The 120,740-nt window shown below is 42.2% G+C and overlaps 7 protein-coding genes and 2 pseudogenes across 9 annotated transcripts in view; 3 read left to right on the top strand and 6 right to left on the bottom strand.

Annotated features, from left to right (window-relative positions):
• The window catches only part of LOC115666371 (probable LRR receptor-like serine/threonine-protein kinase At1g53440), a 9,647-nt gene extending 508 nt beyond the window's left edge, over positions 1–9,139 (bottom strand). The window contains exons 1-24 of the mRNA XM_056317143.1: positions 8,788–9,139; positions 6,704–6,875; positions 6,540–6,611; positions 6,129–6,197; positions 5,961–6,029; positions 5,810–5,881; positions 5,474–5,545; positions 5,322–5,393; positions 5,149–5,220; positions 4,955–5,026; positions 4,793–4,864; positions 4,503–4,568; positions 4,289–4,354; positions 4,035–4,094; positions 3,896–3,934; positions 3,759–3,805; positions 3,289–3,659; positions 2,905–3,103; positions 2,670–2,807; positions 1,619–1,737; positions 1,230–1,440; positions 898–1,135; positions 603–753; positions 1–76 (exon numbers count right to left, since the gene is read on the bottom strand). The exon at positions 1–76 is cut by the window's left edge and continues 508 nt beyond it. Of these exons, the coding sequence (XP_056173118.1) occupies positions 1–76; positions 603–753; positions 898–1,135; positions 1,230–1,440; positions 1,619–1,737; positions 2,670–2,807; positions 2,905–3,103; positions 3,289–3,659; positions 3,759–3,805; positions 3,896–3,934; positions 4,035–4,094; positions 4,289–4,354; positions 4,503–4,568; positions 4,793–4,864; positions 4,955–5,026; positions 5,149–5,220; positions 5,322–5,393; positions 5,474–5,545; positions 5,810–5,881; positions 5,961–6,029; positions 6,129–6,197; positions 6,540–6,611; positions 6,704–6,875; positions 8,788–8,896 (2,704 nt within the window). The 5' untranslated portion in view covers positions 8,897–9,139. The remainder of the gene's footprint in view (positions 77–602; positions 754–897; positions 1,136–1,229; positions 1,441–1,618; positions 1,738–2,669; positions 2,808–2,904; positions 3,104–3,288; positions 3,660–3,758; positions 3,806–3,895; positions 3,935–4,034; positions 4,095–4,288; positions 4,355–4,502; positions 4,569–4,792; positions 4,865–4,954; positions 5,027–5,148; positions 5,221–5,321; positions 5,394–5,473; positions 5,546–5,809; positions 5,882–5,960; positions 6,030–6,128; positions 6,198–6,539; positions 6,612–6,703; positions 6,876–8,787) is intronic.
• An 11,468-nt stretch (positions 9,140–20,607) lies between these two features.
• Positions 20,608–29,353, bottom strand: LOC115668506 (probable LRR receptor-like serine/threonine-protein kinase At1g53430; annotated as a pseudogene).
• Positions 29,354–41,559: 12,206 nt separating this feature from the next.
• On the bottom strand, positions 41,560–48,470 carry LOC115681164 (probable LRR receptor-like serine/threonine-protein kinase At1g53440). The gene is made up of 22 exons (XM_056317200.1): positions 48,272–48,470; positions 47,206–47,266; positions 47,039–47,107; positions 46,888–46,959; positions 46,638–46,709; positions 46,486–46,557; positions 46,314–46,385; positions 46,121–46,192; positions 45,959–46,030; positions 45,651–45,716; positions 45,437–45,502; positions 45,190–45,249; positions 45,051–45,089; positions 44,914–44,960; positions 44,444–44,814; positions 44,076–44,274; positions 43,842–43,979; positions 43,362–43,531; positions 43,026–43,236; positions 42,702–42,939; positions 42,407–42,557; positions 41,560–41,973 (listed from the first exon to the last, which is right to left on the bottom strand). Exons 1-22 carry the CDS (start codon positions 48,468–48,470, stop codon positions 41,560–41,562), a joined length of 2,931 nt encoding a protein of 976 aa, XP_056173175.1.
• Positions 48,471–59,928: 11,458 nt separating this feature from the next.
• On the top strand, positions 59,929–68,425 carry LOC115681165 (protein FAR1-RELATED SEQUENCE 5-like). Of its 3 annotated transcripts, XM_056317147.1 has the most exons (7): positions 59,929–60,238; positions 60,394–60,511; positions 60,944–60,991; positions 61,361–61,414; positions 63,108–63,266; positions 67,423–67,494; positions 67,587–68,425. In XM_056317147.1, the coding sequence occupies exons 6-7, from the start codon at positions 67,480–67,482 to the stop codon at positions 68,169–68,171; spliced, it is 600 nt and encodes a 199-aa protein (XP_056173122.1). In that variant the 5' UTR covers positions 59,929–60,238; positions 60,394–60,511; positions 60,944–60,991; positions 61,361–61,414; positions 63,108–63,266; positions 67,423–67,479; the 3' UTR covers positions 68,172–68,425. The 3 variants fall into 3 exon arrangements, with proteins under 3 accessions (XP_056173122.1, XP_056173123.1, XP_030460872.1); XM_056317148.1 differs by lacking the exons at positions 59,929–60,238; positions 60,394–60,511 and adding an exon at positions 60,517–60,595; XM_030605012.2 differs by lacking the exons at positions 59,929–60,238; positions 60,394–60,511; positions 60,944–60,991; positions 61,361–61,414 and having other exon boundaries at positions 62,409–63,266.
• A 91-nt stretch (positions 68,426–68,516) lies between these two features.
• LOC115681225 (protein FAR-RED IMPAIRED RESPONSE 1-like) lies at positions 68,517–71,908 on the top strand. The gene is made up of 8 exons (XM_056317145.1): positions 68,517–69,671; positions 69,766–69,872; positions 69,966–70,013; positions 70,118–70,174; positions 70,263–70,307; positions 70,407–71,383; positions 71,569–71,621; positions 71,702–71,908. Exons 1-6 carry the CDS (start codon positions 68,522–68,524, stop codon positions 70,494–70,496), a joined length of 1,497 nt encoding a protein of 498 aa, XP_056173120.1. The 5' UTR covers positions 68,517–68,521; the 3' UTR covers positions 70,497–71,383; positions 71,569–71,621; positions 71,702–71,908.
• A 2,536-nt stretch (positions 71,909–74,444) lies between these two features.
• LOC130139675 (uncharacterized) lies at positions 74,445–104,464 on the bottom strand. The gene is made up of 9 exons (XM_056317199.1): positions 104,457–104,464; positions 89,504–89,785; positions 89,160–89,242; positions 83,142–83,244; positions 81,985–82,078; positions 81,491–81,545; positions 80,846–80,963; positions 79,527–79,654; positions 74,445–75,051 (listed from the first exon to the last, which is right to left on the bottom strand). The coding sequence occupies exons 1-7, from the start codon at positions 104,462–104,464 to the stop codon at positions 80,911–80,913; spliced, it is 678 nt and encodes a 225-aa protein (XP_056173174.1). The 3' UTR covers positions 74,445–75,051; positions 79,527–79,654; positions 80,846–80,910.
• On the bottom strand, positions 84,164–85,653 carry LOC115668010 (uncharacterized). The gene is made up of 3 exons (XM_030589523.2): positions 85,099–85,653; positions 84,782–85,013; positions 84,164–84,697 (listed from the first exon to the last, which is right to left on the bottom strand). The coding sequence occupies exons 1-3, from the start codon at positions 85,651–85,653 to the stop codon at positions 84,234–84,236; spliced, it is 1,251 nt and encodes a 416-aa protein (XP_030445383.2). The 3' UTR covers positions 84,164–84,233.
• On the bottom strand, positions 85,706–87,700 carry LOC115668009 (uncharacterized). Its single transcript, XM_030589522.2, has 3 exons — positions 87,684–87,700; positions 86,541–86,869; positions 85,706–86,453 (listed from the first exon to the last, which is right to left on the bottom strand). Exons 2-3 carry the CDS (start codon positions 86,862–86,864, stop codon positions 85,881–85,883), a joined length of 897 nt encoding a protein of 298 aa, XP_030445382.1. The 5' UTR covers positions 86,865–86,869; positions 87,684–87,700; the 3' UTR covers positions 85,706–85,880.
• Positions 104,465–106,202: 1,738 nt separating the features above from the next.
• On the top strand, positions 106,203–120,065 carry LOC115681224 (probable leucine-rich repeat receptor-like serine/threonine-protein kinase At3g14840; annotated as a pseudogene).
• Positions 120,066–120,740: the final 675 nt, after the last annotated feature.

Below are 120,740 nucleotides of genomic sequence, written 5' to 3'. Positions count from 1 at the left end.
CTTCCTCGGAGTAATCTGAGCCGAGACGTGGATCCATGAGTTCAAGAACGTTCCCTTGCTCTTGTAATACATAGGCCTTTCATCATGTACCAATAGAAATAGAAGATCAGTCGGTTATATGGCTTTTAGAAAAGGAAAACAGTTTTAGGAAAAACTAAGATGGAATCTCATCATGTTCATGCATTCATGTTCTCCACCGCTGAGCATGCTCTTGAATACATATTAATATTCTAAGCTTCTAACCCATTAGGAAAAACTAGGATGGAATCTCATCATGTTCATGCATTCATGTTCTCCACCGCTGAGCATGCTCTTGAATACATATTAATATTCTAAGCTTCTAACCCATCTTTTCTTTTTCTTTTTCTTTTTAGGGAGAAGTCCTTTAAAGAAATTACTCCATATATTTATTTACTCTGATCGAATTTGTTCCTAATAGCTTGTTCCATCATTTAATTATGAAGTCACATGCCATCATTCTACTTGCAAGTCCCCAAAGCAAACCCGCAGAAAGTAGAGAAAGAGAGCTTCAAGTCCAATAAAAGCTTGGCTACATGCTTGGCTACATGATTTCTATAAGCCTTAAAGTCGCTATACGTTACCCAGTCAAGGAGATAAACAAATTCTTCCTTTGGCCTGTAATTTGTGTTGCTCTTTCCGCTGACAATTTCCAAAGCCACGACTCCAAAGCTGTAGACATCAGCTTTGTCTGTCAAGTGGCCCCTCATTGCATATTCAGGAGCCATGTAACCCCTGAGGCAAGCGAAAATAGTAATGATGAATATGGCTATCGAAGGAGGACATTCAGGAAAAACATTACAGATATTTAGCAATCAAAAGTTCATTAGATAAAGCTAATTAAAGGAAGAGAATTAACCAGAATAACAGAAGACTTACATTGTTCCAGCTATCCTTGTGCTGATATGCGTATTCTCTTCCTCATCGAGTTTGGCCAAACCAAAATCTGAGATCTTGACATTTAGTTCCTTATCAAGCAGCACATTTGCCGCTTTTATGTCCCTATGAACAATTTTCAACGTAGATTCCTCGTGAAGGTAAGCCAATCCCCTTGCTATTCCCAAACATATTTTCTTTCTCGTGGCCCAGTCCAACTCAATCAGCTGCTCATCTCGTCCTGGGAAGAGAGAGAGAGAGAGAGAGAGACAAAAAGAGTCCAGTTGAATGCTCATTAATAGCATATTAGTCAGCTTAGGAAAAGCATCTTTTACCAAAAAGTGCACGGGCAAGACTATTGTTCTCCAGATATTCGTAAACTAGCAACAACTGATTTCCTTCAATGCAGCAGCCGTATAGCTTTACGAGATTTGGGTGTTGCAGAGCAGATATCATGCCTATCTCGTTGAGAAATTCACGATTGCCTTGCTTTGATTTTGAAGAAAGCTGCTTCACAGCAATTATAGTTCCATCCGACAGTATTCCCTGAGATTAATCATATGAATTTAAGACTCATAACTAATCAGACGTTATTTCATTAAAAAAAATGGTCAGCTTGACAAGATCCAGGTTGGTAAGTCTAAAACAAAGATACATACTGAATTTATCAGACAGTTCCTTCACATTGAATGGAGAATGAAGTTATGAATATATTGTGAACTACCTTATAAACTGGCCCAAATCCTCCTTCACCTATCTTATTCACAGAGTCGAAGTTGCCCGTAGCAGCTTTGATTTGCCTTAAAGTGAAATGGCCAGTTTGAAGATCTAGCCCACGTAATGCTGACAAAAAAAAACCAAGGTATATATTAGGAATGCAATAATAATAATTGAAGGAAAAGCACAGTTCTTCAACAAACTCTCAATCCGAGGAGTGATTCACCTATATGGTCATGCCTCAAAGACATGCAATCTTAGTTAAAAGAAAAAAAGGCCAACTTTTGGTGTCATAGTTTGGGCTAATTCCAAAAAAAAGCACAAACTTTAGGTTGAGTGACAATTCTGGTCTTAATTTTTTTTGTCTAGTAAAAAAGCACCAACTTTAGGTCGAATGACAATTCTAGCCCCAACTTTTTTTTGTTTCATAAAATATCACAAACTTTCACTTTTATCGCAAATCTGGCTCCTCGTTGACTCTCTATCTGAAGTCACCCTTGTTTGAGAAAAAATGTTATGGTCGTGAACTTGGCGGATCTTGTCTATGGCGTCTGTCGACGGGCAGTGGTCTACAGCTTTAGATTACGACAAAATGACAAAGTCTAGCCAGAGGTGTTCAATCTAGAGGTCTTTTTTACTTGCCGGTGAAGTGAAGGAGACAAACGGTTTTACCGTTATTCTTGAAGTTGTGGCTCCGAGAAGAAGACAATGAATAGTATTTTAAATCTAGTCAGCAAGCCATGTGGATTTATTGCTCAGGTGGAATAGTCAAGTTGGATAATCGATGGTTCTAAGTCAAGAGATGCCAGATTTGGGAATTAAGTGAAAGTTGGTGCTTTTTTACAAGATAAAAAAAAAGTTGGGGGCCAGAATTGTCGCTTGACCTAAAATTAGTACTTTTTTTTGGAAGTAGGCCGTCATAGCTTACTCATAAGAATTCCACAAAAAGTACAAAGAAAGCAGATAAATACGATTTTGAATTAAGCATCATACTTGTGCAATGAATCAAAGAGTGACAGAGTCGTGCATGAGCAGACATGTCAGTATGATAATCTCACCTGGATCTTTAACTTCTCTGCCACCAAAGAATCCTGATAGCCAAAGGACTAGTAATATCAATACAAGGAGAAGCACTGAAGCTACCGCGATTCCAGTGATTGCTTCAGCTGATAGTTCATTGCTTCCAACGTGAAAGTCTACGAGTAGGAAAAAACATGATAGATTTATACGTGAATGCTTCAATGACCACATGAGGAAAGAATAACAAAGATATGTGCATCAGTGTTGACTTACTCGGTGTCACTGCAATAGCAGAAATAAGTGGTCCATATGTACCCATATTAGGAATGGCTGTGGTTCCCTTCCCTGACCAATATAAATGAATCCCCAAAGTACTGCCATTCACATAAACATTATCGAAGTCCTTGTATATGCCCTTCCCGACACCTCCCGCTTCCTCTGCAATATTAAAATCCTTCAACACTTGATGGCCCTGCAGAATTAACAAGAATTTCGATAAGAAAAGATCGTGCTCTTGTCAGATTGTTATGTGCAACCCTATCACACACCAAGTCATAATAACAATTTCCCAAGTCAAATTCCTCAACAAAAGACGATAACTCAGCAGAATAGACGAAATTAAAATAATAATTGGGTGCCAAATTTCACTTCACTTACTTGTATCGATACGTCGAATATACGTTTCCCTAGACTGCTAAATGTTTCGTCATTGGAAAATTGAATTTCAGCAAAATGGAGCCGCACTTTGTAACTTCCTTTCATCATGCAAAGGCCATAGTATCTGATCGACCAAGGGGAAAGGCGAGCCGTTTGGTAAAATTCTGAGCCGATCACATTCATGGAAAATGGGTTATTAGTTGTGTAACTAGCTTTATCATTATCCATATAAACCCCGGTGCTGCTGTAAGCCCACTTTTCTGAAGAAGAAGAAGAGAAAACTGATGGCCCATATGGACTGGTGTCCTCTTCATATTGATTCCCCTCGAAAGTCATTTTGCTTCCTCCACAATTGATAAACAAGGAATGGTCTGCATGTGTCGTCGGATGAAATTGCATAAGACACGATAAGGGACAAAAGTAGCTCGACAATTTATGCTCAACAACAATTCAAACATAGTAACACCCACATTGTGCTTTCCCGCTGCAGGGTAGATCCTTCTCCAAGCACCAGAGCCTAATGGGATAAATCAGACAGATTGTCAGTAATATAATGTTCACATGCAATTATCAACAATTAATTTAGTTCTTAGTCAAAGAGACTTACGAATTGTTTCCGTTGGATGAATAGCTGGAAACCAAATTACTGAAAAGCGACACAATGGGTTAAATAATAACTCTAGAAATGTGGGGACAAGACAAAACTATAAAATTTCTGCCTCAAGAGAGAAAGTGCATCGACTCACACTTGTGATTGCTGACAACTAATTGGAGGAGAACCGGTGAAATTGTTATAAGATAAGTCGCTGCAGTTCATACCTTGACCTAGTTAGTGTGCATATTCACCTCCATAAATAATAATAGTACAACATCGAAGAGTTACATATCAGATGTGAAACCAGGAGTCTCGTATTAAGAATTATGAGTCAAATCCTGCAATCTATGAAAATTTTATGGAAAGCCAACAACGAAAAACTGGATATTTTCATAGGACACTAACAGAGATTCCTTGCTGCTTGTTACCCAACTGGGTACTGCTCCAGTAAGGGTGTTGTTTGTCAGAAACCTACATTCACAAATAAAAGTCATGTAACACTTGTCCAAAGAATTGTTCGGAATCCAAAAATATGAGGTGTATATAATACTAATGAGGAAGGAAAGTCAACTACATATTTGCTGAGACATTAGGAGTAGTCAAGAAAATTTGTAATTACATGAAATTCAGACCCTCTCCCATCGTGTCAGGAACTTGACCGGTCAATCTGTTGTCGCTCAAGTCTCTATCCAAAGAAGAAAAAAAGGAGACAAATCAGATAGTTTTCTCAAGAAAACTTGCAGAAGTTCATGTAATTCAGATTGAGGCCTTTCTCATTCAGGAAACAAGTCTCTTCTCAAAATATGCAATAAACTGTCGGTGCTTGATAACCGGTCCACTGGACTTCACAAAGAGCAGAAGATATATCTTACGATCAAATGAAATATCCACCTTATTTTAACAACTTACAATGTCTTCAAACCTGTCATTTCCCCAATGTAACCGGGAATTGAGCCGGTTAGCAAGCAATTTCTCAGAATCCTGAGATGTGTAAACAATAGTTATTGGTAATTTAGCTATAAAAAAACGAGACAAAAGAAGCAAATCAAATATTCATGATATTGAACTCACAAAGTCGTCATCATGTTCATGCCCTGCAAATCAGGAAAATTCAAGCTTGGACCTTTCAAATCAGATATTCTCCTGGACGCATATAAAATCACTCCATCACATAACATTAACGTCCATCCTACCTTTTCGAGACATAACAAAATCTTACAAGATTATAAGAGACAAAGAACAATTGCACAGGATTGAATGCTCACAATTCCCTCAAGTTTGTCAACAAAGATATGCTTGAAGGAATAGGTCCCTCCATAGACGTGCCTTGCAAGTCCCTGAAAGCTTGATGCCGTCATATAAGAATGACTTTCGAGTATCTCATAAATCATAAAATTGAATATTTTTTGCCCTGATTGAGAAGGATTGGGATACGTACAATCTTGTAATTTTGGTCCAATTCCCAATAAAATCAGGTATCTTTCCTGATAAAGTGCTTCCATCTATGCGACTGCAAGTGGTCAATGGGTAAAAATCCCTCAAAGGAAATTCAGTATGTTAAGAAATAAAAAGAATTATGATGCTGCTTACAATTCTTCTAAGTTCTTTAGATTGCCAAATAATTCGGGTATTGTTCCCGTGAAATTATTAGCAGACAGAAGACTGCAAAAAAAAAAAAAAAGATCTAGGAATTAGGAATGCTGAAGGATCATGTCTCAATGTATAAGTGTACAAAACATAGAACAAAGTATATTTTCATCTCCCTAAACAAAGAGAAACTTTGTTCCAATTTAAGCAGGAAGATTAAACTCAGATCTTTTATTTCATAATCTTGCAATCAAGAGAGCTCTCGAACATTAAGAAAGGACTTAAGAAATGTGTTATGCAGGCAAAAGTGTGCCACTTAATGTACTTCAATTTACTTACAGTCTCCTTAAGCGGCTCAAGTTTCCAATGTTTGGCTCAAGAGCGCCTTCAAGCAGATTGTCATATAATACACTAGCATAGACATAAATTTATCACCATCAGGTCTAACATATTCTCAATACAAAGGCACGTGATTTATAGTAGGTCTTACAGCTCCTCTAGCGTGCTGATGTTGCCAATTTCCTTGGGAATACCACTTATGGGATTTCCAACTGTTGACCTGATGCACCAAAGTGAAAACAAAATCATGCTTCTTTTTTCTGAGAACTCCAAATTAAATTGAGATAATGGTATCTGATGTATGATAAGATCAACTTACAGTTTGGTAAGTGGTATCTGAGTAAGAGTTGTGGGGAGCGTTCCACTGATGTAGTTAAGAGAGAGGTCTCTGCTTGCATATAATGCTCACTTTAGAAATTTTACAATTCTCAAGCAATAATTTGCTGAACTTCCAAAAAATTATTTATTTAGATTCCCACGATTGCTACATTTCTCAGATAGATACATGCTTGAGGAAAGTGGTAACCAGGTGCTAAAGAAAGATCAATAAAGAATTACGGAAAACATTGTCAATAATAGATAAGGTGGAACCAGAATAATTTTCACCCAACTCATAGCATGCTTTTCTGTGATGTCCCCACGAAAATAAAGAACCATGGCCCATCAGCCATATTCAAGTTCTATGGCCTGCCTTCCAGATGGGAAGATCTCACGCGGTCAAGTAACTTACATTTCTGATAGGTAAGTGAGGTTGCCGAATTCATCAGGAAAAATTCCTGTCAAATTAAGTCTCTTCAGCTGGCTGCGAAACGAAGAAGAATAGGTAAATTGCAATTGATGTACGTGAAAGAAGGATACCGAAAGAAACGAAAATAACTGTCAGGTCTTCCATACATGTTTGTGACATGGCAAACTGTGCTGTCATTGAAGGAACAGTTGCAAGTCACGTTGCTTAACTGTAGCGGAGCGAACTTCACGTTTAGACCAATACCCCCACTGCATGATGTTTCGCTTACATTCCAGTATTTGTTTTGCAATTTCGTGGCAATTGTTTTCAGTGTATCAACTGCAAGCACAAACCAGAAGTTGAACATCCGTTGTCATATCCATTGCTGGAAATATGAAAGAGATTTAGAAGGACCAAATGAACAAGTACACTAGCAGGTGAGTTTGATTGTGGTAATTAGGCTCCAGCCATACAAGCTTTGTAAGTACTTATTTTATGTGACACGTTTTGTGCATTAGCACAGAATGATTTGGAGCCAGCAAAGGTAGCGCCCCTCGGTTAAGATGATTATAATTGGCTCAACCACAAATAAGAAAGGCTTATTCAATCTCGGGACCGTTGAGCAATGAGTAAAGTTCAGACGGTGCATCCTATTTTCTCGATTGGATTAAAACTAGGTGCTTATACAAGCTGCACATATGGGAAGATGAGCTTGCAAGATTAGATATAGTTACAAGCAATCATGATAGATTCATTCCATTGTCATGCATATTAAATGCCAATGCCACCTTCCGCATTAGAATAGCAGAAGAAAGTCACAAACAGAGGGTTGACCAGCAGGACATTCAATCTACACTTGATGTGGAAAAAGTAAACAATGTACATAAATAGGTGAGACAGGACTAGTCTCGTATCTTCTCGACCAAATCAGAGGGGGGGTCAAGAAAACCAATTGCTCCTTTCGCATTGCAATCCAGAGGGCAGGTTCACACCCAAGAAATGAATGCCATTTATTCAACCATCTTATCGCTGGTGGGTTTTAGCTGGCTGATCGGACAGAGAATCTTCATTTCTTGATGATCATAATGCTTCTCACATAATTATGTGATGGTATCTTTTCTTTCCCTTTTAAAAAAGAGCAGGAATTTTTCTATACGTATCAAGATCAGTGAATCGACCAAAAAAAAAAAAGATCAGTGTAACCAAATTGCAGGAAGCGGAGTTAAAAAAAGGTCGTCTTCATGTGAATTGGTGGCAATATTCAAGAAGGCCCATCAATCTAAATTATCGCTACCCGACAAAAGACCACTAGTAATATCAACATCACAGAATTTTAATTGGACAAGTGATAAGATCATATGGAGTCACGTATTCTCTCAAATCCAAACCTTTTAATATATACCTCACGTTTTCGTTTTCAAAAGAAGGTATCAACTCTAAACTGTTGAACTAAAAGTACTGCTTGACGTTCATCCTTCACTATTTAACATTCTGGTTGGACGCACCCGCCATGCATGCACGGATTCAAAATCTGTCCGAGAGAGATGGGCTTGTGCGGGCCCAGACAGACGAGGTTTGACTGAATCAAAAACCCAGTAACTTCTTTTCTGCTGATTTTTCTTGGGTCCTAAATTTCTTTTCCTAACAAGATTAGGATTGAAAAGGAGGTTGGGAAAAAAAGATTACCCTCGCCAACTACCCATTCCCCGACAGGGAAAACTTCACCAACAATCTCCCGGTTCGACCGGTTAATATAAGATTATCTGTGCAATAATTGAGCAAAGAGAGAGTACTTTGAAAGGATTCGATAATCTAATTATGCAGGTAGGATTTTTAGGTTTGAGGGATGGAGGATGAAAATCATGCTGAAATTTTCTCATAAAAATATAATTTTTAGAGCGGCCGGGGGCGGCGGGCCGATGGCCGCCTCGGTCCCGCCCTATCTGCTAGGGAGAGTCTTCGGAAAAGGAAATGAAAGTGCAGAAGAAGTATCTCCCGCCAACCCCCAGAAATTTATAAAAACAAATTCTTGGACCAGAAACAAAAATCGTGAAGAAAAGAGGGCGGAGAAATGTGATAGATGCTCCAAACTTTATAGTTCAATTTGCAGACCTCGACAGAGAAGAGCCAGAGAGAGAGGGAGATTCCGGACCAGAGTTCGCAGAGCAATTATCCCCAAAAAAACAGAGGGCCAAAAAGAAGAACTACCTAACTGCCATTAAAGCAAAAGGCTGTTGTCATTCTCGCGTACCTTCATCCTGTGGCAGGAGTTGAGCGTCACACTCCAAGACCGCAGAGCCAATCACGACGAGAACAACGCAGACAGCCACTCTGCAAACTGAACCCATAGGCACCACCATCGTTAACTTCCGTTGCTTCCCCCGTGCGCGCGACTCACCGACCCAAACTCTGACCTCGATCCCCTAAAAAAAAAACAAAAACCGTTTGCGAGAGCAAAACGACGCGGAAATGCTGCCTCGACCACGACCACAACAGCTCAAAGAGACACCGGAAAGGAGTGATTTATGGAGAGGACGTGAGATGAGGTTTTCCGAGCGCTTTGTGTTTGCCCGAGAGAGAGAGAGAGAGCGACAGTGTTGCCGTTCGAGGGAAAGACTAAAACTAAAGATTTAACAGTTTCCTCGTTATCGTTTTCGGTCAGAGTTGATCTTCCGGTGGCTCTTCGTCGTTAAAAAGTTACCTCTTTGGAAGTGTTGAAAATGCTCATGTCTGTTGGAAAAGTAAAAAAGAAGGGCCCCCGTGTTTGCCACCAGCTGTTTTCGATGCTTTATTGTAAATCGATGATAATTTTGTGTGGACCATCTTGTCGTGTCTGCTCGAGACATTTATTGAATAACTAGATAAAGAAAATGGTTAATATTATAAAAAATCAAAAACTGATATAATTATGATAATTTTATCCTAAATTAATTTTTTTACCACGAAAAACTCCGAACTGATATATCTGTGATAAATTTACCAAAAATTAATTTTTTAACCATAAAAAATCCCAAACTGGTACAATTGTGATATATTTACCCTCCGTTAGTTTCTATTAAATTGAATTAATATCACAAAAAATCATAAACTAGTACGCCTGTGATAAACGGAGGGTAAAACATAAAATTGGTACATCCGTCAAAATGCCACGTGTTATTTAACAAAACAATTTGACAGTAAAATTTAATGGAAATAAACTGATGACAAATTTGTCACAAGTGTACTAGTTTGGGGTTTTTGGCGGTAAAAAAATTAATTTGGGATAAAATTGTCACAGACATACCAATTTGGGGTTTTTTGCACTATTAATCCTAAAGAAAACTCATGATTCTCAAGATATAATTTTTTTTCGGATTATGCATAATCGACCTTGAAATGTTTTTCATTAAAATAAACAAAGAGTACTTGAGATTCTCCTTAACAAGACGCAATTCAACATTACTATCTCCACTCCATGTTCTTCTCGCCACCATCTAATTTAAAACAAAAAAAATCAACTATATATAAATGCAGTTTGAGTTATTCTACTTTAATATCGAATTAATAATAAGTAGAATTCCACAACTTGGGGATAAGAACAGTAGAAGTGCCATAATTTTCGTACGGCGTTCACTTGAGTGCCATAACTTTTTTTTTGTTCACTTAAGGGCCACAACGGAGTAAAATCAATCATTTGAGTGTCATTTCCGGCAAACCTTCCTACATGGATTTTTTTAATTAATTTCTCATTTCGACGTGAATTTTTTTATTAATTGTCTATGTCAGCGCTGACGATACCACGTTGGATTTTATGATTAAGCAAATAACCGATGGCACTTAAGTGATCGATTTTTCAAATTTGTGGCACTCAAGAGAGTGCTATACAAAAATTATGGTACTCCTAGTGTACTTATCCCAAAATGCTTATACATGTGTCTAATGAAGGAGTGATTATTTAAATATTTTGGGAAATTATCAATTTAGTTCTAAACCTATTGTATGAATGTCAATTCAGTTTTAACTTTCTAATTTTGTCAATATAGTCCTGCACATTTGCACGATATTGAAACGTAGCCATTCCTGCCAATTGCCATCGCACATTGCGACGTGAAAATCAACAAATTGCTCATGTCAGCATGCCACTTAGGACAACCAGCGATGACTAAATACCACGTCAGCGATTTTTTATGGCAATTGGCGAGAAAGACTACATTGAAAAATCGCCCAAAAGTTTAGGACTATATTGATAAAACTGAAAAGTATGGCTTATGAAATGAAATAATTGGTTATTGATAAGAAAATTATGATAATTGTAATTGCATTATAAGACAATCCAATCAAACCATTGGCAAATACATATTTTTGTCAATTCTAAATGCATCAAAATTTCCAAAGAAACAAAAGAAAAGAAACGTAAGAAATAATCTTAAATATGGACCTACAAGTAGTCATGGCCACGGGCCGGTTTCGGCCCGGTCAAACCCGGGCCCGACCCGTTGATAGGTCCCGCAGTTCGGAACCAGAACCGGCCCGTGGCCTACCGGCCCGGTTCCGATTCCAGCAATTTTGGAACCGGCCCGGAACCGCCGGTTCCGGGCCCGGTTCCAAAAAAAAAAAAAACCTGTAGCAGGGCCTGCACGTCTGTAGGCCCTGCTGTGGCCTATTGCTAGGGCAGCCTGCAAACGGGCAAAAATAAAATAAAAAAATAATAATAAAAAGATAACCGGAACTTCTCTCGCTCTCTCCCTCTCTCTTGCCTCTACTGTGACTGATGTGGTGCGGATGCGGCGTCGATGGAGCTAATCCCCAGCGACGGGGGCGACGGAGGAGCTAGGGGCGCCGGCCGGTCGATCACCGTCGCGATGTGCGGATGCGAGGAGCCTTCAAGAGACCGAGACGACGCCCAGGTCCGGAAGTCCTTCCCTCTCTCTCTCTCTCTCTCTCTCTCTCTCTCTCTCTCTCTCTCTCTCTCTCTCTCTCTCTCTCTCTCTCTCTCTCTCTCTCTCTCCAGAGTCCAAACCACAACGAACTGAACGAAGCATCGAAACTCAGGAGCGCGGGAGCGCGAGAGAATCCACAGCAGCTCCGCCGGCGATGTGACGATCCGGCAAGCGGGAAAGAGAGCACGCGAGGGAGGAGCAACAGAAGAAGAAGAAGAAAAAGATCCGACGTGCCATCCCACCGCCGGATTCGATGCACCCATACAATCGGCTCCCGAGCAGCGGACATTCCAGGTTCGGAACCGGCCAGAACCGGAGGAATTGGAACCAGAACCGGCTCGGAACTGGCCGGTTCCGGTTCATACATGGCCATGAACCGGAACCGCCGGTTCCGAATTGGAACCAGTAGTTCCTGAACTGTGGCCATGTCTACCTACAAGAGATTATGGTTAATTTAAGATAATATGGGGCATTGGAAGTCAAAAAAATGGATGGAAAAATGCCATTATGCGTTTATCTATTTCACATAATTACTCATTTAAATGTTAAACCTAGCCTACTTATTTATATTGGAGTTGATGCGAGTAAAATAACGAGAGAGTGTGATGGGTTTCTAGAATCAAGGGCCGTACGGTGGTTGGGAAAAAGGAGAGGCGAATGATGTAATTTATAATTAATACTACTTATGTATTAATACATAATAATTATTTTAATGATATTTTAATTTTGATCTTTATTGAAAATTAAATTTAAAATATTTTAGATTTTCTATGTGATGGGCCTCATTCATGAGAAGTACCTAGTTTTACAAATATGGTACCCACTTCTATTAATATGTCTTATAAAGAATTAATTAATGTAAGGAATTTGTCTATGTTGGACTCTTATTGTAAAGTTCAAAGGGAATTGCATTGATTGGCCATCCCCAACCTTTTCGCTTATAAATAAAAATATTTTGGATAATGACAGTAGAAGTGCCATAACTTTCGTATGGCTCTCACTTGAGTGTCACATCGGAGTAAAATCGATTATTTAAGTGTCATTCCCGGCAAATTATCCTACGTGAATTTTTTTATTAATTTTCCATTCCAACATGGATTTTTTTTTTGAATTTTTTAAATTAATTATTCATGTCTGCGCCGACGATGCCACGTAGGATGACCGGCGTCAACGTCGGATTTTCTGGCAAAGTAAATCGCCAATGACACTTAAGTGATCATTTTTTTTAAATTTGTGGCACTCAAGTGAGCGAAAAAAAAATTAATACATTCAAATGAGCGCTATACAAAAGTTATGGCACACTTAATGTTTTTATTCCTCACAACTTGATTGGCAATCTTAGGTTATCGATGGAATCAAAGATTTCTGTACTTGTTTATTGTAAATTAGAGATTGCAAGTTGGACTGCATTCAATGAGCTGGCCAGCATCTACTTGGAGTTGGAGCCCATCGCGTTGGATTTTATTGACCCAATGCAACGGCCAATCACTATAGGGTGGAATGACTTATTTTACCTAGAGAAATGATTAAGTAACTGTTCTTAATTTACTATAAAATTAATATTCTATTCTGGATCACAAAAAAAAAATTAAAAAATTATTATAAATTGTTGTAGAGTCCGTTCTTTCAAAAATTTGTGACTTATAACATGATGTTACTTTTACAGTGATCCAAAGACTATTATGCTAGCAAAACTATTTTGCCTCTATCTATATTTCTTAAATCACTTAGGTTTAGGTTTAATTCAAAGTTAGATTATTTATGACGATAAATGCAATCTTTAGTAAAATATTATTCAAATGGCGATATCCGGGTAGGCTTTATTTTTTTTTTTCCAATTCAATAGCTATCATCGGTTTAATGATTGCGTGTCACTATTGCGAAGGAAATGAACTTGAATTTTTTAGTTTAAGATAAAATGGTGGCGTGCTAAATAATTGATAAGTGATACACTTTCTCCATGGCTCATATAAGGGGCAGGATGTTCAAATGAATACCGACGACCACTTTTTGCAATGAAAAGGCATTGAACGGTTTGGACTTGTTTTTTTTATAGGACGTACGAAGGTTTAGACTTTGATGTAAAAGGGGAAAGGAAATCATCTATTCACATTGTCTTTTTAATCCGTGGTCCTCACATTGGAAGATAACGTGTGCATTTAACAACAAAAATAAAGCTAGGAAATGTCGAGATAGGATATAAATAAATCGAATTAAGAAATGACGAAGGAATAGAGAACATACATACATGTGGGTCATGGATCTCTTACAGTTAGGTCGAAGAAAAAATGTCGTTTTCGAAATTTAAAATGGGTCATTAGACTCTTTGTTTCGTATTATTATGACAAAACTCATATCTTACCTACCAAATATGATAATTTTCCTGCATATTGAGCATTCAGCAGTTGGTTGAAGATCCTCTACCTGGCTCGCACGTGTTCTCATCGGTGTCCGGATTAACTCTCAACTACATCAATGCACGTAGTAATATGTTCGCGATTGGAATGTGAAAAAACATTCATGGAAGTACCGTGCAGGGGTGAAATATCGACTTCCTTTTTGAGCACAACGAAATATTCCACCCACGCGAAAGTTTCCTATCACAGGAGGGAAAAAGGGAAGTGGAAAGTTCAAATAAAATAAAGCTAATAAGCATAAATTCCTCCTCCTAAAGTGTGAAAGCAAAGGCAAATTGGTGGGTGCCCTTTTTCTATCGAAAACAATCAAAAAAAAAAAAGAAGAAAAGAAAGAAGAAAAAGGCGTTTGACAGTGGTTCTCAATGTCGCCAGTAGCAAAAAATAGGGACTAATTAAAAAAAAAGTACTAACTTTACTTTGAGTGACAATTCTAATTTGAACTTTTTTTTTTGGTAAGGTAAAAAGGCTGGCGGCATGTCGGAGCTACTCTTGAATTTGAACTTTTTTTTATCTCTATAAAAAGTAACAACTTTTACTCGAGTCACAAATCTGACCCATGTGATGTGAAATTTTTAAACTCTTCATGCCAGATTTGAGATTTAAGTGAAAGTTTGTGATTTTTTATGAGAAAAAAAAAAGTTCGGGCCAAAATTATCACTCAAGGTAAAGTTTGTGCTTTTGTTTGGAATTAGGCCCAAAAAATAGTCTCCGGGTAACTCCCACCAACTTTAAACGGGCTGTTGTCAATGCATGCATGCATGGTTTCTAGCCGTAGAAAATCATTACCAGTCAAATACCATCCACTCGTTGCACAGTCGACGGGTCAATCCTTGTCAAGTTCAAAAATCACAGTGCTGGCAGTAATTATACAATGTGATCTCTGAACTTTTAATTTGTTCAATATGATTTTTCAACTTTTTGTAAATGTTCAAATTAGTATCTAGTCTATATGAAAATGGTCAATATTGTCCTTCATTAATTTTAGTTAAGAGACAACATTGGACATTTTTATATAGTCTAGGTAATAAATTGAACATGTACAAAAAGTCTATGGATCACATTGTATACTTTAAAAATTCATAGATCACATTGCATATTAGATTAAAATTTATCAACCATTTGTGTCATTTTTTCGAAAAAAGAAGATTTAACGTTTACACATTTTCACGTCCTTTTACTTGGAGTTTGGGTTGGAGCCCAAGATGAAATGGGACGAAGAAGATGTACGGACCGGCCCAGCCTAGCGGAAGGCTGCTCGCGAGGTCGAACTAGTAGTCCTCATGCTCGCTTAGGCTCTGCAAATGCTCTGGTCGGAGAAGCGGCAAAAGCGGGTTTAGGGAGGTTTTGGGGCTGAAGAAAAATGGCAGCTTCCGTTGTCGGAAGAGCTCAAAAATTTGATTTTAGTTAATATAAATGATTAATACCACGAAAAACTCCAAACTAATATATCCGTGACAAATTTATCACAAACTAATTTTTTGACTATAAAAAATCTCAAACTAGTACACCTGTGATAAATTTACTCAAAACTAATATTTTTATTATCAAAAACCCCAAACCGGTACATTTGTGATAAATTTACCCTCTGTTAAATTACGAAAAATCACAAATTGGTAAACCTGTGACAAACGAAGGGGTAAACCCCTAAACTGGAATACTCGTCAACTGTCACGTGTTATCTAGCTCAGTAATTTGACAGTAAAATTTAACGGAAACTAATGAAGGATAAATTTGTCAGAGATGTACCGGTTTGGAGTTTTTGATGGTCAAAAAATTAGTTTGGGGTAAATTTATTACAGATGTACCAGTTTGAGATTTTTTGTGATATTAATCCTAATATTAAATACTTGAACTTTTGAAAAGAAGTAAACAAAAATTAACATTGAGAATATATATAAATATAAATATATATATATGTGATCACGATGACGTCCCTATTATTTGAGAAGTGAAGACACTTTACGAAGTTGTCGCATAAAACATGGCGCAACTTACACTGTGTGTTGTACTACAAAATGTACTGAGATCTTGTAGAACGAGGATGTCTTTTTCACGTTGTGCCTTCTGCACTGGGACGAAAGCCCAAACAAGTCCTGTAGCGTTTCCTAGACGTCCGAAGCTTCCCACAAGTTTTCTATACAAGCCACTGGGACGTTTTCCAGACGAAAGCTGGGACGCCATTGATCAGACGCCCCACAAGTTTTCTGTTCAAAATCTACCGGGGACGATTTTGTCGCGCGCACGCACTTGCATGGTGTTAACAAGGGCACGAAGTTTTGTGTGTGTCACGTGAGAACTGTATTCCTAAGACGTTAGCCATATGTCCCTATGTCGAAAAACAGGATGCGTGGTCAATTTCTTTGTCCATCATTTTTTAAAATTTTAATTTAAAAAAAATTTCACTTAATCAATTTATCGCCTGATCCGACGTGGGTTACTCTCGTTGGCCTAGGCTAGGGTGTCCCTCGCCTGAGGCTGGTGAAGGCTCGGCGATGGCCAGTAGAGGGAAAAAGTAAAAGAGAAAAAAGGAAAAAAAAGAAAATAAGAGGAAAAAAAGAAAAATTAATAAAAAAATCGAAAAAATATTATTAATAATTGCTCACGTTAGCGATTTTCTGCCAAAATTAACTAGGTGGACTTAATTGGCAAAACGTGAAAATATTTATGACTCAATTGATAATATTAAAAGATTTAAAATTAAATTAATAAAAGTACATTGAATTTAAAACTTTTTGAATAATTTTCCCGTAATCTCTGGATAATTTGAAGAGCTTTTATGAGCAGTTCAAGTAAGAGACTTGTATAGTTGCCTTGGATTAATCTATTTCGAATTCAATGGGGGAAAAACTTGTCAACATCAATAAAGACTTTGATATGCTTATGTCTGGGACAGACTAACGTGCAAAATGATTTGGATTCCCCGACCGTACAACTCAATTATTTTTTCGAGCAAGTCCTTAGGATTATTATGCCGTTCATCGACCGTGAATTCCAAATTCAATATATACTTTCTTTTTTGTATCCATTATGACAAGATAATTTTTTCATCGTTTATATTCAACATATATGGTACCACTAATTGCATACAAAATACGATCCAGGATTACCTGCACAAGCCAACGAATTGAACTTATCCGATTCATAGAGTTTGCAGGGTGTTTCATTGACCTCCACATAATTGGATTTCTGTGTCCATACCTCTGAACTATTAAAAGAAGTAATTGGTTACAACCGAAGTAAAGAGAAAGGGTTAAAAAAAAATTCTTTCCAAGAAAGTGAATCTAATTATTTTCCAAGAGTCATGGAACTTGGACTCCTGTACTCCACCATCGATAGACTGTTTAAAAATAAGCTAATATTGAGACGCGGCCCTAGCAAAATCAGAGCAATTGAGAAGACTGTTGTCATTGGAAGAACAAAATGAAAGAGGGAAAAAATGATAAGAATAAAAAGACTTTTATTAGGTACATAACAGTACAAGAGAATTATCACGCGCGACGGGTCCACAAAGGGGTTAGGTAACTGGAGAGCCGACAGTGCCATAAGTCCTCCACATGGAACAGTGGCTTCTCCACCTCCAATGATATGACTAGTTTGTTTTTTCTGACGTAAGAATGCTGTCTCAACATGTGATCTGAATTGCACCGTTCTTTACTCAAGAGTACTGTTAGGCTAACAGTGCTCATGGGGTCACTCCGTCCTTGGTAAATGTCAATCTCGGGAAGACCAGGAAGACTTGGGGGTCGTCTCTCCCTGTCAGCATCTCTCTTGCTCTCACATACAGACGGACCAGGAAGACTTGGGGTCGTCTCTCCCTGTCAGCATCTCTCTCGCTCACATACATACGGACAAAAGCGAAAGTCTTTGTCCACTCTCTCCCTCTTTTTATACACGAATGCCATGAAGTTAAATCACGCATCCTTAAGACCGTTCGTTTGGTAGAAAATATTCTCATTTTAAAAAATATTTTTTCGGAAGTCATTTTTCTGAAAAATATTTTTCTGGAACATAATTTTCTGATGTTCGGCTAAAATTTGAAAAAGTTTCGAAAAATATTTTCTGGTATTCGGCGATCGCCGATCCGGCGGCGTCCGGCGACTGCCGATCCGGCGGCGGTGATCGGCAACCGGCGGGCGCGGGCGATAAAGCGGCGATCGGCAAATGCTGGCGGCTGCCCCATCGGTGGCGGCGGGCGGGCGATCAGCGGTGGACCGACGACCGACGGCCGGCTGCCCGGCGCCGACGACCGACGGCCGGCCGGCAGGCCGACGACCGACGGTAGCCGGCGGCCGACGACCGACGGTGGACCGGCGATCGGACAGCGGCCAGCGGCGATCGGGCGGCTCGGCGGCGGCGACCGGCAGCGTGACCGATGGCCGGCGTAGCCGAGCCAGCAATGCTGCGCACCCAAGCGGCCGATGGCGGTGACCCAACGATCAACTTCCTCTCCCACGGAAAACATTTTCCCTCCCATAGGCAATTTTGCCTTTACTTTGGGGGAAAATGATTTCCTCTTTGATTATTTTCCGTGGGAAGTTATTTTCCGGCCCCCGAACACTGGAAAATCCAGAAAATATTTTCCTGGAAAACATTTTACGCCAAACGAACGGATCCTAAGAATCATCTCTCTCTCTCTCTCTCTCTCTCTCTCTCTCTCTGGGTTGAACTTGAGACTGAGATGATGACGAACCTCTTCTCGGCTCGATCTCTATTCTTTGGGCTTCTCCTTCTGTGCGCCATTAACTCAGTGTTGCTACCCTTTTCTTCCGTTGGAGAAAAAGGAACGGGTTTAGGCGGTATTGCCCAAAAGGCAGGCTAATGGCCCATTGATCTAGGCTCGAACTCTCCCAAGCCTATACCCTGCGCGATGTTGGATTTCGTTTTAGATTCTCAACAACCTAAGTATTTTGAGGAGTCGCTACTAATTTATTGGGGTCGGCTAGAAATCAATCAAGACGCGAGAGTGTTGTCTCGATTCTTATGCAACAAGAGATTTTAATATTATAATATCAAATCATGTATTCATCTAAAAATTAAAACTTTTAGAACAATCAATAATAGTTTCAAAAAACTTCACAAATATATTGTTTTATTGTCATAGATTGAGCTTATACCAATGAACTTAATCTCGTTGCCTTTATGTTAATTTTGTTACAGGGTATAGTGTTTTCTATATAATTTCGTCCTTAGAAAGCTATTTTCTCTTAACATTGCAATAGCTCTCTATATTTTATTTATGAAGGTACTTCCCCTTTTTTTTTTGTTGCTTCCTGTTCGATGTGATATATAAAGTTTGAGATTAATGCTATTTTTTCTAAGGTAATTGTGAACCTATAGGTGAACGGAACTTATGATGATGGTTTAACCTTATTACCTTGGTTTAGGTTGATAATATGAAATCAAGGAAGCTGATTATCTTGAAAAACGGATACCATAGTTAACCACAAACACGTAAACTATTCAATATTATAATATTAAATCACGCATTTATCTAAAAGTTTTAGGTATGCTAAAAAAAGGTTAAGAAAAAAAGAAATATTTAAAGGGAAAACCTCGTTAGACAAATCTCAAGCAGCAATATTACCCGATTATGCATACAATTTCTTAGGGTTAATACAATCAAAAATCCTAAAATTGGTATATCAATGCCGCATTTACCATAAACTAATTTTCTTGTCACAAAAAATTTCAAATTGGTTCACTGTGCTACATTTACCCCAAATTATATTTAGTGTCACAAAAAATTCCAAATGAGCTGTTCTTTTTTGGACAGAAAACTAGCTGTTATAAGTGCTATGCAGGACATGGCCGTGCTCTGAGTTATGCTTGCCTTTTCAATTAGCTATATATTCATTTGCTTTTACAAACCGTTCTTGTGGGGCAATTCTAAGAATTTTTTTCATATATATATGTATGTATATAGATGTATATAGTCATCTTTTAAAATCATTTTGAAGCTAGTTTTAAGTAAAGATAGAATAAGCCTTTGTGTCATATGAAAACAGAGTACTCGAATCTCAGTCTCTTCCCGACACTCTTCCGTCTCGACTAATCAGATTGCCTTTCCTCTGAAACTTGCAAGCCTCCATTGTCGTTCATCCTCCTCCTCTTCCTCCTTCTTCCTCTTCATCTTCTTCACAAGCATCATCATCATCTCTATATGTAAACAGTGATATCACCCGCAACTACCTAAACGGCACAATTCCTATAGAATATAAAGTTTAAGAGAATCGAGAGAATTCTAAAGAAAAGATTTTATGCAACTGATACATTTACCATGCGCTGAGTACATGTATTTATACAAGAGAATACAAGCCGTTAGAATCAATCAAATTGAATTTACAATCCCTTGATCTTAGCATTTGCTTGTTATGTGAGATTCTTTCTTGACTTTAGCATTTGTGTAATTTGATTTGATCTTGATTCCTTGATTTGTGCCATTATTCTTAACTCGCCCCCGCAAGACGGCGCTTCCATCGAAGACGCCAATCTTGGGTCCCAAATAACTTAATCGAGGTTTGGATAATGGTTTTGTGAGGGCATCTGCAAGTTGATCCGTGGTTGAGATGTGGGAGACACGGAGAGCTCCACTTGCAACTAAATCACAAACGAAATGGTAATCTATGGCAATGTACTTCATTCGGGAGTGAAAGACCGGATTTGCACATACATATGTGGCACCGATGTTGTCATAGTACAGAGTGGGAGTGGTGATCGGTTGGATGCCAAGTTCGGCTAGTAGATTTCGGACCCATTGTAGTTCTGCTGTGGCAGTGGCAACGGCACTGTACTCGGCTTCGGTTGAAGACCAGACAATTGTGCGTTGTTTCCCGCTTTCTTTGCAATATTAAAATCCTTCAACACTTGATTGCCCTGCAGAATTAACAAGAATTTCAGTAAGAAAAGATCGTGATCTTGTCAGATTGTTGTGTGCAGCCCTGTCACACACCAAGTCATAATAACAATTTCCCAAGTCAAATTCCTCCACAAAAGATGACAACTCGGCGGAATAGACAAAATAAAAATAAAAATCAGGTGCCAAATTTCACTTCACTTACTTGTATCGATACATCGAATATACGTCTCCTGAGACTGCTAAATGTTTCATCTCTCGGAATATTGAATTTTGGCAAAATGGAGCCGCACTTTGTAACTTCCTTTCATCATGCAAAGGCCATAGTATCTGATTGACCAACGGGAAAGGCAAGCCATTTGGTAAAATTATGAGCCGATCACATTCATAGGAAATGGGTCATTAGCTGTGTAAGCGGCTTTATCATTTCCCATATAAACCCCGGTGCTACTGTAAGCCCACTTTTATGAAGAAGCAGAGAAAAGTGATGGCCCATTCGGACTGGTGTCCCTTCATATTGATTCCCCTCAAAAAGTCATTTTGGTTCCTCCACAATTGATAAACAAGGAATGGTTTGCAAGTTTCGTTGGATGACATTGCATAAGACACGATAGGGGACTAAAAGTAGCTCGACATTTTATGCTCAACAATAATTCAAACGTAGTAAAACTCACATTGTGCTTTCCCGCTGCAGGGTAGATCATTCTCCAAGCACCAGAGCTTAATGGGATAAGCCTGAAAGATTGTCAGTAATATAATGTTCACATGCAATTATCAACAAATCGTATAGCTCTTAGTCAAACAGACTTACGAGTTGTTTCCGTCAGATGAATAGCTGGAAACCAAATTACTGGAAAGCGACACAATGTGTTAGATAATACCTCTAGAAACGTGGCCACGAGACAAAACTATAAAATTTTTGCCTTAAGAGAGATGTGTATTGACTCACACTTGTGATTGCTGACAACTAATTGGAGAAGAACCGGAGAAATCGTTGTAAAATAAGTCGCTGCAGTTCATACCTTGACCTAGTTGGTGTGCATATTCACCTCCGTAAATAATATTAGTACAACATTGAAGAGTTACATATCAGATGCGAAACCATGAGTCTCATACTAAGAATTATGAGTCAAATCCTGCAATCTATGAAAATCGTATGGAAAACCAACAGCAAAAAACTGGATATTTTCATAGGAGACTAACAGAGATTCCTTTCTGCTTGTTACCCAACTGGATACTGCTCCACTAAGGGAGTTGTTTGTCAGAAACCTACATTCACAAATAAAAGTGATGTAACACTTGTCCAAAGAATTGTTTGAAGTCCAACTATATGAGGTGTATATAATACTACTGAGGAAGGAAAGTCAACTACATATTTGTTGAGACATTAGGAGTAGTCAAGAAAATCTGTAATTACATGTAATCCAGAGCTTGTCCCATCGTGTCAGGAACTTGATAAGTCAATCTGTTGACGCTCAGATTTCTACCCAAATATGAAAAAAAAAAAGGAGACGAATCAGATAGTTTTCTCATAAAAACTTGCAGAAGTACATGTAATTTGATCTTCAATTTGAGGCCTTTCTCATTCATTAAACAAATCTCTTCTCAAAAAATGGAATAATTTGCTGGGACAAGTCCAAAAATCTGTCGGTGCTTAATACCCGGTCCCTGGACTTCACAAAGAACAGAAGATATATCTTATGATCAAATGAAATATCCACCTCATTATAGCAACTTACAAAATTGTCAACCTTGTCCATTCCCCAATGTAATCTGGAATTGAGCCAGTAAGCAAGCAATTTCTCAGAATCCTAAGATGTGTAAACAATAGTTAGTGGTAATTTAGCTATAAAAAAAGAGACAAAACAAACACATCAATTATTTATGATATGGTGCTCAAAATGTTTTCATGTTCATACCCTGCAAATTAGGAAAATTTTACCTGGAACCTTTCAAATCAGATATTCTCCTGGAAGCATGTAAAACTAGTCCTTCACATAACATTAAGATCCATTCATCCTTTTTGTATTAAAACACAAGCTTACAATATTATAAAAGACGGATAACAGTCGCACAGGATTGAATGCTCACAACTCCATCAAGTTTGTCAACAAAGATATGCTTGAAGGAATAGGTCCCTCCATATATGTGCCTTGCATGTGGCTGAATTTTTTTTTTTTTTTTTGATAACAGAGGATCCGCCACCATTCCCCGGAGACGAGCCCGCACAGGTAATCGGGGCGCTTATACCTCGGGGGAGACTAGCCCAGCAATCCACCGCCAGGACCCTCCACTTAAATTACGGAATCGAGTAGGGATTCGAACCCAGAACCTCTCTGAGGAAAGGAAAGCGCCCACCAACTCGGCCATGCGCAGGTGAGTTGTCGCTGAAATTTTAATGCCGTAATATATGAATAACTTTCAAGTATCTCATAAATCATTAAAAAAAATATTTTTGGCCCTAATTGAGAAGGATTGGGATACACACAATCTTTAATCTTGGTCCAATTCCCGATAAAATCATGTATCTTTCTTGATAATGTGCTTCGATCTATATGACTGCAAGTGGTCTATAAGTAAGAATCCCTCGAAGGAAATTCAGTATATTAAGAAATGAAAAGTATTATGATGCTGCTTACAAATCGTGCAAGTTCTTCATATTGCCAATGGATTCAGGTATTGTTCCCGTGAAATTATTAGCAGACAAAAGGCTGCAAAGATTAAAAAAAAAAAACAATCTAGGAATTAGGAATACTAAAGGATCAAGTCTCAATGTATATGTCGCGACCTCCCCGAACCGGTCCCACCACCTAAGGGATTAGGCTAATGGATTACTAAGTTAAACCTAGCTCGAGCTCTCCCAAGCCCATACCAATTCGCGACTTGAGTTTAAGTTGTTAACATGCAAATCAATTTTATTTAGGAGTCGCCACTAATCGATTTTTGGTGGGTCGATTAGACACCCAAGTAAAGCACGGGAGAAATGCTTTACTTCTACGAACCAGAGATTCAATGGGTACGGGGACTTGATTACACTAATTGACTAATTAGTGCCCTTTCGGTACCTAATCTTGTTCAATTTCACCACCTAACGTGTTCACACTAATCGGGAGTCTCAAAAATTCATTCCTAACCAAGTTAAGGGAGGCAACAATCACTACATGAACCTAACATGCGTAATCAATCACATGCAAGGTTAAATTAAACGCACAATTCAAGTGTGTGAACCAAGCAACGTGTGGTCGAATATGGCACTAATCACACAATAGGGCCAAAAAAATCAAATCCAAAGTCCAAATATATTTTCTGATTTTTCGAAATTTTTTTTGAATTTTTTTTGAATTTTTTGAATTTTTTTTTGTAAATTTAATTAAAATTTTAAAAAAAAGATTTTAAAATTTTTCGATTTTTTTTATAAATAAAATAACATAAAACAGACCGGGTCGGATCTCCACATCCGACCCGGATAAAAAAAATAAAAAAAAATTAAAGTTTTTTTTAAAAAAATTAAAAATTAAAATAAAAAATAATATTAAAAATAATATAAAACGGATCCGGGTCGGATCTCCACATCCGACCCGGACCGGGACTGACCCGGGCGCGCATGCCCATGTCCACGACCAGACCAGGTTCATTTGTTGAGCCCGGTCCGACAAATTTAAAAGAAAGAAAAGGGTCCAGCCCGAATTTTTATTTACAAAAACAATAAAGGCCCAAAGCCCACTGAAAATAAAAAGACAAAACAAGACAATTTAGCCCAAATTCCAATTTCGGCCCACCCACGAAAGGCCCAAGACCTAATGAAACCCACTCTAATTCTGAAATAAAAAAAAGGCCCAAAACCTAATAAAAACATAATACCAAGCCCAACACCCACAAAACCCTACCCGGTTGTGACCCACGAACCCGACCCGGTCACCGGTCGCTGACCCGACTCGCCCAAAACCCTAGTGCCCGATTCCCGACCCGACTTGCTCGAACGCCGGCCGCCGCTCCGACGTGGAGCGAATGCTCGGCCTTCATGGCCGAGACCTTTCCGGCTGCCGCCCGTGCGCATCGCCACCCCGACGAGGAGTGGCGAAAGTTCTTTGCCCGCGATGGCTGTCCGGACCGCCGCCACGAGCCGCTTCCTTCCGCGTCGCCACCGCGGCGACCGGTGACTGAAACCGAACCGACCGAGCCCCGACGAGGGGATGGCCGGCCACGAATCGGCTGAGCCCCGACGAGGGACTGGCCAAAATGAGCTCCCTGCTCGTGCGTCGCCCCCCTCTTGCGGACCTTCATCGTTTGCCGACGACAAGCCAGCTCGGTTGACTGCAAGGAGGCGGACTGATCTCCTGCCCTGGTTCGAGAATGCATCACGTACAGAGGAAAACAACGCACGGACCTCACTCAGGCAAAACATCAAACAGCTGGAGCGCGCGACGAAAACGGGAAATTTCGGACTCGATCGAGGCTCGAAACGGGCCAAAATCGTCAACACAAGACAATACACAGACAAGCAGGCCCGAGGTGTCACTGGCCGGAACTCGCGCGAGCCGGACGGCCGCGAGCTCCGGCCAGTGAACCCGAGAACAGAAGCAAAAACAGGGGAGGGGGTGCCGTTGCGGCGCTCCCTATCCGGCTTGGGGGGCGGCGAACGACGGCGAACTTGATGGATCGGACTACGTCCGGTCGCCTCGCACGCCCCCAAGCCGGAATCCTCGGGAAATTACCCCGAATCAAACCGAACAAGAAAACCCGACGAAGCTCGGAGCCGGGACCTACCGCGAGAATCGTCGGAGCTTCGCCGGCCGCGGTTGAGGCGCGACGGTCATCGACGGGAGCCCGCTTGGCCTCGAATTTCTCTCGCCAACACTCTCGGCCTCACTCTCTCCCTCGGATCTCTCCCGGTTTTCTCTCTCTCCCCTATCTCCCTCCGGACCCCCCTGGCTTTAAGGACAGCCAACGGCGCGAAGCCGGCCAGCAGGCGCGCATGGCCCTGCCACCGCCAGCCTGCCTCGGCCGGCCTGCTCCCGACCCGAAGATTGCGCCGGCGTCCCCCGCGCCCCTCTGGTCTCTGTTCTCTGTGGCGTTCTGCCACTGTTCTTCCCCCGTACACTTCAGAAATGTTGACTGGGGAGGGGGAGCTGAACAGTGCGCGGGCCGGGCCGTGGGAAATGGGCCGGCCCGCGCGAAAATGGAAAGGGGAACACGGGCCGCGCGCAGTAAAAGAAAAACAAGGAAAAAGAATGGGCCGACGAACCCGGCCCGGAAATATTTTTTTTTTTTTTAATGAATATGTCCTAATAGGCCATATTAATGCAAATGTGCCTAATGTCTATATGCCATGGAATTTAATAAAAGTATTTTTGGCTTAGGGGTTAAAAATTAAACCTTAATTTTTATGCGATAAAACCTTAAATGATTTGGGCAAAATTTAGGTGTCAACAGTATAAAGGTACAAAACATAGAACAAAGTGTATTTTCATCTCCCTAGACACAGAGACTTTGTTCCAATTTAAGCAGCAAGATTAGAGTCAAATCTTTTATTTCATAATCTTGTTATTAAGAGAGCTCTCGAACATTAAGAAAGGACTTTTGAGATGTGTAATCCAGGCAAAAGTGTGCCACTTAATGTACTTCAATTTACTTACAGTCTCCTTAAGCGGCTCAAGTTTCCAATGTTTGGATCAAGAGCGCCTTCAAGCAGATTGTCCTCTAATACGCTAGCATAGACATAAATTTATCACCGTCAGGTCTAACACATTCTCAATGCAAAGGTATATGGTTTATAGCAAAGTCTTACAGCTCCTCCAGCGTGCTGATTTTGCCAATTTCCTTGGGAATGCCACTCATGCGATTTCCAAGTGCTGAACTGAAGCACCAAAGTGAAAACAAAAAGATGCATCTTTTTTTAAGAACTCCTAATTAAATTGTGATAATGATACCTGATGTACGATAAGATTAACTTACATAATGGTAAGTGGTATCCGAGTAAGAGTTGTGGGGAGTGATCTACTAATGTAGTTACGAGTGGGGTCTCTGCTTGCAAAGAACACTCGCTTTAAAACTTTTACAATTATCAAGCAATAGTTTTCCAAACTTCCGACAAATCAGTTGATTTCCCACAATTGCTAAGATTCTCAGACAGAGACGTTGTTGAGAAAATTGATAACCAGGTGCTTGAGAAAGATAAATCAAGTATTACGGAAGACATTGTCAATAATAAGATAAGGTGGAACAAGAATAGTCTTCACCCAACTCATAGCATGCTTTTCTGTGATTTCCCATGGCCCATCGGTCACATTCAAGTTCTTTGGCCTAACTACCTTCCAGATGGAAAGATCTCATGCAGTCAAGTCTAACTTACATTTCTGTTAGGTAAGTGAGGTTGCCGAATTCATCAGGAAAAATCCCTGTTAAATTAAGTCCCTTCAGCTGGCTGCAAAACAAAGAAGTATAGGTGAATTGCAATTGATGCACGTGAAGGAAGGATACCAAGAGAAACAAAATAGAAAAAAAAACACTGTCGGTTCATACATACATCCTCGTGACATGGCAAAGTGTGTCGTTAATGAAGGAACAGTTGCAAGTCACGTTGCTTATCATTCCCGAAGGCAAGGTCGTCAGGTTTAGACCTATACCCTCATTGCATGCTGTAGCAGTTACATTCCAATATTTGTTTTGCAATTTCGTGGCGATTGTTTTTAGTGTATCAACTACAAGCACAAACCAGAAGTTGAAAATTAGTTAGTAGTATCCATTGATGGAGATATAAAAGGGACTTGAAAGGAACAACTGAACAAGTGCACTAGCGGGTGCTAGTGAGTCGATTTAAGTTTTGAGTTGTTTCAAGTCTCAAATGCCCGTTTGATTTGGATTTGACCCCGGTTGTTGGAGATGATTAGGGCTTCTCCAGGATAATTTCCTATGTTAGATATATTTTAATAATTATGTTGATTATTAGTATCTCTCAAGATTGCTCGCATATTTCACGTATATTGCACATATATTTTCGATATCTTGATTGAGATATTATTTATCTAATAAAGTGTTATTATTTCGCAAGCAAGCCAATTAGGCGGCTTGCTGTTTCCCCTTCGATTCTCGACCTTTCACGCATCGTTTTGAGAAGCCAACAACACCATTAGACTCGCAGTTCTCAAACTAGCTAGATTTGGAAGTTTCGCCACAATCAGCCGCCAAAAACTGCCTCAAACTAGCTAGATTTGGAAGTTTCGCTGCAAACAGCTGCCGAAAGCTACCTCATCTACCATGTCTCAATAGCTACTGGACGCTATTTGACTTGATTTTAACCTTGACTTTGAGGGGATGTTGGAGATAATTAGGGCTTCTCTAGGATAATTTTCCATGTTAAGAGATATTTTAATAATTATGTTGATTATTATTATCTCTAAAGATTGCACATATATTGCACATATATCTCCCTTTAATTGTGCATATCTTGATTGAAATATTATCTTAGAATAATAATCTAATAAATCCTATAAATATGCTAATGTATTATTCATTAATATACACATCGAAATCTAGAGAAAATAACTCAATTTCTCACTTCCGCATTATTATTTGTTAACTCTGGTAATCCTAGCCCCTAGGCATACAAGCTCTTGTAATTACTTATTTTACGTGACATGTTTTGTGCATAAGCACATAATGATTTGGCGCCAGGGAAGGTAGCGCCCCTTGGTTTAGATGATTAAAATTGGCTCGACCTCAAGTAAGAAAGGCTTATTCAATCTCGGGACTGTAGAGCAACGTGTGAGTCCGGACATTGCATCATATTTACTTGATTCAATTAAAAACTAAGTGCTTATACAAGCTGCATGTATGGAAAGATGAGCTTGCAAGATAAAGTAATCAGTGATCAAGATAGAGCCATTTCAATATAAAATGTCAATACCACCATCCATATTAGTATAATAAAGTCCGGACAGTGCAAGATAAGATATAGTTATCGATGATTAAAGATAAGAGTACTTGGAAAGGATTCGATAATCTAATTATCGAAGTAGGTTTTGTAGATTGAGAGACGGGAGATGAAAATTATGCTTAAATTTTCTCATAAAAGTAAAACTTTAGAGCGGCCGCAGCTCCCGTCGGCCGCCTCGGTCCCTGCTCTGTCGGCTAGCGAGAGTTTTCAGAAAAGGGAAACGTGAGTGCAGAAGAAATATCTCCCGCACTTCGACCAGAAACAAAATCGCGAAGTGAAAAAGGGGAGGAGGAATGTGATAGAAGCTCCAAACTTTATAGCTCAATCTGCAGACCTCAACCGAGGAGAGCCAGAGGGAGATTGAGGACCAGAGTTCACAAAGCAATTATCCCAAAAACAGAGGGCCAAAAGGAAGAACTACTTAACTGCCATTAAAGGAAAGGTTTTAGTCATTCTCGCGTACCTTCATCTTGTGGCAAGAGTCGAGCATCACGCTTGAAGACTGCAGAGCCAATCACGACAAGAACAACGCAGACAACCACTCTGGAAACGGAACCCAGAGGCAACACCATCGTTAACTTCCGTTGCTTCCCCCGCGCGCGCCACACTCCGACCCAAACTCCGACCTCGATCCCCTCAAAAAACCATCCGCAGCGCAAAACGACGCAGAAATGCTCCCTCGACCACGACCAAAGCAGCGCAAAGAGACGCAGGAAAGGAGCGACTGTTGGAGCGCTTTGTACAGAGAGAGCTACAGCGTTGCCGTTGGAAGGAAAGGCTGAACGAAAGATTATCGACAAAAAGGATACAACGTGAATTGATGAAAATCAGTGATCATATCATATTCCGTGGATATCTTGCCTTCGTAAAAATGCTCACGTTTTTTGGAAAGTTCATAATTCTTCTGCATTTGTTAAGTTTTAAACTGTGTGACAGGCTGTTTTCTATATTTTATTGTGAATGGATGATAATTTATCAAATGACTAAATATAGAAAACTCGTAATTCTCAAAATATAATTCTTTTCTGCATTATGTACAATCGAGTTCCAAATGTTTTCCCTTAAAAATACAAAGAGTACTTAAGATACCCCTAAAAAAGATTTAAATTTAACATTTTTATCTCGGCTCCACGTTTTTCTCGCAAGCATCTACTTTATTAATAAAAAATTAACTCCCTATAAGGTTCGGTTTGTTCCGCAAAAAATAAATAATTTAGAAAATATTTTTCTAAAAACGATCACTTGTATCGCTTGAAATAATTAGTCAATGAAAAATATTCTAATTATTGACAACAATTTATTTCTAAACATTTTCTTTAACAGTGAAAATACATTTCTTTCATTCATTTTTTTAAGCGATACAAGTGATCATTTTTTTGAAATTTTTCGTGAAATAAATGGAGCCTAAGTGTGATTTGAGTTATTTTACTTTAATGCCGAATTAATAAATACAATACGACAATTTAAAAGGCAATCTTGGGTTATTGATTGAATCAAACAATTCTTTACTTATTTATTTATCAACTATGTATTAAAAATATACTAAAATTGCTTCATTTCCATGCAATACCAAGCATTAGATTTCAATTTGGTTTTAACTTTGCAATTAGGTATGCAAGTTGAACTGCATTCAATGAGCGAGCAATCGAGTTGGATAGAGTTTTATACGTAAGGTGATACCGTTCACCCAATGCGATGGTTTAGGTTTAATGCAATTCAAAAACTATCCTCGGTTTAATGATTCCGTGTCATTACAAAGAAAATTAACATGAATTTTTTAGTTTAAGATAAAATGGTGGCGTGTTATATAGTTGAAAGGAAAATAAGAAGTTTGAAGGGTGACGGTGCGGCCTGCACCTCACATTTCCCCAAGGAATCAGGACAACTTGCTTGTTCGGTTTCCCTTGGGAAATCAGAGTCTCACTCCATTTTCTTCGGAAATTGCACATTTTTAGCAGGTTAAGAGCACGTTCCTCTTTTTGGGTTTTCCATTGGAGCTCTCTCTCACCCCTTAAATGCCGAATCTGAAAACTGCAACTTCTAGGGTTTATACTTTTTTCCACTTTCTCATCTACGATTGTGAGTGAGTGGTTGGCAAAGAGCGGCGGAAGCCGAGCAAGTGCTGCCATAGCGTGAGTAGATGCACCTTCTTAATTGCCCCTCCTCGGCAAAATCGCAGAGAAGGTTTCTATCTTCACAGACAATGCTGCCACTGTTACGTTTTCTGCCCAACCGGCCCTCAGCCCATGGGCTCTAAGAAAACTTTTTGAGGACTGCAATTTTCATCTAAACCTTTCGCAAGGTATTTCTCTAGCCCTTTGTTCACGCGAAGCTAATCAGGTCGCAGACTGGATCGCCAAGTCCCATCGTAAAGGGACACTCCCCTCTAACTGGTTGTACAAACTCCCCCAATCTCTTTGGGACTTATTATGTAATGACACTAGTCATCTTTACTCTTGTAATCCATCGTTAAATGAATGAAACGGTATTTGCTTTCGACCAAAAAAAAAAATTGCCCCTCCTCCCTAGAGGTGGCCACGGTTCGGAACCGACCGGTTCCGGCCGGAACCGGCGGTTCCGGTTCGTGGCCAAGTGTGAACCGGAACCATCCGGTTCCGGGCCGGTTCCGGTTCGTGGCCAAGTGTGAACTGGAACCGTCCGGTTCCGGGCCGGTTCCTATTTTTTTCTGTTTTTTTTCTTTTCCTTTTCCTTTTCTTTTTTTTTTCTTCCTCCACGGCCGGCCATAGCCGGGGCCGGCGCGGAGGTCGCCGGCCTCTAGGCGAGGCGGCCCTCGCCGGCGTCGGGCGAGGCCGGCCCTCGCACGGGCGAGGCCGGCCTCGCCCGACGCCGGCGAGGTCGAGCCTCGCCCGTTGCGGGCGAGGCCGAGCCTTGCCGGCGTCGGGCAAGGCCGGCCTCGCCCACCCAGCGAGGGCCGGCCTCGCCGACGCCGGCGAGGTCGAGCCTCGCCGATTGTGCGAGGCCGAGCCTCGCCTCGCCGGCGTCGGGCGAGGCCGGCCTCGCCCGGCCCGCGAGGGCCGCCTAGCCCGACGCCGGCGAGGGCCCCTCGCCCGACGCCGGCGACCTCCGCGCCGGCCCGGCCATGGCCGGCCGGCGGCCGAGGAGGAAGAAAAAAAAAAATATAAATTATAATTTTAAAAAACAGAAACAAGGAAAAAAGACAAAAGAGAAAAAGGAAAAACAGAAAAGGAAAAGGAAAAGAAAAAGAAGAAAAACAGAAAAGGAAAAACAGAAATGAAAATAAAAAAAATAAAAAAATACTATTCTTGTGATAGAACATTATTCAATATAAATTGTGATTAAAATGTAAATTGTACTCAAATTTGGGGACAAAAAGACAAGAGAGAAAGAGAGGGCTTCAACTTAATAAATTATCATTAAGCACATTACAATTCGTTACAACGATCTTAAAAAAAAAGGAGTACAATATATATACCCTAAAATTATCCCAAAACCTAAGCATTCCGTGCGCAGGGGACCAGAGGTCACATATCGTCGGATTATATTTCGGTTTCCCTAAGCTCACGTGGGCGTACCCGGTATGAGAAACAAGAGTTCCCGAAATATTTGCCAACTCCAATAATTCTTTTACCCTCAATCGTCACTACCCGTTCCGGTACCGATAGTGGTAGCGGTAGTATCTCCGTCGTTAAAGAATTCGAATTCATTATTCCGATCTATCTCTTGTTGCCGGTATTGAGCCTTCGTCCAATCAGCAACACAAGCTTGCATCTCCACTGATTCTGGATCTAATCTTGAACGATGTTCGTTCAAAATATTACCTCCGACCGAATGCTTGTTCGACCGCAACCGTGGAACAAGGGGTTGAAAAAATCTGTTTTGCAATAAGAGAAAGGATTGGGTATTGGCTTGCGTGCCTCTTCCACCAATCCAAAATAAAAAAATCTGTACCACCTTCGGCTTCAGTAAACTCAAATAAAATGGTTAGATAACTCTCTAATTCAGAAATATTTCCTATTACTCCCTTTTGTTTTTTTGTCTATGTAATAAAAGTTGGTACCCTCTACTAATTTTACCTGTACTGTCATTTTGTATCTCCGTAGATTGAGAAGATCTAATATCACCTAAATTATATTTAGTATAAAATTCATTATATAATTCTATTACTACATTTTTAACCTCACGTACTATGGTTGTAACATTTGTCACATCATAATGTAAACATTGATAATACGCACGCAAAAAATCATTTAAGCCATCCAATTTGCAACGCGGATAAAAAACACAAGCAACTAAATAAATCATGGGAATTTCACTATAATAATGAAGCCATTTCATTTTCATTGCAACTATAGTATGTTGTAATTCAACATCATTTTCATATTCATCAAAAGTTCCGACAATATTAGTACACTCTACTAAAAATAAATGTGTAGTAGGATAATAAACACCAGACAAAGTATAAGTTGCATCATTAAAAACCTTTAAAAGATGTAAAATTTTTTGGCAAATATGCCACTCTTGTGGGTATAAATTAATCTCAGGTATATTATTAGAAATGAATGCACATAATAAATCTTTATATGCTAAAGATTCACTAAGCAAGTGGAAAGTAGAATTCCAACGAGTTGGAACATCTCTTGGAAATCTTTTTGGCCTTTTGCCATTATCTCTACAAAATCTACCCCATTCTTTCATTTTTTTGGGATGTTTCCATAAAAATTGAATCGCCGTTTTTATTGGTTGAAGAAAAATATCAAGAGTTTTCAAACCATCTTGTACACATAAATTTAAAACACAACAAGCACATCTAATGTGAAAAATTTTTCCGCCAAAAGCGGGTTTACAAATATTTTCTAACTCGGCAATTGAAGCGGTATTTGCTGCGGCATTATCAAAACCAATTGAAAAAATTTTGTTAAGCAAATAATATTCTTCTAAAACTTGCCTAATTATTCTATAAATATTATTTGCCGTATGATGATCATCGAAACTCTAAATGCAATAACTCTTTTTTGAATAGTCCACTCGTCATCTATCCAATGACATGTTATGCCCATGTAAGAATGATTTTGCCAATGATCACTCCAAATATCACTACCTATATGCACGCATCCATTAAATTGCATAAAAAAATTTTGTAAATCATTTTTTCCATTTTTGTAAAGATCTTTAATTACTCGTTTAATTGAATTTCTAGGAACACGTTTTGCTTGTGGAGCACATGCTTTTTGTACAAATTCATTAAAACCAAATCTTTCTCCAAAATTAAATGCTAAATGCTCAACGGAAATAAATTTGGCTAATTCTTCCTTATAAGTTTTTTCATTAAAACGAAATAAAGGGGAAGTGTTAGGATTGACGTACCCGGAAATTTGTTGTTGCCCGATATCGATTCCCGTTTCGGTTGGATGTTTGCTCATAATATGTCGTTTAAATGTTCCATATCATTGTCCACCTGTATATTTATATATTTTTCCACAATATTTACAAATTATATCATACCTTTTTTGACCGATATCAAACCTTTCCATTTTCGTGAAGTGATTCCAAATGTCAGATGTAAATTCCCGTTCCGCTTCCTTTGTTGTAGATATTTCAGCAGGAGGATGAAAACTTTCTTGCGTCGGGACGCGCTCCACATCGTGAAAAATGTTGATTTCATCATCTTGAAAATCTGCATATTCACGAGGATCAAAAGAATGATGGGATTCTGTCGCGATATTCTTACCTTTGCTAGTTGGCACTCGACTTCCACTTGCCATTTTTCGAATGGATTGAGAGAATTGAGCGGATTAATTGGGAGAATTAAGAAAGAATTGCGTGGATTGAGAAAATTGAGAGAATTTCAGAGAATTTGAGAGAATTTCGAGTATTGAGAAAATTTGAAACTTGAGAGAAGAGAATTGGAGAGAATTTGAGAGAATTGTGTGTGTATTGTGAGAATTTGAGAGAATTTATAGGAAAAAATAGAAGAAAATTTAGAATTAAAAAAATAAAACATAACCGTTGCAAAATTGCAACGGTTATGTGTTTTTTTATTATAAAACGCCCGTTGGGGCGTAGCCGTTGCCCCAACGGGCCGCAAGGTCTTTGCGGCGCAGCAGGCTCGCACGTCTGCGAGCCCCGCTGCGGATTAATATTTTTTTTGGTTGGGCCGTTGGCCGGTTCTACGCGAGGCTGGCTGCAGCCAGCTGCGCATGGCCCGCACCGCAGCGTGTCTTTGTAGCTGCGGCTTCGCCCGCAGCTTTTTTTTTTTTTTTTTTTTTTTTTTTTGCAGAACGGCCCGGAACCGGCGGTTCCGGGCCGTTCAAATTTTTCTGAAGGCCGGAGCAGGGACCGTATGCCACGGGCCGGTTCGGTTCCAACTGCTGGCCCGGTCAACGGGCTGGGCCCGGGTTTGACCGGGCCGGTTCCGGTCCGGTTCCGGGCCAAAACCGGCCTGTGGCCACCTCTACAGTCCTCCCATCAACTCGTTCGCTTTTCATGCCTTGTCGTTCAGTAGTCCAGTCCAAAGAGAGAAGAAGAAAGCACAAACTTGGCTTCTCTGAAAATGACCCAAATTGGTGGGTCTTCTCTCTCCACATCAAAATGAAGGCCCATCTTCATAAACGGCCAGCCCCTAAGATCATTCTTGAGTCCTTGAACTTGATCGGCACGTTGGACGGGAAGACCATGACCGGCTCGACCAGCTTCACGTCCTCAACCTCAAGGACAGCTCCATATCCAACAATGTCACTGATCTCTCCCGTCTCCTCAACCTCAAGCCCCTCTACCTAAACGGCAATGCCTTCTCTGGCGGCTTCCCCACTTTCCTCACCGGCTGCCACCGCCTCAAGATTCTCATACTCGCTGGAAATCACGTCTCTGGCAAAGCACTTGGCAGTCAAAACCTCATAATTTTTTTTTCTTGAATATCGTTAGATTTGTTTCTTTAAATTCTACACACATGCATAACAAATTATCTTCGGGAAAAGTGCTAAAAAAGTCCAAAACCGTTTGCATTAGTGTCAATTTAATCCTAAACCTTTTTTTAGTGCTAATTCAGTCCTAAACCTTTTGCATTGATGCCAATTTAGTCCTAAACCTTTTTTTGGTGCCAATTTAGTCCTAAACCTTTTGCATTGGTGCCAATTCAATCCTAAATCTTTTGTCTTTGTGCCAATTCAGTTCTTCCGATCAATTTTTGCCGGATTTTGCTGACGTGGACGCTGATCGGCCAGCGGCCGGTCACCGGCGTTGACGTGGACAGTTTTAATAATATTTTAATATTTTTTTAATTTTTATTTCATTTTTTCTTTTATTTCTTTTCTTTTTTTTCCCCTCCCCTCCCTTTAGCTGGTCACCGAATTGGCAACCTACCAGAGGCCGGAGGCCGGCGCCGGCGAGGCTCGCCCACGCCGGTCACTGGCGAGGGCGGCCTCGCCCAGCCACGGCGAGGTTGTGCCTCGCTCAACCGCCGCCGACAGCGAAGGCAAGCATCGCCATGGCTGGGCGAGGTTGGCCCTTGCTAGTGACGGTGAAGGCGAGCATCGCCATGGTTGGGCGAGACCCGACCTCGCCGGCGGTTGGGCGAGGCACGACCTCGCCGGATCTGGTGAGGTCTGGCCTCGCCCAGCCACTGGCGATGCTCGCCTTCGCCATCGCTGGCGAGGGCAAGGCCTGACCTCGTTGGATCTGGCGAGGTCGAGCCTCGCCGGCGGCTGGGCGAGGCACAACCTCGCCCAGCCATGGCGACGCTCACTTTTGCCGTCGCTGGCCAGGGTGAGCCTCGTCGGCGGCTGGGCGAGGCACAACCTCGCCCAGCCATGGCGACGCTCACTTTTGCCGTCGCTGGCCAGGGTGAGCCTCGTCGGCGGCTGGGCGAGGCCCAACGTCGCCGAATCTGGCGAGGTCGAGCCTCGCCGGCAGCTGGGCGAGGCCCAACCTTGCCAGATCTGGCGAGATTGGGCCTCGCCCAGCCATGGCGACGCTCACCTTCGCCGTCGCTGGCGAGGGTGAGCCTCACCAGTGGCTGGGCGAGGCTCAACCTCGCCGGATCTGGCGAGGTTGAGCCTCGCCGGCGGCTGGTCGAAGCAAGACCTCACCGGATCTGACGAGGCTGCCCTCGCCAGTGGCTGGCGAGGGTGAACCTCGCTAGTGGCCGGCGTGGGCGAGCCTTGCCGGCGCCGGCCTCTGGCCGGTCGCCGGTCCGGCGACCGGCTGGAGGGAGGGGAGGGGAAAAAAAAAAGAAAAAAAAATTCAAAAAAATATTAAAATATTATTTAAGTTGTCCACGTCAGTGCCAGTGACCGGCCGCCCGCCGGTCGCCGTCCACGTTAGCAAAATCAGGCCAAAATTGGCCGGAAGGACTGAATTGGCACAAAGACAAAAAGTTTAGGACTGAATTGGCACCAATGCAAAAGGTTTAGGATTGAATTGGCACAAAAAAAAGGTTTAGGACTAAATTGGCATAAATGCAAAAGGTTTAGGACTTTTTTGGCACTTTTCCCGATGATCTTCTAAAGGAAATGTGTGGTCTGGTTGCCCATTATACTCAAAACAAAATGACTGGCTCAAATTACACCGCTACTTGTAGGATGTAACGGTGTCGTTCTCCTAGCGCAGTCCAAATTGAAAAGTGAGATACTTTCTCATGAATACCAACGACCAATTTGGCAGTGGAAAAGCATTGAAAGGTTTAGATTTGTATTGTCCGAATTTCTCCTGCGACGAAATATCTGTTACTGAAAGTCATATTTCGGCTTTAAATTGAACGACACAGGTTTTGTGGCGACTTTGATAAGAAACTATCATAGGTAGACAAGAAATAATGGCAAAAGGACACCAGAAGTGTCATAAGTTGTGTACGGAGGATACTTTGGTGCCATAACTTTTTTTTCGGATCACTTTGGTGCCAAGTCGGAGGAAAAGAGCTCACTTAAGTACCAATTTAGACGGAAATCCGATGTGGCATTTTTTATTAATTTCTGACGCCGACGTGGCTCACTGAAGGATGAGTCAGCGTGTACAGTCAGCATTTTTTATTTTAAATAATTTTTTTCCTTTTTTTTCTTTTTTTTTCCTCTTCTTTCCTTTTTCCTTTCTTTTCTTTTTTTTTTTTTTTCTTTTCTCCCTTCGCCGGTCGGTTGCCGGTGGCCGGCCCGGTCACCGGCGAAGCCCGGGAAGGGTTGGGTGAGGGCGGCCTTGCCCATGGCCTGTGAGGGGCGGCCTCGCCAGATCTAGGCGAGGCGACCCTTGCCGGCGACTGGCGAGGCTGCCCCTCGCAAGATCTGGGCGAGGCGATCCTCGCAGGCAACTGGCGAGGCGACCCTCGCCCATGGCCGGCGAGGGGCGGCCTCGCTAGATCTGAGCAATGCAACCCTCGCCGGCGACTGGCGAGGCCGCCCCGCACCTCGCCCATGGTCGGCGAGGGGCGACCTCGCCAAATCTGGGCGAGGTGACCCTCGCCCATGGCTGGCGAGGGGCGGCCTCGCCTGTCGCCAGCGAGGGTAGCCTCGCCTAGATCTGGCGAGGCCACCCCTCGCCAGATCTAGCGAGGGGCGGCCTCGCCCATGGCCGACGAGGGGCGGCCTTGCCTGTCGCCGGCGAGGCTCGCCTCGCCCATGGCCGGCGAGGGGCGGCCTCGCCTGTCGCCGGCAAGGGTCGCCTCGCCCAGATCTGGCGAGGCCGCCCCTCGCCCAGCCCTTCCCGGGCTTCGCCGGTGGCCGGCCCGGCCACCGGCAACCGGTCGGCGAGGGGAGAAAAGAAAAAAAAGAAAAGAAAGGAAAGAGGAAAGAAGAGGAAAAAAAAAGAAAAAAAATTTATTTAAAATAAAAAATGCTGACTGTACACGCTGACTCATCCTCCGGCGAGCCACATTGGTGTCAGAAATTAATAAAAAATGCCACGTCGGATTTCCGGCCAAATTGGCACTTAAGTGATCTCTTTTCCTCCGACTTGGTATCAATGTGATCCGAAAAGAAGTTATGGCACCAAAGTGTCCTCCGTACACAACTTATAGTATTTCTGGTGTCCTTTTGCCAAGAAATAACTGTAGACTTTACTTTGAACAAAACTGTACGTACAAACTATGCTAGAATTTAATCAACGACAAAACTTAAAAATACAATCACTTACACAACAACACAAGTCTGTAAACTATGCCGGAATTTAGTGGATGACAAAATTTGAGAACGCAAGGATACTGTGCCAGAATTTAATCGATGACATAACACCCAGGAGAGATACATATCGGAATTTAATGAACGACGTCGATATGAAAACTACAATTAAGAAACACGTCGGAATTTAATTGACGACTATCGAATCTAGAAACTAAAAGAACTATGTAGGAAAGTAAAGATAATCGAAAGATTTCATTTTGTTTGATTTGTGCCAGGGGACTCTAAAGAGTACAATGTGGCTAGTTAACGTATACAATTGATGGTTATCAACGATTGTTATAAAAGATGGTTACAAAGAGAAGTTACAAAGGGTGGTTACAAAAAAGGGTTACAAACGGTCATCAACGATTACAATTTTTTTTGGGTCAGAATCAATAGTTACATCGATTACACTATGTTGACGGTTTTTTCGAACTACACTATGATGATTTCTTCGACTCCACTATCTTGACGGTTGCTTTATTCCACTACATTGATGATTGCATCTGAGATTGTCGACTCCTCTTTTTGTCGATTTCTTTCAAGTTTTCGATTCTTCAAGTTGTTAATTTTTCAAGTTAACAAAAAATTGGACATTTTTTGGTGCAAACAAATGTCCCCTTTTAAAAGAATGAATCATTCAATTCTTTTAAATTAGGTAATGTCATCATGTGCCACTTGTCATGGGCAAATTTGATTTTTTCTTGCCGAATTATACTTGGTTAGATTCATTGTGGATTTCATTTGTTTCCACAAAAGGCACATTTTGTGTAAAGTCTTCATGTGGGAGGTTGCAAAAAAAAAAGTGACAAAGGGTGGTTGCAAACAGAGGTTACAAATGGTTACCTAATGGTTGCATCGACAACGGTTACATCAATTCCACTATCTTGACAATTTTTTCGACTCTACTATTTTGACGGTTGCTTTATTCTACTACGTTGACGGTTACTTCTTTGACACATTGACAGTTATTTCTTTGACGGTTGCATTCAAGGTTGTCGACTTCACTTTTTGTCGATTCCTTCAAGTCGTCGATTCTTCAAGTTATCAAATGTCGATAATTACAAAAAATTGAACATACTTTGGTGAAAAAAAACTTTTTTGTGGGACGTAGGAAGGTTTAAACTTGATGTAAGTGGATAAGAGATTATCTTTTCACGTCTGTCTCTTAATCCATGGTCCTCTCATTGAATGATAACATGCTAGGAGATATGGAGATCAGATATATTCATACATAAATCGAATTGGAATGATGAAGGAATAGAAAACTTACATTCATGTGGGTCATGGGTTTCTCATGGTTGGGTCGAAGAAAAAATGTGGACGTCGAAATTTAAGATAGGTCATTAGACTTTTCGTTTCGTATTTATACGACGAAACTCGTACTTTATCTATCTAATATGATAATTTTCCCACCTCTGAAGCATTTGGCAATTGAATGAAGATCCTTTACTCAGTCTGCACATATTATCATTGGTGTTTGAATCAACTCTCAACCAGGTTAATGCACATAATAATATAGTCGCGGTTAGAATGTTAAAGGACATTCATGGAAGTATTATGCATGCGTGAAGGACCAACATCTTTTTCAAATACGGCCAAGCATTCCATCCACGTGGAAGTTTCCGATCACAAGAAGGAAAAAGGGACATGGAAAGTTCAAAGATAAAAGAAAAGGTAATCAGCATAAATTTGTCTACCTAAAGCGTGAAAGCAAAGGCAAATTGCTAAATCATGGTGCGAGGGTTCCTGTTTCATCAAAAACAACCAAAAAATCGTCTCCGGAAAAGTCATACCAACTTCCACGAGCTGTTGGAGATGCACGCATGCATGTTTTCTCGTCGTGGAAAATCATTATCAGTCAAATACCATCCACTCATTGCACGCTTGACTGGGCAGTCCCTATCGAGTTTAAAAATCACACATTTCGAGTGTGATTCTGCTTTTCTGTCTCATTACCCAACCTGAAAGCATGTGGATTTGTGAACAGTAGTCTGTTCTATACTAGGCACACGTTCCCATGCTTTTTACTTTATTACTTTTTCTACATTTATGTGAACTTGATAGGCTTCACCTATACACATCTATGAATTTTTTCGTCCTACTATATGAAATGAACCGTACTGCACGAACCCCATGGAATCATATTAATGAGAAGAAAATGGTCTCATAAGTTTCGTTTCCTGTGCTTCATAAAAAAATGTGAAAATTGAGGAATTTCAAGTCATCAACAAGTCAATGATAAAGATACATTAAAGATTACAGACGGTCATGCTAGTGAGTGTTTTTTAGGAGGTCAACCTCTTTTAGTGTACTTTTGTTGGGGGCACACCATAGACAATGCCTGAAATCGCTAAATCTACAATTTTCAAACCTTGAGCTTAGCAACTAGACATTCCTGAAACTAAGTTCGAGATCTTAGGTGCTTCTGTTATATCAAATCAAGTTAAAACGATAAAAGGAAATGATGCGTTCTCATGAGTATCTTGAATTTTTCATGGACAAAAACGGGTGAATTTATGATGCACGTACTGTACCAAAAATCTCAAAGTACGAAAATTCATGCAATTAAAAGTCACCCAGATGAAGCCATACCTCGTGCCTAAAGGCCAGCACATGCTCATTTCTAATGCGAGGACTTGGACGGACAACAATGTGGTTATATAACATTTTTCAGCCACATTCTTATTCCTATATTTCCACCATCTAATTCCTTTACACTATTGGACAGACAAAATAATGAACACCTAATAATTACTGAACGAATCTAAGTCCTAAATATGTGGGAGAAGCTTGATCTCTAAAGAATGGTTTCGGGTCTCATCCTTACTCGTGAAAGAAGCTGAAGAATCAATCCATGGACCTTTTATGGACATGCTTCCCGGCACCTGGTGAGTGTCCGGAGAGAATGTCGAGATGTTTGTTTGGCTATCACTAGATAGCCTCTCGAAGGCTCTGAACCTAGGATCTGAATTTGTTGCGGTGCGCTTTATTATCGGTGCTTGAATCACACTTTTTCCTTCAAGCATGCTCACCACAGATGACATTGGCGGCCTGAGAGTTGGTGAAGGATTGGTGCATAGTAGTGCCAGGTTTAGCATTCTCATTGCCTCTTCCTCGGAGTAATCTGAGCCAAGACGTGGATCCACGAGTTCAAGAACGTTCCCTTGCTCTTGTAACACATAGGCCTTTCATCATGTACGAATAGAAATAGAAGATTAGTCGGTTATCTTGCTTTTAAAAACAGAAAACAGTTTTAGGAACAATTGAGGGGAATAGGTTACTGATAGATGAAATCTCATCATGTTCATGCGTTCATGTTCTCCACCGCTGAGCATGCTCATGCATACATATCAATATGACACTACTCTAAGCTTCTAACCCATCTTTTCTTTTTCTTTTTCTTTTTAGGGAGAAGTCCTTAAAAGAAACTATTCCTTCATATATTTATTTACTCTGATTGAATTTGTCCTTAATAGCTTGTTCCATCATTTAACTATAAAGTCACATGCCATCATTCTACTTGCAAGTCCTCAAAGCAAACCAGCAGAAAGTAGAGAAAGAGATCTTCAAAAGCTTGGCTGCATAATTTCTATAAAACTTAAAGCCGCTAGACATTACCCAGTCAAGGAGATAAACAAATTCTTCCTTCGGCCTGTAATTTGTGTTGCTCTTTCCGCTGACAATTTCCAAAGCTACGACTCCAAAGCTGTAGACATCGGCTTTGTCCGTCAAGTAGCCCCTCATCGCATATTCGGGAGCCATATAACCTCTGTGGCAAGGCAAAATAGTAATGGTGAATATGGCTATAGAAGGAATACATTCAGGGAAAACATTACAGATTTGTAGCAATCAAAAGCTTATTAGATAAAGCTAATTAAAAGAAGAGAATTAACCAGAATAACAGAAGACATACATTGTTCCAGCTATCCTTGTGCTGATATGTGTATTCTCTTCTTCATCGAGTTTGGCCAAACCAAAATCTGAGATCTTGGCATTTAGTTCCTTATCAAGCAGCACATTTGTCGCTTTTATGTCCCTATGAACAATTTTCAACCTAGATTCCTCGTGAAGGTAAGCCAATCCCCTTGCTATTCCCAAACATATTTTCTTTCTTGTGGCCCAGTCCAACTTGATCTGCTGCTCTTCTCGTCCTGGGAAGAGAGAGAGAGAAACAAAGAGAGTTCAGTTGAATGCTCATTTATAGCATATTAATCAGCTTAGGAAAAGCATCTTTTACCAAAAAGTGCACGGGCAAGACTATTGTTCTCTAGATATTCGTAAACTAGCAACAGCTGATTTCCTTCAATGCAGCAGCCGTAAAGCTTTACAAGATTTGGGTGCAGGAGAGCCGATATCATGCCTATCTCGTTGAGAAATTCACGATTGCCTTGCTTTGATTTTGAAGAAAGCTGCTTCGCAGCAATTAAAGTTCCATCCGATAGTGTTCCCTGAGATTAATTATATGAATTTAAGACTCATAGCTAATTAGACATTATTTCATTACAAAAAGGTCAGCTTGACAAGATCCGGGTTGGTAAGTCTAAAACAAAGACACATACTGAATTTATTAGACAATTCCTTCACATTGAATGGAGAATGAAGCTATGAGCATATTGTGAATTGCCTTATAAACTGGCCCAAATCCTCCTTCACCTATCTTATTCACAGAGTCGAAGTTGCCCGTAGCAGCTTTGATTTGCCTTAAAGTGAAATGGCCAGTTTGAAGATCTAGCCCATGTAATTCTGAAAAAAGAAAAAAAAAACAAGGCGTATATCAAGAATGCGATAATAATAATTGAAGGAAAAGCACAGTTCTACAACAAACTCTCAATCCGAGGAGTGATTTGCCTATATAGTCATGCCTCATAGACATGCAATCTTAGTTAAAAGAAAAAAAGGCCAACTTTTGGTGTCACAGTTTACTCATAAGAACTCCACAAAAAGTACAAAGAAAGCAGATAAATACGGTCTTGAATTAAGCATCATACTTGTGCGATGAATCAAAGAGTGACAGATTCCTATGTAAGCAGACATGTCGGTATGATAATCTCACCTGGATCTTCAACTTCTCTGCAGCCTAAGAATCTCGTTAGCCAAAGGACTAGTAATATCAATACAAGGAGAAGCATTGAAGCTACCGCGATTCCAGTGATTGCTCCAGTTGATAGTCCAGCGCTTCCAACGTGAAAGTCTACAAGCAGGAAAAAAATGATAGATTTATACGTGAATGCTTCAATGACCACATGAGGAAAGAATGATAGAGATCTGTATGTCAGCATTGACTTACTCGGTGTCACTGCAATAGCGGAAATAAGTGGTCCATAGATACCTCTTTCAGGAATGGTTGTGGTTCCCTTCCCTGACCAATATAAATGAATCTCCAAAGTACTGCCATTCACATAAATATTTTCGAAGTCCTTGTAAATGCCCTTCCCAACACCTCCCGCTTCCTCTGCAATGTTAAAATCCTTCAACACTTGATTGCCCTGCAAAATAAACAAGAATTTTGGTAAGAAAAGATCATGCTTTTGCCGGATGGTTCTGTGCAGCCCTGTCACACACCAAGTCATAATAACAATTTCTCAAGTCAAATTCCTCAACAAAAAACGATAACTCAGCAAAATAGACGAAATTAAAATAATTATCAGGTATTACTTGTATCGATACATTGAATATACGTTTCCCAAGGCTGCTAAATGTTTTGTCGTTGGAAAATTGAATTTCAGCAAAATGGAGCCGCACTTTGTAACTTCCTTTCATCATGCAAAGGCCATAGTATCTGATCGACCAAGGGGAAAGGCGAGCCGTTTGGTACAATTCTAAGCCGTTCACATTCATAGAAAATGGGTTATTCACTGTGTAACGACCGTCATCATTTCCCATATAAAGCCCTGTGCTGCTGTAAGCCCACTTTTCTGAAGAAGAAGAAGAGAAAAATGATGGCCCGTTCAGACTGGTGTCCTCTTCATATTGATTCCCGTCAACATTTATTTTGGTTCCTCCACAATTGATAAACAAGGAATAGTCTGCATGGGTCACTCGATGATATTGCATAAGAAATGATAGGGGACAAAAGTAGCTCGACAGTTTATGCTCAACAACAATTCAAACATAGTAAAACTCACACTGTGCTTTCCCGCTGCAGGGTAGATCCTTCACCAAGCACCAGAGCCTAATGGGATAAACCAGAAAGATTGTCGGTACTATAATGTTCACACGCAATTATCAACAATTGGTATAGCTCTTAGTCAAAGAGACTTACGAGTTGTTTCCGTTGGATGAATAGCTGGAAACCAAATTACTAGAAAGTGACACGATAAGTTAGATAATAACTCCAGAAATATGGGGATGAGACAAAACTATAAAATTTCTGCCTTAAGAGAGAATGTGCATTGACTCACACTTGTGATTGCTGACAACTGGTTGGAGAAGAACCGGTGAAATTGTTGTAAGATAAGTCCCTGCAGTTCATACCTTGACCTAATTAGTGTGCATATTATCCCCCACTAATAATTATGGTACAACATCGAAGAGTGATATATCAAATGTGAACCCACGAGTCTCACACTAAGAATTATGAGTCGAATCCTGCAATCTATGACAATCGTATGGAAAACTTAAAACAAGATATGTTCATAGGAGACTAACAGAAATTGCTTGCTGCTTGTTACCCAACTGGGTACTGCTCCAGTAAGGGAGTTGTTTATCAGGAACCTACATTCACAAATAAAAGTTATGTAAATCTTGTCCAAAGAATTGTTCGGAATCCAATTGTATGGGGTGTCTATGATACTAATGAGGAAGGAAAGTCAACTCCATATTTGCTAAGACATTAGGAGTTGTCAAGAAAATTTGTAAGTACATGTAATCCAGAGCAACTCCCATCTTGTCAGGAACTTGACCAGTCAATCTGTTGACGCTCAGGTCTCTACCCAAAGATGAAAAAAAGGAGACGAGTCAGATAGTTTTCTCAAGAAAACTTGCAGAAGTTCATGTAATTTGAACTTCAATATGAGGCCTTTCTTATTCATGAAACAAATATCTTCTCAAAAAATGCAATAGTCTGCTGGGACAAGTCCAAAAATCTGTCGGTGCTTAATAACCGGTCCACTGGAACAGAAGATATATCTTACGATCAAATGAAATATCCATATCATTTTAACAACTTACAATGTCTTCAAACTTGTCATTTCCCTGATGTAACCTGGAATTGAGCCAGTAAGCAAGCAATTTCTCAGAATCCTGAGATGTGAAAAACAATAGTTAGTGGTAATCAGTTATAATAAAAAGAGACAAAAGAAGCAAATGAAATGTTCATGATATTGAACTCACAAAGCCTCCAACATGCTCATGCCCTGCAAATCAGGAAAATTCGAGCTTGGACCTTTCAAATCAGATATTCTCCTGGACGCATATAAAACCACTCCATCACATAACATTAACGTCCATCCTACCTTTTCGAGATAAAACACAATCTTACAAGATTATAAGAGACAAAAAGAATTGCACAGGATTGAATGCTCACAAATCCGTCAAGTTTGTCAACAAAGATATGCTTGAAGGAATAGGTCCCTCCATAGACGTGCCTTGCATGTCCCTGAAAAGTTAATGCCGTCATATAAGAACGACTTTTGAGTTCTCATAAATCCTAAAATTGAATTTGTTTGGCCCTAATTGAGAAGGATTGAGATACGCACAATCTTGTAATTTTGGTCCAATTCCCAATAAAATTAGGTATCTTTCCCGATAATGTGCTTCCATCTATGCAACTGCAAGTCGTCAATAGGTAAAAATCTCTCAAAGGAAATTCAGCATGTTAAGAAATAAAAAGTATTATGATGCTGCTTACAAATCTTCTAAGTTCTTTAGATTGCCAAAGGATTCAGGTATTGTTCCCGTGAAATTATTAGCAGACAGAAGACTGCAAAAAAAAAAGAGAGAGAAGAAGATCTAGGAATTAGAAATACTGAAGGATCATGTCTCAATGTATAAGTGTACATAACATAGAACAAAGTGTATTGTCATCTCCCCAGACCAAGCAACTGTTCCAATTTAAGTAGGAAGATTAGAGTCAGATCTTCTATTTCCAATTTACTTACAGTCTCCTTAAGCGGCTCAAGTTTCCAATGTTCGGCTCAAGAACGCCTTCAAGCAGATTGTCCTCTAATACGCTAGCATAGACATAAATTTATCACCATCAGGTCTAACGCATTCTCAATGCAAAGGTATATAACTTATAGCAAGTCTTACAGCTCCTCCAGCATGCTGATGTTGCCAATTTCCTTGGGAATACCACTTATGCGATTTCCAAGTGCTGACCTGAAGCACCAAAGTGAAAACAAAAGGATGCTTCTTTTTTTAAGAACTCCTAATTAAATTGTGATAATGATTCCTAATGTATGATAAGATTAACTTACAGAATGGTAAGTGGTATCTGAGTAAGAGTTGTGGGGAGAGATCCACTAATGTTGTAACATTCTGAATTTTCGATCCTTTCCCCGGGATTTATGAAATGAATATTTTGGCCAATGCACTTACAGTGAGATCTCACCCGGAACCGCGCATTCACCGGATGCTAACCTTAGGGGTAAGGCTATCATGGGATTGAGTTCGCATGACCAAAGAACTCGACCTTGGTTCGACTTTCGACCATAAGGATTGACGAGGGAATGTTTTGGGCCAACAGAGACCGATCTATTTGATTGATCGTGTCCGTAGGGAACTAGCGACAGACCCTCGCAATTACATGACAATCGAGGTCGCCCTGGTTCGAGCAAACTTAAACGTGATTTGACTTAGTGTCGGTCACGGGTCGAGAGCGCGTAATCCCAAAGAGCCACCTATTAGCAAGAGATAAACTAAAGTCGCGATTGTTCGATTCTAGTCATTTCTTGGAATTCGAGCCTGGGAATCGAGAATTTTGAAAGTGACAATTTTTAGCAGCCGATGGCGTTTTTGGTGTGGCCAACCTTGGGGCCACCCGTTTTTGTAAAAAAATGGATTTCGGTTCGGGACCGGAAAAATGACCGTTTTGCCCCTAGGACCGCGAACGAATTTTGAGGACTGGATTAAGTCGGGGGACTAAGAATTACCCAGTATGGCCGAAAATAAGAGGACAAGAATGCCCCTCTCCCTTTATGGTCAATTACTCTTTTGCCCTTTGATTTTTTGGATAAGGACGGATGTGGGCCGTTGGATTTTGGATAAGATCAATTCTTGGCCATTGGATAGGAGGGGTAGATAGGGGGTATTTTGGTGATTTTCGGAGTGCAATTATTGGGGATCCCATTTAAATATCTATTTCTCCCTCTTTCTCTCTCATTTTCACTCTCTCTCCTCACCCTCCACCGATCGGCTCTCCCTCTCTCTCCCTCCCCGTGCGTGAAGCCACCTTGGTCGACCACCAGCTCGCCGCCGCCTAGTCGCCACCCTCCCGCCGGTCACCGCCGCCGCTCCTCCTCTTTTCCGGTCATGCATCCTCACCGTCCGCCTGTCTTTCTCTCTCTGTTTCGCTGTTCCGTTCGGCCCCGTCACCACCGAGCCACCCCTGGCCATCCTCCCCTGGTCCATACGACCAGATCGCCACCCCCAGCTGCCCGATCGCCGCTCGCCAGCCACCCGTCCACGGTGGTGCAGCCGCTCGCCTGCTTGGCTGCCGGCGCCGCTGCTGCTGCTGGGCCATTCATTCCAACCTCTGTCCAGCCAACTTGTCACGCCTTTTCGAAGTAAGTGACTTCCCCAAGCGTTACCTAGGATCTTGGGTATTGTTAGACATGTTTAGGGCTTGGTTCGGGTAGTTTAGGTGGCTGTTTTAGGGCTGATGTCACGCCCCGTACCCCACGAAGCGGGAGCATCCCACCTTCGGTCGATAAATTGCGACGTCCCAGGAAGCGTCGCCGACCCACGCCCATACAGAGATCAAGCACAAGCGGAAGTATAAAATAAACAAACCCAGACAATTACAATATGAGCCAAAGATAGCCATCCAATAAACAAGATTCAACGCAGAAAATATGTACATACTTATATTACTATTTTAAAACTCTTTTTACAGTGTTCACGACAACCAAAAAGGAAACACCAACAGCTGGGAATAACCCAAACAGCCACTTCTCCGTTCTGCTCCATCCCTACCGGGGTGCATGCTCGACGACTGCCGGATAAAAGGCGGTATTCCCAAAAAGAGGTGGTGACCTCGGCATCCTACTGCTGGGGGTCTGAAAAGTTTTGGTTTACACAACCGTGAGACGAAACTCAGTGAGTTCAACCCCTAAACCTAGGCTAGGCTAGCATGCAATCTCCTGACTGGAAACAATTATTCAAATCACAATACCACAATAGTCAAATAATTATCTGACCCTGCAGGTTAGGCAGATCCACATAAAATAATCACGGCACATGCGTGGCACGCATAATTACACGTATGTCAATCACAAGTTCACACACCGAGTCTCACACACTCGCATGCCAATCAATGCATGTTTATGCATGCAAATGTCATTGACATGTCATGCACATTTCTTTGGCCCACTGGCCCACACTGGCACACTTGCCCAATTAATTATTATTACGACTCGAGTAATCAATTTTTCACGGCCCGGTGCGTCTAGCCTGCTTCAAAGTGCATGAGGCGCAGCATCCGATCTGGCCCAGTGTCTCTAGCCTGCTTCAAAGTGCATGAGGCGCAACACTTTGTTCTCCTTGCGAACCAGAGCCTGCTTCAAAGTGCATGAGGATGGTCACCTTCCGGACGTACCGGGCATCGTCCTGCTTCAAAGTGCATGAGGACGGTATCGACCCGAAGGTCCTTAGGTGATCACACAGCTCATTATTATCTGAACCCAGCGTATAACGCTTCAGGGTATTTTAGGTGATCATATGCTCATGGCAGACACGCATTCTCGCACAATTTTCATCACATGCCTCACTCTTGGCATACGCAATGCGTGTCCATGTTATGCAATGCAATGAACCACGAGCACCAATATAATTCAGACAACCCGGGCATACCCGGCAATTTCACCGATGAACTCCTAAATTGGTCATTAAACCCTATTATCCTCCCCAACGATTCTCATTAATCCACTAACTTTTTCCGATAATAAATTCTACTAATCGGTCCTCAACCCAGTCTCAAATACACACTGCTATTATCTAAGTCAGTCAAAAATGCACCGATAACACCTAAACCAGTCCAGAAAAACGCAACATCAGTCCTAATCCGGGTTTAGGAATTTTACTCACCAAAACAAGGGTCACGACGACGGGGAATGGCGGCCGATCACTGATGAACAGTGAAACCGGCGGCGGAATTCCCGGCGGACGGCGGGGGGTGTACGGACGGAGGTGAACAGTGATTCCGTACGGGACACGTGAACAGTACCACCCCCGTACGGACACACTATACGGGGACGGCTGGGAACGGTGGCCGGCGAGGCGCCGGTCACGGCGGCGACGGCCGTACGGGTCTGGATGAACAGCGACCGTACGGCGTGAACAGTAATTGTACGGTCACTGTACGGACTGGGCTGAACGGCGACGTATGGACATGCTGAACAGCCGGGTGTCGACGGAGCAGCGATCGGAGCTCCGGCGAAGCTCCGCGATGCTTGTTCACGAGAATGGAAAATGAGAAAAAGAGAGAAAAGAGAGAAAAAAGAGGGGGAAAGGGAGAGAGAAATGGACGGAACCGAGGCAGAGCGAAGCGGGGGACCAAGGGGGTCGACGGCGAGGCACGGCGGTCGGCGGCGTGCTCCGCGAAGCTCCGGCGAGAGAGAAAATGAGAGTGAAAATTTGAGAGAAAATGAGAGAAAGTGAGGGGAAAATGGAGAGAAAATTTTTCTGAAGACTGGTCTGGTCGTGGGAGTGAGAGAGGAGAGAGAAAAAAATGCTTATCTTAGTGAAAAACTAGGGCCTAGGGTGCCATGTGTCAAAAATCAAGCCAATGGACAATTTTGCCCTTAATCCAAAGGCTAGGATTTGCCCTAATCCAATAATTTAGGGGTGAAATGGTCTTTTGCCCCTAACCATGGTTGACCAGACCTGGTTTAACCTTAACTCACCTTGGTTAATCCCAAAATTAAATCCAATTTTCGGAATTAATCAAAAATGGCCTAGGGGCATTTTCGTAATTTTCCAATCCCGAATCGAAATTCCAATTTTCGCACATACGCGTTCCATATATGCGTGGCCAACATAATATGGCGTCGGAATCGCGAAATTCATCGCGCAAGCCCTCGAAAATCCACGTCAAAGTGTCGGGAATAAAATAATATTATTTTTCCAATTTTTGTCGAAATTCCAGTTTTTGTCCAAAACGACTCCTGGTATGCGTGGCCACCCAAAAATGGCGTCGGCCACGAAAAATAACCTCATTTGGCCTCGAAAAGCGACGCTGGCATCCCGGGGGCAAAATCGTAATTTTTCACCCCCGGACCGAAATTCCAATTTTTACTCATACTAACTCCACATGTGAGTGGCCAGCGTAATATGACGTCAGATTCCCAAAAATAGTCTCTTAAGCCTTTGAAAATCGATACCGAAATCCGGGCCCAATTCCGTGAACAAAACCCGCTAAACTTTCAATTTCAGAGTCTCTCACTAACGGGTGGCTGTTTAGAGGTTACGCGTATCGACCTAAGGCTATTCGTATCGTGACGGTCTCGATCATTGAGAGAATGAGAAATTATCATTAGTTCCAGAGGTCACAATCATTAGGTTCAAGTTCGGATTTGGTTGACCACGTGCACTTTTGGTCTTGCGAGAATCACTGCGTCCCAATCGTACATCGTTGGCCTTGGCCAAACCCAATCCATTACTCTTTCCTAAGATCGGCCCACGTTGGCCCAAAATATTTCCTCAGCGTCTCTCGTGATCGGTATCCCTTTCGCGATAGGGTCCCCGGTCCACGTACCATCTTCTAGTTAGCCATACCCTATTGGTTAGTATCCCGAGAGTGATCAGCTCTGGGTGAGACTTACTAAAATGAAATGCGAAATAATATCAGTTTCATTGATCCCGAAAATTACATCGAAATTCGGGCTGTTACAGCTGAGATGAGGGCTGGGTGTTTGGTTGTTGTGGGCTGATTCGGGGACTGAAAAAAGTGTGGTTTAGTAGGCCCGGATGAGCTGTGGTGAGGTGGATTGATTATTGACTGAATTGTGCGTTGGTTGATAAAGTTGTACTTAGAATGAGTTCGTATATGCGATTGTGTGATTTGTGTTTAATGGCTGATTTTTGAGTGATTGTCGGACTGAATATAGCGTGGTTGTGTGCCGTGAGTGTGTGGCTGTGAGGTGTGGTGATGTGATCGCGCATTGAGGTTGCGTGCTAAGTGCGTGTGGTTGTGTGGTGTGCTCGTGTGATGAGGATGTGCATTTGCGAAGTGTGTGTGGAGTGTGAGATTGTGTGTGTGTGGCTGTGAGTATGTGTGGCGTGAGATTGGGTGTGGACGTGGTGTATGTGTGGTACGTGTGAAATGTGTGGAACGAAGGTACGGGAATGTACGATTGGTTGGAAAAGTTCCGTCCTGAGGCGTGTTCGTTTATGCGGGACAATGCCGTCCCTGACGAGGTGACGATGCCCGGCCCGACGGGGTGACGATGCCTGACGAGGTCAGAAGACCGTTAGCCTGATGCGTTTTACGCGGGCGCGGAAAGTTGAGAATGTAGGATTCCGTTCTGAGGCGTGTTCGTTTACGCGGGACGATGCCGTCCCTAACGAGGTGATGATGCCCGGCCCGATGGGGTGACGATGCCTGACGAGGTCAGAAGACCGTTGGCCTGATGCGTTTTACGGGGGCGCGGTAGTGGTGAAAAAGTTGGGAATGAGCTGGACTCGATTTGACGCGCGAGGATTATGAAAATTGGAATATGGCGTGACTTTGTGTGCGAGTGTGGTTGGTATCGCGTATTGTGGTGCTCGATTATGGGGTAAAAACTGCTAGGCGTGATATGGGACGTGCCCAAGTGGGTTTTGCCTTATAATCGAGGCACGTGCGCGGCTGTAATGCATTACTGTGACCTGTTGGCTGTATTGTTATCTAACATGCAGGGATGTGCATGATGGTTTCCAGGTAGGATCGTATGTGTTTGTTAGTTTGGCTAATCGTTGTGTGTTATGTATGTTTCGTCTGGTGGTACGTGAGAGCCTATGTGGGGTTTGGGATTGTGCACTTATTGAGATTCATCTCATAGTTGTATAACCACAATTTCAGACCCCCAGCCTTAAACCCAAGAGGCCCGCCTCCCCGTTTTTTGAGTATGAAGAGCTGACCATGGTGCCCCAGTGGAGGTGCAGGCGATTCCCTCGTATCGTGGTCCAGGTGATCTTCCGGAGGCACGAGCCAAAGGACGTTGAAGCAGAGTGGAGGAGGGCGACCATTAAGTTTCCCTAGGATATTTTAGGGGTTGTATAGAATAGGTCTGACCAGTCACCTTTTTATAGTTAAGTCGACTTATAGTGAAGCTAAGTTAACCAAACCACCCGATCCTTTTGTTATGTCGGTGGTTATGAATGCTCGTCTGTTAAGTTTGGTTGTAATATAAAGTTTGTGTGCTCGTTGTAATGGCGTTGTATAAAAATGTTATTGTTCTTTGACTGTCCTGATGATTTATCCCGTCGTCGTCTTATTAGTACGAGTGTTTGTATATTCGCTTCCGCATGTGTCTCTGATGTTTGGGTTGGGTCGGCGACGTTCCTGGGACGTCGCAACTATTCGACCGGAGCGGGATGTCGCGAGCTCGATGGGGTTCGGAGCGTGACAAATGTAGTTACGAGTGATGTCTCTGCTTGCAAAGAACACTCGCTTTAGAACTTTTACAATTATCAAGCAATAATTTGCCAAACTTCTGAAAAATTGGTCCATTTAGATTTCCACGATTGTCACATTTCTCAAACAGATACATGCTTGAGAAAATTGATAACCAAGTGCTCAAAAACGATCAATCGAGAATTGCGGAAAACAGTCCATAATAGGACAAGGTGGAACCAGAATAGTCCTCACCCAACCCATAGCATGCTTTTCTGTGATTTCCTCACGAAAATTAAGAACCATGGCCCATCAGACACATACAAGTTCTTTGGCCTAATTACCTTCCAGATGGAAAGATATCATGCGGTCAAGTCTAACTTACATTTCTGTTAAGTAAGTGAGGTTGCCAAATTCATCAGGAAAAATCCCTGTCAAATTAAGTCCCTTCAGCTGGCTGCGAAACGAAGAAGAATAGGTAAATTACAATTGATGTACGTGAAAGAAGGATACGGAAAGAAACGAAAATAACTGTCAGGTCTTCCATACATGTTTGTGACATGGCAAACTGTGCTGTCATTGAAGGAACAGTTGCAAGTCACGTTGCTTATCATTCCCGGAGCCAAGGTCACGTTTAGACCAATACCCCCACTGCATGACGTTTCGCTTACATTCCAGTATTCGTTTTGCAATTTCGTGGCGATTGTTTTCAGTGTATCCACTGCAAGCACAAACCAGAAGTTGAATGAGTATCCATTGCCGGAAATATGAAAGAGATTTAGAAGGACCAAACGAACAAGTACACTAGCAGGTGCTTGTGAGTTTGTTTGTGGTAATAAGGCTCCAGCCGTACAAGTACTTTTTTTGTGTCAGAATACAAGTACTTATTTTGTGTGACATGTTTAGTGCATTAGCACAGAACAATTTGGAGCCAGCGAAGGTAACACCCCTCGGTTAAAATGATTATAATCGGCTCGACCACAAGTAAGAAAGGTTTATTCAATCTCGGGACCGTAGAGCAACGAGTAAAGTTCATACAATGCATCCTATTTTCTTGATTCAATTAAAACTAGGTGATTGTACAAGCTGCCTATATGGGAAGATGAGCTTGCAAGATTAGATATAGTTACAAACGATCATGATAGATTCATTCCATTGTCATGCATAAAATGCCAATGCCACCTTCCATATTAGAATAGCAGAAGAAAGTCACAAATAGAGGGTTGACCAGCAGGACATTTAATCTACACTTTATTCGGGAAAAGTAAACAATGTGCATATATTAGGTGAGAGAGGACTAGTCTCCCATCTTCTCATGTTTGATCAAATCAGGTGGTCAAAAAACCAATTGATCCTTTCACATTGCAATCCAAGAGATGAATGCCATTTATTCAAGCATCTTATTAGCTGGCTGAAAATAGAGAGAATCTTTATTTCGTGACGATCATATTGCTTCTCACATAATTATGTGATGGTACCTTTTCTTTCCCTTTTGAAAAAGAGCAGGAATTTTTCTATACAAATCAAGATCAGTGCAACCAAATTGCAGGTCGTTTTCATGTGAATTGGTGGCAATATTCAGGAAGGCCCATCAATCACAATTATTGCTACCCGACACAAGACCACTGGTCTGACAGCATGAGTTCAATATAGAAAGATATCTAAAATACTGTGTAATATCAACATCACAGAATTTTAATTGGACAAGTGATAAGATCATATGGAGTCATGTATTCTCTCAAATCCAAACCACCTCATATCTCGTTTTCGTTTTCAACAGAAGATATCAACTCAAACTGTTGCACTGAAAGTACTGCTTGACGTTTATTCTTCACTCTTTAACATTCTGGTTGGACGCACTCACCATGCATGCACGGATTCAAAATCTGTCCGAGAGAGATGGGCCTGTGTGGACCCAGACAGACTGGGTTTGACTGAATCGAAAACCCAGAACTTCTTTTCCGCTAATTTTTCTTGAGAACTATATTTCTTTCCGAACAAGATTAGGATTGAAAAGGGCCTGTTTGGTAAAATATGCCGGTTCGGCCGTTTAGAGTAAGATTATCTATGTAATAATTGAGCAAAGAGAGAGTACTTGGAAGGATTCGATAATCTGATTGTATAGGTAGGATTTTGAGGTTGAGAGATGGAAGATGAAAATTATGCTTAAATTTTCTCATAAAAGTGTACTTTTTAGAGCGGCGGGGGACGGCGAGCGCCGTCGTTTGACCTCGTTTGTGCTTGTTTTGCATGAGATATTGCTGTTCCTTTGACTTGCCGGCTCTTTTCTCTTTCGGTGGATGCGTTGAAAGAAATTGCAGAGACGTTAGGAAAAACGGACTGGGATTTCAATCTGTGACATCCAGAAAATTGGTCCATTTTGGATTTATAAAATACTGAGTTTTATGAATGTATTCGTAGTAAATTCTCGCCCGGAACTGATCATTCCTGGGATACTAACCATTGGAGAAAGGCTAATTAGAGATTTAAATTCGTACGACTAAGAGAAAATTCGACCGTGAATTGATTTTCGACCATAAAATCGCCGAGGTGACATTTTGAGCCGCTGCTGGCCGATCCAAGGATAACTAGGGGTCAGTTCGCCACTGTCATAGTAGTGGATTGCGGGTGATTCCGCTAGACCACGAAATGAGTTGGCGAGCGATCCTGAACCTATACCAAACGATCGTGCCCTTCGGATCTAGTGATCGATCCTCGCGATTTTAATGACAACCGAAGTCGTCACGAACCGAATGAACTTGCACGTGACTCGAATTATTATCAGTCACAGGTCGAATATGCGAATTTCCCCAACAAGCCGCCCGTTAGTGTGAGAAACGTTCGAGTTGCGTTTAATACAATTTAATTATTTAATTGAGCCCAAGTTGGACACTGGAAAATTTGGAAGTCACAACGGGACGTTAGGACGACGTTGTGGTTGGGACGTGCAACTTTGGAATGTCCCGAATCCTTCAGAAAAATTCAATTTTGGCAAAAAGATGGAAAAGTGACCATTTTGCCCTTGGGAATTTATGAAGGGCATGTTTTACGAGGGAGGGGCATTTTGGTCATTTTGCCCTAACTTTTTGGTTGGACATTTTTGCCCTTGGAATTTTATGAAATTCCCAAATTACCTTTGGATATTTTTGGGCAAGATTCGATCTCGGCTGTCGGTTTCAAGATAAAATCGAATCTGGGCCGTCGGTTTGGTTTGTGGGTAAAGGGCAAGATGGTAAATTGCCAATTTGGGTCAAGATTTCACTATTTAAGTCCTAGACCATTCTCTCTCTCCCTATTTTCTCTCTCCCCATTCAGCAGCCCCCCCCCCCCCACCGAAATCTCTCTCTCCTTCCCCTTGGCCATACGCCGGTCACCGCCGCCCGTCCGCCCGCCGAGCCACCACCCGTACACCGGCCGCCGCACTACCACCACCACCCCACGCCGCCGTCTTTCCCTCTCTCCCTCTCGCTTGTGTGGCCGAGAGCCACGGCCAAGGAAGGCCGCCGCCGCTCGCCACCGCCGCGCCAAGCCGCGCTGCCGCTCGTCGCCGTCCCCGTCGATCGCCTCCGCTTTCTGCTCTAGTCGAGTCAGTTTAGAGTTTTGGTAAGTCGCGCCCTAAACCTTATTTAGGATGTCGGGTATCGACGGACAATTTTCGGGTGAAATCGGGTTTAATTAGGTGCGGAATTGTACGATTTAAGAACGGAATCGATTAGTGGGCCTTAGGATTGAATTTGGGAAATTTTAGTGGAAATTTTGAGGTTGAAAGTGGGCTGTGGATGGCTGATTTGAGTGCTGTGATGCTCAGTTCGGTACGCAAATTGGATATTTAGAACCGGTGAGTAATTGGGAGAAAATGCCGTGAAGGACCGAAATTGATTCGTCGCAGTTTGGTTGGGGAAAAATGACAATTTGTATGTTGAATGTGCGTTTGAACTGTAGTTGATTGTGGTGATGAAATTGGGTGCATTAATGTGCAATTGATTGGTTTAAAACAATGCTTGTTGTGTGCACACTCGAGCCAGATCGAATTAATTGTCAAATTGGCCATGTTGAATGCTTAGTAAGCATAAAAAATGTATGTGAATTGTTGCGTGCACGGGCCACGTGGGATTGGTCAACTGATTGGCAAGTGAGTGTTGAGCATGTAAATGAGAAAAAGATTGTGTATGACGTGGCATGTGTGATTGTGGAAATCCCTGAGGCGGTATCACTACGCGGGGATGTTTCCGTCCTGAGGCGGTACTACTACGCGGAACGATGCCCGGTATTACCGGAGGACGGCCAACTTGAGGCGGTACCATTATGCGGGTTGTGTCGTAGGTGGTGGGTGTTGAGCCTGAGGCGGTACTACTACGGGGGCAAGATACACGCCCTGAGGCGGTATCATTACGCGGGCCCTGGAGTGTTGTGATGAGTTGGTCGCAGTGCACCTGAGGCGGTACCATTACGCGGGTCACTGGCGAGTGATGTGGAAAAGATGTGGTGAAATCGGAACGAATGTGTGAAATGGGATTTGAACATGCATGTGATTGCATATTATGTGATTGCGACTAATGTGCAGGTTGCACGCTGGAAAGACCCAGGTAAGTATAAAAGACGTGCCTGTCGTGCGATGACTGTGTGTGTGTGATTGTGTTTTGTGATTGTCTGGAGGTACGTGATAGCCTAGGTGGGGTTCAGGGGTGTACTTACTGAGATATAGTCTCATGGTTATTTTAACCAAACATTTCAGACCCCCGGCCTGATCAATGAATCCTCCGCTGCCGCCGCCTGAGCGTTTTGGAGTATCAGTGCACACCGAACATGAAGTTTTAGAGTTTCCTATGGATGATCAAATGACCTGGATTAAACACACTACCGTAGTTTTGTAGATGTAGGATTACCCTTGTGGGAGCCCCATACCTACACTGCTTGGTTCTTCAAGGATGGGGTAGATGAGTTCGGGCCTGTCCGAGGATTTGACGTCCCTTTTGATGGAGTTGGGGACTGGGACCCGTCTGCTGTACCCCCTCCCGACGGCGAGTTGACCAGTGCGGAAACTAGCCTGGCGCAGTCTGGACTACATCCAGCGTCTGCAGCACCGGGATCTTCACGGGCTGAGCACGAGCCGGAGCCAGAAGGGTCTCTAGCGGGAGACGACCCAATGGACGTGGATCTTGAGCTGATCCCAGAGGAAGAACCAGAGGAGGAGGAACCCGAGGCGGAACCCGAGGGTGAACCCGTGGAACCGGAGGACGAGCCTGCAGAAGAACACGAATATATACTCCCGTTTGAGCAGTGGATGGACCCTAATTTCGTGCCTGAGGAGGATTTCTTTGAGGAGCTAGTCGAAGGAGATCAGGACGAAGTTCCATATGAATCGGGTGATATAAATCACCCAATCGAGATTGAGGCCGAGCCGGAATCCTCGAAGGAGCAGACTGTCCAGGGGGACTCAAATTCGGATGATGAGGAGTCTGATTCAGAGTGGACGCCGAGTAAGGGGCGTAGGGGCTAGCATAGGGATTTGGAGATAGGTCTTTGAAGGAGTACCATTTTTGAGGATAGGACATCTAGGTCATCGGTCCTTTTTAATATCGATGGTTGTAGTACGGTGTGCTTTATGTATATTGGTGGATCGTAGTTTAGTGTGTTTTTTTTTTCATATATGTGGTGGTTTTGTAAATTGTGAATATTGTATAAGTTGGAATCAGAAATGAATATGTTTATTCTCCCTTTTCTCCCCAATTTTAATTGTCCGGGAAATTCGTGATTTCCGCTCTTGATTTAAATCTCTGAAATTTATAAGTGAGGTCGGCGATACCCTGCGACGTCGCCTTATGAGACCAGTAGAGGGTGTCGTGTGCTCGATGGGTTCGAGGCGTGACACAATGCAGATCCATGCAGTACAGAGGGTAACTGGGGTGAGAACAAATTGCCTTACGTAACTACTGACGCAGTCACTTGCGACTGCAATTTCACCGACGCCGACAACAACAAAGTTTGCCATGTCATCAGCATGTAATGCGCTTTCTCTCTCTCTCTCTCTCAGAGAAAATATTGCACGAGTGGAATACTCCACGTCAGCAATACACAACTCCATTGGGTGCATGACACGTGACAAGCGAGCCCACAAATCAGATTTATTAAAAAATATGATTCTTTCCCTTCTTTCTTCCATCCTCCGTTAACCCTCCGTCATCTCGCCTCCTCTACTACTCAAATATACGCTTTTCCCCCGGTTTCTCTCTCCCTCACTCGTCCTGCTCAAAATTCCTCCCGCTCGCGACCTCCTCTTCCTTCCTCTGCGACTTCGCCTCCTTTGATCGTGAACCCGCCGCGCCCGCCGGTTGCCTCCGCCTTCCCTTCCAGAAAACCCATTTGCTCTCTCTCTCTCTCTCTCTCTCTCTCTCTCTCCTATGTGAAGCGCTGCTCTTTTTGTGAACCGCGCCTCCGCCTCTGCCGCTTGCCTTCGCCGTCGCCTCCCGGAGCCCGTCGGTGGCTCAGATCTCGACCACGCGGCCGCCTCCGCCTACGTCATCGCCTCCGAAGCCCCCCTTGGCGATTCGTCCTCTGCCCCTCTCTCTCTGTCCCAAGAAACGGCACCGCTTGGCTCTCTGTGACGAATCGCGCCTCCGCCGTTGCCTCCCGAAGCCCCTTTGGCGATCTCGGGCTCCGACTCGCCCTTTGCGTTGCCTCCGAAGCCCCATTCTCAGGTTAGGGTTTTATATGACTTGAACTTATTCTCGTCGTTTTTGCCCTAACGTGAAGATTGGTGGCTCAGATCCGACCACGCAGCCGCCTCCGCTTATGCTGTCGCCTCCGAAGCCCCCATTGGCGATTCGTCCTTTGCCCCTCTCTCTCTGTCCAGAGAAATGGCTCTGCTCGGCTCTCGAAGCTGGCGCTGGTGGTGGTGATGGTGGGGTTGAGGTGTGCAAGTGCGACAATCGCGGCGCGGGGCGAAGCTCCATGCCCGCCAACAAGTCGAAGTACATGAGTCCGATCGACACATTCCGTGAGCTTTCTAGTTCGTTTGAGTGTGTACTGCTTCGTGGAGTTTCTTGAATCGGGAGGTATTCACAGGAGAATTTGATTGATTGCGTGAAAGTGCAAAAGAAGCAATTTGGCAATGAATTTCTCAGCTGTTATGCTAATATTATCCTCTCATCTTCTTTATAGCCACAATTATGAAATGTTATATTCTTGCATTGTGATCTTGATCGCTACTTCAACCTTGTTTCAACTTGCGACCCTTGATCCTCTCAAATATATAGTCCGGTTACTAAAATGTTTGGCATCTTTGGAAATGCCTTGTTTGGCAACTTGATCTGTATGCATAGTAAGATCATTCCAAATGTATGGATACTGGCAATATAAGTGAAACTATTAACTGTCGTTTTTCCTTCTATTGTGTCTTGCAGGTAGGTTTGAGGGTTGAACATCCTCAAGAACTAATAAATAGCATACAGGTTGGTGATGCACTTCCCTTTGCTAGTGTAAATTTATGGAAGTTCTCTTGATTTTCTGGGACTAGATCAATCGTGGTTTAAATTAAGCCCTTGGTAAAGATAGAAATAATAGGGGTTGGCTTCTTTTCTTCCTTATCTCTCGGGTAGAATTAAGAGTTGACTATGGTTTCAAATCGAGCAGTATGATGGATCATCTAGGGACAAACGTAGTAGTCTTTTGTTTATGTAAATTCTTCTAGGTTTCTCTAGCGCTAATTGGAGCTGGTGGTGTCTTCTTATTCTCTACATTTTGACAGTTTCATTTGCTAGCAGCACTCACTTTATTTCTTCTTGAGCTATTGACCAGTTCCAATCATAAATTCATTACAGGTAATTTCAAAATTATGCAAGCAGCCAATCGTTGTTTATATTCCAGAGCATGAGGTGAGTTTTTTTTTCTCAACTTACATGGTCTTTCACATTTGTTGGATGGTAGAGCGGATTGAATTTAGAAACCATTTATCGCAAAAAAAATTCCTGAAACCGAGCAATTGTATTTCCAAATTCTCCTTTTAATTGGAGATTGCAATATATAATAGTGTCATGGAAGTAAGTACTTATCAGCTTAAGTTGGTACTCTAATTTGTCATGGAAGTAATATAATGGTTTAGATAGGAACAGCAAAATCTAGAGTGCTTGTACTGATCTCATTGACATTGAAAAGTGACTAATTCTGCCATTTTAAGCTGACTGAAAGTTATTATGGATAAATAACTCAAGCATATTCCTTGGTCCTTGGAGAGGACTTGGAATTGGTTTCTTGATAAAAGTGGAAAAAGGATTATAAAAACAATCAGCTCCCATTATGGTAATTTCTAATAGTTTTCATGCTGTACCACTAATCAGTCACTCTGTTGTGATTAGATCAGTCGTGGTTAGGGTAAATTTATGGAAGTTCTCTTGATTTTCTAGGACTATGATATCCCTAATACCATTGAAAATGGGAAAAAATCTCGTCACCTTTTATATTTGTTAGAAGGGATAACTGCATCAGAAATGAGCTTTTTTTTATACAATGTCGAGTCAGCTCTTTAGTTTTGATTGTTCAATTAGGTTATCGATAAAGTTAAAAGTTTCCAATTGAGGTTCTCTAGGTAAATCCACGAGAGACTCTTAAAAAAATCCTGTGTTTTTTTGCTTGGGAAAAAATATCCTGTCATGCCTGGAGCAGAATGGTATCCGCATGTCCTCTTCTCTCATTCTGTCTTCCCTTTCTTTGTTCTCCAAGCAATGTTATGGAATCAATTACCTCTCAAAATTTGTTAGGCCAGCCATCCCTCCACTTTCCACATCTGCTTCCCTGAAATTGGTCCATTTGCCACTGTCATTTTCCAGCCCATGCTATGGTACTGCTAAACCTTTGACTTCAGCAGGTGATGTTTAGGCTTGGGCTGGAGTTATTGGGAAGAATGAGGAATGGAGTTTGAATCAATAGAAGATTGTGAGATTGGAGGTTTTTCTACTTAAGGAAGAGTTGTTTGTGGGAAGGAGATTTTGACCATAGTGAGTGATAGGGAGATGAAGCAAGATGACCATACCACAAATGGATAGGTGTACAGAAAGTGACAGTGGAGAGATGGGAGAGTAAATCTATGTTCAGGAATCTTTCATCTTTGATTTATGTCTTAGAGATTGCTCAAACGGGAAACTAATTGGAGAAAAATAACACAGAGAGAATAAATGAGGGAGATGGTGCATGCTTCTTGAAGGATGCTCATTTTGGATCTCAGTTGTTAAAAGTAGATCAAATGTGGGATGAATGGGACAAATCTGGGAGGATGGTGCTGTCAATTTGACTATATGTGGTGGCAACAATTTTGAAAATTATAAAGGCCTTGGTATTGAGTGTGGTTAACTGTGTGGAGTTACTAATGCACCACGTTGGTACTTTTGTCACACCGCACAATGTTAGTATGATTTTTCCATCATATCTAACTTTATGCTGGTGGTAGTAGATTTCATTTTGATTTTTCGCAATATTCATAGGAGTAAATTGTATTCCTTGCATAATTTAGTATTTCTAGTGAAATAATTCTTTTTCTCAAGGTTATAATGGGGTTGATTTTATACTTTATAGTACTCAAAATTGGCATTGGAAGTCCGTGGTGGAGGTGGAAAAGTACTAGTGGCAGATTACAAGATTGCCAAGCATGTCAGGGGTGAGGATGTTGATTCTTCCCCAAGTTTAGGGACAAACCGTGCTTGCTACTTCTTCTGCATGTGTCCTGGCAGACAGGTAATAGACATCTTATTTTGTTGAAAGGATGGTTGGTTTGTTTCGTCTTCACGGAATTGGTTTTTTGCCTCATTTGGAGTCAATGTGATATGTGAATGTTAGGGATTTTGGAATGACAACAACGTCCGTAATAGTATAGTTGATCCTGAAAATTGTGTATATAATGTGCATTTTGTGGTACACATGGTGATTGATTTGCTGGTTTTTTAATAGCTTGTCTGGATACTTCATTTAGACATAATGGATTAATGCACAAGATATGAACTTTCTTTGAATCTTTTTTCTCTAGACATGAAACTATCTAACCAACGAGGGAAAGACATAAGTCCATGATACCCCATTGAGATTATTTTTCTGTTTGGCAGTAAGTAAGAGATAAAATGTAACGGTCTGAATTTTCGATCCTTTTCCCGGGATTTAAGAAATGAATATTTTGGCCAATGCACTTATAGTGAGATCTCACCCGGGACCCGCGCATTCTCGGGATGCTAACCTTAGGGGTAAGGCCATTACGGGATTGAGTTCGCACGACCAAAGAACTCGACCTGGGTTCGATCTTCGACCATATGGATTGACGAGGGAATGTTTTGAGCCAACCGAGACCGGTCTACTTGATTGATCGTGTCCGAAGGGAACTAGCGACAGACCCTCGCAATTATATGACAACCGAGGTTGTCCCAGGTAGAGTAAACTTAAACGTGATTTGACTTAGTGTCAGTCACGGGTCGAGAGCGCGTAATCCCAATGAGCCACCCGTTAGCCAGAGATAAGCTAAAGTCGCGATTATTCGATTTTAGTCATTTCTTGGAATTCGGGCCCGGGAATCGAGAATTTTGAAAGTGACAATTTTGAGCGGCCGATGACGTTTTTGGCTTGGCCAACCTTGGGGCCACCCATTTCTGCAAAAAAATGGATTTCGGTCCGGGGCCGGAAAAATTACGGTTTTGCCCCTGTGGACACCAGTGTTGGATTTTGAGGTCGTTTGAGGTTATTTTTCGAGGCTAGTGTCATTTTGGGGTGGCCACGCGTATTTAGAGTGGTTTCGGTCAAAAATTGGAATTTTGGCTCAGAAGCGAAAAATAATATTATTTTATTCCTGAAACTTTGCAGTCAATTTCCGAAGGCTTAAAAAGTGAATTTCGCCGATCCGACGCTATATTATGTTGGCCACGCCCATATGGAACCCGTATGTGCGAAAATTGAAATTTCGCCCCGGGACCAGAAAATTACCATTTTGCCCCTGGACCCGGTATTGGGAATTCCGAATTTTGGACAATTTTGGGTAATAATTGAGGACTAAAATAAGTGAAAAAAAAGAAATTGGAATTATTGATTTACCACATTGCCCTTGAATTATTGGATAAGGATTAATGTGGGCCAAGTGTTCAAGGGCATTTTGGGCATTTTTGGAAATGTTGGTCCAACTAGTCAAACCTCTCTCTCTCCTCCCATTCTTGTTCCCCAAGTCGGTCACTCCCCCCCTCACGATCAGTTTCTCTCTCTCTCTCTCTCTCTCTCATTCTCTTCATCTTCTTTTCCTTCCATCACCGCTGCTGTTGCTGTTGCTGCTGTTCCGCCGTTTTAGCCACCGTTCCAGCCCCGTTCTGTCTCGCTTTTTAGGTAAGTGACCTCCCCAAATGTCGCCTAGGACCTCGGGTATTGTTAGGCTTGTTTAGGGCTCGGTTTAGGGTGAGTTTAATGGCTGGTTTGCTCGGTGGTGTGTGTTGGCTGATTTCCAGTTAGGTTACTGCTGCGTCGCTGGTTTTTGTTATTTTTAATGTGACTTGTGTGGCCCGAATTTGAGGAAGGTTTCTTCATGAAAGTTGTTCCAAACATCTTGAAATATAACATATTTTAATTTGGGAATTTTTGGAAATCATTTGATGCCATTCGGAGGTATATCTTTGGACCGAAATAAAACTGCCCGATTTACTGTTCACCCGACCTTCGGGTCTGTTCGAATTTTTATAAATTTTTCCAGGCCTATTTTAAAAATACTTCCTTCACAAAAATTGTTGGGGAAATTTGTGGCTATAACATATAAAAATTTCAAGGTTTTCCAAAATGATTTGGGTGCCGAATGAGTTGTATTTTGATGGCCTGAGGGGCTGTCCGAGCGAACCGGATTTCGTCTGACTTTGAGTGTCAAAACGAGGTGTTTACGGTTAGAATTGGGTTTCGAGTTCTCATGGAAAATGTTCATGAAGATGTTTTGTACAACATATCTAAATTTCAGAATTTTTGAAATTGATTTACTATTTATTTCAAATGGATTTCTGTCACTGTGTAACTGCCCAGTTTGGACCCGATTTTGTTCACTCTCGGTTTTTATCTCTCTCGGACTGATTAGGCGATGAAATTTTGAGGTTTAGGGAGCTTGGATTAGGGCTGTGATGTTGGGGTTTGATCGGAATTAATTTGTGCGATTAATTAATGAGATTGTGCCTTGAATGGAAATTTGTGCGTGGTTGTGTGATTGTGCTTGTTGGTTGGCTTGGAAATCGTTGTGGGCTGATTTGGTTTGTGCATTGGGCTGAATGTGGTGTGGTGGCGTGCCGTGTTTGTGTAGCCGTGAAGTGTGGTGATATGGTGATGTGAATGTGCATTGAATTCGCGTGCCAAGAGCGTGTGGTTAAGTGGTGCGTGTTCGTGTGACGAGAATGCGAAATTATGGAATGTGTGTGAAGTGTGTATGTTTGGCAGTGTGTTTGTGTGGTGGCGTGGTACGTGTGAAGAGTGTGGAATGAAGGTTTGGAAATGTGGGATTGGTTGGAAAGGATCCGTCCTGAGTCGTGTTCGTTTACGCGGGACGATGCCGTCCCTGACGAGGTGATGATGCCCGGCCTGACGAGGTGTCGATGCCTGACGTGGTCAGAAGACCGTTGGCCTGATGCGTTTTACGCGGGCACGGTAGAAGGAAAGTGTGTGTAGGATTCCGTCCTGAGGCGTGTTCATTTACGCGGGACGATGCCGTCCCTGACGAGGTGACGATGCCCGGCCCGACGGGGTGACGATGCCTGACGAGGTCAGAAGACCGTTGGCCTGATGCGTTTTACGCGGGCGCGGTAGTGGTGGAAAGGTTGAGAATGAGCAAGAATTGGCGGGACGAGTGAAATTAAGAAAGTGACGTGTCGTGTGGTGTGAGTTGGGGTGCGAGTGTGTTTGTATCGCGTGGTGTGATGCTCGATTATGGGGTAAAAACTGCTAGGCATGGTATGGGACGTGCCCAAGTGGATTTTGCTCAATAATTGGGGCACGAGCGCGGCTGTGATGTATTTCTGTGGCATACTGGCTGTGTGGTTGACTAACGTGCAGGGACGTGCGTGATGGATTCCAGGTAGGGTTGCATGTGATTGTTAGTTTGGCCGATCGTTGTGTGTTATGTGTGTTTTCGTTTGGCGGTACGTGAGTGCCTACGTGGGGTTTGGGGTTGTACACTTATTGAGATTCGTCTCACGGTTGTATAACCGCCACTTTCAGACCCCCAGCCCTAAACCCGGGAAGTGCGCCATTTCTTTTTGGAAGTCAGGGGAGCAGCTTTTGGTGCCCAGTGGAGTTGCAGGTGAGTGTCCGGAGGCTCAGACCCGAAGATTCAGAAGCAGTATAGAGAAGGGCGATCCTTAGTTTTTCCTTAAGGTTTTGGGGGTTGGGTAAATCGGGTTGACCCATAGGGAAGTTAAGTTAACCAGACTTTGATATTTTGTTGACGGTGATTTCGGATGCTAGTTTGTTAATTATGTCCGTAATATAATGTTTGTATATTTGGTGTTGTATGAATATGTGGTTGCCGGATTGTTCTGTTGTTCTACCCTGTTGTCGTCATTATTTGTCCGGGGTTTTGTTATTCGCTTCCGCATGTGGCTCTGATGTTTGGGTTGGGTCGGCGACGTTCCTGGGACGTCGCATCATTTCGACCGGAGCAGGGGATGTCGCGAGCTCGTTGGGGTTCGGGGCGTGACATAAAACCTAATAACGGTTAAACCCCATTGAGATGATTTTTCCCATTCGTTATTGATGATGATGTGGAGTTTAGTAATTACATTAGGTCCCTAAATAAATCTCTGCTTGTATATTCTATTGATTGTGTTTGATTGTCCTCTAAAAATGTTTGTGTGAGTGATTGTGTTCTAAAAATGTTTGTTTTGTATTTCATTAGGAGGGAATTTTATAGTCTCTCATCACCTCAGTTATTTTGCACTTGTAAAGATATCAAATGGCTGACTCAGAGGTAATTCTTTACTCTTAAAACATAATTTGCTTTCTTAAGTAAAGGATGAGATGTTATTTTTCTTGAATTATTTTTTGTTCATTTGGTTGCAGCATGAAACTTCCCATCTTGCACATGTGATGCGTGATATGGAAAAAGATTTTGAGTTTGTAATAGAGATGGTTTTCTCAAATGAACTTGAAGCATATCATATGTATGTGGCTTATGCAATTGGCAAAGGATTTGGAGTGAGAAAGGGTAATACTGTTAAAAATAGAAAAGGGGAAATAACTCGGCGTACTTTTTTGTGTAATTGTGAGGGGCATTCGATTGGGTCATCTGATCAAGAAAAGAAATATGAGAGATTTGAAGTTAGATGTGGGTGTTTTGCTCATATCAAATTTAAGGTTGATCATGGTGTATATGAAGTCATGGACTATGTTTCTGAGCATAATCATGCATTTGTACCGGAAGATCAAAAGCATTTGATTAGATGCGGAAGAATGATATCTGACACGTGCAAGGGTGTTTTGGTTGACATGATTAAAGCGGGCATTGGGGGGACTTCAGCATATAAGTTTTTAGCAAACGAAGCTAGAGGAAGCAAAAACTTAGGTTCATCCTACGTGATTGTCAAAATTTTTTGCAAACAGAAAGATCCAAGGTTATTAGTGGCGGAGATTGTCAAAGTCTTTTGAACCATTTTCATTGCATGCAAATGCATAACCCAATGTTTTTCTATGCTGTTCAAGTAGATCAGGATGGTAGATTGACCAATTTATTTTGGAGAGATAGTTTGTTCAAATTTGATTACGACTGTTTTGGTGATGTAGTAGTGTTTGATACCACATATCCTACCAACAAATATAACATGATATGTGCACCTTTTGTTGGGGTTAATCACCATTGGAAGAATACTCTGTTTGGTCGTGCATTTTTGTTGGACGAGACTACATAATCATTTATTTGGTTATTTGAGGTGTTTTTGAAGTCTATGGGAAATAAGGCTCCGAAAATCATATTCACTGATCAAGACCAACCCATTAGAATGGTGTTTCCGAATACACAGCACCGTTTATGCACGTGGCACATTGGGAAAAATGCGAATCAAAACATTCCGCATCTTTACCATAAGCCGGGTTTTAAGGATAAATATTTCTTAGCACTTATGTATAGATGCAAATCAGAGGATGAATTTGAAGCTACATGGAGGGAAATGGAAGAGGTGTGGGGTACTAAGAATAACAAGTGGCTTCAGAGATTATATGACCTTAGATATAAATGGAGTTCAGCTTTTGGTCATGACTCTTTTACGTGTGGTATAAGGTCAACTCAAAGGAGTGAGAGCACCAATAATGTCTTCCGACATATGTCGACAAAGACATTGTCCCTTGTAGAATTTGTCCACCATTATGAAGAACAACTAAAGCATATGAGAGAAGTTGAAAGTCAATATGATTACAGTTCTCGTGGGACAGCCAAATTGAAGGTAAATAATGGGATCTTGTCGCATGCTACTTCAGTATATACCCGTACCATTTTTGAAAGGTTTAATGAAGAATTTTTGCATAGTCTATCCGAACATATTTCAAGTACTACATTTGATGGATCGGTTTCTTTATATACTCTCAAGTGTATGGGGATTGGGAGTCAAGGTGAATATGTTGTTAGATTTGACTCTGCAGACTTTTCGGTTTCTTGTGAATGCAAATTATTTGAATCAAAAGGGTGGTTGTGTCGCCATGCCTTATGCGTGTTGAATGTGAACATGTTGATGGTTACGGTCATTCCATCTTCCTATATTTTGAAAAGATGGACTAAGGATGCCAAAGAAGGGATTGTGAATGATGAATCACATCAAATGTCACCGGGTCCATCTAAATTTAATCGATTTTCCACGTTAATGCATGAATCCATTGAACTGATGAGTATGGGAGCCGAAGATGTAGATACTATGAGAATATTGAGGAAGCACATGGTTAAAGCAAAGGCTGAAATTTCATCGTACAAATCAAGTATGGTTGTGATTGATGATGCTGGTGATGATGAGGATAATGAGGCTTTGTGCGATATTTCAGTAGCGGACCCCATTCGAAGGAAACGAAAGGGAATAAGTTATGGAAGGCTTAAAAGCTCAAGTGAGAAAAAGAAGAAAAAATCTAAGAAAGGAACTCCCCCAACGCAAATAGTAAGTCAAGGTGAGTGACATATTATTCTAGTTAATATAATTAGTTAAATTTTCTGCTTATGTTACATGATACCAATTAACATATTTATTACTTTGTAATGTAGAGTTGGTTGTCCAAGCGACACCTAATGAAGCTCGATTTCCAGATTGTTCGAGTAATTCAAATCAATTTCGAAGTGTCTTTTATCCTAGCAACATTGGTGGTCCTACTGTAAATCTAAATTTTCATAATCAGGTATATTGCTCTTTGTCCTCAATTTGTATTTATGTTTTACTGATTGGTCATTTTTTTATATGAATGCAGCAGCCACCATTCATCATGCCGTCGAGGATTATGAGTGGATTTTGCGCGGTCCCTAGTCAGGTATTTAATAGTTTGGTGATCAATTAGTTTGTTTGTATGTTATTCAAGTTACTGTGCCTCTTTACGCTAATGAGGTAATTTATTTTATGTAGATGCAATCACCATACGTCATGCTGCCAAGGAGTGGATTTTCCCCATTCACTAGTCAAGTACTTATTATGAAATCATTTTAGAATCTAGTCTTATTTGAACTTTTTATTACTATTGTAATATTTATTAATGATTTCTTCTGGATAGATGTTGGAGTACCATAATCAATCCCATGGAACCATTTTGAGCCAGGTACAACTTGCCTTTTGTTGATGCGGGATTACTTGAAACATATTGATCTAGGCATATTGTTTAGTAAAATGTAAATATATTTGTTATTCTCTTATACAGGGGTCATCAAACTCTTTTCAGCATCCTGGGATGAATGAATCCGAATCCCCCTTTGAAAGCATAGACAATGCACAGTCGCAACATAAATAGTCAGGAGGAACCCTCGTAATAAATCCCTTCACTGAATAAAATATTTTTTGCGTCCTTCTCTGATATGATAACTATTGTAGTATGAGTTCAGTGTGACTAGGGATTTGCATATGTGCCTTTTATATGAAAAGATCTTCCTTTGTATTTCCTTGGCTGTTACTTGGAAGAAATATTTTTATATTTCCAATTTTGTTAGTTGGGCTTCAAATCCAGCAGGAACCAAGTTCGATATTCATTTGACGTGCTGTCGTGATTAACTGGGGGCATTGTTTCGATACACATTAGAAAAGGATTGTTAGAGTAGTAAAGATTTAGTTTTATGCAAGTTATGATCTTATCAAACTTACTGAGAGCTTCACCCATATGCAGAGATTCATTCTTCTTCTGAGTATTCACTATGTTCTTTAATTTTTTGCATTTATGGGTATTCTAAAGAAAGATTTTTTGGCCTATGATATCCGTTGTTGGCATTTTTTTGTCATCGATCTGGTACTACAATTAATGGAATTCAAAGCTTGTGGATTGCACATGTAATCTTCTTTTTTTTGTCTTATCCTTTACCATTCTTCTCAAGTTTTAGCCGGTTCATAAAATGGGCAAAGTTGTTCTTGATATATAAGGTCATTGCCTTCTTAAGCCTTCGAAAAATATCCAATATGCAGCCTTGGTGATCAGAGGCTCATTCATGATTGAAGGTATTTCGACTTACCATTTGTTTTGGGCTGCTACTTATAATGAAATCATTGGTATTTTGACTTACCATTTGGTGATTGGAGGCTCATTCATCTATAATATTTGTTCAGTGATGTGCAGATGAAGAATGATCTTAAGCTGTCAACTAATATGAAGTATTAGTGTCAAGTTTCAAGAATGATATAAAGGAACAAGTTCATATGGCATCGTCTCACAATTTAGTATTTGGGTCCAGAATGCACGAACTCATGCATTTATTGAACATGAATGAAGTTTTGTTTCAAGCTAGCAACATTACAAGCTCTATTATACTAGACTGTAAATGTATTTATGTATCATAGGTGGATTCTAAATTGATTCCCTTGTCTAAATTGAACAGGGACCTGATGAGAAGCCAGCAGCAGCACCGCCAGCTACAGCACTTGCAGCCGAGTAAGTATATGCAACAAAATGGGCAGATTTCTCTTTATCCACAGTTGGATTTATCTGAGAGAATTTTATTTGGCTTTCAGGGTACCAAAGAAGGCAAAGAAGTGAGACCCGTGATCAAGAATGCTGAAGATTACACAAATTTTGGTGTTCCTTTTGTCTTTAGTAACTATGTTAGATTATTTTTGCCTATTTGTTTCTGTTTGTTCTGGAACTTAATGTTTCATATGGTAGAAAGACGAAGTCCGATGATTTTCAAAGTTATATTTAGATCCTTGTCTTTCCAATTATTACCATGGATTTCATTCTTTTAGTGTTGCACTTAATTTGAAAACTTGGGTGTGGCTGTTTTTCTCTGATTCATCCTTACTCACTTCGTTAGATCCATCTGTGTGCATTATCAATTTGCATGAATGAAGTTTCTCTTCTAAAAAAGAGAGAGTGGCAGCATTGGAAACTGGTGCACCCATACGTCGTAGAAGGGTGCATTACCTATAGAAGTTACATTTGTCGTGACCAGAGTAAAAAATTATCACAATTCCTGGTGTTCTATGACCATGTGGGGGTTTATCTTGCGTCAGAATAAGCAAAGCTGATATTGTTTGGCATACTTCAGGTAAAAAGCGTTATGTTGCTTAAAACAGGCAAGCACCGTGTGTTAATCTTGTCTATCCAGAAAATTGACCCGAAAAACGATTATGTTTTGAATTAAGGTCCGCTTCTGGAGTGGAAGATGGGAAATTCTCCGTTGGGACTTAACAAAATGACCAGCTGGATGAAAAATTTAGTTTAATGTTCGGAATAAGGTATGTTTCCACAAGTTAAAGCATCGTCTCGCCTAATCTCTGGCATAGTTGAAATCTTAGTTTTGAATAAGGTCACATGAACAAAGGTTGTAATTGTAATATTTGGGATTTTTTTTAAAAGGGTCATAAAGTCAAAAGAAGCTACAGTGGACGATCAGTTAAAAAGGGGAGACGAGAGCTCTCTCGGCTAGCCGATTCGACTTCGTAACACAACGTCTGGTAAGTGCTCGCGCCTCTCATTCGTCCAATCGGAAAAGCTTTCCGGGTTAGGGCTCATATTTCGGAGTTACGTGTTATTTGAGCGGCAAAGTCCGATTTTTGAGTTGTTGAACTGTGTATATATAAGGAATTGCTAGTTTAGGATGTCACGGAGCCGTGGGATTTTATGGATCTTGATTTGGACCTACGGTTTGCCCAATATGAATTTTTGAAGTTGACCGCACAAGGTGAGCAGTACAGATCTTGATTTGGGCTCATATTTCGGAATTATGTGTTATTTGAGCGGCGAAGTCCAATTTTTGAGTCGTTGAACTATGTATATAAATAGAATTGATAGTTTAGGGTGTCACGGAGCCGTGGAATTTTACGGATCTTGATTTGGACCTACGGTTTGCCTAATATGAATTTTTGAAATTGGCCGCACAAGGTGAACAGTACAGATCTTGATTAGGGCTCATATTTCGGAGTTATGTGTTATTTGAGCGGCGAAGTCTGATTTTTGAGTCGTTGAATTACGTATATATGTAGAATTGATAGTTTAGAGTGTCACGGAGCCGTGGGATTTTACGGATCTTGATTTGGACCTACGGTTTGGCCAATATAAATTTTTGAAGTTGGCCGCACAAGATGAACAGTACGGATCTTGATTAGGGCTCATATTTCGGAGTTATGTGTTATTTGAGCGGTGAAGTCCGATTTTTGAGTCGTTGAATTACGTATATATATAGAATTGATAGTTTAGGGTGTCACGGAACCGTGGGATTTTACGGATCTTGATTTGGACCTACGATTTGCCCAATATAAATTTTTGAAGTTAGCCGCACAAGATGAACAGTATGGATCTTGATTAGGGCTCATATTTCGGAGTTATGTGTTATTTGAGCGGTGAAGTCCGATTTTTGAGTAGTTGAATTACGTGTGTATATATATATATATATATATATATATATATATATATATATATATATATATAATTGATAGTTTAGGGTGTCACGGAGCCATGGGATTTTACGGATCGTGATTTGGACCTACGGTTTGCGCAATATGAATTTTTGAAGTTGGCCGCACAAGGTGAACATTGCGCGACCAGCGGGCTTTGGACTGATTTTCGTCGGTTTTTGGCTCGATTTTGGGACGGCCAAGTTGGGGCTTTTGTAATACTCAGAACAGGCTTTCTTTTGACAGTAAGTTTGCTAGGATCGGAGTTCAGTGGAGAAAGTTATAGCGCAATCAAATTTCGCGCTCAAGCTCCGCGTTGCGGATGGTTTGGATAATCGCTTTGAATGAACAATTTATAGGCGCCTTTGAGTTGTCTTGTTAGCGCTTAAGCATCATTTAGCCGTTACATAATTATCATAGTATTTTACTTGATTTTGACGTCAATTCTCGTTTAATTGTTAGAATTACGAGATTGTTGGTTCGATTGAGGTTCGTTATTTGATTTTGGGAATTCCAGGTGAGTAATGTTATCTCTTCTTTGAGTTTATAAACTCATGTTTTGAAAGAAAAAGGCGATTAATTCCAAGAGTTGCTCGTGCAGCCGCTCGGAAAGAAAAAGGCAAAGAACAACAACAATAATAATAGTTATTGCTATTATAATACTAACAAATTTGCAGAAGGAGAGTGATTTGGTAATACATTTTGCTAATAACTCTTAAAGCGAATGTTAGTCATTGCTCCGCACATAGAGAATGTGAATTTCCATAATTGGGAATCATCCCAAACTATACAAGAGTGCATCATGGACCTGGTTCCTAGGACTATGTAGGGCAAGTGCAGATGCAAGAAAACTGAGAGTGCAGGGAACAACAGTTATTCTACTGGAACAGTCAAAAGTTATACTCACAAGACTGCTTGGACACTTGAGTCGGGTCCCTCGCATTCTAGCGTATTCATCCCAATCCGCCTACGGTAGTATATGACAATTACTGGATCATACAAAAACTCTTTTACTTACAAAAAAATAGAAGGGCCTCCCTGCATGACTTCTTACTCACAACCTCGAGACCTTTCTAATCAAGACATAAAGTTGATGCTTTGAAGTATCACTCAAGTATCAGATGTGCAGGCCTCCAAGATGAAGAGGGATTACGCAGTTAGTACCCATTTTTCATCTGAAAGGTATCTTGGGAAGACCTCGTTGGGATACGCCAACTTGCATTCGAGACTTCAAAAACTTCTTTGATACTAGGAATTGGAGGGGACCGTTCTGTCAGTATCTCTGTGAGGTTTGTGCCGAGCAAAATCGGCACAAACCATGACTAGACTGAGCTCTAGGTGTAATCTTGTGTGCTGCCGAGTCATTTGCATTGCTGCATTTCTGTAGTTTGACGACAAAAGTGATGTCGGTGTCCTTGTCATGGCCTTCACTCTCGATGGATATGTGACCTCCCATGAGATTTATAAATCTAAAATCATTAAAAGGAGAGTAGGCGAGATGTCAAATCAAAAAACCAAGATAATGCAATTTCATCCGGTGGCTTGCAAACTTTAGTAGACGAAAGGATTGAGAAAATTATCTCTGAGATATCATGAGTGTCCAAAAGGGGTCAGAAAACTAAAATAGTAACCGCTGCAAATAAATCAATCCACAACCTCAAGGGCTGCTATTTGATATTATGCTTCAAGAAGCATAAAATTTAAGGTTCAAAGATCCATAGATCTTTCCTGACCGAACTGAACTCATTTGAAGTGTAACATCCTGAATTTTGACCCGCTATCGGAACCAGTAAAGCGTATATTAATTCTCGTGTGATTTTAGTGAGTCTCGCCCGGACTTGATCAATCACGGGATACTAACCAAATGGGAAAGGCTAAAATAGGAACAGGTACGTGGACCGAGAAAGACGATCGCGATTGGACACTGATTTCGAGAAACGTCGAGGGAATATCTTGAGCCAATATGGGCCGATCTTAGGAAGATAATAGATTTGATATAGTTAGTAACGTACGATTGGATCGCGGGTGATTCCGCACGACCGAAAGTACGCCTGACAAACAAATCCCAAATTATATCCGAACGATCGCGACCCCCGGTACTAGTGATAATCTCTCACCTTCTCTCGAGATTTGAGACTATCGAGACTCGGACAGTCTTAGGTCGATACGCGTAACACCTAAATGGCCACCCGTTAGTGAGAGATCCTAAGATTTCAAAACGAGTTATTTTGATCGCGATATTGAGCCGAACTCCGATATCAAAATTTCAAGGGTAATTATGACTATTTTATAGGACGGACGTCATTTTATAGTGGCCAAGTAAGTTTGGGACAAGATCGGCTGAAAATAGGAATTTCGACAAAAATTGGGAAAATTACGGTTTTGCCCCCGTGGGCACCGGGGCGGGATTCGGAGGCCGTTTGAGGTTATTTTTCGCGGCCAAGGTCATTTTGGAGTGGCCACGTACATTTAGAGTGGTTTTGGACAAAAACGGGAATTTCGGCAAAAATTAGAAAAATAATATTATTTTATTCCCGGGACTTCGCAGGCGATTTTCGAAGGCGTAGAAAGTGAATTTCGCGAATCCGACACCGTATTAAGTCTCCCATGAACATATAGGACCGGTATGGACAAAAATTGAAATTTCGGTCCGGGATCGGAAAATTACGAAAATGCCCCTAGGCCATTTTAACTTATTCCGAAATTTGGATAAAATTTGGGGACTAACTAAGGTTAAGTGGACCAAACCAGACCTGGTCAGCCTTGGTTAGGGGCATTTGACCTTCTCACCCTTGAATTATTGGAGAGAAGTGAACCTAAGCCATTGGATTCAAGGGCAAATTGTCCAAACCCTTGGATTGTTGACACTTGGATTCCACTCACCCAAGTTTGACCACTTTTGACTTGTTTCTTCTCTCTCCTCAGACCTCTCAGCTCACGTTCTCTCTCTCTCCCGAGCGGCCTCACGATCGTCTTCTTCACGCCACTCCTCGGTCGTTTCGCTCCGCGGCCACTGTTCACGCCGAACAGCCAGCGCGCCGGGCCGGCTGTCTCTTCCGGCCGCCGCACAAGACCCTCGGCACCGCCCTAACCCCGTCGACCAGCCCCACCTCTCGCATTGTCCGCCCCACGCCACTGCTCCGGCGAGGGAGGGAGAGAAACACCGCCGGCCTTCACCTCGCCGCACCGCGCCGCCGTCCACCGCCGTGTGCCGCCTCGTCGACCACCTCACCCTCACCGTCTCTCTCTCCACCATCCTCAGCCCGTACGCCCAGCAGCTCCCCTGTTCCGGTTGGGAGTGTGGCCGTGAATCACACCGGCGCCGCCGTGACCGCCGGAGCGCCGCCGTCGATTCTCACCGCGTGTCGGTAATCGACCGCCCGCTCCCGTCGCCTCGAGTCGATTCTAGGCGAGTATAAACCCCTAAACCCTTAATTAGTTTATTTGTGCATTTTAGAGGGTAATTAGGGGGTTAATTAAGCCTAATCATGGTCTAGATATGCCTAATGTGATGTGGGGTGATTAGGGGGCCTAATTAGTGCCTAATGAAGTAAGTTAGAGGTGGATTATGGCCTAATTGGAGTTACGTTCGACACTTGTTCATTGAATACCGAATTTGTGCAATTTGTCTAAGTGTGAAATTATTTGGGTTCAATTGATAATGACCTTGGATTGGTCATTGTAGGGATCAATTAAACTTATTTGAGGCTTAATTATGTATATTTAGTGGTTGAATGATTAGGGTAAGTGATTAGGCCCTAATGAGTTGGTTTAAAGGTGGTTTAGTGCCAAAGTGTTGATTTTCCTGGTACTGTTCATGGGGCACCGAATTTGTGAAATTTTGTCTAAGTGTTTCACTAATTGAGTTCAAGTGCTAATGACTTGGAAGTGGACATTTTGGGGATTATTTAGGCTTGTTTGAACCTTATTTAAGTGGATTTGGTTGTTGGGTGATTGGAGCTTGAGATTGGAGCCTAATGAGGGTGTTTAATTGTGGTTTAGTGGGCAAAATGTGTCCTCCCCTGGTACTGTTCATTGAATACCGAATTTGTGCAATTTATCCAAGTTGAATACTTAGTTGAGTCATTGGTTAATGGCAAGGAATTATGCATTTTTAGAGGTTACTTAGGACTTATATAAATCCTATCTTGTGACCCCGTACCAATGAGAATGAGGACTAAGTTTGAATTACCCAAGGCGGGCCTTAGGTGCATTACATTGAATGGTAATAAAGGTGCGAATCAATGTCGGGTGGATTGGGTGAGAACGGAAGTAAATTGATTGTTTTGAGGATGAGTTGAATGCGTCTAAGTCGAGAATGAGTATGCTTGGTACATTAGTGTGGGCGATTAACCTTGAGTGCCTTGGCTTGTGTTCATCTCTCGTGACGTTGATTTATCAATATTGGACGCATTGGTGTACATGTTTGAAGTGATTGAGATTGTGGCCTTCGGGTCGGGCCTTCGGGTCGAGAGAGATTGTGGCCTTCGGGTCGGGCCTTCGGGTCGAGAGAGATTGTGGCCTTCGGGTCGGGCCTTCGGGTCGAGAGAGATTGTGGCCTTCGGGTCGGGCCTTCGGGTCGGGAGAAATTGTGGCCTTCGGGTCGGGCCTTCGGGTCGATTTACTCACATATGTTTTATATTTATATTAAAAGTCTAACCTGCAGGACAAAGTAGTGAATTGGGCTGTGGGCCCGGGTGAGCTTATTGATTGTTGTACTGGGTTTATTTATCTATATATGTGTTTTATTTACCCTCTGGAGGTGCACATTAGCCTAGTTTAGGATTAGTGGTTTTTACTTGCTGAGTTTTCTCACGGTTGTGGTAAAACCGACTTTTCAGATCTCCCGCCATGAACTTCGACAACGCACCGTTACGCTTTGGGATTCCCCACCATATAGAGCGTACGCTGACCGTGCACCCCGTGGGGAACGGGGAGAAGTACTATAGACACTATGCTTTAGTATGGGTAGACGTAGGCTTAGCTCACTTTGAGACTCACGAGTATCTAGCCTGGTGTTTCCGGGATCGTTTTGGAGTAGAGTTCGGTCCCATCAGGTCCACCGACGTTCCGTTTGTGGGAGAGGGTCTGCTAGATATTCAATGTCCAGACGGTGATATAGTAGATGTCGATATGGAGGGCAATCCTGATTCTGAGGTTGAGTACGAGATTGTGGAAGAAGAGGAAGAGCACGAGGAGCTTGGTGGATTAGCTTTTGAGCCGGAGATAGTCGATCCAGCTCCAGAGCAGGTGGACGCGGAAGCCCCTGAGCCTATGGACGTAGACGAGTACGAAGAACAAGACCCTGAGCCAGAGATGGAGTTGGAGGCCATGAGTTCTGAGGAGGATCAAGAGCGACTCGAGAGTTCTTCGGAGTCGTCGGGTTCTGATCCTGACTGGGTACCGTAGGTTAGATATCAGCATAGGAGTGAGGGTCGACACTTTTTGACCGTACCCCTCCGGTAGTTAGTTTGACACCCCTAGGTCACCGATCCCTTTTTGTTCGTGGCCTTTTGTTGTACCTTTTTGTTTGTAGACGGATAATGTATATGGGGGTTTAATCAATCGTAATTTATTTTTCTCTTGCCACTCGTGGTTGCTTTTAAATTGTCTGGGTGTATATGTATATTTATTACATATACGTCGTTTCTGCATGTGGCGTGTTTTCTCTGATTTTGGTTTTCGGGTCGGTGACGTAACCTAGAAGCGTCGCGCTACTATTTCGACCTATAAGCGGGATGCTCATGCTTCGTGGGGTACGGGGCGTGACATGAAGCCCTCCCAAGGTTGGACATTCTGACTCACGGTTCAGTGTGCATGAGACAGTAGGGCTTCATATGCTTGAGGAACTGGCAATCAGTAAAGCGTCCAAAGGACCATATATGCTTACACAAGAAAAGAAAATTGCAATTTGAGCAAAAGCATTAGGCAGTGTGCAATCTACCTTTTGCAAATGGCAAGTCCAAGTCCTACACCGCCACTACCTCGATTAGATCCACTTCGAGGATGAATAAATCTGGTAAATATTTGAGAAATATCTTGTGGCTGTATGCCACAGCCAGAGTCCTTAACCTGTTATGAGAATCCAAGTCAGTTGCATCATTAAGACAATGATAACCCAGATCGATTTTTACAAAAGATAGCCATGTTTTCTGATATGGGATGCGCTGTAATTCAAATTTATCAGTGCAAGAGAACATGAAGCAAAGCAATATATAGCAAGCCTAGAGAGAGAGAGAGAGAGAGAGAGAGAGGGAGAGAGAGAGAGAGAGAGAGAGAGAGAGAGAGAGAGAGAGAGAGAGAGAGAGAGAGAGAGAGAGGAGCTGAAGATAAGGAGTTTTGCTCAAAAGGACAATCTATACATGCTAAATGAAGCTGAACTGCAAAAGCCATCAACCTGCACTCTTAGGTAGAAATGGGCATTGCTAAAGACCGGATGGAAATCGGATGGTTGCCACTCCGCTAAAGACTCTAGTTTTGCAATGGAAGCTACAACTGATACATAGCCTTGCTTTGTGAACTTCACCGCATTCCCAATTATATTTAGCATAGTTTGCATAAGGCGTCATTAAGACAATGAATTCTTTCGTCATTTTAGAGTCATCCTTTCATAAAAAAGTTTGAAGACAAGGTCGATCTCAGGATTCTCTAAGGTGCACAAATGCTTCAGAGAAAGAATAAATGAGACTGGGAAATCATTCTGACCATGGAAATACTCACCAGGGCTATTGTTAGGCAAGTCAGTCCAATCATGCTAGACAACCTTCATTTCTGATACCTTGATCAGCTCGAGAAGCTTGATTAACCTGAACATGAGCATAGCTTCAATCCATCTTTTGCTGTTCAACAATCAAGCCCAAACAATTAAATCAACTTGTATGACCAAATTACCGAAACAGTTTGATATGATTCCCTCATTTTTGAGAAACTCTGGACCGCAATAATATGTTCAAAAGCCACATCTAAAAACCTCTCAAGTCTGAATAAACTTTACACATTCCTTTGATCTCAATTCATACACACAAGAAGTCAATTGAAAGAATTAAAGTATATCCATTTCATTGTAATTAGCACAAAACCTATAAGCACTAACCTAACCGTCTAGAATGATTTCATCCAACTTATTCACATGTTTGTCCAGTGCACTCCGAAAGCCTAATTGCCATCTATAAATTATCATGGAGCAAGCATGTAGTAGTGCCAGAAAAACTGCCCTCTAAAAAAACAGTATCTAGCTTTCCAATTATTGTTCAAATAAAGTACCTCTTTAGTCCTCTCATGACTCACTAGGTGCCCTCCATCAAGCTTCATCATTCTAGCAACATGCTTTAATTTCTTTGCCAGACTCCTTGCATGGCATATTTGAGCAACAACGTCATGCCTGCATACAACAAGGTAAACATACAGCAAAATCGCCAACATTCTGCCAAATGGCATATTTAGAGTTGAGAGAACGCCACTCAAACCATTCCACACTAAATCAGGGACTAATACTTCTTTACAGTGATAACTGCTTCTTTCAAATTACCTATATATCTTGGTTGGTCCTCGTGAAAATGTGATGAAAGCAAAGGTGTATAGTCATAAGTGAAAAAAAGTTGTCAAGGTAAAATACCATATTGCACCATGGTTATTCAAAGGTAGGTCCATTTAACTGTGAACACCAAAGTAAAATGCATCTCTGGATATCCTAAGGATAGGAAAACTCAATGATAGTTTGGCACTTGTTTATATGGCATTGTTGTGCATTTAAACCTAAAAAACACTCGTAGACATAAACATTTACTAAACCTTAAAAAGCCCTCAGGAAGTCTCTAAATAACACAAGAGTTACTAAGGCCATGTATAGTTTGCTCCATTATGTTAATGCTAGACCAAAGAAACTTGAGATTTTTCAAGATTTCTTACTTGGTGGAGTACTGCCCCTCCGGGTGCTAGATCCATCATATTCCTCAAGATATTCCTGCACATAATACATTACGCTTCCATAAGAGAAAGAAAAATAGACCGACGGCTTTACCCTGTGGATTGCTCTCTCTCTCTCTCTCTCTCTCTCTCTCTCTCTCTCTCTCTCTCTCTCTCTCTCTCTCTCTCTCTCTCTCTCTCTCTCACACACACACACACACACACACACACTCACACAGATTATCTGAAACCTCTGTCCGTGGAAGCCTAACACGTCGACGCACTTCCATGTCCCACAAGAAAGACTCCAATCATAAGAACACACATGAATTTACTTGGAGTCCTTAATTCATACTATCACAGAACCACTGATTGTTCTCCTGAAATCCTTATTTCTTTTGGGATGGAGAAAGATTAAGTATTTATCCTTTGACAGAGATGAAAGGGGGAGGCAGTGGATTTTACAATGATGGTTTAAGTACATAAGTATTGCCTACCTTTGAGCAGTGGGTATCCAAATCAACAGCAGCCCTTTGTTCCGGAGTTTTAGCCCTAAAAAAGCGGATTGCAATTGAGATGGTTCGCCGGTCTTGTATACGCAAATCAAAAGATCATTGTTAGACCACTCAAATAGTGGCTCAAGTGCAATATCAGGACTGGATTCAACTTTTTTTGGTTTTAAGTGACAATGCAATTGCATCATCAAAACTAATTTAATTCACATGGTAAATAGCACAAATAGCTACTTAAAACAAGTATGGGAATTTCTTTGGGAAAGTAAAAATGAAACCAATTTTCTTGAGGAAAGTCAAAACAGCTTTCGACTCCCCCGATAACAATGTTCCATCATATGGTGAGGTCAAGATACAGAATATGAATGGATTCAAGTGAACAATAAGCAGTTTCACCATTAAAAGGTAAACTGTGAGAGGACCTTTTTTGCCTAGATGAAAACACGAAATCATCTCAGAAAGACTGCAACTGCGATGCAGAAAGGCCCTTGCTAGATATTGATCTTTCTTAGAATCTCTATTTCAAAAAATCGTTGTTCGCGCACAATATCCAAGGTTAAGTCCTATGTCTCTGCATTGCTTCTCATTTTCACAAGGAAAAGGACTCTTGTAGCTAATCAACGAGAGATCTTTTGAAAAATAACCATCTCTATGATTTTGTGCGGTAGCTATGGTTGGGATATTCAAGTGATGCAATGAGATCTTTTGAAGATTTTTCCATTTGAATGATTTTGTATGGTAGCTATGACTGGGACATTCGAGAGATGCAAACTGTGAAAGCAACTTCTGCTACTACGTGCAAACAATAATAAGGAACATTCTGGACATGGATTAAAATCCGTAAGTAAACAACCAGTAACAGTTCATAACGGCTCCTTTCTAAGCAGTATATTAGTAAAAAAAATCCATTTCCTCTTGTTCATGTGTTTAAAGTAAAGGATAGGGGCATAAAACAGGCTCAACATGCAATAAATGAACAACCTGTCTGTAAAGTACTGAACAACGAACACCTATACAAATGAATAGTTCTTTTAATGATAAAAGAAACTGGGAAGAACATTCTTTACCCTTTTAGTTTGCATGGAGAAAAATGTCAATCTCTATTCAAAGGAAGGACCATCGCTTACTGAAATGGATGCAATAGCTTTGGGAAACATTCATAGCCTCCACTAGTCACGTTGAGCAATCCTAAAGATAAAACTTTGTTGGGCACCATGGCAGCCAACTTGCAAGCGATCATAGCTCCTGTTTTGACAGCCAAAGAGGGCAGTTAGTCACCCTGAAACAAACAGGAACCCGATCTGGACTCACAGGCAGACATGTCATGGATGTGATTTTTAGTTCATTATTAAGATTAAAAAATGGCCAGATAAATCCAGGCATCTAGAAATTGCAATCAGAATGGTTATTTCAATTTCTCATATGAACCACAGAGCCAAATAAGGGTGCGCATGACAACCATTCTATGCCCGGGAACTATTTCTGAACAGAAATGATTTTTTTTTATTCTGTGCCCGGAAACAATTTCTGAGCATTTGAAGGCGTTTGGTAACTGTCCAAAATTTCTATTCCTGGAATAGAAAAAGAACAGAAATGCGTTTGGTAACTGCAGAAAATTTCTATTCTAAATTTTTTTGAAGTGCTTTTTAAAACTTGGTATTAATTCTCATGGAGCACTTACCAATTTTATTTTTTTCTTGTAAGTGAAGGAAACATGGTGATATGTATAAACATGGTATATAGTTGGTACAAACTCTTCCCTCTATCACTCCTAGCAGTGTATACCGTATTTTGACTTTACTGTATTTTTGCTCCTATCGAAGAACTTGGAATTAGAATGGAAACATTACTCCAAATCCAAATATTAGGTAAGTGCTTGTATTGAAGACTTTATGATGAATCTCATCTAAATCCTTTTCCTTTTTTTCATTATGGAGAAAATTTTTGTGGATGTTTTATTAGTTAAAACTTTAGGTATCACAAAGAAGTGTTGGCAGGAACTTATGTAAGTCCAACTTCCCCCTAAGCAACTACCTAAGCAATCTTGTATAAACAATTTTGACTGGACTAAAATTGCACCTTGAGTTACTAGATTTTTCGTTGATCGACTCATGTCATACCATCAGTAAAGTACATGTAATAAAACAAAAGGAAATGACAAAAGTACATGTAAGGATCATCTCCCATCGTCATGTAGTATTTAAAAATAATATTACAAAAGTCAGAAACACAAATCATGGAATCTCGGGCAGATTGTAATCCCTTGCCATTTTATTTGCAATACTTTTCCTAAGCATGTTTATCTCAGCTGCTTGCTCAAGTGGTGTATCATCCGCAACCTCCACTTCTCTAGCTCCAAATGGGTAGTCTGGATCTCCATAATGGGAAAAGTTTTTGTCCATATTGTCCTCCTCACGAATGTAATTATAGAGAGCACAACATGCAATTACAACAAGTGCTTGCTTTTTTATTGTAAATGGGGGCATGTGTCTCAAAATGGTGAAGCGATTCTTTAATGCCCCAAATGACCTCTCAATGACATTCCTTAGTGAAGAGTGCCTATGGTTAAACAATTCTCTTGCTGTGCTTGGCCGTCTTCCACGCCCCCTATAATCGTTCAAATGATACCGTTCACCTTTAAACGGAGTTAAAAATCCCGGAAGTGATGCATAACCAGAATCTACCACGTAGTATTTGCCTATAACATGGTATATATAAATTTGTTATAATATGCAATCATAACAATCATAAAGAAAGTTTTTCTTATAGACAAAGCAAATACCTAGTGGTGGCCGAGGAAATTGCAGTCGAGGAGTCTCGAGTGCTGCCGAAAGCACCCGACAATCGTTGGCAGATCCTTCCCACCCAGAATACACGAAAGTAAACTTCATATCAAATGAACAAACACACAGCACATTCTGGGTGGTATTCCCTTTCCTACCTCTATATGGGACCTGCTCAGACACAGGGACGGAAGCATTGATATTGGTGCCATCAATAGCACCTACGTAGCCCTGTGCATTTATAAAAATCTAATGTTATACAAGATTATCAACTACATGTATTTGATAATGTAAACTCAAAAAATAAAAACCATACCTTGAAGTATCGTTCATGATTAGGATTCATAAGAATTTCCTGTGGAACAACATCAAAGGACGGTGGTTTGATAACTTCCTTTGAGAGTTTGATAATTGCTTTCAACACTATATTGAAATAGTTGCTAATTGTTTGTCCTAAATGTTGGAATCTCTCACATAAATCTCTATTGGAGTTATTGTGACAAACCATAGATAAGAATATCCCAACTTGTTCATCTATCCTAATAAACCGACTATCTTTCAACCAACCTTTTGCCCTCATTAATTCACATAGGTTCTGAAAAACATGTCTCTCCATCCTGAAGGCTTCATAGCATCTATCTGAATGTCCATAAACAATCTCCCTTATCCATTCAGGTCCTGATAGTTTGCTGTCCCTAATAGGTTCTCTCGTATGCATGGACATGTCCTCCGCAATGATGCACGACCATCCTATCAATATATATACATCATCATCATCCAATAATTGTTCATCTGGATCTACCTGCCCATTAGACACACTATTTGATCCCCCTTCCATAGTACCTATATTATCACACAAATACAAGAACATCAATATAGATATGTAAAAAAAAAAATCCAATCACAACCAATAACATAAGTCATAAAGTGAAAGCAAACCAAATATATAAATAGCACCTAAACAGTTTGGTGTACCCATGGCACCACAAAAGTACAAGAGTCTCAAGATCAATATCTCTAAAAACCAAATATCAAGTACTAACATAAGTCATACAATCAAATGAAACCTCACACAATCAACAGTACATTTCCCAACATCTAGTAAAGAGATTCAATAAGTGCATTTTTCCATTCAGCTGGGGTTTTGATGAAAGCCTCCATCCATGTGGCACTAACACATGCTCGTTCTATAGCTTTGCTATAACGATCTGGTCCCAAGTCGGGCATACTAAGTAGGCTATCAATGACGGCGGATACGGAGTAAGGGTCCACAGGTGGTTCTGTGACCCGTGAGGTGGCAGAGCCATTCACAGATTGACTTGTCTTAGTTTTGATCAGCTCCTGTATAGCTTTGCAAGTGTCAGCAATGCAAGATGAGGTATTCTTTCTTCTCCTCTTGGCATTTGGAGTCCTATCCAAACGGTGCTTCACATGAACTGGATCAGCACTATTGCCGGATGTAAAGACTGTCTCATCAATGTGGTGATCACTCAAGTCCTTTAGATCACCGTCTGCATCGCCACCACCATTGTCACCTTCCTCTGACACCGTCAAATCTTCGACATTTCCTATGGCATGCTCCCCAGTAGCATATGTACCACCAAATACAATACACAGCTCAGGATACTGGGGAAATCCATCCTTCTTGAATTTTGTCCACTCACTATTATCCTACAATTTTCACAATAATGACATGTCAGAAACATTTTAAAACTTACATGTACAATGAAATCAAAATAATCAAAAGTTAAAAGATACCTTGATGTGAGATTCCCAAATACTTGGATCGTCGACAACAACAGTTTTATTCACATTATCCCAGCCAAATCCGGATTGCAAAAGAAGCTTCTTAAAACTACCATACTGTTTCCTCAGTTTGTTCACCTTGTTCTTCAACTGAACTAGGGTATATTGGTATCCTGACTGTTTAATGAATTCAGTCCGTATATTATTCCACCCAACTTTGTTGTAAGTAGAAGATGTGCGATTTCCCTTTTTGACCTCCTCAACCAACAAACTTACAAACATGTTGGTTAAAGGCTCAGTCCACTTTGCATTGAATATCTCTTTTTGAGATGCCATGTAACCTTGATAGATTGAGAATCATATGAGTCATGCATTAAATCAATAACATAGTCATGTAAAGATAAGAGAAGAGAAAAAAATCACGCCCCGCATAACAACCAAGCATATCACTAGTCAGATGATGTTCCCACAGTTTGTCGGATGCTGATCAATAAAGCTTTTCAAGCTTTTCCTCCATCGAAGGACCCATAGGAACACGAGCTGCTTACAAATTACTCGAACGACCCGAGCGAGCAGATCGCTAGAAGCAAAAAACGCGAGGAGGAAGGGGCTAGGAAGAGCGACAGGAGACGCCACTCGACACAAGAACTAAAGGAGATTATAAGGTATGGAAGATGACACGAACAAGATCATTTATCATATGGTGCTTCCTCGGATGTTACACACGCACCCAGGAATCAGTTTTGAATAAAACCTCGGCAGTCCATACATACGGCTTCTTGATGATGACAAAACATGCAGAGACGACAGTAGAAGATAAGGTGCAGGGTATCCGACTCCAAAGAACATTTACAATACATACGACTTCTTGACTAGTGATATGCTTGGATGTTCTGCGGGGCGTGATGTTATTGTCAACATATAACTCACTGTAAAGATAATTCAAGCTTGCTCATTAACAACTATTGAAAAGTATACCCAAACAGCAGTGCAAATTCAATATGCTTGCCTAGACACTAGAATGTTAATACTCCTAATGGTCTTCTTATGCGCATACTGCACAATATAATGCACCTACGGAACAAATACAGATTGTCCACCATGAATAACCACAAGAAAGTCTGCCTTTGCGATAACCACAGGTATGGATTTTACCTTTGCGAATCAACTTGGACAAATAATAGAAAGCACTGGACAGAAGCGTGGAGATGAATCCAGGCGTAATGAACTTCTACTCAAATTGACTAATCACCAATTAGCTTGTTCAATCTGATAAAGAAAACAGAATAACCATTTAGTAAATGAAAATCACCACCCCAATGCAAAAAGGATCGCCGTTGTGAAAAGCAACAGAAAATTAACGCAAGACGATTACCAATGACCAACACCGTATCACCATAATTGCATAAAACAACTTCGAGCGAGCGCGGCCCTCACCCAGATTCGCGAGGGCGGCGGTCGCTCGAGCGAGAAGGAGCCCAAATGGGCGAGGGCAGCGCCCGCTCGAGCCTCGCCGTCGCCCAGATCGGCGAGGGCCGCAGACTTGCTCGCTTGGGCAACCGTCGCCGATCTGGGCCAGGGCTCGCTCAAGCGAGCACGGCCCTCGCCGATCTGGGCGACGGCGAGGCTCGAGCGAGCGCGGCCTCGCTCGAGCGACTGCGGCCCTCGCCCAGATTCGCGAGGGCGGCGGTCGCTCGAGCGAGAAGGAGCCCAAATGGGCGAGGGCAGCGCCCGCTCGAGCCTCGTCGTCGCCCAGATCGGCGAGGACCGCGGACGCGCTCGCTTGGGCAACCATCGCCGATCTGGGCCAGGGCTCACTCAAGCGAGCACGGCCCTCGTCGATCTGGGCGATGGCCAGGCTCGAGCGAGCGTGGCCTCGCTCGAGCGACCGCTGCCTTGCTCGAGCGACCGCGGCCCTCGCCCAGATTCGCGAGGGCGGCGGTCGCTCTAGCGAGAGCGAGCCTAGATGGGCGAGGCCAGCGCTCGCTCGAGCCTCGCCGTCGTCGATCTGGGCAAGGGCTCACTCGAGCGAGCGTCGCCCTCGCCGGTCTGGGCGACGGCGAGCTCGAGCGAGTGCGGCCCTCGCCCACTCGCTCCAGCTTGCTGTCACCCAGACCGACGAGGGCAGCGCTCGCTCGAGTGAGCCCTTGCCTAGATCGGCGATGGTTGCTCGAGCGAGCGCCGTCGAATGAGAAGGAGCAGAAGGAGCAAGTCATCAGCAAGAACTTACCTCGAACGAGAAGGAGCAGCCTCGTCGGTGTCGGTGAAGGAGCAGCCTCGTGGGTGAAGGAGCAACAGCGGTGAAGGAGCAGAGCAGAACGAGCTCTGCGCAGGAGAGGAGTAAAAAGTGATTCCAAAATTGTTTCTTATTTTGGAACCTCAGCGCTTCCAAAATTGTTTCTTATTTCTGTGCCGAGAAACAAGAAGCTAGTTTTTTTTGTTTCTTGTTTCTCATCCAAAATTGTTTCTGGGCATAAATTTTTGTAAAATTGTGCCGAGGAATAAAAAATTTACCAAACGCATTTCTGTTCCCAAACTGTTCTGGGAACAAAAGAACAGAAATTTTTACTATTTGGCACGTTACCAAACGGGCCCTAAGCATCCATGAAATTTGGGTCATTCAAAACTCACCTATTGAATGGCCAATGACATGAGCTCTTTCCCATCCCAGGTGATTGAGTACAGCAATCACATCTTTCGCCATAATCTTTGTCCTGCTCCAGAAATCACATCGAAAGTCAAAGTCAATTTTCATTAAAATGTTTTTGGAACAACACCAAATTATCATCAAACTAAAAGACTAAGAAAGCCATCCAATGTGCACGATTATTCCAACGAAAGCTGAAGCAGCATTTCAGCTTTGCACCAACTGGCAACCATTCTCCTGTGAATACGCTCTTGATTCAAGAAACTCCACGAAGTAGCACACACTCAAATGAACTAGAAAGCTCCCGGTATGCGTCGATCGGACTCACGTGTACTCCGACATGTCGACGGGCACAGAACTCCGACCGGTACTACGATTGTCGAACGCGCACACCTTGACCCCACCATCACCACCAGCGCCAGCTCCTCCACCGAGGGCTCGCCAAAGGGGCTTTGGGAGGCGACGGCAGAGGCGCGGTTCGTCATAGAGAGCCAAGCGGAGCCGTTTCTCTGTGAAAGAGAGAGAGGGGCAGAGGACGAATCGCCAATGGGGGCTTCGGAGGCGACGGCGTAGGCGGAGGCGGCCGCGTGGTTGGATCTGAGCCACCGATCTTCACGTTAGGGCAAAAACGACGAGAATAAGTTCAAGTCATATAAAATCCTAACCTGAGAATGGGGCTTCGGAGCAACGCAGAGGGCGAGTCAGAGCCCGAGATCGCCAAAGGGGCTTCGGGAGGCAACGGCGGAGGCGCGGTTCGTCACAGAGAGCCAAGCGGTGTCGTTTCTTGGGACAGAGAGAGAGGGGCAGAGGACGAATCGCCAATGGGGGCTTCGGAGGCGACGACGTAGGCGGAGGCGGCCGCGTGGTCGGGATCTGAGCCACCGACGGGCTCCGGGAGGCGACGGCGAAGGCAACTGGCAAAGGCGGAGGCGCGGTTCACAAAAAGAGCGGCGCTTCGCGGAGGAGAGAGAGAGAGAGAGAGAGAGAGAGAGAGAGAGAGAGAGAGAGAGAGAGAGAGAGAGAGAGAGAGAGAGAGAGCATATGGGTTTTCTAGAAGGGAAGGCGGAGGCCACCAGCGGGCGCGGCGGGTTCACGATCAAAGGAGGCGAAGTCGCGGAGGAAGGAAGAGGAGGTCGCGAGCGGGAGGAATTTTGAGCGAGACGAGCGAGGGAGAGAGAAACCGGGGGAAAAGCGTATATTTGAGCAGTAGAGGCAAGATGACGGAGGGTTAACGGAGGATGGAAGAAAGAAGGGAAAGAGTTAGATTTTTTAATAAATCTGATTTGTGGGCCCGCTTGTCACGTGTCACACACCCAATGGAGTTGTGTATTGCTGATGTGGAGTATTCTACTCATGCAATATTTTCTCCTCTCTCTCTTCCTCCCTAAAAAAAAAACTTAGAATTTCGTGAAGATTACGATCGTAGATTCCTAGTTAGACTTTGTATCAATCACGCGATATCGCACCAAATTTTCGTCTCTTTATACAATCAACTGGCTGCCGTGGTGAACACCAAACCGATTTTGTGAGCACCACATCAGCATTTCACAGGAAAAAATTGTCCGATTTTTGGGTCAAAATGTATTGAGTACAAAGAAGAAAATGAAAATTCATTGGATTGGGGGATTGAAATATCACAGTTCGACCATTCAATTGCAAAATCTGCTGAAATTTGACGATCATGTTGAAGGGAGCATCGCCACTCTCTCTCCCTTCTCCAGATTTTTCTTTAGAGAAATCTAGTTGCCAAGTTGTTATACAATAAATAATTAAGATAAGAAGATATTTATATTAGAATATTGTAGAAAGCTAGAAAAGTTGGTGAATGCACTAACTTTGCATCCTATAAATAGGAGCAACTTGCTCCATGTGTAGGTGTGGAGTAGAAAGAACTCCACCGTGGATGTGTGTTGAGTGTTGTTCTTGTAATAATAAGAAATTATTTATTATAATCACGCTTCCGAAGCTCTACAGATTGCGAGTGATTCACTTACCGACAAAAATAAGCCGCACATGCCAATATCAATATTGTTTTGCATGGGAAGAAAAAAGAGTAGAGATGCCGTCACTTGTACTTTCCGTCATGTCGTAGCTACGTGATCCGTGACATCCTGAAATTTGTCCATTTGGGATTTATGAAATGCTTGATTTTATGAACATACTCGTAGTTAGTTCTCGCCCGGAACTGATCATTCCGGAGATACTAACTATTAGGGAAAGGCTAATTAGGGATTTAAATTCGTGCGACTAAAGAAAATTCGATCGTGAATTGATTTTCGACCATAAAATCGTCGATGTGACATTTTGAGCCACTGTAGGCCGATCCAAGGATAACCAGGGGTCAGTTCGTCACTGTCATAGTAGTGGATCGCGGGTGATTCCGCTGGACCACGAAATGAATTGGCGGATGATCCTGAATCTATACCAAACGATCGTGCCTGACGGAACTAGCGATCGAACTTCGCGATTACATGACAATCGAAGTCGTCACGAACTGAATGAACTTGCACGTGACTTGATTTATTATCAGTCACGGGTTGAATATGCAAATTTCCCCAAAAGCCGCCCGTTAGTTTGAGAAACGCTCGAGTTACGTTAAATAAAATCCAATTATTAATTGGAGCCTAAATTGGGTATCGCAAAAAATTAAGAAGTCACAACGGGACGTTAGGATGACATTGTGGTTGGAACGTACAGCTTTGGATTTTCCCGAATCCTTCAGAAAATTCAAATTCGGCAAGAAAATGGAAAAGTGACCATTTTACCCTTGGAAGTTTATAAAGGGGCAAGTGTTAAAGGGGATGGGCATTTTGGTCATTTTGCCCTAATTTTTGAGTTGAACAATTTTGCCCTTGGAATTTTATGAAATTCTCAAATTGCCCTTGGATATTTTTGGGAAAGATTCGATCTGGGCCGTCGATCTCAGGATAAGAATGAATCTCGGCCGTTGATTGGATTTATGAGGAAAGGGCATGATGGTCATTTTGGCCCCTCAATTATTGGTTTTTGACTATTTAAGTCCAAACACTCTCTCTCTCTCTCATCTCTCGGCTCCATCTCTCTCTCCCCCTCCCCTCACCGCCGACCGCCCCTCCCTCTCGGCTGCGCCACCGCCGTCCAGCCACCGTCCACCCAACCGCCGCCGCACCACCACCGTCCCCCTCAACCTCTCGGTTCTCTCTCTCTCCCCCTCTCCTGTGGCCGTGAGGAACCGGCCCAAGCCGCCGCTCACCGCCACCGCCGTTGCCGAGCCAATCGCCGCCGCTCACCGTTGACCGCCGCTCGTTTTCTGCTCTAGCCGAGTTAGTCTAGAGTTCGGTAAGTCGCGCCCTAAACTTTATTTAGGACTTCGGATATCGACGGACAAATTTGAGGTGGAATCGGGTTTAATTAGACGCGGATTAGTATGATTTCAGGGGCGGAATTGATTAGCGGGCCTTAGGAATGAAATTGGGAGATTTTGGTGGAAAATTAGAGGCCAAAAGCGGGCTGTGAGAGGCTGAAATGCGTGCTGTGATGTGTTGTCCGGTATGTAAATGGGTATTTGGATTCGGCGATTAATTGTGTGAAAATGTCGTGAAGGACCGGAATTGATTTGCCGTAGTTTGGATGTAGAAAAATGGCAATTCGTATGTTAATTGGGTGTTTGTAATGTGGCTGAGTTGTGGTGATGAAATTGGGTGCATTAATGTGCAATTGATTGATGCCCGAGTGTGCGCACGTGTGAGATTTGAGATGTGCGATGTTCGTGTGATTACTAAATCCCTGAGGCGGTACCATTACGCGGGGATATTTTCGTCCTGAGGCGGTACGACTACGCGGGACGATGCCCGGTATTACTGGAAGGTGGCCAACCTGAGGCGGTACTGTTACGCGGGTTGTGTTGTAGGTGGTGGGTGTTAAGCCTGAGGCGGTACCACTACGCGGGCAAGATATATGGCCTGAGGTGGTACCACTACGCGGGCCTTGAAGTGTTGTTATGAGTTAGTCGCAATGAACCTGATGTGGTACCATTACGCGGGTCACTGGCGAGTAGTGTGGAAAAGAGGTGATAAGATCGGAACGAATGCATGAAACGTAATTAGATTGTGCATGTGATTGGAAATTTTACTACCATGGCTAACGTGCAGGTTGCACGCTGGAAAGGCCTAGGTAAGTACAAATGGCGTGCCTGCTATGTGATGGTTGGGTGTGTGATTGTGTTTGTGATTGTTTGGAGGTACGTGATAACCTAAGTGAGGTTTAGGGTGCGTGCTTGCTGAGATGTATTCTCATGGTTGTTTCAACCAAACATTTCAGAACCCCGGCCTGAGTAATGAATCCTTCGCCGCCGCCGCCACCTGAGCGTTTTGGAGTACCGGTGCACACCGATCACAATGTTGTAGAGTTTCCTATAGATGATAATATGACCTGGATTAAGCATACGATGGTAGTTTGGGTAGACGTAGGATTACCTCTCTGGCAAGCCAACACGTACACGGCTTGGTTCTTTGGAGACGGGATAGACGAGTTTGGTCCCGTTCGTGGATTTGACGTCCCCTTTGATGGAGTTGGGGATTGGGACCCGTCTGCTATACCTCCTCCTGATAGCGAATTGACTAGTGTGGAGACTTGTCTGGCGCAGTCTGGATTGCAACAAGCGCCTGTAGCACCTGAGCCCTCGGAGGCCGAGCATGAACCAGAACCTGATGAATCGCAGGCGGGGTACGATCCAATGGACGTGGATCTCGAGGCGATCCCAGAGGAAGAACCGGAAGAAGAAGAGCCCGAGGCAGAACCCGAGGATGAACCTGCTGAGCCTGAAGGAGAACCGGAGTATATACCCCCGTATGAACAGTGGATTGACCCCAAATTTGTACCAGAGTACGGGTCTGATGAGGAGTCCGACTCGGAGGAGCGGGACAAGGTTCCAGTAGAGTCGGGTGACATAAATCACCCGATCGAGATTGAGGCCGAGCCTGAGTCCTCGGAAGAGCAGATAGTCCAAGGAAATTCAGATTCAAATGACAAAGAATCAGACTCGGAGTGGACGCCAAGCAGAGGGTGTAGGGGCTAGGTTCAGGGGTTGGAATAGGAAGTTGAGGTGTTCCATTTTTGGTGATAGGGAAACCCAGGCTATCGATCCTTTTTTATGTCGGTGGTTAATAGTGTAGAAGTTCGGTGTGCTTGTGTATATGGTGGTTTGTAAATTGTGAATATTATATAAGTTTGAATGATGAATGAGTATATTTATTCTCCTTAATTATCCCAGTTTTATTTGTCCGGGTATTGGTGACTTTCGCTGATTGTTTCAAATCTCTGATAAGTTCAATTGGGTCGGCGATACCCTGGGACATCGCATTATTCAATCAGAGAAGTGTGTCGCGGGCTCGAAGGGGTTCGGGGCGTGACATGATCAACGTCTTGTCAAACTTCTAATTCGACAATAATTTACCTTTAAACAAGATAGTGGTAGTTTTATTAGGCTAATTGGCTAAAGGAGCTTTCCGAACATTGAACAGGAGGGAGATCTTTAAAGCTTTTTGGTGAAGCAATAACTTTCCAATGACTTTAGCTTCAATAAATACGGTCCTTATGAGAAAAACAGATTTAATATCGATAGAATATTTAATTTTTGAATCATGCCTTTATCTAAAGCATTAAGTCTCCATGACAGTTGGTAGCGGTCTCACAAATGTTCAAATTTTTCAAGACTCTTTATTTGTCTCTCTTATTATATATTTTCATGTTTAGTATTAGGCTAAAAGCCTATAATATTATAATATCAAACTACATATTCATTTAAAAGTTAAAACCTTTAGAACAATTAGTAGTAGTTACAAAAAACTTTACGAATATATTGTTTTATTGTCATAGATTGAGCTTATACCAACGAACTTAATCCCGTTGCCTTTATGTTAATTTTATTAGAGGGTATAGTGTTGTCTCTATAATTTTGTCCTTAGAAAGCTATTTTCTCTTAACATTGCAATAGCTCTCTATATTTTATTTATGAAGTTACTTCCATTTTTTTTGGTTGCTTCCTGTTCAATGTGATATAAAGTTTAAGGTTAATGCTATTTTTTCTTAGGTAACTGTGAACATATAGGTGAACTGAACTTATGATGATGATTTAACCTTATTACCTTGGTTTAGGTTGATAGTTTGAAATCGAGGAAGCTGATTATCTTGAAAACGGATACTATATTGGACCACAGACACATAAACTATTTAATATTATAATGTCAAATCACGCATTTATCTAAAAGTTATAGGTATAATAAAAAAAATTTAACAAAAAAGGAATATTTAAAAGGAAAGCATCATTAGAAAAATCTCAAGCAAAAATATTACCCGATTATGTATACATTTTTTTGGGTTAATACTACAAAAAATCCCAAACTAGGACATCAGCGGTGCATTTATTCCAAACTAATTTTCGTGTCACGAAAAATTTTAAATTGGTTGACCGCGCCATATTTGCCCCAAATTATATTTAGGCTCCGTTCGTTTCGCGGAAAATATTCTCCTTTTGGAAAATATTTTCCCGGAAGTCATTTTCCTGGAAAATGTTTTCCTGGAACATAATTTTCCGGTGTTCGGCGATCAATATGAAAAAGTTTCGGAAAATATTTTTCGCCGGCGGCGACGGGCGGCCGGCGACGGGCGGCGGCGGCGGCCGGCGGCGGTGACCGAGATCCGGGGGGGCAGTGGCGGCAACCGGAGGGGGGAAGGAGGAGTTTGGCGGAAAATGATTTCCGCTTTTCAGAAGCGGAAATCATTTTCCGCCAATTTGGTCATGTTTTCCCTCATTGGGGGAAAATATTTTCTGGGGGAAAATATTTTCCGCCCCCGAACACCGGAAAACCCGAAAAATATTTTCCTGGAAAATATTTTTCGGGTTTTCCGGTATTCGGGGGGCGAAAAACGTTTTCCGAGGGAAAATATTTTCCTTCCCCCCCTCACAAAATAGCCTAAGTCTATGGAAAATGACTTTCGCTTCTTCAAAAGCGGAAATTATTTTCCGGAGCTTCTTCTTCTTCTTCTTCTTCACTAAGGTCGCCGGCTGCCGCCGCCCGCCGGTCGCCCGCCGGTCGCCGCCGCCGCAGCTGTCACGCCCCGAACCCCAACGGGCTCGCGACACCCCTTCCACGGTCGTATTGAACGCGACGTCCCAGGACGCGTCGCCGACCCAAACGAACTACGCAAGCGGAAGCGAAATAAAACAACCCGGACAATAAAATATGACGAAGGGATAGCATCAAACAATAATTCCAAATACACAACATCAAAACGGAGTAGTGGTTTGGATATCCTACTTCACTATACAAAAGAGGGGCACACAAAAATATGGGGCAACTTGACCCGTCCTTGATCCCCGAGATACCATTGCAGCGTCTCCAATCACTCATGGTCGCGGATCTGAAATGGTTATATAATAACCGTGAGAACGAGTCTCAATAAGCAACCCCCTATACCCCACGTAGGCCAATGCGTACCCAGACAAGTCATATATGCAATCTACCCCATAACATATAGAATTCGCATCATTATACTTACCTTGCCATCAAGCCCATGTAAACTCTGCACGTTAGTCGTCACATGATAATGCAATAATAGTAATTAAATAACACATCACAATCGCTCAAACACCAACCACACTTGCACTCAATCAATCCAACTAATTCAACCAGCCAATTCAATCACACGTTCAACCAGCCAATTCAATCACACTCAATTCGCATGCGTGGCCGAACATCTTTCTCACGACCCGCGCCACTGCGCCTCAGGTCCATTCTCACTGCCCGCGCCACTGCGCCTCAGGCCCACTTGGCACACCGGCCATTCATGCTTTCACACGGACCGCCGTCAACACGTCCCAAGTCGGCAGCCCTCCGATCAATCCGGGCTCAATTTCCAATGACCGACGTAAATACGTCCCGGTCCAACACACCTCTAACGGGCCACCGTCAACACGTCTCAAGCCCGCATCCATTTGGCACACCGGCCATTCATGCCTTCACACGGACCGCCGTCAACACGTCCCAAGTCCGTAGCCCTCCGATCAATCCGGGCTTATAATCGACAGGCATGCACACGCCATTCAATTAAATCAATTTCACGCCAATTGCATTAAATCATCCATATTCACAACTCAATCCAATTCACAATTCGCCACGTCAATCCACAAACCCGACGTTCAAGTCGGCCACGTACGATCACCCAAATCATGCACATTATTTTATCCAATCCAATTAGCACAATTATATCATAATATAATTAAATTAAATCACGCTCTAACCGTTCTAAACCCGAGACAAGTCATAAAATACCCAAAGTACTAAATAGGGTTTAGAAAGTCACTTACTTCAATTTGGCTCGGGAAAAACCCGCACGGGCTCAAAAACGGGCCGGATGAGAAGTGCCGAATGAACAGTAACGGGCCCTGATGAACAGTGTTCGGAATGAACAGTAATGGGCCCCGGATGAACAGTACTCGGAATGAACAGTACGGGCCCCGGATGAACAGTACCCCGGAAGGAACAGTGACGGGCCTGGATGAACAGTACCCCCGGAATGAACAGTGACGCCCCCCTCGGCTGAACCGTACGAGCAAGGGCGCGGGCTCGGCCACGGCTCGGGGCACTCTAGGGCTGGCTGGGCAGGGTCGCCGGGGCTAGGTGGTGGTAGACGGGGCAGCGACGGCGGCCGGTACGGCGGCGCGCGGCTGCTGGTCGAGGCGGCGCCGGGGAGAGCCCAAAACAGGGGAGGCGTCGGGGAGGAAGAAAAACAGAGGAAGAAAGGTGGTGGCGGCCAAGGGGGGAAGCGGCAGGTCGGCGGAGGTGGCTGAGGGGAGAGACTGGGTGGCGGAGGCGGAGCGGCAGCGGCCGGAACGGCGGCTCGCGGCAGCGACGAAGCTGGGAGCCGAAACAGGGGAAGACGTCGGGGAAGAGAGAAACAGGGGAGAGGAAGTCGCGCGGCGGCCGGAGGCGGCACGGCGGCGTCTCGGGTGGCCGGGCGACGGAGGACAGGCCGGCGGACGGCTGGGCAACGCCGGACCACGGCGGACGCAGCGGCAAGCTGCTGCTCGCGTGCAGCGTGGACAGGGCCGGCGACAGGCGGACAAGGCCGACGAGCGGCGGTCGCGGGCAACAAGCGGCGGCACAGCTCGGTCGGGCGACGGCGACGGGGCTGGAGGCGAGCTCGGTCGGCGTCGGCTGGTGCGAGCAGAAGCAGAAACGATTGAGCGGCGAAGGAGGAGGAAGAAGAAGAAGAAAGAAGGAAGAAGAAAAAGAAAAAAAGGAAGAGAGAGAAGGAGAAGGGATGGGTCTGACAGGGGGGCAAATGTGCGCAAGGGGAAAAGGTGACCGGGGAGAGAGAGAGAGAGAGAAAAACAATAAAAAAAAATTAACTTCAATCAAATATTAAATGCGATCCGATGACCCAAATTCAAAATCGAAAGCGATCTACCGGTCCAAAATAAGCCTCGCATATAAAAAGGGACAAAGGCCGAATTAATTAAATCAAACTATATCGAGGGAGGTCTACTAGTCCAAATTCGCACCCGGTCAAAAACTCCCCTTTTTCCATTATTCCTGACAATCTCAACGCTGGCTACGATAATATTGACACCGTCCAATTTATTTCGTCCTGAAACTCCCGAAAATCGACTGTCAAGTTCGGGGTCTAAATAACGGCCAAATTCGATCGAGCGCGATTCTAGCGAAATCTCAATTTTAAAACAATAACCGAGAGTGATCAGTTCCCGGGCGAGATTTTACTATAAGCACACTGACGAATTACACGTTTTATAAATCCCAACTATGGGCCGAAATTCGGAATATCACAACTCTTCCCCCCTTACAAAAATTTCGTCCTCGAAATTTACAATCCAACCCAACTATTCAAACAAATGGGGGTACTGGTGTCGCATTAACTCTTCACTTTCCCACGTCGCACCTTCGGTTTCATGGTGTTCCCAAATCACTTTAACCATCGGAATTGTCTTGTTCCTCAACATTCTCTCCATTCTGTCCTCGATTCGAACTGGCTTTTCCACGTACGACACTCTGTCGTCCACGTCTATTTCCTCGTAGTTCAGCACGTGGGTCGGGTCCGGTTCATACTTTCTTAACATTGACACGTGGAAGACGTTATGAACTTGCGACAAATTCGGCGGCAAGGCGAGACGATATGCCAACATCCCAATCCTTTCCAAAATCTCGAATGGGCCTATATACCTTGGACTTAGTTTCCCTTTCTTGCCAAATCGAGATAGTCCTCTCATCGGCGAGACCTTAAGAAACACATGGTCGCCAACTCGAAACTCCAACGGTCTACGCCTTCGGTCTGCGTAACTTTTCTGACGGCTCTGAGCTGTTCTTAGCCTTTCCCGGATAATCTTTACTGTTTCTACCGACTGTTGAACCAACTCTGGACCCGTTATACTTCTTTCCCCCACTTCATCCCAACACAACGGTGTTCTACACGCTCTGCCATAAAGTGCTTCAAACGGCGCCATCCCAATACTCTGCTGAAAGCTGTTATTGTAGGCGAATTCGACTAAATGCAGCTGTTCCTCCCAACCACCTTTAAAATCCAAAACACATGCTCGCAGCATGTCTTCCAATGTCTGAATCGTCCTTTCAGACTGGCCGTCCGTCTGAGGATGATAGGCCGTACTGAATTGCAACTTAGTCCCCATGGCCAATTGCAGACTTTTCCAAAAATTCGCAGTAAACCGGGGATCACGGTCCGAAGTGATCGATACAGGTACTCCATGCAATCGGACTACCTGCCGTACATATAAATCTGCGTATTTTTCTAGCTCAAAATCCTTTCGCACTGCCAGGAAGTGCGCTGACTTGGTCAATCTGTCCACTATCACCCAAATAGAGTCGTGTCCCCTTTGGCTTCTTGGCAATCCCGTTACGAAATCCATCGTAATATGCTCCCATTTCCATTTTGGGATTTCCAACGGTTGCAACATCCCACCAGGTTTACAATGTTGTGCCTTCACTTGCTGGCACGTCAAACACTTGGCCACATGCTTGGCCACATCCACCTTCATTCCATTCCACCAATAATGCTGTCGAAGGTTCTGGTACATCTTCGTGCTGCCCGGATGAATGCTATAATTGCTCCTATGAGCTTCCGATAAAATCTCTTCCTTAAGCTCCAAATCATCGGGCACACACAACCGTCCTCGAAACTTAAGAATTCCGTCCTCGGACGCTTGGAAGTCCGGTTTCCTCTTGGTGCCATCCATCTCCAGAATTTTCTGAATCTCAGGGTCCGTAGACTGCAACGTCTTAATCTTGGTTTGCACTTCCGGTTCAATCCTTAACGTTGCCACCAAACTGGAGAGGCGTCCTACCTCAAACTTAAACTCTGAGTCTCGTGCTTCTTCCAATAAAATCCACTCCTTAACTAATAATTGTGCGATGCTTGATTTCCGGCTTAAGGCATCCGCTACCCGGTTGGCTTTTCCGGGATTATACAAAATATCACAGTCATAGTCCTTCAAAAGCTCCATCCAACGCCTTTGCCTCATATTCAATTCTTTCTGCGAAAATAAATACTTGAGGCTCTGATGGTCCGTATAAATTTGGAACCTTTCTCCATATAAATAGTGCCTCCAAATCTTAAGTGCGAAAACAATTGCTGCCAATTCTAAGTCGTGAGTTGGATAGTTCATCTCATGAGGCCTTAACTGACGCGATGCATAAGCAACCACCCTTCCATGTTGCATTAGCACGCATCCCAATCCCTTGAGCGAAGCATCGCTATAAATCTCATATCCTCCCGGTCCTGAAGGGATCGTTAGCACTGGCGCAGTCGTCAATCTCTGCTTCAACTCCTGAAAGCTCTCTTCGCACTTTTCTGTCCATTCAAACTTAGTCTCTTTCTTAAGCAACCTTGTCAATGGAGTGGCTATTGCCGAGAATCTTTCCACAAATCGTCTATAGTAACCTGCCAGTCCTAAGAAGCTTCGAACCTCAGTAACCGTCGTCGGTCTCGGCCAATCCATCACTGCTTCAATCTTTGCCGGATCCACGGAGATTCCTTCTCCGGAAATTACATGCCCAAGAAATGCTACTCGGTTCAGCCAAAACTCGCACTTGCTAAACTTAGCATACAGTGCATGCTCTCTTAACGTTCGTAGAACCTTTTCCAAGTGTATCTCATGTTCCTCGGAGCTCTTTGAATACACCAAAATATCATCTATGAAGACGATGACGAATTGATCCAAAAACTCCTTGAATACCCGATTCATTAAGTCCATAAAAGCAGCAGGGGCATTAGTCAGTCCAAACGGCATTACCGTGAATTCATAGTGCCCATACCTCGTCCTGAATGCCGTCTTTGGGATATCCTCCTTTTTAATCCTCAGTTGATGGTACCCCGTCCTCAAGTCGATCTTTGAAAACATCGATGCTCCTTGCAACTGATCAAATAGGTCATCTATCCTTGGTAGTGGGTACTTATTCTTAATGGTCACCTGATTTAACTGTCTGTAGTCTATGCACAACCTCAAAGATCCATCTTTCTTTCTCACGAATAACACCGGTGCTCCCCATGGAGACGCACTCGGGCGGATAAAGCCTCTATCTAGCAACTCCTGCATTTGGACCTTCAATTCCTTCAATTCAGACAGTGACATCCTATAGGGCGCTTTCGAGATTGGTTCCGTCCCTGGGGCTAACTCAATCACGAACTCCACTTCTCTATCAGGTGGCAGTCCCGGCAATTCCTGAGGAAAGACATCGGGAAAATTGCACACCACGGCTATATCTTCTAGCCTCGGCTCTCCAACTGTCGAATCAACCACATTTGCCAGAAATCCTTGGCACCCTTCATCCAGAAGCTTGGCTACCTCGAGCGACGAAATCCAAGGGATCGAGGTTCCTCCTCGGTTTCCCACAAACTCAAATCTAGGATGTCCAACCGGATTAAATTGGATCACCCTGCAACTACAATCCATAACAGCTCTCTGTTTGACTAGCCAGTCCATACCGACAATCACATCAAAGTCATGCATAGATAAAACCGCCAAATCTATCCTTTCTTCCCTATCACCGATCACTATCTTACAATCGGGACATCCCAACACAATCAGTACTTTATCATTCAGCGGAGTAGTCACACACAGCATAACATCAAGCGGTTTTGGCTCAATCCCAGATAATTTAACGAACTGCTCAGATATAAATGAATGCGACGCCCCCGGATCAAACAAGGCATATGCAGCATGATCACAGAGAGAGACAGTACCTGTGACCACGCCAGGCGCGTCCTGAGCCTCCCTCCTTGCCATTGCATACACCCGGCCTTGGGCCGGCGGCCTATTCTGATTGGCCGGCTGGATAGTTCTAGTTTGATTTTCATTCCGAGGCGGCGGCGGCAGGAGTGCAGGCGACCCAACCTGCCTATTGTTGGGGCAGTCCTTCATCTGATGGCCCCTTCCGCCACATACAAAACAGACTCCGCTCCTATTTGGGCACGGTCCATTCCAGTGCCTTCCTCCACATAGCCTACATGGGGCGTTCTGATAACGGTTTGGCTTCCCAATATTCCTCCGAACGGGAGGGACAAAGCGACTATTTCCTGCCATGGGCCTTTTCCCAAGTTGACGGTCATCCCTAGTCGGGGCATACCGCGATCCAGAAGCAGCGGCCCGATCCGTTTGATCTCGCTCAATTGCCTGGGCCCTTTCATATATCTCGTTATAGCCCCTCAAGTTCAATGAGATCATCCGATCGAAGGTCCGGTTTCACCATCCCGAAACCTCCTAGCTTTGTCCATTGGGTCCTCCACCATTCTGGGGGCAAATTTGGACAGCCTTGCAAACTCGGCTTCATACTGATCTACTGACCTCTGACCTTGGTGGAGTCTCATGAATTCGGCCAATTTCTGTTCTCGGGCACTTTCCGAGAAATACTTGCCGTTGAAGGTCTCGGTAAAAACGGTCCAATTTGGGGCATTACCAGCGGGGAACACTTGACCTCTGGTCGCTCTCCACCAATCGCTGGCATTTTCCTGAAGCTGGTAGACTGCTAAGGTTACTTTCTCTTCCTCAGTACACCCCAGCACCTCAAAAGCTTTCTCTAGCTCTTCTACCCATCTCGGTGCAGCCTCGGGGTCACCTCTCCCATCAAACTTTGGGGGTTTCAACCTCAGAAATTGTTCGACCAGCTTGGACATTGGCCTGATCGCATTTACTCGCACTGGACCGGGATTTCCACCAATTACATTATTCCCTTGATCTCCATTATTCCCAACAATCTCGCTGGCAGCTGCAGCGGCGACATTAGCACTTCTTTCCCCCGTCTGTCTACCAGATAATATTCCTGCTTCTTCGAGCGCCCTCCAGATTTCATCCACTCTATTATCCTCCATAACTCCAGCTAACGGGGCTATGCGACCTCGACCTCGACCTCGACCTCTACCTCGACCCCTACCTCGACCTCGACCTTGACTGCTCATCTTACCGATTCTCACAAACGCTCACCTGCTAAGTTCCACGCAGGAATTAAAAACCTAGGCCAACTCTACCAGTCTAAAGCCCTAGGCAGCGAATCACAACAATAATTCACTAAGCATGCAGCCAATCACATACAACACTCAATCTCAGTCAACCGAGTTCGTGCACTTACCTCAAGTCCTGACGCACCTGCACCTCACACATTATTGCATAAAAATCACTTAGCAAATCACAATCACACGGATCACAGGGTACGCATTGCACACAAATTTCCCTAACTGGCTACCCGAAGTCATCGCTCCTTATCACTCCAGTTTTCGACCACTTGGATCGAGCTGACCTTGCTCTGATACCAAATCAACGGGGATGTCACGCCCCGAACCCCAACGGGCTTGCGACACCCCTTCCACGGTCGTATTGAACGCGACGTCCCAGGACGCGTCGCCGACCCAAACGAACTACGCAAGCGGAAGCGAAATAAAACAACCCGGACAATAAAATATGACGAAGGGATAGCATCAAACAATAATTCCAAATACACAACATCAAAACGGAGTAGTGGTTTGGATATCCTACTTCACTATACAAAAGAGGGGCACACAAAAATATGGGGCAACTTGACCCGTCCTTGATCCCCGAGATACCCTTGCAGCGTCTCCAATCACTCATGGTCGCGGATCTCAAATGGTTATATAATAACCGTGAGAACGAGTCTCAATAAGCAACCCCCTATACCCCACGTAGGCCAATGCGTACCCAGACAAGTCATATATGCAATCTACCCCATAACATATAGAATTCGCATCATTGTACTTACCTTGCCATCAAGCCTATGTAAACTCTGCACGTTAGTTGTCACGTGATAATGCAATAATAGTAATTAAATAGCACATCACAATCGCTCAAACACCAACCACACTTGCACTCAATCAATCCAACTAATTCAACCAGCCAATTCAATCACACTCAATTCGCATGCGTGGCCGAACATCTTTCTCACGACCCGCGCCACTGCGCCTCAGGTCCATTCTCACTGCCCGCGCCACTGCGCCTTAGGCCCACTTGGCACACCGGCCATTCATGCTTTCACACGAACCGCCGTCAACACGTCCCAAGTCCGTAGCCCTCCGATCAATCCGGGCTCAATTTCCAATGACCGACGTAAATACGTCCCGGTCCAACACACCTCTAACGGGCCACCGTCAACACGTCTCAAGCCCGCATCCATTTGGCACACCGGCCATTCATGCCTTCACACGGACCGCCGTCAACACGTCCCAAGTCCGTAGCCCTCCGATCAATCCGGGCTTATAATCGACAGGCATGCACACGCCATTCAATTAAATCAATTTCACGCCAATTGCATTAAATCATCCATATTCACAACTCAATCCAAGTCACAATTCGCCACGTCAATCCACAAACCCGACGTTCAAGTCGGCCACGTACGATCACCCAAATCATGCACATTATTTTATCCAATCCAATTAGCACAATTATATCATAATATAATTAAATTAAATCACGCTCTAACCGTTCTAAACCCGAGACAAGTCATAAAATACCCAAAGTACTAAATAGGGTTTAGAAAGTCACTTACTTCAATTTGGCTCGGGAAAAACCCGCACGGGCTCAAAAACGGGCCGGATGAGAAGTGCCGAATGAACAATAACGGGCCCCGATGAACAGGTGTTCGGAATGAACGATGAATGGGCCCCGGATGAACAAGATACTCGGAATGAACGAAGAACGGGGCCCTGGATGAACAAGTACTTCTAAGGAATAAAGTGACGGGCCTGGATGAACAGTACCCCGGAATGAACAGTGACGCCCCCCCTCGGCTGAACCGTACGAGCAAGGGCGCGGGCTCGGCCACGGCTCGGGGCACTCTCGGGCTTGGCTGGGCAGGGTCGCCGGGGCTAGGTGGTGGTAGACGGGGCAGCGACGGCTGCCGGTGCGGCGGCGCGCGGCTCTTGGTCGAGCGGCGCGGGGAGAGCCCAAACAGGGGAGGCGTCGGGGGAGGAAGAAAAACGAGAGGAAGAAAGGTGGTGGCGGCCAAGGGGGGAAGCGGCAGGTCGGCGGAGGTGGCTGAGGGGAGAGACTGGGTGGCGGAGGCGGAGCGGCAGCGGCCGGAACGGCGGCTCGCGGCAGCGACAAAGCTGGGAGCCGAAACAGGGGAAGGCGTCGGGGAAGAGAGAAACAGGGGAGAGGAAGTCGCGCGGCGGCCGGAGGCGGCACGGCGGCGTCTCGGGTGGCCGGGCGACGGAGGACAGGCCGGCGGACGGCTGGGCAACGCCGGACCACGGCGGACGCAGCGGCAAGCTGCTGCTCGCATGCAGCGTGGACAGGGCCGGTGACAGGCGGTCGCGGGCAACGAGCGGCGGCACAGCTCGGTCGGGCGACGGCGGCGACGGCGGCGACGGCGACAGGGCTGGAGGTGAGCTCGGTCGGCGTCGGCTGGTGCGAGCAGAAGCAGAAACGATCGAGCGGCGAAGGAGGAGGAAGAAGAAGAAGAAAGAAGGAAGAAGAAAAAGAAAAAAAGGAAGAGAGAGAAGGAGAAGGGATGGGTCTGACAGGGGGGCAAACGTGCGCAAGGGGAAAAGGTGACCGGGGAGAGAGAGAGAGAGAAAAACAATAAAAAAAATTAACTTCAATCAAATATTAAATGCGATCCGATGACCCAAATTCAAAATCGAAAGCGATCTACCGATCCAAAATAAGCCTCGCATATAAAAAGGGACAAAGGCCGAATTAATTAAATCAAACTATATCGAGGGAGGTCTACTAGTCCAAATTCGCACCCGGTCAAAAACTCCCCTTTTTCCATTATTCCTGACAATCTCAACGCTGGCTACGATAATATTGACACCGTCCAATTTATTTCGTCCTGAAACTCCCGAAAATCGACTGTCAAGTTCGGGGTCTAAATAACGACCAAATTCGATCGAGCGCGATTCTAGCGAAATCTCAATTTTAAAACAATAACCGAGAGTGATCAGTTCCCGGGCGAGATTTTACTATAAGCACACTGACGAATTACACGTTTTATAAATCCCAACTATGGGCCGAAATTCGGAATATCACAGCCGCCGCCGCCGCCGGTCGCCGGTCGCGGCCGCTGCCGACCGCCGCCGCCGCCGGCGAAAAATATTTTCCGAAACTTTTTCATATTGACGTGCTATGCAGAATATGGCTGTGCTCTGAGTTGGGCTTGCCTTTTCAGTTAGCTATATATATTCATTTGCTTTTGCACACTGTTCCTCTTGTGGGGCAATTCTAAGAATTTCTTTTTCATATATATATATATATAGAGAGAGAGAGAGAGAGAGAGAGAGAGAGAGAGAGAGAGAGAGAGAGAGAGAGAGAGAGAGAGAGAGAGAGATGTATATAGCCATCTTTTAAAATCATTTTGAAGCTAGTTTTAAGTAGAGATAGAATAAGCCTTTGCGTCCTGTGAAAACAGAGTTCTCAAATCTCAGTCTCTTCTCGGCACTCTTCCACCTGGACTGTTCAGATTGCCTTACCTCCAAAACTGTAAGCCTCCATTATCCTCCTCCTCCTCCTTCACAAGCATCTTCATCTTCATCATCATCTCTCTCTTTAAATAGTGATGTCACCCGTAACTACCTGAACGGCACTATTCCTAAAGAATGGGGCTCTATGAAGTTGCTCAACATGTATGTACTCTCTCTCTCTCTCTCTCTCTCTCTCTCTCTCTCTCTCTCTCTCTCTCTCTCTCTCTCTAACACATAGAAATGCGAGTGTATCTTCTACTGATTGGGGAAATCCGATGATGTTGGTGTAGTTCTCTACTCGGAAACCGATTGACTGGTCCAATCCCGATGGAGCTAGGAAACATATCCACACTTTGGAAATTGTAAGTGATCATTCATCCCGCCGCTTGTGAGTGGCCTCTTCTCTGTGTTAAATTTGATTGATGTTGAAGATATTAACTCTCTTCCGCTTAGAGTTGTCGAGATCAATCAGCTTTCTGGACCTCTTCCTCTAGAGCTAGGGAACTTGTCCAAGCTACATCAACTGTGATGCAAATTTTTGCATCATTAGCTCATGATTTTGTATTTGGCGAGGGAATTTTATCCATTGGAGTAATCTGTTGAGAGATTAGCATTCTTGTTTAATAAATTAATGTGATAACATTGGTATTTTCTTGTTCCAGGCACCTTACATCAAATAATTTCACTGGGGAGCTGCCTAAAACATTTGCTAAATTGACAGCTTTGCAGGAGTTGTTAGTTTCCAGTTGCCACAAACTTTGCTAATATTTAGATACTTCTATTCTTTCTTCTTAATATGAATCTTCTTGTTTAATGCACCGTAGACGACTTGGTGACAATCAGTTCACCGGAAAGATACCCGATTTTATTCTCTTGACAAATCTCAATATGCTGTAAGGCTTAATGCGTCTTCACCTTTTAAGTCGGTCTATGTAGATATACCCCTAAGATAATATAATCTATGAATTGTATCATCAGGATTATTCAAGGAAGTGGCTTGCAGGGCCAATTCCCTCCGGGATTGCACTTTTGAAGAAATTGTCCAACTTGTCAGTATGGAATTTTGGCAGTTCGATCTGATCTCTCTTTCTTTAAGATGGTATCAATCAAATAAAGTTCCATATTTGATTTTGATATGCAGGAGAATAAGTGACCTCAATGGAACTGAGTCCCGAGTTCCACAACTCAGCAGTACAAATATTGAGACACTGTGAGATTGATGCTCCTTCACCAATAGTTTACTTTATGCAAAAGAGCCAAAACGTCTTAGCAATGTGACAATATCAGTGCTATTCTCCTATAGGATTCTGAGGAGCTGCAATCTCATAGGAGAGCTACCAGATTATCTAGCACAAATGATGAATTTAAATATATTGTGAGTGGAAATCGACTTCGCCTTTTTTCTATTCCAAGCAGAGTAGATAATCTTACCCTTAATGAGTGAAATTTTTACTAGTTTATGGTTGACTATTAGATGCAGTTAAAAAACCCATTTAATATGGCTTGAACGTCAGCAGTGGCTTACTCGCTTCAACTGTGTTTTGATCTTTTCTGTTGATATTGCTGAATTTTGAATCGTGATGTGGCATTTAAGTTTCTGGTGATGGTGGTCTCTGCTGTAGATTATACAGTTTTGCACAGTAGGCTTTTTCTCTCTTTGTTTTCAACTTTTTCAGTAATAGAAACCACCAGAATTCTTGCCTTGGTTCTGATCCCCATTTTGTCTAATCTACTTTTGGTTTGATTTGTTGTCTTAACTTCTTGAGAGCATTGATGCAAGACAGGAGGCTTCTTGATTGTCTGGAAACTTACCTTCTAATGGTTAACATTCTCCAATCTTAGCCCCATAATATCTAAGTGAAGTTTTATACTTGAGTGTTCCAATATTTGTCAGTCATACCATTCTTAGTTCGAATGAGAGCATGACTTCTAGTGCATCTCTATAAAAGTCGATTCTTCTGATGCCATCTGGTCATCTCTTTAAGATTTTATAAATGCTACATTTAACAGCAATTTTTTGCCATTCTCTCATCATCAGCCATCAACGCTTATTCTTTGTTTTTCTGACATCCTGAATAATAGAGTTTCTATGGTTCTGCTGTGGCTTATCATATACTCTATTCCTTTTTTTTAGGTTCAATTAGGTTGTCCATCAGTAATTATGTTGGACTGCAGAAACATGCTTTTTATTCACTCAAGCTGATATTCTAACTTCTAAGCATCCTAGTCGCTCCTTTATCCATGAACAAAATGCTATAAAGGAAATCTGTTCAATAGATTATGATTAGCTTTAGTTTTGGTCCTATTAGATAAATGGAATCTCACAATTTGAACTATAATATGTTGCATTTGACAGGATGGATACAATTTAGTTCCCGAATAGCATTTCTAGTTATATAAACTGAAATTTCTAAGTCATAAATATGATTTAGAGCAGAAGTTTTGTATTTTTACAGCATGTGACCGACTTGATGAACATGGATTTTATGCGATGAATGCCTCTGGAAGTGAATGTCTAGTAGAAAGCATAGGCACTAGGCAGTTGATCTGTATGTCTAAACATCTGTATTCAACTTGTATGTTCATTGATGTTGTCTGTGTTTTTACAATCCTCCAAAGTATGCTCAAAGAGAGTCCGGTGGGAGTAAGTTGAAACAATCTTCTTATTATATTCGTCTCCTTTACATCTAATTGTTTTGCAGAGACCTCAGCTTCAACAAACTGAGTGGCAAAATCCCCGACTCCTTCAGCAACCTGGTGGGAGTAAATTTTCTGTAAGTGATTTGATACTGAACTTAGCCTTTTTTTTTTTCTTTCGTATTTTTGTATAAGAATCTAAAATCTCAAGTTGTTAAGTTGTTCCGGTGTTCAAGCAATAGGCAACTCTTATCGTAAAGTAGTTGAGCTATCAGTAGACTGCGATAACATGTCTAGTTTATAACCCTCAAAGTCCTTGTGTTGTGAATGCTTCTTATTTCACCATCCAGATAATACAATAATTTGGGTTATGAATTTATGATTGTTGTCAACTAATTATTCCGGTGGGATTCTAGTATTGGAGTAGACATAGATCGATGATATTCTGTTTCTTAAAGAGCATGGTTCTAGTCTTCAAGCAGACATAGATCGACGATATTCTGTTGCTTAAAAGCATGATTCATAAGTTTCAACAGAGTTATTTGTTTACGCTTTTATAGTTTAATGGATCAGTGTTACTTAAGTATTTGATAGTTGTATGTGTATGCCCTTAATGCATGTCCTGTGCGCCTGATGAGCCAAGAACTCCATGCCAGTCTTTTCTAAATAGATCGTATCCAAGGACAGTATGTGATGCGTGCATGGGCGAGTGAGTTAAATCGGATACTCCCGCATCAGTATGGCGAGTCACATCCTTGTATTGAATCGTTCCAAGCCTAATTCAGCTCAACTATCCAATCCCTCGAGCAGGACATACAAATCATTTTGGCACAAACTGGTTTCGATTTGCCATGACAATCATTAGGAGAACGGCATTAATTCCTGACCAGTTTGTGCACAGGAGATTCTCTAAGATGATAATCATTACATCCCTGAATTCCTAGCACAATCACCCTGACACCAATTGTATCAACTCTTCTGCATCTTTCACTTTGCACCTCGATACCACAAAGCCCCACTTTTCAGCCCACATGGGTATGAAAGAAATACCGTGACACTCTCCCTCACCCACTTTCCACAACTTCGTTGAGGGCTATTCTATAGCATCCTTTTGTTCTTCAAGAATCAGTGCCACTTCCTTGGGATTTACATGAATGGGAAATGCTTGCTCAACCCAACAGATCATTGCACTCCATTTGTTGCTTCCCCCTTATCAAAGTTGTTTGTAAATCTCTGATCACTTGTGCTCACACTGACAAGTGTGGCTCCCAAGCCAACTGCGCTTCCTCAGCAACACCTTCTTTCATCTACTAAGCTTCTTTTGATTTTAGCAAACTTTCTCTTCTTGCTGGAAACGTGGTAACAGATCTCTTCTTGGTGTCCACCCAAACAATTTGGAAAACCTGCTTTGATACCACTTGCCTAATGAGTCGAGAACATCATACCAACCTTCCCTAAATAGATTGTTCCCAAGGATAGTATGCCGAATCGCATTCTCATACTAAATCGTACCACGTCCAATTCAACTCGAGCATCTAGTCTCTCAAGCAAAACATACAAATAATTTCAACATAATAACTGGTTTCGGTCTACCATGGCCATCATCAGAAGAATGACATTAGCTTTGGATCAAATTGTGCAAGGGGAGGCCAAATCCACCTTCATAGATCCCTCAAGATGATAATCATCCTAGCCCTATATTCCTAGCACTAACACCACGATGCCACTCTCACAGATCGGTTGTATCAACCTTTCGCATCTCTACTTTTCACCTGATATGGCAAGGCCCAACTTTTTAGCTCACGTGGGTACGATAGTAGCCTTCATTATGTTCCGCTTTGTATACTAGTGTTATGGTAATGTTTCTCCATGCACTCCAAGTTTTGCAAGGATCAAGTTTTTCTTCTGTCATTGATTTCCTTTATCTTTCATCTCCAGCTGAAAGCTCTATATTGTTATCATGACTTAATTGGTTTTTTTTCTACACCACTTGTAATAAATGCTTTTACTCTGCTAAATAATGGGTTTTTGATGTATATTTATAAAAAATTCAGTTTGAGTGCATAAAGTACATGAGAAACTGACTCAATCAAATAATCTTGTTTAGCTATCTTACTGGAAACCAATTGACTGGAGCAGTCCCTCATTGCATCCTGGAGAACGGAAGAAATGTGTAAGCTTCGCTGCCTGAAGAAAATGTCTCCTTTAATTACAAATTTGATTCTAATTCTATCTGGCTAATCTTGTACTGTAATTAGCAATTATACATTCGGATCTTGAATCTTTATGGTTTGTAGCCTATGGAGTTAACTGGAAACATCGTAACTACCTTTTGACCTGTTGGGATCTGTTAATTGGACAAGAGGCTGAATTGTATGGTATGCATGAAAGAATATAAAGTGGTTTTTCTTGGAAGTGCCAAGTTAGCCCCAGTTTCCCCGATACAAAAAGCCGTTCCCAGCTCTAAAAAAACTCCTGGAATGATAAAAGTAACATTTGGAAAGAAATTTAATTCTAATGAATCCTCTTTGAAAGTTTGTTTAACGCATCACCCACATAATATGATTAGTTGCTTGGGCTATTTCTTGCTGATAACAATGTTTTTATAGGTTTGTGTATTTGAGAAACTCTTCAACCATAATGAGTGTATCCAGGAGAAAGTTGTTTTATTTTATGGGTGTAGAATGAAGCTCTTATGAGGTAGTTTAAACATTTAAATGGTGGTGCGGATATTTTCTAATAAGAACATGCGGCTTAGTAGCTGTTGGAATCGTAATTCTACTTCTGCCTCTTTGCCTTGTATATCATGACTGCTGTACTGTTACTGGGGAAAAATGTATTTATACACTCCAACTAGTTCTAAAGTGTCTGTTCACTCCAATTAGTCTTTCTCCTTCGAATTTTTAAGATTGGATATCTTCAATACAGATAAAATATTACTTTCATCACCTTGTCATATTTTCGCCTTTCAACTTACCCTGCCTGTCCATATTTTGCAACTGGTCTACATTTTTGTGCATAATAATTATTTGATGGAACGACTTCTAGTGTATTCTTGAAATTGATGAGATTTTGGAAACAATTTGCTATTTCTCTGTAGTGATCTATCATACAACTCCTTCGCTGCTGGAGGCTCAGAATGTCAACATCGATCTATGTATGTATTACTTCCTTCAGTCTAAGTCCGGGGCTCCCCGCAAATGTGCAGTTATGAGGAACTTATAATCGTGTATGTGTACAAAATTTCCATTTTTCTACTGAATGTTGATTTTGTCTTTTCTCTACAGCAACTTGTTCACAAGCTCCGCGGTTGACAATGTGTATGTTTGAGATTGAACTTTTCACCAAGAGACCTGGATTTCCAAGGACCTGCATTTTAATTGTTTATGTGCGTACCATTCAACTTCATTCAGAATGATGATGATTATAACATTAAAATCTTTACTGACTTCTCAGCGCCTTATATTCTGCTACAAGTGGACTTGTCTCATGTTTGAAAAATCAACCTTGTACAAAAAGTAAGTTAATCTGCTGTATATTCTATCATTATCATCAGATCCTGATATTGCATCACACTCTCTGTGTCTTTTCTCATGAGATTTATCTCCTTGCCAACTCTCATCTTGGTTATCGTGCCATTCTTTGATGATTGATGCATAATTACTCTAAATATTTTCAAAGCCACCTCTATGAAATAATGAGTTGCTTAAAACCGTGGGAGTTTCTATGTAATTTTTCAAGGAGGGCATGCTAGTTTATTGTGTCTAAGAAGTCCTCTCCATATTAACCAAAAGAAGAAAACTTCATTTTTCTCTCTGGCTGTTTCTTTACTCCATCCAGGTCGGTATAACCTCTTCATAAACTGCGGTGGGAGTGAAGTAAAAATAGGGGACATCACATACAACGGGGACGCAGCGCAGGCTACACCTTCAAGTTTCTCCCTGGGGGATAACTGGGCCTACAGTAGCACTGGTCACTTCCTTGATTACTCTGTCAATTCAGAGGCCTATATAGTTGAAAGTGCATACAATCTGTCCACAAATGATGCCCAACTATACATGAAAGCACGACGTTCTCCTATCTCTCTGACTTATTATGGCTTTTATCTAATGAATGGGCCCTACAATGTAAGCCTTCATTTTGCGGAGATAATGTTCACAGGCGACAAAAGTTTTAGCAGCCTTGGAAGGCGAGTTTTCAATGTTTATATACAGGTAACCTTTGGGCAATGTATAGTGCCAGTTCTAATATGTAAAAAATATAAAGCGTTCAATATTTTATGGTTGGGAAGTTTATCTAAATATCTCATATTTGCAAATCATGATCTTTTCACAATTTGTACATTCTATTGAGACTGAAAGTTTGACCTTGTTTTCAAACTCGCCCATCGATGATTTAAGTGGGGGGTCGTGGCGGTGGGATGCTGCGCTAGCCCCCCTCGAGGACTAGTCGGATATCACCGCTGGTTTGAGCCCTAGCTCGCCGGCCGCGCGGACACCTCGGTTATCAAAAAAAAAAAAGTTTGACCTTGTTCAGTGTGGAGACACTCAACTTGAATCAGATTAAAAATTATTTCAGGGGAAAATGGTGTTGGAAGATTTCAACATTGAGATTGAAGCGGGTGGAGTTGGTAAGGCGGTCATAAAAAATTTTATTGCCACAGTGACCAAGGGCACTCTGGAGATACACTTCTATTGGGCTGGGAAAGGAACCAATGCTATACCTACCAGAGGAGTCTATGGTCCTCTTATATCTGCTATCTCCGTCTATCCTGGTATGCAGACAGACACTTCCATATTTCACTTGGTGCTTCTTTGTTGAGAAAGTTACTCATATTCATCTTGAAAAGAATACCCATGTCTTGTCTTGCACCAGAAGTCATCAATAGGCTATTCAGTTACTTGGTTTGGTTGCAAATGTCCACTGTTGGATTCAGGCCATTGGCGTATGTTACAGTTGATTGGATCGATTTCCATAGTAGCTGACTAGGATCTATTATTTTTCTCTTAAGAGGTGAAAATTGGTTATAGTTTTGCGTTGTTTTCTTTTTATCTGAGAATGTTTTATCCAGTACAGCCTTGAGAATGAAGGGCACATTTTGTTCTTTTTCTTTTTCCCTTTGTATTTAGTATTACATGTTCCAAAGATGATATCTTCCTGTGCTCATGTATCTGATAGTTTTTGTAGAGTACTCCTGAGCTGTTTTTATGTCCTCTTGATTCTCCAATAGTGTGCTGTCCCATCTATTGCTTTTTGTGTTCACCAAGAAGCTGCAGATAATTTTCTGCATTTATGTCTACCCAACTAAACAGTTTAGGGTAAATATCTATGTGTCCTTTCTTTACTGCAGGCTTTGAAACCCCACCAGAGTCGGCCAGCCCACAAGAGTCAGCTAGCATATCTGCTGGCAAAGTGGTCGGTATTGTGGCCGCTATAGTATTTGTACTTTTCCTTATCCTGGTTATCCTTTGGTGGAGAAGATGTCTTGGACGTGAAGATGAAATGACACAAGGTAGTTGCTTACCTGGAGTCTCTGTTATTTCATTCACATATATCTGTCAAGAAATATGAGAATGTTATGCACTCTGACTACATCCCCCTGCTGTATTCTGTTGGGTAATCACATTGCATCATTTATATTTCAGCTAGCTCACACATTTGTCCTGTCAACTATTGGTTCATGACTCTTCTTCTTCGTCTTACCTTTTCTGGTGGGGAAGGGGTAATCACAATGCATCATTGATACTGCGACTAGATTACCCATTCTCCTCGGGGCCACAATTGACTACATATATATACACACATACATACACTAAGTCTATGTTTCAAGACACCTAAAATAACTACCAGAATTTCACAAGTATGAGAAATCGAAACATTGGAACCATGCCTTATGTTTCCAGAGTGGGTTTTTTTCTATGATTTTTCTTATTTCCTCCACTGCTAAATACCCTGGAGACATTCTCATTCTACTTTTTGAATACATATCGCCAACTGTTGCCAGACTTTCCTAGAAAATAAATTTCAAGACGCTAAGATATTCCGCACTGAACTTGCTCAGACCAAAACGTCAAAACATGGTTTTCTGATACATTGAGAAGGAATTGCTACATCTTTGTTAGATAGTGGATTACATACTTTAGTTGTTGTTTTTTTTTTTTGGTAAGGACATACTTTAGTTGTTGACTCCTCCAAATTCTTAGAAGTTCCAAAACATGGTGCAGACTTGAAGGGTCTAGCGTTGCAAATTGGTTCATTTACCTTGACACAGATTAAAGCTGCCACAAACAATTTTGACGCTGCCAATAAGATGGAGAAGGTGGTTTTGGTTATGTATACAAGGTATGCTGGAAAATCGGTGAACCAACTTCCCCCAATTCCCAACATAAAAGATATGTAGAAAGCAGCATTCAATGTAACTAATATGCACAGCATAGATCTGATGCCAAGGTTCAATTGCAGGGTCTTCTGTCAAATGGCACCACTATAGCAGTGAAGCAGCTTTCATCCAAATCAAAGCAAGGAAATCGTGAGTTTGTGACTGAGATTGGGATGATTTCTGCTCTTCAACATCCGCATCTTGTGAAACTCTACGGATGCTGCGTTGAAGAAATCAACTTTTGCTGGTTTACGAGTACATGGAAAATAACAGTCTTGCTCGTGCTTTATTTGGTAATTTGATATAACACTGTTCTTCACTGACTTCAGCTAATGACACGGGAATAAAGTAGTTTTGATGTCTTTTGATACAATTGAAGGTCCCGAAGAATTTCAGTTAAAGTTGGACTGGTGGACAAGACACAAGATATGCGTGGGTATTGCCAGGGGCTTGGCATATCTTCATGAAGAATCAAGGCTGAAGATTGTGCATAGAGACATCAAAGCTACTAATGTTTTACTGGATAAGGATCTCAACCCCAAAATATCAGATTTTGGTGTGGCAAAGCTTGATGAGGAGGACAACACACATATTAGCACCAAGATCGCTGGAACTTAGTAAGTTTCTTGCTTTATGTTCTCATTTAAGAAAAGTAAGTTGAATAGAGCTTTGTGGTTGACTCACATTCATCCCAAAGCATGGTGCTAAAAAAATGTGGCTTAACCACAAAACTCCACGCCTCTCCCGCCACTCTTCACGTTAATTATGAAAAAAAATGTTAATTATGTCATATACTCTACCATTAAGTAATGAGACTCTGATATTCACTTACGTAATTGTGAATTTGGACATAACTTAGTATTATAGGCAATAGAGATAATTTGCCAGTGTTTCTGTTGATTATTAACAAGGAAACTATCCTTTGCATGTAGAAGTCGTATACACACGGAAAAACATAAATAAGCATGTTAAAATGTTTCGAACGTTTGCGTTGACATGTGTAAAAAGACAACCTGTTCATGAAAAGAATATGATTAATTACGGAAAAGATAGAACTGTAAGTTCATTCTACTAACTCTAACATTTATGTAACAAAAAAGAACTATAACATCAATTAAGTTACCTTATCTTAACAAACTTGGATCATCTAATACAATTTCTGGAAAATTTATATTCTCCTACCCGAGATTGTTCTCAAAAGATTGATAATATCCTACATGCTCCATTTACTGCACTAAGAACAATTCAAGATAAACAATTCCGAAGGCAATCCATTATGCCCTACCTAATGTGTTCCCTCAGACAAATAGCTTATGGAATTATTATGATGCAATTATGATGCACTACATTTTAATAATGTATATTAACACGTAATTTAATTGTTTTTATTATGTTTTCCCGATGGCAATCAACTTAATGCAAAAGAATTTTGTGAACAATAACAGCTACTGTGTGTTAAAAATTTCCAATATAAGTTATCTATTTACTCTGCATGAAAAACACAATTTTTTCGTAAATATATATCACACGACATTAACATAGATGATGCACTTTCAAGTGAATTACAAAAAAATAAAAGCAATACGTACAATGCAAGGACGTGTATCGCAAGGCTGTTTTCCTATTTCTACAGCAACAACGATAACAACAATTGTCGTTTTCTTTTTTTTTTTTTTGAAATATTCTCGGCAGATTCTTTTAAAAAGTTTTAGGATACACTTGTTTTTCTGTCTACTATTGGGACCATAGTGTCACACTTAGGAATATCTCTTTATTTCGAATTTTAGGAATATTGGGTATTTGCTATTTAAGAAAGTTAGCTCGTTGCAAACACAAGCTTTTTTCTTGATGTGCAGTGGATATATGGCACCAGAGTACGCAATGCATGGTTACCTTACTGACAAAGCCGACATCTATAGTTTTGGTGTCGTTGCTTTAGAAGTTGTTAGTGGCCAGAGCAACACTAGTTACCAAAACAAGGAGGAATGCTTTCATCTACTCGATTGGGTAATTAACTCTAGCGTTCAAGAGTTTTCAATTATGATCGTACCATATTTAAATCTCTGCTAGTGCAGGTGGAAAGATGGATGAAGGAAGCGTGAGCATAGTACATAACTCCTCATAAGCACTTTTAGTGGTTGCGAAGGAGCGTTACAATTATTAGCTATTGAAACCTGTTTAACGAATTATCATGCCGTTAAGTGCAGTTTGTCACTTCAAATTAATCCAATTTTTCTTGTTATGTTGGTCTATGCTGAAATTGAAAGGATAAAGTAATGCTTACAATTGCCAGTCTATGGTGTTGCTCAAGATGTGTGACTTGGGGTGGGGCGGTCACGGATTAGTCTAGTTCTAAGAAATTGAAATTGGAACCTACCTAGTGGCACATTGAAGCTCGAAACAGTGGGCTACCGCCTGATTTGAAGGAATAATGTTGATTTTTTTCTAGAATTTGAAGACAATTCTATCACATGAAATTTGGGGTAGTTCAGTGTCAGTCTTTATGATTTTATGCTTGACATTCATACTCCCTGTAGTTTCATTCGCGCCGAACCAGTCCTTTGAGTACTTTTGAATTTTGGCAATTACTGTTGGATCAAAAAGTATTCAAGACCATGTCTAACCCAAATATTCGTATACTTTCGTTGAGTTTATACTTTTTTCACATTCATATCATTGAGTCCTTAAGTTAGATTTTATTTTGCTTTGAGTAAGCCAATCGTTAGAAAAAATAATCATTGTTAGTCCCCGTTATATCTGATTGTCACCTGAGTTGCATAAGCAGGTATTTCTTGTTAAACTGGATGGAGAGTAAAAGGCGATGGTTTGAAGGACGAGTCTACCTTTTGATGTAATGACACTGACAAATAATTTGTTCTGGTAAAACTCAATAATAGCTGGTGATTTTAAAGTAGTGTTGGTAAATTTTTGGCAACCAATTTAACCATTAGTAAGTGATGTTCGAGTTTACTAACTTTTATTTAAAATCGGTCAAAAAAATCATGTTCGATTTGTATTGACTAGTTCGATTTTTTTCTTCCATTTATACCCCATGACGAAGATGAAAAACTAGCAGGTGTTTATCAAGTGCTTTTGTCACGTAATTATCGGGGATGGAATATATTTCCTTCTTCCTGTTTTAGTATTCTGAGCATACTCTGCAACTGATCAGTACCTGAAGCCTGAAAGATAAATATCTTCAATTTCCAATTCTATTTCTAGGCACGCGTTTTGAAGGAGAGTGGAAATTTGATAGATCTAGTTGATCGGAGGCTGGGTTCTCACTTTGACAAAGAGGAGGTGCTGGCATTGATAAAGGTAGCTCTGCTGTGTACTAACGGAACTCCAGCACTCAGGCCGCCAATGTCATCTGTGGTTAGCATGCTTGACGGCAAGGTCGCTGTTCCGGTGCAGGACTCTGAGGGCGCTATCATGACTAAGGAGAAAATTGAGGCCATGAGGAAGCTCTATAAAGGCGATGAAGATCAGGCAGTTGGTGAGAATATCTCCAAGAGTATGTCCACTGATGGGCCATGGACCGGAACCACTTCGTCTGCATCTGCTAATGATCTGTATCCAATACTTCTGGATACTGATAACTGGCAGAAGAGAGAATAAGAAATGGTTTGTTGGGTTCTAAGTAAATTAGTTCTTGAAAGAGCTAGGCTTTATTTGGTAATCCTTGCAACGGAACTCTTAAATTTCGCTTCGAAGCTTCTCTTTCGCTCACATTTGAAACTTAAGGTATAGATAATATAAAGAAAACGACGACTGTTATGCATTAGTGGAGTAATTGTGTATTGTGAACTAATTATTGGGGAAAGGCAGAAGACAATTGCTTGTGGATTGGTGGTTGTATTGGTGCTGTTTCTTTCCACATTGTTTTTCGAACGGAGACGACTTTTCCTCTTCAATCAATAGTGATGTGGATGGTTGCCACTGCAAGGGTGGGAATCTATTAGGGAAGCTTTTCATTGTCTGAATGGCGAGATGTGCGAAGTGGCACATCCTTGCTCTGGACGTGTTTTGTTCAAGAGCTTGACCTGTTATTTGTCGCTACTCAATAATTTTTCTCAGAAAATTCGAATTTTTCTGTCTTTAGTGTGGGTGACAGTCGGCCAACTTCATCTTTCCCATCTTTGAGAAATGATAAAAGAGAATACTATACCCACAAAAAATTTATCCGGAGAAACTTGCAATTTTAGTCACTGTTTCTTTTAGATGGATTACTACCTCATCGGTATAGTACTTCATTCCATCAATGGTTCTATATCATGAGTCAATGCCCAAAACGATCTTAGGTTAATATCAGAAGAATTAAACAAGTTGAAACCTTAATGGGCTCATTTGCTCCCCAGAGATCTGAGATCACTGACTAGTCATTCCACCAATTGAAGGGTCCACATCCAAGGCGGTGATTCGCTGCTGTTCCTACAACTACAACTCAGCAAAGCAGAAATCAAATCTGCTGCAACATCCTAAAAATCCGAATTCCTAGCCCCGCCCTCTGCCGACGTTGTCCTCTATGAGTTATTTTTTTTACTTTCTTATGGAATTGATAAATAGAATT

The sequence above is a fragment of the Syzygium oleosum genome, unplaced genomic scaffold (assembly GCF_021117445.2).
Source record: "Syzygium oleosum isolate NSW1041296 unplaced genomic scaffold, Sole_v2.1 Sole_v2.13, whole genome shotgun sequence".
NCBI lineage: Eukaryota > Viridiplantae > Streptophyta > Magnoliopsida > Myrtales > Myrtaceae > Syzygium > Syzygium oleosum.
Note: the sequence above shows the minus strand (reverse complement) of the source record. Positions and strands in the feature narration are given on the sequence as shown.

Coding starts and splice junctions, on each gene's coding strand:
- LOC115681164 (XM_056317200.1), bottom strand. CDS start 48,470: ATGGCCCAGCAGCAGCAGCGGCGCCGGCAGCCAAGCAGGCGAGCGGCT. Junction 43,980..44,075: donor CGCTATTGCAGTGACACCGA/GTAAGTCAATGC, acceptor TCCTGCTTGTAG/ACTTTCACGTTGGAAGCGCT. Junction 41,974..42,406: donor TTGTTTATCTCCTTGACTGG/GTAATGTCTAGC, acceptor ACATGATGAAAG/GCCTATGTGTTACAAGAGCA.
- LOC115681225 (XM_056317145.1), top strand. CDS start 68,522: ATGGTGTTTCCGAATACACAGCACCGTTTATGCACGTGGCACATTGGG. Junction 69,873..69,965: donor GCAACATTGGTGGTCCTACT/GTAAATCTAAAT, acceptor ATATGAATGCAG/CAGCCACCATTCATCATGCC. Junction 70,175..70,262: donor TTTCCCCATTCACTAGTCAA/GTACTTATTATG, acceptor TCTTCTGGATAG/ATGTTGGAGTACCATAATCA.
- LOC115668010 (XM_030589523.2), bottom strand. CDS start 85,653: ATGTTCTTGTATTTGTGTGATAATATAGGTACTATGGAAGGGGGATCA. Junction 85,014..85,098: donor ATCATGAACGATACTTCAAG/GTATGGTTTTTA, acceptor ATAAATGCACAG/GGCTACGTAGGTGCTATTGA. Junction 84,698..84,781: donor ATTTCCTCGGCCACCACTAG/GTATTTGCTTTG, acceptor ACCATGTTATAG/GCAAATACTACGTGGTAGAT.
- LOC115668009 (XM_030589522.2), bottom strand. CDS start 86,864: ATGGCATCTCAAAAAGAGATATTCAATGCAAAGTGGACTGAGCCTTTA. Junction 86,454..86,540: donor TTTGGGAATCTCACATCAAG/GTATCTTTTAAC, acceptor TGAAAATTGTAG/GATAATAGTGAGTGGACAAA.
- LOC130139675 (XM_056317199.1), bottom strand. Junction 82,079..83,141: donor TATGAATGTTTCCCAAAGCT/ATTGCATCCATT, acceptor TTTGCGTATACA/AGACCGGCGAACCATCTCAA. Junction 80,964..81,490: donor GAGGGGCAGTACTCCACCAA/GTAAGAAATCTT, acceptor TGTTGTATGCAG/GCATGACGTTGTTGCTCAAA.